Source organism: Peromyscus eremicus, chromosome 2 (genome assembly GCF_949786415.1).
Source record: "Peromyscus eremicus chromosome 2, PerEre_H2_v1, whole genome shotgun sequence".
NCBI lineage: Eukaryota > Metazoa > Chordata > Mammalia > Rodentia > Cricetidae > Peromyscus > Peromyscus eremicus.
In genome coordinates, this window is record NC_081417.1 from 120,963,166 (window position 1) to 121,078,033 (window position 114,868).

General features: G+C 49.7%; 4 protein-coding genes and 1 long non-coding RNA gene across 5 annotated transcripts; 4 read left to right on the forward strand and 1 right to left on the reverse strand.

The window, feature by feature from the left end:
- Positions 1 to 426: 426 nt before the first annotated feature.
- Dhcr24 (24-dehydrocholesterol reductase) lies at positions 427 to 27,821 on the forward strand. The gene is made up of 9 exons (XM_059254609.1): positions 427 to 736; positions 3,684 to 3,839; positions 10,798 to 10,903; positions 11,441 to 11,559; positions 12,947 to 13,210; positions 17,557 to 17,700; positions 24,474 to 24,671; positions 25,044 to 25,222; positions 25,308 to 27,821. Exons 1-9 carry the CDS (start codon positions 506 to 508, stop codon positions 25,459 to 25,461), a joined length of 1,551 nt encoding a protein of 516 aa, XP_059110592.1. The 5' UTR covers positions 427 to 505; the 3' UTR covers positions 25,462 to 27,821.
- A 7,559-nt stretch (positions 27,822 to 35,380) lies between these two features.
- Positions 35,381 to 66,190, reverse strand: Cimap2 (ciliary microtubule associated protein 2). Its single transcript, XM_059256022.1, has 10 exons — positions 66,077 to 66,190; positions 64,814 to 64,901; positions 64,260 to 64,424; positions 63,959 to 64,081; positions 62,181 to 62,318; positions 61,920 to 62,063; positions 59,437 to 59,598; positions 58,361 to 58,486; positions 56,332 to 56,465; positions 35,381 to 35,683 (listed from the first exon to the last, which is right to left on the reverse strand). Exons 1-10 carry the CDS (start codon positions 66,154 to 66,156, stop codon positions 35,611 to 35,613), a joined length of 1,233 nt encoding a protein of 410 aa, XP_059112005.1. The 5' UTR covers positions 66,157 to 66,190; the 3' UTR covers positions 35,381 to 35,610.
- LOC131905073 (uncharacterized) lies at positions 66,170 to 67,518 on the forward strand. Its single transcript, XR_009377849.1, has 2 exons — positions 66,170 to 66,434; positions 66,892 to 67,518. It is a non-coding gene; the product is annotated as an uncharacterized LOC131905073 (long non-coding RNA).
- A 4,064-nt stretch (positions 67,519 to 71,582) lies between these two features.
- Positions 71,583 to 91,809, forward strand: Ttc22 (tetratricopeptide repeat domain 22). Its single transcript, XM_059256023.1, has 7 exons — positions 71,583 to 72,237; positions 86,564 to 86,619; positions 86,781 to 86,896; positions 87,929 to 88,047; positions 88,706 to 88,867; positions 90,809 to 90,961; positions 91,129 to 91,809. The coding sequence occupies exons 1-7, from the start codon at positions 71,671 to 71,673 to the stop codon at positions 91,702 to 91,704; spliced, it is 1,749 nt and encodes a 582-aa protein (XP_059112006.1). The 5' UTR covers positions 71,583 to 71,670; the 3' UTR covers positions 91,705 to 91,809.
- An 11,223-nt stretch (positions 91,810 to 103,032) lies between these two features.
- Positions 103,033 to 107,086, forward strand: Pars2 (prolyl-tRNA synthetase 2, mitochondrial). The gene is made up of 2 exons (XM_059256024.1): positions 103,033 to 103,060; positions 105,405 to 107,086. The coding sequence occupies exon 2, from the start codon at positions 105,418 to 105,420 to the stop codon at positions 106,849 to 106,851; it is 1,434 nt and encodes a 477-aa protein (XP_059112007.1). The 5' UTR covers positions 103,033 to 103,060; positions 105,405 to 105,417; the 3' UTR covers positions 106,852 to 107,086.
- Positions 107,087 to 114,868: the final 7,782 nt, after the last annotated feature.

Genomic DNA, 114,868 nt, shown 5'->3' on the forward strand with positions numbered 1-114,868 from the left:
CTCCTGCCAGGGATGCTGGGTGGTTGTCTGGGGCGCCTCCCACCCTCGAGAGGTAACCCAGTGCGCGGCTGCTTGACGTGTGTCCACGGGAGACGCCACCTAAGGGGGAGATCAGGGTGGTCCTGCAGCCTTCAGGGCGGGAACCCTGACTCCCGCCAACCCGGCCGCTGGCCGACCCTACCAGCGCCCCCAGCCCGGGTCAGCCCCTCCTCGCGTGCCGGCTAGGAGAAGAGGGTGGAGCATCCCGGCTCCCGTAACCAATGAATGCAGCGGCTCCCTGGTCCGATCCCCGGCGCGGCTCACCATTGGTCGCCGCCTGGGTCTCGGCCCACCGAACCTTGGCGACCCAAGCCAATCGCGAGGCGGCGGGCCCGACTTACAGGCTCCCGGGGCGGCGGCGGCGGCGGCGGCGGCGGCGGTAGCAGCAGCAGGCTCTGAGCCGGCGGAGCAGCGGAGCGGGCTGCCGTGACCGGCGGCGCGAGCCCGCACCCGGCGCGCCGACACCATGGAGCCCGCCGTGTCGCTGGCCGTGTGCGCGCTGCTCTTTCTGCTCTGGGTGCGAGTGAAGGGACTGGAGTTCGTGCTCATCCACCAGCGCTGGGTGTTCGTGTGCCTCTTCCTGCTGCCGCTCTCGCTCATCTTCGACATCTACTACTACGTGCGCGCCTGGGTGGTGTTCAAGCTGAGCAGCGCGCCGCGCCTGCATGAGCAGCGCGTGCGGGACATCCAGAAGCAGGTGAGCGGCGCGGGGCGCGGCTGTGCGCCGGGGTTGCGGTCCGCCGGGCGGCGGAGCGGTGTGCCGGGCCCGAGGAGCGGGCGTGGGAGGGGGGGGGGGATCGCGAAGGACCCCGCGCGCGCGTGATGGGGGAAGGGACTGCCCAGGGGGATGAAACGGAATCAGCAGAAGCACTGGGGTAACCAACAGAACCTTGCTCGGAGGCTTACGGAGTGTCCGCTAGGTGCAGGGCATGCGCAGTGCCTGGAAAACGAGGGACCCTAAACCTTCGGGAGGTGGGCAACAGTCAGGTAACTCATCAGCCCCCCCCCCCCCCGCGCCCCGCATTCCAGAGGAGGAATGGCCTCCGGGAGGTGGTGCTGGGAAATGATTCAAGTGGAGAGATTGGTTGAGCAAAGGTAGGGAAGCTGAGGAGCAGGGCAGTGAGAGGAAGAAGGTTAGAAAGTCGGTTGGGAGAGGAGCATTAGGGTAGGACAGAAGTGAAAGTTTGTTTTGCCTCCCACCCTCGAGAGGTAACCCAATGCGCGACTGCTTGACGTGCTTTGGAGGCCTTTAGAATAAAGGACTGAAGAGAGAAGGTGGAATCCAGCCCCCAACCCCATGTGTAGTCTCAGACTCTGCTCAGTGAAGTCACTCTGCACCCAGTAAGTAGACGATCAGTTCACATAGGCTAGCCGGCACCTAGGCTGAGACTCCTTCACAGTGAAGCCTTCTTCCCCCATCCAGGGCTGGCATGGGCTCCCTCTGCCCCTCCTTATATTCTTCTCTAACTGGCATCGGCTGCAGAGAGCGTCTGCTTCCTGCTGCCGCCCTCATGGCAAACATCCTCTTGTTCCATTTACTTCATGCTGTATGCTGCAGGCTGAGCCTGAGGTGCAGGCGGACCGACCTCCAGACCAGAAGACCTTGCCCAGTGAGAAGAGCGCTCAGAGGGTGCTGGGATCAGCGGTACTTTGCGCTGCCACCCCGGGTTTGGGAACTCACTGTGGAAGGCCCACGGCTCTGCTCCCACCCCACCTGCACGCTCCTTCCTAGGTCTTTCTGTGGGTTCAGATTGCGCATTTACCTGCTGGACGCCCTGGTTAGGTTGTGAGCTCCTGAAGACTCGGGACTGTTAGCTGACAGCTCCCCTTGGGGCCAGAGTATATTATATATTAGTGAGTGCTTGTTAACAGAAACTAAATGGAAGGATGCGCTGTGAACAGGAAACAATGGGGCCAGTGGGCCGTACCTTGTGCCTTTCATGACTGTGATTTGCAGTCCACAGCCACCTGGTGTCTGGTACCTGTGTTACTAAAATGAGGTTTAAGTTGTGAGCCTGAACTCTGGTCTCCCTCGAACCCGTTCTCTCCATCCCATCCCATGGTTCTGGTTTCATTGCCTCATGCCTAGTTTCTTACCATAGCTGCTTGAGTTGTTACCCACTTTCTGGACCCTTCCTGTCTCTCTTGAGAATTTGACAAAGAATGGCTTTTCCAGGCTTTGCTTCTTTGCCCCAAATCCAATCAATGTTCCAGCCTTGATGGCGTCTACCCGTGTGACCCACCATCCATCAGCACCCTGCTCCATCCACTGCTTCACACTCAGTTTCCATGAAGTCTCTGACTGCAGAGCCAGGCAGAGCTGGGTGGTCATGGAATTCACCTTTTGCCTTTTTTACTGACCACTCCTACGAATGCCTTCCTGCCAGACTGAAAGCCCCTCCCCATCCTGAGCCCTCTGCCTGATAGCTCCAGGGCAGCTTCCTCAGAAGTCTGACCCTTGACAGGGCTCTTGCAAAACTTAGTTGAAGCTGGTTTGAGTAGAAAGAAGCCGCCATTGGCTTGTGTCCTGAAAAGTCCAGCAGTGCAGCTGACTGAGGTGTGACTGAATCCAGGACCCTCTCTCCTGTTCATCTCCATCTCGCCTGCCATGTCTTTCTTGGCTCTTCCTTCCCCTGAGTTGACTTCATTCTCATGGGGTGCTGTTTTCCTGTGGAGTCCCCAACAGTTTCTGGCTTAGATTTGGCTAGTGTTGCCCCCACCTCGTGCGCCTCCCAGAACCAGACTCGACGGCTTGACTACTGGGATCACAGTCTCATTCCTAAAACTGTCTCTGTGGCCAGCAGGGTGGAATCTGCCTCACCTGGGTGGAGGGAAGAGGAATTACTAGAAGCAGATGAAGAGGAAATGGACGGTGCTTGGATACCCTAACTACAGCCGTGCATTGTGCCTGCCTTCTCTGTCTGCAGGGACAAGATACTTCTTTTATTCCTCACCAGCGGATCAGGCCCTGTACCCTTTCTGCTCTGGCATGGAGATTTTGCCAAAGTACCACGGCCCACCGGCTGGCTGCTCCCTCTCTCCCTGTCAAAGTGGTCCACGGATTAGCATGTGTGGATGCTGACAGCAGGGTTTGGCACAGAAGACGCTTCATAAGGAGCTCTTCTTCCGTGGACTAAGCCCATCTGTCTTCTGGGCTCTGTCTTCCCTGCTCTGTGATTGGTCAGTCCTGGCTATGAATCTGGGCCTTGCCAGTCATGGGTTGTATGATCTTAGACAAGTTATTTTGCCTGGGTTTCCTCATCTGCAAAAGTGGGATTGAGAGAGTTAACAAGACTGTACAGTAGGTGCTTAGTCTAGTGGGAGCACACTGGGGATGATAACTGTTGCTATAATCGCTCGGTTACCACTGTAAAGCCTTTCCTGGACTTTCCACTTAATGTCTTCAGAATACTTTGTTTTCTAGTTCTTTTCATTCTTCCTTGTACAGTAGCAACACATTGGCCCTTCTGTTGGCCTTGTGAGCCAGGGAGACTCCACAGGGTAAGGCCCTCAGGGGTTCATCATCCTCCCCAATGGTGCCTGGGTAATGGCGTCTTTCCCAGCTCCCTTATCCTGAAAGAGGGCCTGTGAGCCACTCTGGGGATCCCAGATGGAGGCAGCTGAGTCTCTTCCTGTGGTTACAGGTACGAGAATGGAAGGAACAAGGCAGCAAGACCTTCATGTGCACGGGGCGTCCTGGCTGGCTCACCGTCTCACTGCGGGTTGGGAAATACAAGAAGACTCATAAGAACATCATGATCAATCTGATGGACATTCTGGAGGTGGACACCAAGAAACAGGTGAGAGGCCTGGGCTTGGGCTTCAGTGATGGAAAGTTTACCTAGCGTTCACAAGGCCCTGGGTTCAATCTCCAGTACTGCCCCTCTCCCCAAAGGAAAAATAAAAAAAGAAACAAAAGCAAGTTAGTATGTGCTGTACCCTGGCTCTGGGAGCAGGTGGACACTGCCCCTAGTGTGAGTGACTCACAGGGAATTGAGCTCAGTCAGGGACATCCCAGAGTGGACAGGACCAAGGCCGTCAGTAAAGGCTCTGTGTAGGCAGCGTTTTTCTGTCCCACAGTTGCTCTCAAATAAATACACTGAGGCTTATATTAGTTATAAATGCTCGGCCAGTGGCTTGGGCTTACTAACTAGCTCTACCTACCATTGTTGTCCTCCCAAGCCTCCCAGCCGTTGGGAGGAAAGACTGGCCATAGCCCATCATGCAAGCTGAGAACTCCAGGGAATCTTTTGATCATTTTAGTTCTATTTAAAAAAATTAGGGATGGAAGAATCACCGACAAACATGAGTGACGAAAGGGAACCTGCTTACCCCCTTCCTGGTAAGAAAGTATGCTAGTGAAAAAAAAAAAAGGTGTGTGCCGGGGAGAGGTAGCCAGGAGAGGGGAACTTGCCCAGAAACATGTACACTCTTTGGCCCACCTACTAATTCTACTTCTTAATGCTTCTGGGCCTTTTAGCTACGATAAGGTGTAGTCAGTCATTCTGCTTCTCAAAACATAGCTTGAGGAAAAAAGAATTGGGCTTATATGTAATCAGAGGTCTTCCACACACAGATTTTGATTACATTTTCGTTTCTAATAGGACAGTGCAATATTTGGCAACAAGAGAGTCATTGCACGCAGTGTGTCCCCTTGATGGCATTTCATCACTGGGAGACCCTGCCCAAAGCACATGTATCACTGTGCCTTCTCTAAGACAGCTTAATTGATATATGCCTGGCATCCAGTAAACTGCACCTATTTAAACTGCGCAATGGGGTCATAAATTTTGACATGAGTTTTGATAGCATTGCACCAGTGAAACCATTATTCAAACACAGAGCATGCCTGACAGCCTTAAAAGGTTACTCAGCTCTTGGTAATTCTTCCCCTTAAGCCCCTCCCTACCTGTTCCACCCACAGCCTTGGGTTAACAGTGTTCTCCTGTTGTTAGAAATGAGTGCTAGATTTCGGAGACTATTGAAAGAAACCATTTAGTGCATGCTTCTTTGGCCTGGGTTCTCTAATGAGTATTTTAAGACGCATCCATACTGAAGGGTGTGTGCCTGGTGCGTACTATCTGGCTACTAAATAGTATCCTTGGCATGGCTAGATCGGTTTGTTTAGCTGTTTACCTGCGGATGGACATCAGGTTATTTTCACTTTGAGCCTATTACAAAAATAAGAGGTCAGGAACATTTCTGAGCAGGCCTTCTGTAAACATGCAAGGACTTTCTTTGGGGCTGGAGAGCTGACTCAGCTCTTGAGTTCAGTCCCTATCACCCACCATGTCAGGCAGCTCACAACCACCTACAACTCCAGCTCCAGGGGAGCCACTGGATACCTCTGAGCTACACACACACACATATACACATAATTTAAAAAATCAAAATTAAATTAAGATAGGAGCCGGAGAAGTGGCTCATCAGTTAAGCATGTGTACTGTTTTTGTAGAGGACCCAAGTTTGGTTCCTGGTACTCACATCAGAGGAGTCACAACCACCTGTAACTCCAGGTCTAGGGACCCAAAACCTCTGTCCTCCAAGGACACCTGCATACATAAACCCACACGCAGATACACACATACACATAGTTTTAAATAATACAAAGAAATCTTAAAGAAATAGTAAATCTTTTTTTTTTTTTTTTTTTTTTTTTTTGGTTTTTCCGAAACAGGATTTCTCTGTGTAGCTTTGCGCCTTTCCTGGACCTCACTCTGTAGGCTAGGCTGGCCTCGAACTCACAGAGATCCGCGCCACCCTGCCCGGCTGAAATAGTAAATCTTTAAAAGTCTCTCCTTGGACAAATACAGAGGAGGAGAATGGTTGAGTCACTTGGCAGGTGGATGTTTGTTTATGTTTAAGGACTTGCTCCCTTTGGTTGGTTGTTTTCCTAAGGAGTAGCTGCGTTTTACAGTCCCTGCTCTGCATATCGCTGAACCTGTCATAGTGGGCCTCGATTTTAGCCATTCTCATGGTGTGTTGTGGTGGCGTCTCCTGGTGGTTTTAGTTTGCTCTCCTCTAATGACTGAAGACCCTGGCCACCTTTCCATGCGCAGACTGGCCGTTGGCATGTCGTCCTTGCTGAGGCCTGTTCAGATCCTTTGCTAATTTTTTAAAATCCAAAATCATTTCGTATTTTCTTAGTCCATGGCTTGTCTTTTGAAAACCAGAATTTTATTGCCCGTGCGGGAGTGTAGAGGTCAGAGGACAGCTGTGGAAACAGGTTCTCCGATCTTACGGGTTTGGGGATCAAACTCAGGCTTGGTGACAAGTGTCTTTCTTTATCCACTAAGCCATGTCACCAGCCCTAAAATGCTTTCTAGTTTCCCTTTTGTGTGTTTTGGCCTTGGGTTAGTTTAGTTTGGGTTAGTTTTAGTTTTAGTTAGGGTTAGTTACCAGGATGTTTAGTTTCCTGATATTTACCAAACTATTTCTATCTCGGATTTCTGCTCTAATTTAGCTGTTGTCAGAAAATTGAATGCTCTAACTTTAAAAAAAAGAAAAGAAATTCCAGATTAGTTTGTGTGTGTGTGTGTGTGTGTGTGTGTGTGTGTGTGTGTGTGTGTACATGCACGAGCTCATGAGTGCACTGTTTGGAGGAACATGTTCTACACTTGTCACTTAGGTCTCGTGGCTCTTAGTCTTGTTCAAAGCTGACTTTCCTCCACCTTTCCTCTGCTCGTCAATGAGAGAGACTGAGTCAGTCTGCAATTGTAGGTTTGTTTATTCTCTGCCTGTCGTGTATCAGTGTCACATCATGTATTTCAAAGCTCTGTTACTAGGCATAAACAGAAATGTTTAAGACCTTTTTTATGTCCTTTTGATTAATCCCTTTCTTTCATTATGAAAAGATGTAGCTCTGGTTGGCCTTGAACCCTCTACCCACTGATTCCTCCCAAATGCTGAGATTATAGCTGTGCACCACCACATCTGGCTGAGATTACCTTTTTAAAAAATCCTTAGTTATATTCTTTGCTCTGGAATCTACTTAGTCTGATATTGATAGCTTTTCATTTGACTAGCAGTGGCATGATGTGTTTTTTGTTTTTGTTTTTAATCCTTTTACTGTTGACCTAATAAAGAGTGTTTCTCTTACAGGCAACACCCAGTTGGGTCTTACTTTTTTTTTTTTTTTAATTCAACCTGGCAACCTCTGTCTTTTCATTGAGGTGGTAAGACCCTTGCATCTAACATCCTTAGTTGATGGGGTTCGAGCCTGTCGCCTGCCATCTGTTATCCGTTTAGGTGACTCATTTGTTCTCTGTTCCTTTTCTCTTTCTTCTTCCCTGGGTTCTTTTGGATTATCAAATAATCTTAGCGATTCTGTGTTAGCTTCCTTTCTGGCTTACTAAGCTGCAGCTCTGCTTCAGGGTTTCCAGTATCCATTTTCCTCGTTGCAGTCAAGTGATGCTGTCTCACTTCACACATGGCGTAAAGATCTTATGACAATATACTTCCATCTCCTCCCTCCCGCCCTTCGCACTCTTACCATACTTTCCCTAGCTCCACACTGTATCATTGTCAACATAAAGAAACTTAAATAATAACATGTTTGTCCATGGAGCTTATTGTCTTTTCATTTCTATTCTAGAGATGTGTTTCTGTTCATTTGTTTTCCCAAAGGCACTCCTAACATTTCTTGTATACGTCACAATATATATATATTTATATTTATATTTATATTTATATTTATTTATTTATATAAATACACATTTTTCCAGGTTGACAGGCATTTTCTCTCAGTACTTTGAAGAATTTACTCCACTGCCTTTGTTTGTATTGTTTCTAGCAAGAACTCTGTCAGGAGTTTTTATTTTAATGTATTTTTTTCAGGAAGAGATCCTTGAATCCAACCTCCCTTGCTTAGTTTCCTCCCTTACCAGGACCAGTAACAATTTGCAGCCAACCCCCCTAACTGATGACAAACATTCATAAACTACCGAACAATCAAAAACCACCCACCCCACCTCTTGGGAATGTGGGTGTTATATTCTTAGAATTACTTCCTGCTGACTGGGGGCGACAGAATCTTTAGGGTACCCTGGAAAAATTGAGGTAATGGTCAAGTCTTGGGAGAGCTAGCTGTATTATTTTTTGTTTGGTCTCTGTGTGATGGGAAAGTGTAGGGCTTATCTAAAGTCTTAGCTGGATAGTCTGCAAGGTTAGACCATCTCAACCAACTGCCTTGAAATTGTCCCGAGTAGTTTCTAGTTCAAAGATGATTTTTGGGTGGTGGTTGTCAGCTTAGTCGCATCACCACAATCCAGGTGGAATCTTTGTCGTGGGGGCCCCATCATCTTTTTGTTTTGTTTTGTTTTGTTTTTTGTTTTGTTTTTCAAGACAAGGTTTCTCTGTGTAGCTTTGCACCTTTCCTGGAACTTGCTTTGGAGACCAGGCTGGCCTTGAACTCACAGAGATCCGCCTGGCTCTGCCTCCTGAGTGCTGGGATTAAAGGCGTGCGCCGCCGCCACCGGGCCCCATCATCTTTTTTGAAGACTTCAAAAATCACTGTTAGGAATGATCACAGTTCACTGCAGAAAACTTAAACATTTTAAATATCATATGCAGCAGATCACAGATAGGTTAAAAGACCACAATCTATTAAGTATATCCAGGGTACACAAGCTTAATTCCTAGTTACCTAATTCAGGCTCAAGCCTGAAATCATGTACAGGAAGCTGGATGAAGCCTATTTCTAGAATTAGTTAGTACTCTATATGACCATTAATATCATGACAGAAAGTATATATTATATATACAGTAATCTTATAAATTTAGAGATAATATTTACAATAGACTAGTCCCTTTAGTTTCTTTTGTCCCATATCAGGTGGCTCTTCTGACATGAGACAGAGAGTTTGGATTTTTCCTTTAACAATCATGCTTGGGTTTAGAGAAGGAGAGAGCCATGCTCCAACTCCAAAGCCAGCTTTGATTTTTAACTGAACTGGGACCACAAACAGACCATTTGCCTTTTATACCTGTAGAGAACAGCAGAAACAAATATTTGGGAAGATTTATGAAATTTTATTCTGTTAGAAATGTGCTATACCATTAGGGCAATTTTGCTCTTTTTCTTGGGACATTTTTCTCTGGATGATTTGTACTTCTTCCGATGTCTCGTTTGTTCAGTGGTCTTCAGATTCTTTAATGGGATGCTTTTATTCTCCTGGAAAGACAAAAACAAAACCCTGCCCCAACCCTAACTTTGGAAAATTCCTTTTTTGTCAGGAACAAAATGGTTTTTTCACAACAGAAAAAAAAAATATCTTTTAATAATAAATAATTATTTTTTCCATACCTGATCCAAATGAAAGAAGGCATTTTTTAGTCTTATAAGTTAGTTTGGATTGAATGGCCAAGCTGTTTGATGAACTATCGCCTCTCCTTTCAAGACGTCTCTCTCCTGTTTGAATCTAATCTTTATCAGTCTTGATGGTATCCATAGCGTTTCTTCTCCTATGGAAACAAAAGCAGTACATTTTCACACAGTATACAAATACCCCACAGCAAGCTGGGTGTCTTCTGTAATTGCTCTCCACCATATGTATTGAGGCAGAGTTTCTCACTTGAGTCCAGAGCTTGTCAGTTTGTCCTGTCTGGCTAGCCAACTTGCTCTAAGGACTCCCTGTCTCCAGTTCTCATGCACTGGGCAGGTTGTCACGTCTACCAGGCAGTTACATGGGTGCCAGGAGTCTGAATGTCTGTCCTAGCATCCACTGAGTGGTCTCCCCAATCTTTAAGGCCAACTTCTTTTTTTTTTTTTTTTTTTTTTTTGGTTTTTGGAGACAGGGTTTCTCTGTGTAGTTTTGCACCTTTCCTGGAACTCACTCTGTAGACCAGGCTGGCCTCGAACTCACAGAGATCCTCCTGCCTCTGCCTCCCGAGTGCTGGGATTAAAGGCGTGCGCCACCACCGCCCGGCGCCAACTTCTTTTTCACGTGTGTGGGTGGTTGCCTACGTGTGTGTTTTTGCATTACTTGCATGCTTGATGCCTGCAGAGGCCAGAAGACAGCCATCACTTTTGAACTGGAGTCACGGATGGTTGTGAGCTCCCATGCAGGTGCTGGCATTCAAACCCGGGTCTTTTGGAAGAGCACCCAGTCCTCCCAACTGGATAGACTGCTGAGTCTATCCAGCCCCCTCTAGTACTAAATTTTTAGTAGTCAAACAGATGTGTATGTGTGGGTTTGTACTTGTGTATATGTGTGCTCTATTAAAACATACAAAAGAGCAGCATAGACATATGGAAAAGCAAGGCAGATCTGCTTCATGATTGTCATTGCTAAGTGAATAGCTAGACTTGATGATCGCTGTTTTCTTCCTCGTTTTTTGCTGTTACTTTCAAATTAATATTTCTCCTATAATCTAGAAAAAAATAACTAAGCATTTGTTGTATTTGATTCTGTTTGTTCGGGATTTGTCTTCATTCATTTTTACAAGATCTTGCTAGATAGCCCCAAAGGCCTCAAACTTGCCTCAGCTTCCCAAGTACTGGGATTCCAAGTGTGTGCAACCACATCAACAGATACGAGATCTTCCAGAGGGTGACATTCCACACTAGCTGACTCAGAACCGGAAGTCATAGTCACCGTAATTAAAGCCAGTATAGTATTCTAGAAAGATCCATAAAGGCTGTATAGGACTCTCCAGCCTGAGTGCTTGGGAAGGCTGAGGTGTCTGTCACTCTGTGCAGGCATGCTTGCTGAGTTTGCTATGTCCCTCAGCCCAGTCTCTCTCTTGTCCCATCTACAGATTGTTCGAGTGGAGCCCTTGGTGTCTATGGGTCAGGTGACAGCTTTGCTGAACTCCATTGGCTGGACCTTGCCTGTGTTACCTGAGCTCGATGACCTCACAGTGGGTGAGTACTCCATGTTCATGGCAGGAGGGCTAGGTATCCTGAGTGTCAGAGTGGAGGAACATCGACCCCCTTCCGTATAGCAGATCTACTTTGTGACGGCTGCTTTTCCCTTTGGGCCGGAAATGGCCATGCTCCATTTCTGAGCAGTTCAGATGTTTTGATCCTGTCTGCTCCCTCATGACTGTCCATTGCTCAAGTTCTACCAGTGTCGCACACAGAATAAGTTTGGTTCCTCTCCCTGAAGGGTCCGTGCCCCCCCCCAAAGCTCTTTTCTAGGGACAGCATCTTCCCATAGGTCATAGCACCCTGCCACCCAGTCACCTCTCTTTTCATTAAAGTTCCTCTTAAAGTGGATGCACACACAGATTTTTTTAACCTCTGAGGCTGGCCAGAGGTGAGAGTGGTCTCAAGGAGACCTTCTCACTCCTACTCTCCAAATTGATGACTCTCGGAGAATATCCTAATTTAGCAGCTCCGTGTCCGCCAGCCCCACCCTGCACACCACAGCCTTCCCTGCTGACATCCATGTCTCTGCAGGGGGCCTGATCATGGGCACAGGCATTGAGTCGTCGTCCCACAAGTACGGCCTCTTCCAACACATCTGCACTGCATACGAGCTGATCCTGGCAGATGGCAGCTTTGTGCGCTGCACGCCGGTAAGTTCAGAGATGGGGGAATTAGGGAGGTGGCTGTCCTTGGATGCCCCACTTTAAGTACATCTATTGGGCTGTACAGCCCTTTAAATGCACTTAGGTACTGTTAAGAATGCTTCCTGCATGTTATTTTCTCCAACAAACTGAGGTCAGATAGGAAACTCAAGCACAGAGAGGCTAATAACCTACCCAAGGTCACACAGTGAATCTTACACAGTTAGAACTTAAACCTGGGTCATCGGGTTCGAGGTGGGTACATCAGAGCCTCCAGAGCCTTGGCCTAACAGAAGAGAGCCCAAGGAAAGGTGACTGGCTCAGGAATTCCGGTCTGGAATAAATAAGCCGCAGTCAGCCAAGGACTGTGTCACATTGGTTCAGCGCATCTTCCTACACGCTCACTGAGCCCTGTTACCTGGTTATCGGGGAGAAGGAGACAAAGGCTCCTCTGAAGCCGGGTCCTCTGACAGCTGTGTGTGATCTGGAGGGGGAAGGTGTGATGTCGGTTCCCAGCATGGAGCCAGGGGTGTGGCTTTGGGAGTTCATGCTGCTGTGGACCTGGACAGTGAAATGAGCTAGTAGCCTAGGGGGGGATTGGTTGACCGAGTCCTGCTGTACCAGAAGGTCCTGCTGCCGGCCACAAAATTTCCTTGTCTAATCCGCTGTCACTCTGCTCCCTGTCCTGCCTACCCCCAAGGCAATGCAGATCAGAGCTGGTACGTCGAGGGCCTATTGATAAGCCAGCCTGAGGCTGAAATTTTTTGGAAGAGGGCTCTTGGAGACGTAAAAAAATCTAACTTAGAATGGCCAGTGGGCAAGGCAGTGTCCGTCTCTAGGACAGGTAGGGTCAGATGTTCAGAACCTGAGGAGGGCTGTAGGGAGAGCACTACTTCGGAGTTGGGAGAGCCTGACTGAGGAAGGTCACCTTGTAGAGACTCATGCTCCTTGCCTGTCCAAAGGGGGCAATGCCCTGCCAGGCCTTGAATATAAGGTGAAGCAGGCCAGGAAAGGCAGTCTCTCTTTTAGCGCCTGCTCAGGAGGGGGTGTTTTCACATTTTCGTGCCTCTTGGTTACCCTGACTCTAGTCGGATCTAGCTCATGTAGCCTGCACTGGTGGCCCTCTGGGGTCTTTGGTCATGACGTTGCTGGGTAGCATGTGGTTCGGGGGCTAGGCCTCAGCAGCAGGTAGTGGGTGCTGTTTAGCTGAGCATCCCTGGTATAGGGAGCAGAAGGAGATTAAATATGAAGTGGAAACTGCAGAGGGAAAATTGAGTGCTGATTATATTGTACGTTGCTCAAGATAGCAACAGGCAGGAATGCGGCCCAGACCCTAGGTCCCTTTACTGATCATGTCTAGAGAACAAGCTCTCAGCATATGCCAATTCTGTCTCAGTCTGAAAACTCAGATCTTTTCTACGCTGTGCCCTGGTCCTGTGGGACCCTGGGTTTCCTGGTGGCTGCCGAGATCCGTATCATCCCTGCCAAGAAGTATGTCAAGCTGCGGTTTGAGCCAGTTCGGGGCCTGGAGGCCATCTGTGAAAAATTCACCCTGGAGTCCCAGCGGCTGGAGAACCACTTCGTGGAAGGGTTGCTGTACTCCCTAGATGAGGCTGTCATCATGACAGGGGTCATGACTGATGACATAGAACCCAGCAAGGTAAGCTAGGGGAAGAAAGGTGGGCTGGGGCTGGGCCTCTTCTAGACTGTTCCTTGTGGCAGCCCACCAGGGAACAGGCTCCTTCAGAGCTGGGTTGGGGCCACAAGAGTCCTGTCTCCTCCACTTCTGCCACCTGCCTGTCATGTGACCCCCTTGTGGTAGACAAAACCTAATGTCTAATGACAATCCATGCCATAGATGAGGAATCGGATTCTCCAAGGGTTAATTTAAATTTCCACAGGATGACAGGGGCAAGATTGAGCAATTACCTTGATACATCCTCCAAACCAAGTGGGCACACCCTCAGCTTTCACCATACAATGTTTAATGTTTTATTAACATTTTAATTATACATAACAAGTGCGTAATGTTTCAATCTTTATTTTCAGACAGAGTTACATACTAGCTCAGGCTGTCCTGGAACTCACTGTGTAGCCCAGGCTAACCTCCAACTAATAGCCATCCTCTTGCCTCAGTCTCTTGAGTGTGAGTTCCAGAATTATAGGTGTGAGTCAACTATGTAATATATTTGTTGTTGTTTTTGTTTGTCTCACTGTGTAGCCCTGGTTGGTCTGGATCTCACTATGTAGACTAGACTGGCCTCAGATTCAGAGATCCTCCTGCCTCTGCCTCCCAAGTGCCAGGATTAAAGACGTGTGCTATCATGCCTGGCAACCAAGTAATTCACGTTTTTAAATGATAAACTAGTATGGCAATGTTGAATATGTAGGAAAGATAAGGTGCATGTCTACACACACACACACACACACACACACACACACACACATAGTAACAACTTCCACAGTTGGCTGTGCATTTCCCAGCGTATGTGGTCAGGCATGTGCTGATTTTATCCTATTCCGAACCACCTGGTTGAATGTAAGTACTCGGCCTAATTCAAGACTCTCTTCTTGTCCTTTCATACCCACATTTTTATGAATGAAATGGAATCCTGAGCCAGGATGGGAGCACCCTAAATATGGGTGAGGGAAAGCACACAGCCCTCAATGGAGTAATTGTGTTCCTGCCCGCATCCAGCCACAGGTGGCTGAAGGCCTTTTCCCCTACATTCTTGCCAACGGTAGTGAGAGTATCACACTTTGATTTTTGCCAATCTGATAAGGTTAAAAATAGTTCCTCTTTATTTTGTAGCTCTCTCATTACTTGCAGGGTGAACATATCTTTGCAGGGTTTTCTAGTTTGTCTGCCTTTATCTGTGATCGCCTCTTCAAATTTGTCCTGCCCGGTGGGTGAGCGTTGTCCTGGGCTCTGCTGCCCTCGCTGATTTGCTGTCTCCAGAACAGTGCGATAAGCAAATGGCCTGTCTGTTGCTTATTAAAAACAAAAACAAAAAAAATGTTGCCTGGCGGTGGTGGCAGCGCACGCCTTTAATCCCAGCACTCGGGAGGCAGAGCCAGGTGGATCTCTGTGAGTTCGAGGCCAGCCTGGACTACCAAGTGAGTTCCAGGAAAGGCGCAAAGCTACACAGAGAAACCCTGTCTCGAAAAAACAAAAACAAAAAAATAAAAAATAAAAAAAACAACAACTACTGTCCGCAGTTGGAAATAATTTAAGTTGCTTCTGGTTTGTTTGTTTTGGTTTTTAACTTAATTAGTGGAGCAGCGAGAACCTGAAGAATATCTTAAAGTAGAATTAGCACACCGAAGTATAGGCATCTCTTAAGGCTCTTGATCTGTACCTACACACTTGAATGTTTTAAAACTGGGGACCTCAAGATGGCTCAGTGGATATAGGTACTTCCCACCAAGGCTGAGTTTGATCTCTGGCAGAGGGAAAGACCAAACTCCACAAGTTATCCTCTGTTACACACACACACACACACACACACACACACACACACACACACACACAGAGTTAATTTTGGTGTGGTTTTGTTTAATGGGAGAAGAGGGCTAAGGTTTGGCCCAGGGTAGAGTGCTTACCTAGTGTTTGAGGCCCTGGTCTTGTGAAATACAGTAATTGAAAAGGACTCACAAGTCTTGTGGAACCGTCCCCTCTCCATATTAGGACATGAGGCCCAGTGAAGGGAGACTCCTGGAGATACCCAGCAAGCACAGCGGGTTTACATTCTGGTCTCTGCTCCCGGTTCATGTGGGTCCCTGAGTCCCAGCTTCTAGAGTTTAGCAGCATCCACAGCATTGATTGCTGGTGGCACATGTCTGTCTGGAGGAGGGCATCCAGGAGCATTAGTGGCAACAGAAGCCATGGAGCTGAAGTGTTCTGGCTCTCCCTGGCCTCAAGCCTAGTCATGGTGAGCCCCTACCCCTATTCACCTATCAGGGGAATCTGGTCCAGAGGTGTTCCAGCTTCTCCCAGGCATTTCCTTAGAGACTGTCCACAGTGTAAAGCTGAGGGGAGGGACCAAGGGGAGAAGTCACCCGCCATACCAAAATAACTTTACCATTGTCTGATGGATTAGATGCCATCAAAGTGTTAAAAGGATTTGTTCGGCTTTTTGAAGTGTTTGGACACCTGACCCAATCCCTGTATTTACTGAGGAGGGAACGAAGGCCCCAAGACCCTTCCAGGAGCTCCTCCAGGCCAAGCTCCTCCAGAAAAACCCAGAGGCCAGAGATTCTTGCCTTTTGTCCTAGCAAGCAAGACTGACATCAGATGTTAGCCGAGCTGGGACAGGAGAGTAGCAGATGCTGTTAGATGGGTCAAGCGCCCCAGTTTAGAAGCCAGCCAAGCGCTGTGATGGGTCGTCTAGTGGTACCATTCAGGGTGAGGCTCTCTGTGAAGATGTAACCTACTTTACAGCCGGGCAGGCAGGAGCAGCTCTCTGTGGCCACGTTAAAGCCAGAATGAGCTTCTGCGGCCACCTGGCCTTCCCAGCTGCCATGTGTCCTGAGTGGTGGTTAGGTTGACTTATTTATTATCGTGTCAGGGCTTCTCTGGTACAATGGTTCCCTAAGACCTTGGACCTAGGCACCCCAAGTTTCGACTTAATTACACAGTAGATGCCACTGCCAGGCAGGTGGCCAGGCCTCAGCTGCCTCAGATCAGATTGCTCCTCCGTCTGCTGCTGAGTTTCGGTCCCCTTCTCTTACCAAGCAGAGGCCTCACTATCCACCGGGAAGCCAGCTTGGGCAAAACCATCTAGCCCACTGTGGCTCCCACGCTGCTCCCCACAGAGTGCCTGATGCAGAGAAGGCTCCACAAGAGGGAAGTGACGGGTGCTGGCTGCAGAGGGAAAGGCTGAAAGCCAGGGGGAGGGCAAGGAGCTGCCGCTGTGGCTCACTGTGGGCCAGGCCCCTGCTAAGTGTGTTCCGTGTTGTGTGTTTAGATCTGTACAGCCACTCCAGTCAGAAGTATCGGGATCTCACCATATACAAAGTGAGACCACCAGGCTAAAGGATCAGTCTCATGGCTTATACATGGGAAGAGCAGATTGGTACACAGAATGTATAGTATGATGGTTCTGTTTTTTTGTTTGTGGTTTTTTTTGTTTTTGTTTTGTTTTGTTTTGTTTTGAGAGAGAAATAAAGCCCTAAAATTTATAATATATATATATATATATATATATATATATATACACTATTTTTAGATAATGTCTAATTTTTATTGTTAATTCGCACCAGTTCACACAGCTAGAGTATGGCTGGGCAACATTTGGCCAGCCTTCCAGCCCTAGAACGTTCTCTCTTCCCAACATGCCCAGAATCCACTTCAGGGGAGAGGGAGCTGGGGTCTGAGCAGCTAAGTCATCTTGGAACCAGGCAGATCAAGGCCCCCGAACCTCTGAGAACCCTAAGACAACAGTCCAATGTGTCATTTAGGCATTGGAGGACACAGAGCCCGGGGCCAGGACCTGTAACCCTGGAGCTTCCCCCCAGGAGAGGGAGACTATATAGCGGAATTGCCGAACCCAGAGGACTGGAGCCAAGTCGGGGAAGAGCAAGGAAGTGGCGTGGTTGGCCGGAGCTGGAGCTGTGGGTTGCGGTGAGGGTGGGCCCCACTGGCTCGGTGAGGGCAGTGGAGCTAACCTGTACAGAGCCCTGGGTTATCATTGACACCGTGAACATTGGCTTCTGCTTGTAGCAGAACACTGGCTAAGATGGGCCACTAAATTCCCTAGACTGCCAGAGCCAGCTCCATGGCCCTGTGCAGCACTAAGGTCATTGAGCGACCGACCGCTCTCTGCTGCAGAGTGCCTGCCGTGCCCAGCCCGCCTGGCTTTGAAGATGCTCCAAGGCCACAGGTGACATGTCAGAGCTTTGAAAAGGCCAAGGGGACTGAACAGCGGCCCGGATCACTGTGGCTCCCTGGTGGCTCCCTTGTGGTGTCTGGCACTCTCTCATCACAATACCCTCTTGTCATTTCAGCTGAATAGCATTGGCAGTTACTACAAGCCGTGGTTCTTCAAGCACGTGGAGAACTACCTGAAGACAAACCGTGAGGGCCTTGAGTACATTCCCCTGAGGCACTACTACCACCGCCACACGCGAAGCATCTTCTGGGAGCTCCAGGTGAGGCGTGGCTCTCTCAAGGCCCTGGCTCCTCTGGGACAGTGGGCCATTCACATTGTGGCCACAATTCTCTGTCCTTTTGGTGAAGTGAAGGGTCTTGTCCTCACCGTCCAGCAGAGCAGTTACTGTGTTTTGGGCTGGACACAGCCACCTGCAGTGAGAGGTTGGTTTTCACTGTTGACATTAAGAGTGGGGCCGTGCTTTGGGGAAAGCAGACCTGCTTTATCTGTCAGGAGGCATTATGTCCTTACTAAACAGAGGGATTCTAGCTCAGTGTGGGGCCAGAGCAACAGGGGGAAAGGCTGTGCAAAGGGGCGAGGAGAGAGTCAAGTTCAGCCTTGAGGTGAGATTGTGTATAGAGATGAGTGGACAGGAGGACAGGCCACACAGAACCTCCAGGACAGCTCCTGGGCACAGGAACGGCCAGCGGTGGGCTAAGAGAATTAACTAGTGCAGGCTGCGTCGATCTGAAACACAGCAAGGTTGCTGAGCTAGAGCCAGGGTGCAGAATGAGGTCACACAGCAGCCAGAGGCTGGGTCACATGGCTTCTTGTAGGTCAAGTGAGAACTTAATGCTTCATTCTAGGTGTGATAGGAAGCCGGTGGATGCTTTGAGCAGGACGGTGGCGTGTCCTACTTTTTATTTTTAATCTTAAAGAATGCCTTTGGTAGCTGGAAGGAGAGTGGGGCCGGTTGGGGGCTAAGCGATCATGGAAAAAGAGATAAAACGTTACTGTTGTCTGGGAGGCAGAAGAGGAGAAGAGCAGTGTGAGGAGGGGCTGTGATAGCTGAGCCTACCTACAGGATTTCCAGACAGATTGGCATGAGTTCAAGGTTGGAGACCCAAGAACTAGGTGAAGGAGGCCCCCTAACCACCACCGGAAGCGAGGAGGGCATGGCAAAGGACCCTGGAAATTCTGCCTAGAGCAGATCTTCTTGGAGCACACAGGTGAGGCCTCCAGTTGGTCGCCAGTCAGCTATGTGTGTGAGGACCAGAGGGTCTCAGCAGAGGTTAAGACTGTGTGTATAAATACGGGCATCGGTGAAATGTTTTTGAATTTGTAGGGGTTTGGTTGGGGTTTGGTTGTTTTGTTTTGGAGATAAGGTCCCATGCAGCCCATGCTCAACTCTATGTCACTGAGACTAGCTTCGCTCTCCCTGCCTCCAGCTCCCAAATGCAGAACTCGCAGGCCTGTTCCACCACACCTTGCTTTTTTTTTTTTTTATAGAAATGATATTTAAAGTCATGATAGTAGGCACATGAAGATGCCCAGCCCTGGGTCCCCTACAGCCTCGGGGAGAGGAACCAGCAGAAGAGAAGGTCCCTTAGCCAGAGCCCAGGGGACCTTTAGGAAAGTGTCAGTGCTGAGTTAAATGAAGGGATAGAATCGGCTTTGAATAGCAAGTGAAACCCGGAAGGCTGAGCTTGAAAGGATGGGATGTGAAAACCCATCTCAGAGGCTAACTTAACGTGGCAAATAGACACGGGACAGAAGCCGGGGGAGGATGGGACTAAGAGAAAGACTCTTGTTTCTGTGAGTGTTTTTAGAAGGAGAGGTGACAGCATGGTTATGTGTCCTAGGGCTGACGGGGAGGATGAGAGTACAGGGCGGGGGTGTTTATAGAGTGGGATGGCTCCTTGGCTCAGCTGAGAAAGTGGCCTCATGGTGGTAGCATGTGTAGGAGGGAGCTGTCACTTGAAGTTGGGGACAGTTGGGAGGTGGGAAGCTGAGGGATTGTCCTTCTGGTTGTCTGTAATTTCTTAATGAAATCAGAAGTGGGAATTTCAGCCGGAGCATGGTGACAGCTTGAGAGGGGACATGTGAATTGTCCCTTACAGAAGAGGAAGTTCATTGACTGGGGATGACCAGGGGATTCAGCTTCCCGAGACTAGTGACCATGAACTCATGGCAAAGCCAGCTTGTGGCTGTGGCTTTTCACACTGTGACTGGGTGCCAGGTGGGTAGAGTGGGCCACCTCTAGGGGAGGCTGGACAGTAGGACTGTGGAGTAGATGAATATAGACACTGATCGTCTGGGGCTCAGGAAACATATCCTTCCCCCCCCCCCCCCCCCCCCCGAGCTGAGGACCGAATCCAGGGCCTTGTGCTTGCTAGGCAGGCGCTCTACCACTGAGCTAAATCCCCAACCCCTCAGGAAACATTCTTAAAGAACCAACTAGATGATACTTTTGTACTCTGGCAACTGAGTTCTGCTGCTGCTGCCACAGAGCACCGCAGTGATCCGATCTGCAGTGAGTGAGCATCGTATGGGTGGTTCTGGGAAAAGATGCACCAGGACTAGTTTGGCTCTGAGATTAGATTGCCATGGTGACAATGTTGTCAACTGTTCTGAGATATGACCTGAAGACAATAGCTGAGTTCAGGAAAAAATAAGATTGCTGGAAGATAAAGGCAAGCGGGCTGGGGAGCTGGGGTACCAAAGTGTGAGTAGGTCATAGGTGTGGCTATTAAAATCACCAAATATGAGTGCAAATGAAGGTGACAGTGATTCCAGACTCCGTAAAGTAGAGCTGCTGTGTACACGAGTGGATGAGAATGCAGGGGTTCAGAACCCGGGAGGGAATCAGTGACTGTGAGGAGAGACACAGTGACCCAGGCCTCAGGATGAGAGCCATGAATGTGGGTGAAGGATTGCAATAGTCCAGGCCCAGTGAGGGGTACCCATGAGTGTGGATGAGAGGATGCAGCAGTCTGGGCCTTATTGAGGGGCATTGTGAACGTGGGGTGAAGGGTACCCATGAGTGTGGATGAGAGGATGCAGCAGTCTGGGCCTTATTGAGGGGTGCCATGAAAGTGGGGTGAGGGGTACCCATGAGTGTGGATGAGAGGATGCAGCAGTCTGGGCCTTATTGAGGGGTGCCATGAAAGTGGGGTGAGGGGTACCCATGAGTGTGGATGAGAAGATGCAGCAGTCTGGGCCTTATTGAGGGGTACCATGAAAGTGGGGTGAGGGGTACCCATGAGTGTGGATGAGAGGATGCAGCAGTCTGGGCCTCATTGAGGGGTACCATGAAAGTGGGGTGAGGGGTACCCATGAGTGTGGATGAGAGGATGCAGCAGTCTGGGCCTCATTGAGGGGTACCATGAATGTGGGGTGAGGGGTACCCATGAGTGTGGATGAGAGGATGCAGCAGTCTGGGCCTCATTGAGGGGTACCATGAATGTGGGGTGAGGGGTACCCATGAGTGTGGATGAGAGGATGCAGCAGTCGGGGCCTCATTGAGGGGTGCCATGAAAGTGGGGTGAGGGGATCGCAGTGGTTCAGGCTCCAGTGAGGGATCGGTGAGTGTGGGGGGTGGGTGATAGATGGAGGAAGCCCTTACTCATGACCCCATGGGCTCCTTGAGCTGCCTAACAGCAAACAGCAAAGCGGTTGGCGTCCCCCACAAAAGATCACCCAAGAGAGTCTCAGGCAGATTCTGCAGTGTGCCTTTCATGTCATGGTTTCCGGTCACTCCCGCCACGTCCCAAGTGTTAGCAGCGTGTGTCATTTAATTGAACCCACTCCAGCTGAGGGGCGCTGAGCCCCATCTCCTAAGGAGATAAAGATTTTTAACTGCTTCACAGTCGATGCTCAGAAATGAAGCTTGTCCTGTTGGTGCGCTGCTAAGTAAACACTGCCCTAAATCGGCTTCCTTTACAGGAAGGAACTGGAAGAACAGGTGTTTTAAGCCTGTGTTTGTTTACCTGGACTTTATTTACTCTTGGGACTTAGAAATGCAGGGAAATAGGCAAAAGACCCGCAACAGCCGCCCCGCCGAGCTGCCAGCCACAAGGAAGCCTTCAGCTGGCCCACAGGAGCGCCAAGCAGAGCTGCCCTTCAGAATGTTGTTCCCCTTGAGATCAACAGACTTTACCCACACCTCTGCCCTTCGACCAGGCTTTTTCCTTTCCACCTGGCCTGCATGAGGCAACTCCCTTCTGCCAAGGGTGGTTTCCTGAGGAGGAACCCAGTTCCCTGAGTCCCTGGGGACGGGGTGGAGCACCCAGCTAGGTGGAGTTACAGAAGTTATGGAAGCTGAGACCTCTCTGATAAAGAACACACACAGTCTCAATATGTAGGCTTCCCACTAATACGACTTTCCTTCCGTTGGCTACCTTCAGTTCGCCTTCCTCCCTGTAGAAGAAAAGGTCTTTGAAAGAACCCGCCTGCATTCTGGGTGATGAGTCAAGCCACCCCTCACCTGGGCCTAGCCTGGCTGGCTCAAGCACCTCCCGCCCTCCCCTCCCCCATTTGGGTCACTGAACAGCACCAAGTTCAGGGCCAGCTAGGTAACCTGTTGGGCTGGTGCACAAAGCAGGTCTAGAATGCCACTGGAAGTCCTAAAATATAAAACCTCTTCCTTTGTTCTGTCATAAATATTAGCATAATAAGTAAAACATTTTAAGTTATTAGTATAGATTTTATGCTTCATCTTTTAAATATAAATATAAGAGCGCTTGCTGGGGCTCAGGGATAGGGTACTTGTCTAACACACATGAGACCTTCAGTTCAATCCCTAGCACAATGGGGTGGGAGGGACCAAAGGGGGAGGGGGGAACCCACTGTCTTGACAATACTTTGGTCTAGAAAGATGGTTCCGTGGGTAAAGCGTTTGCTGCTGTTCGAGACTGAGGACCTGGGTTTGAATCCCCAGAACCCACTTACAGCTAGGCATGATGGCCCACATCTGTAATCCCAGAGCTTCTAATGGGAGATGGAGCAGGAGAGTCTGGAAGCTTTCCAGACAGCTAGCCTGGCCCACAGGGCAGCAGACAGCCAAGGAGACCTTATCTCAGACAAGGTGGAAGGCAAGGACAACACCCAGAGTTGTCCTCTGACCTCCCTAAGTGACCTCCACGGGCATGCATTTACATACATATATAAACATACAAGGCTAGTCTACTTTTTGGTACATGAAAATTCTATTTGACTTTCATCCTTCGGTTAAGTAAGAGGCCTGAGAACCTAGGGCACCTGTGTCCACCTGTGTTAGGGGTTTGCCATTTTCATTTGTTAGCCAGTGGGTGGGTGTGTGGCTGGGGACTAACATGGGTAAGGAAGGAGATCCTGGGATCCTTGGTCATCCCTGGGGCCCTGCAGCCAGCCCCAGCAGAGGTGGCCAGTATCCAGGCAGCAGTTGAGGTGGCAGGAGCCTGAGGAGGAAGCAGTTTGAGGGAGATTACTGGAATGAGTGACTTCAGCATATGGCAGGACAGGGCTTTGGAACCCCAGGTCACCAATGAGTCAAAGGATGGATTGTGAGGGTGTGGCGGAAGCAGGAAAGAAGAGCAGGGTTTAAACACCAGCTTTCTGAGGCTGACACGTTCAGCTGATACTATCCAGTGGATCTGAGAAAGGTGACATCCCCGAGAGCCAGAAACAGGCATCTCACGGCGTCTTACTGTTCACCTGTCAGGGAAACCGCAGAGATCTGGAAGTGTGACAGCACATTGGTCGTGAGTGGGCAAGGAGCAATGTTCACCTCTAGTTTCAGAGTACAAGATGGTGCAAGTGTCTGAAGTCAGATCCCTTAAAGATCCCCACAGCATTCAATCTAGAATTGTCCATGCACAGGAACATCACATGTGCGTATTGGTGGACAAAGACATATGCAAAGGATCTTCACTGATAATCTTTGAATGATCTAAATGCTCATCAATGTAGACCTACTTAAATAAATGGCTCTACATTCGGGCAGGAGAGTGAGGCACCCCACATAGTCTGGGAAGGGCTGGAGAGGTCTGTTAGGGGGAGGGATACTCAGTCTCTTCAAGTACTCTCTGTCCCCTGAGTCAGACAGGGGCCATCGACATATAGATGAGTAGATGTGGCTACAGGGCTCTGACTCTGTGGATCTAGCAGACTGAACAGTAGATAAATGCCCTCGTAGGAGAGTTCTGACTTGGGATGTATGAGTGTAAATACTAGACTTATTTACACTCATACTGCTGCCTGGGCTCATACTGACACATACTGCTGCCTGGGCTCCTAGTCCAGGGGACCTTCAGGAACTGCCTCTGACTCTCTGCCCCAGATCTGCCCTATACCCTCCACTCCCAAGAGAGTGAGCATCTCAGGACAGGAACCGTGCCTGGAACGTCTTGTCTGACACCCACCCTTGGCGTCAAAGCTCCAGGGGCTGTGGTACTCTGCACACTGGTGACTTGGGAAGGTGGCAAGGCCTAGAGCCGGGAGGAACATTGTGAGCTAGGGAGTCCTCTGCATGGCTAAGCAAAGGGCGTGGTGGAGAAGCAGGCATGAGAGGAAAGATGGCGTCTGCCCATCAGTCTCGGGAGACCAAGGGAAGCAAATGATTGGCTTCCTTGTGGAGCTAGACTCCACCCACCTTGTGAGAGCTGTCCTTGCTGCATAACCCTAGAAAAAGTGCTCAAGCTCTCTGAGTATCCCTCTTCTCACTGGACAGCACTTGTTTAACAAATGTTTACAGGATGCCAACCAATCTGACTTTAATCTGGAGAACAGGAATGGCAGCCACCTTATCATTGTGTTCCTGGCACTGGTCACAATATCTCCATTTGCCTCACATGTCACTTTTCACAGATAAGGAAGCTGAGCTAAGAGAAGTTATGTAACTAGCCCAAGGCCGTCATAGTTGGTAAATGTGGAAGATGAGGATCAAACCCAGATCCATCTGGTAAAGGTCTCCTCCACCTTTAGTGAGGGACTTGTACCCTGGAGTACTTGTCCCTAGTGGATCAAGGACCTGGCCATGGCTCATTCTTCCCATCCCCCATCTCTGTCTTTTAGGATATCATCCCTTTTGGCAACAACCCCATCTTCCGCTACCTCTTTGGCTGGATGGTGCCCCCCAAGATCTCCCTCCTGAAGCTGACCCAGGGCGAGACTCTCCGCAAGCTGTACGAGCAACATCATGTGGTGCAGGACATGCTGGTGCCCATGAAGTGCCTGTCTCAGGCCCTGCACACTTTCCAAAATGACATCCACGTAAGCTGGGCGGCCAGGCGGGCACGGTCCCATGGAACCCAGATCTTCTCCCTAGAGCCATGTCACCCACCTTTGTGTATCTGCCTCCTGGGCCTCAGTTTCTCCAACTATAAAATGAGGATCTTGGCCCACTCATCCAGGGCAGCAAGGAGGAGGGGCCGTGGTGCCTGATGGGCCGCTCTGGAGTGGCCCCGTGAGATAGGATGAGTGTATCTGGCAGGGCTGGAGGGGAGGCCAAAGCTGGGAGTCGCTGGGAGCCTCTAGTGAGAGCTGCAAACTCAAAAGTCTCCCTTTGTGGGGTGTGGGTGGGCCAGTTCTGTGTCTGCTACCTGCTGGGAAAAGGCAGACCAACCCACTTCCCTGGCCTCTCAGGTCTACCCCATCTGGCTGTGCCCGTTCATCCTGCCCAGTCAGCCAGGACTGGTGCACCCCAAGGGAGATGAGGCTGAGCTCTACGTGGACATTGGGGCGTATGGGGAGCCGCGTGTGAAGCACTTCGAGGCCAGGTCCTGCATGAGGCAGCTGGAGAAGTTTGTGCGGAGTGTGCACGGGTGAGTGGCCTAGGGTCTGGGGACACGGGGACCCTCTCACCCGCCTTGTCCATCCTCACACCCTCGCCCTTTCCGTCCCATGCAGGTTCCAGATGTTATACGCTGATTGCTATATGAACCGTGAGGAGTTCTGGGAGATGTTTGACGGCTCCTTGTACCACAAGCTACGTAAGCAGCTCGGCTGCCAGGACGCCTTCCCCGAGGTGTATGACAAGATCTGCAAGGCGGCGAGGCACTGAGCGGGGCACCTGGGGAGCCAGATGCATGGGAATGGACTTGCTCTCCCTCGCTCCAGCTTCTCTGCTTTCCCAGATTTCAGAAAGAAACCCCTCCAGAAATCCCCGAGGCAGCCGGATGGCCTCCAGGGCAGCTCAGGCAAGTGGGAGCACATGGGATTTGGAGTCAGACAGTCCTAAATCCCGGTCCCAGATTAGCCACTCATTAGCTGTGCGACTCCGACTCCGGGCTAGTCACTTGGCCCCTCTGTGCCCGCCTTCATCTGTGGAAGGAGGTAAAAATACCTACCCGTGGGATGTCATCTACATAAAGGGCCGGTTGTGTGGGAGGAGCTTCCTAAGTGGCAGCCGCTACCACTGCTTCCCGTTCAACCTCACACCTGACTCATGCTTTGGATCCAGTGCTGAGACCAGGAGGGCTCCCCACAGGTCACCTGTGCGCAGGTTTGGCTGGCACGATGAAGGGGGTGTCTTGAAGTTGCACCCGCGTTGCCCGCATCAGCCACCACAAGAGCCCTTCATGGGAGCAAAGGAGGTTCTCCTTCTTCCCCTGGACCTCGGGGCCACGTGATGGGCAGGCCGGCCCAGGATGTGCTGTGCCAAAGCCAGGTCCGGTCCAAAGTTCTCTCTGCCGTCTTTGGGCCATCCTGCCCCTTCCTCCTGTCTGCTCAGGCCCAAGGGTCACCCCAGCCATCACTGAGCCCACTCAGAACTGTTCCTAGAAAAGACATCTCAAGATGGGAAGCCTGGCTTTCCTGGGCTTTTCTTTCTTGACTCCCACCAACCAGAGCTCCTCTAGAATCCACTGAGTCACAACAGGGGCCCATGCTCATGACTGTGTCCCACAGGGGTGGTTCCCACACTGCGTGAGAAAGGGGTATCCGCCCTGTGCTACTGTGAGGACCCTCCCTGGGGTCGGAAGGAAAGCATCCAGGGTCACTCATTCCCCCCCATTTTGTTCCCCCGCCCCCAGCTCTAGTTAATTTCAGTGCCTTACAAATCCTAAGCTCAGAGAAAGTTAGCTCCATTTCCGTTCCAGAGGAAGGGGCCTCCAAGGCCCTTCTGCCTTGTTAGTGAAGCGTGGTTGGTTGAACAGCCCCACCTTCAGAACTGCCTGGCTGAAAACCCAGAGTCTGGGAGTGGGGTGGGGGCGGGGGGTGGGGGATCAAGTCCTGGAAGAGAAGCCAGAATTCAAGAGCTGAGCTGGTCACAGTCCCCGCTACGCCGTAGTTTCCACATGTCGCATTGAAACGTAAGAGCTCCTGAAGCCTTTCTTCGTTAGACACTAGAAAGCCTAATGTTAGAAGCTGGGGGACATAAACAATCCAGGTGACAGTTAGGGACTGTCCATCATCTTAAGTCCTTCCCCCCACCGCCAAGCCAGCTCCCGGGTCATTTTCATCTGTCTGGCAGGTGCCAGAGCCCTTAGAGTCATGCTTTAATTGAAGGGTACTCGCTGATGCCGCTCAGAGCTTGGCATACTGCACGGTGCCAGTGTGGTCCTGTGAAGGCTGGCGCACTTGTGGCATTGGAAGGCAGAGGAACAACCTCATCCGTTTGGCCTGTGAAGGAAGTATTCTTCACTTGGCTGTCTGTATAGCGTGAGTTCTTGGCATGGGCTCTCCTGGTGGTCCGTGTGCATCCCTGTCCTCGCCGACTGATGACTCTGTCTGCTGCAGATGAATGGTCAGTGCGAGCTAGGTTAGTTACTGTGATATCTAAAGCACCATCATCCCACCAATCAAGCCTCTATCCCAAAGCCACCGGGACTGTGGCAGTGATGCCGGCAACGTGTGTCACCCTAAATAACCAAAATCCAGCCCTCCTCAGACATTCCCCAGGACCTGGGAAGGGAAGGGATTTTGAATCACATTAGCCTCAGGTTAGTGTTTGGCTCCAATAATATCTTGCCTGAAAAGTGGCCGTCTTCCAAGCATGGTGAGCTGGGTCCCAGGTTTTCCTCATAGCCAGTTCTGACATCCAGCCATGCAGTGGCTGGGTGGAGTCACTTTGCTGCTGCAGGACAGTGCCTGTGGGAAGTCAAAGCAAGCCTCTCCCCTCCATGGCTCTGGTTTCGTGGCTGCATGAAGGTTTTCTGTAAAATCAGAGTTGTGGCCACTGTCTGGCTAGAAAGCTGAATTGGCTGTTACTGAAAGGGAAGAGGGGGATGGGGATGGGTGTGGCAGTGTGTGCTGTGTGATTTTTTTTTTTTTTTTAATTCGGTCATGGGGACCAAGGAGAAGGCATGAATCCCCCTTAGCAGGCTCTTGCAGTCTCAGGCACGATGCCTACTCTCCAGAACTCATGTCCCTGTGGCTGTGGGGCCACCACTTCTGTAAAAATAAAGTATGGCCTGGAAGCTCGTCTTTGTCATTTTTTTTTTTTTTTTTTTTTTCCTCAGAGGACCACAGGATGGAGTCAGAGCAGGACTCCACAGCAGGTGGTGCCACTCAGCTCTGACGTCCTGTCTGCACACAAACACCCACAGACACGAGCTGAAAAGAACGTGGGGGGAGCGGGTAACAGATGAATTCCCGTCATTCCAATGGAGAAGTTCTGTGGAGAGTCCCAGTGAGAGGGTGGCAGCTCAGGTCGGGTGGGCACTGTCCTCAGGCACCAGACTTGTCGTCAGGAGGTCTGGCTGCTGTCCTGACTCTGTCACTTGGTTGTGACCAACTGATTTTGACAAGCTAATTGCGCCTGTGTAGACTTTTCCTCATCTAAAAGCTGGAGGACCCACTCGCCCTCCAGCAGAATGGAATGCTCCCCTCCCCTGGACACTCGGCCACCCTTCCTCACAGCCCTCAGGGTGTGCCCCCAGGGTTAAGTGGGGGTTTTTTCTGCAGTGGATGTGAAGTACATCAGCTCTGGCTGTTCCCCCACAGTAGCTGGATGCAAATACCAGAAGGGCGGGAGTCAGGAGGGAAAGCCTCAGCCGGGAAGAGGCTGGGTCTCCGCATCACTGGAGAACCGCTCACCAGTCCCTGAAGCAAACGATAAACTTGTGTTATGACGGAGCCACTGTGGATTTGTACCTATTGTTTGAGCAGTTTAGCTCACCCCAGCTGCCTCCAGGGCTGTGAGGCTTAAAAGCCCAGAGTCAGGAGAATCAAGTTTGACTCAAAGTTTTGCACGGATGTACACACGATGGGCATTTTACCAGAACATGTGAGGTGGGTGAACTTCATTGTGAAGCTCTCTTCAAGGAACCCTTTGGGAAATCCTTTCTTCGGTTTTACGGGTTGTATTTTAAACCTTTATTGTTCTGCTGCTTCTCAGCTTTCCGTCACTGTAACAAAATACCCGAGGTAGTCAGCTAATAAAGAGGAAAGGCTTGTTTCGGCTTCCACTCCATGATCAGTTGGGCCTGTGGTGAGACAGCATATCGTAATGGGTGGGTGTGGCAGAGAAAATGGTCACCAACCAGGGAGCAAAGAGAACAGAGAAGGGAGTTGGGGGTCCCTTAGTCCCCTTTACAGGCCTATCTCCAGTGATCCAAAGGCCTCCTACTGAGCCCTTCCCAACAGAACCAAAGCCTTTGACACATTGGCCTGTGGAGACATTCCAAGCCCCAACTACCATTAAAACAGAACTTTTGCATTTCAGCCCTGGACATCACCTAACATTTGGATGAGTGTCTTATTCAGTTCTTGGTCTTGTAGCAGAAAGAGGGTGGGGTCTTAGTTAGGGTTCCTGTTGCTGTAGAGGAGGAAAGGGTTTGTTTTACTCACACTTCCAGTGGTTCTCAGCCTTCCTAACGCCGCAGCCCTTTAATACAGTTCCTCATACTGTGGTGACCCCTAACCATAAGATTATTTTCGTTGGTACTTCATAACTAATTTTGCTATTGTTATGGATCGTACTGTAAATATCTGTGTTTTCCGGTGGTCTTAGGCAACCCCTGCGAAAGGGTCGTTCAATGCCCCCCGCCAAGGGCCTTGCAACCCACAAGCTGAGAACCGATGATATGACAGTTCATCAAAAGCAATGAAGGCAGAAATTCCTCAAGCAGGGCAGGATCCTGGAGGCAGGAGCTGATGCAGAGGTCGTGGAGGAGGGCTGCTGACTGATTTGCCCATCGTGGCTTGCTCAGCCTGCTTTCTTATAGAACCCAGGACCACTACTGAGGGCTGGCACCACCCAAAATGGGCTGGGCCCTCTCCCATCAACCATTAAGAAAACGCCTTAGAGCTTGATCGTATGGAGGCATTGTCTGAGTTGAGGTTCCCTCCTTTCAAATAACTTTAGCTTATGTCAAGTTGACATGAAATGAGCCAGCACGGTGGGGTGGGTCATCTTCCCCATTAGATGTGAGGCTCAAAAAAGGTTAAGTGGGTTGTGTGTAGGCTGACAAAGGCTGTCTAGTCACACCAGAGCGCCTCGGGAGCCCGCACCACCCCAGGAGCTAAGACAGGCCTTGGCCTGGTCAGGGGCGGAGTCACTGTAGAACTGCCAGGGGTGGAGGCCACCACTGGCAGTCAGAGAATCATGTTCTCTCAGAAGATGTTGGAAGAGTGGGGGTGGGGGTGCAAATCTCACACAGCTGAATCCTGCTCTGCCCATCGCTATGATCCAAGGAAGATTTTTTTTTTTTTTTCAAATGGGGCACTTCCTGTCTAGGCTGATACCTGTGATAGCTGGGCTCAGAGCTCCCTGGTAAGTTGGACCAGGACTCTATGTGTCATTCTGGCCAGAGTTGCTTCTTCCGGTGTCCCAGTTCTAGTTCTGAGCCTGAGGACCTGGGAGAGGCAGCCAGAGAAGAAGCAATGGACCTTATTTTACTGTCAACTGGGTCATGTGCAGGAGTGCCAGGGTGTGTAAGAGGGAGACATTCAGGCCAGCGGCTGCTCACTGCTGACCTCCTAGAAGCCGAAAGTGGGAGACCTCATGTGCATGACCTTGGAACTCTTAGGAACCCCACAAATCAAATCTGTTATCCTCTGAGGAAGGAGTACGAACAGTGGCAGACTGGGGCAATACAAATGCCATTGTCACGTCTCACACTGAAGATGTCACTAGCTCAGTGGTGTGGGTCGCCTAGGCACCCGTTCCACTGTGGAACCTGGCGAGCTCTGCCAATCAAGCTTGCCGTAAGCTGGTGGTGTAGTCAGAGGAACAGCTGAAATGGCAGGAAGGGGGAGGAGAGAAAGAGATGCTTATTCAAGTGTTGGCTTAGAAGACTGTGGAGACAGCCTTGGCCCAAGGTCTAGAGACCCAGGAGAGCTAGTGGTGTGGCTGGTTTTGAACTCTGTCCCCGGGCCATGACTTGACCTTGATCTGTCTTGATATCAGATCATCTGTGGTTACCTGCAGAGCCCTTGACAAGATCGGGCCTATTAGCATTCCCTTGAAGAAAGAGGCAGCATCATCAGAACCTAACCTATGATTCCAGGCACCACTCCCCGCTGTCCCCTCCCGGCTTCCTGTGATCTGGGGAGGTACTGGAGTCTATAAGGTGGAAGGCTGACAGGGGGGTTCCAGTGACATAGCTTTTCAGAGTTCCCATGTTGGCATGGGACTTTGCTGTGATGTTGCTGCCTTTGAGTCACCCCCCTCCTGTAAGTAACCCTATGCTGCTGTTAGGAACCCTAACAGGCTCATTTGTTTACGAGTTGGGCTTGAATGGAATAGCTTGTTTGGTCTGCTGATGTCCTACCTGGAGCAAATGGGTGTTTCTTGGCACCTCTCCAGGAAAGGTAGTAACAGTTTCGGTTGAAAGAAAGAACTGATGCTTCCGCTCTAATACAAAGGTGGGGAAAAGATGGCGGATGACCCTGCTCCAGTCACTGGGCGGGAGGACTGTCCTCACTCAGTCTTCAGCCCTCAAGGCTTCTGCTGACTGGCCAAGACCCAACTACCCACCTGAAGTAAGACAAGATTGCAAATGACAGAGTAATGCTTATTACTCAAATGCCTGGATACCACATGACAGACAAGTTAACACATAAAATTAACTATCACGGGCACATCATCCTGTTTTGTTCTGAGAGGCAGCTGTTGAACATTTCCTAACACACCATGTGGTGATATTTTATTTGTTTGTTAGTAAATAAAGTTTGCCTGGAGATCAGAGGAAATAGCAAGCCGTTTTAAGTAAACACAAAAGTCAGGCAGTGGTAGCACACGCCCTTAATCTGATCACCTGGCAGGGTCTCTGTGTGTTCAAGGCCATATTAGGGAACAGAGCTAAGCGTGGTGAAACACACCTTTAATCCCAGTACCAACCATAGAGACCTGGAGGTCTGTACAGACAGGCAGTGACAAGGAAGTGAGGTAGCTGGGCTAAGAGTCAATGAGAGGGCAGAACAGCAAGGCAATAAAGGTGCGTGTAGACAGGAAGCTCACACTTTGGAAGCTGCGGCATGGTGAGATAAGGTTAGCTGGTGGCTGTTCGATTCCTCTGATCTCTGTCAGATTTTCACCCCTATTTCTGGCTCTGTGTTTTTTATTTAATAAGACTACTTAGAAATTTGTCTACACACCATGTATCAGATGTCTTCAGCACACACCTAAATGCAAGGTCAGCAGGAAGTAGCCCCACACCCCTAGGTCCAGGACAGTCACCTCTCTGATTTACATCACTGGAAGCCCCCCAGCATTCTACACCCCATCTGTCCTCAGTTTGGTTGACTCCCCTTTCTCTGGATGAGTCTGCAGCGGTCTAGGAAGAGAGTGGACCAGTAGGGCCTGAGCAACAGGTAAATGGAAGAGGAGGAACTCACAGGGCCAAGCTGGATACAGCACCTTCAGAGTAAAGGATACAACAGGACCAGAAGTGGGAGCAGGATTGCTCAGGCTTGGGCAGTTCTTACTAAGCTGCTCACAATGATGAGGACCAAAGATCCAAACTCTGGATGAAAGGGGCCCCAGGCATGGTGGTACATGCCGATGATCCTGGCTACTTGGGGTACTGAAGAGGACAGTCACTCAAGCACGTGAGTTTAAGGCCACCCTGAGCAACATAACAAGACTGTTTAAAAACAAATTGTCTTGGGATTGAGGCTATAGTTTAGTGGTAGTGTCTTAGTTAGGGTTACTATTGCTGTGACAAAATGCCATGGCCAAAAGCCACTTGGGGAGGAAAGGGTTTGTTTCATTCACACTTCCATATAACAGTTCATCATCAAACGCAGCCAGGACAGGAACTCACACAGGGCACAGGATCCTGGAGGCGGGAGCTGATGCAGAGGCTGTGGAGGAGTGCTGCTTGCTGGCTTGCTCGGCCTGACTTTTCTTCTTTCTTTTTAAAGACTGGGTCACTCTTTGCCCTAACTGTCCTGGAACTCGCTCTGTAGACCAGGCTGGCCTCAAACTCACAGAGACCCACCTGTCTCTACCACCCAAGCACTGTGTTTAAAGGCATGGGCCACCACACCAGGCTTCAGCCTGCTTTCTGATAAAACTCATGACTACCAGGGTGGCACCACCCACAATGGGCTGGGTCCTCCCACATCATTGAGAAAATACTTACATTCTTGGCTACAGCCTGATCTTACAGAGGCATTTTCTCAGTTGGGGTTCCCTCCTCTCAGATGTCTCTAGCACATCTCAAGTTGAAGCAAAAACTAGCCAGCATAGGGAAAGTGTTGGCTTTGCATGCACAAGGCCCTGGATTTCAGCCCCGGTGACACTGTGGACTCCCCAAGAACGCACTGCAGAGCGTTCATAGTGATCAACCCGTTACCCTCGGTTGGTAAGAAAAACGCAGTTCTGTGTTTAGTAAAGGAAAGGTGCTGGGCATCCTCCGTGAATGTACGCCAGTCTGAACCTCACTTTCTCTGTCACATAAACAGCCATACAAGCCATGCTCAGTTCTACCAAAGTATCGCCAGTGCCCACCTGCTCCTGGGCACTAGCTGGGCACTAGGATTTAAACTAGGACTATCTTCATGAGATGCCCAACTCATTGTATCAGGGGTGGTCCACATTGGGGGGTCTGATAGCATGACTTCAAAGGGGCAACTTCTCCCTGCTCAGGACATCTCACAACCTGGCAGGATTCCACACCTGAGTGACGGAAATTGCTGGGCAATTAGAGAGATGCTAGAACCTGATGCAACTTTTGTAAGATTTATGTGTCTGACATTCACTCAACCCAGCTCCTCAGAGACAGAACTAGAATGGATGGTTACTAGATGTTTATGTGCTGCTGGCTATGAAGTTCTTTGTTCCCCAAAACAAATCATTTAGGAAAAGTCCAGCATATAATCAATATGGAGCTGCTTGGAGTTTAGTGGGCAGAGCCAGGATCCAGCCTCATGACCCCCTCCCTGCTGGCCTTCTCCATGGGTTGCTAGAGGCCTCAGAAGGGCCCAGGTTCCAAACCTCAGCTCTCAAGTGTTTGCTCAAGCCCTGTCCAGGTGGAAGGCTAAAGACAAGAAGCCTCACATCGGCTTCACACTCAAAGGAGCCTTTTACAATCGGAGACAGGTGTAACTATTGCCGGGGAGTAGAAGAGTGGTCTCCAAACTGAGGTGCCCAAACCAGGGTGTGAACTAACGACCCACTGGGCTGTCAGAAAAGATGTCAGTGTTTATCTTGGTATGTCCTTTCCCAGACGCCACCCCCAACCCTGAGCTAAAGACCTGAGTACAAGTGGTTTACTAGGAGGTAAAGAAAACACCGGGAGGAACGTGGGGAGGAATGGCGGTGAAAGTGAGCACTATCAGTCAGCTTGCCCTGTGGGCAACTAGGGTCACCTAAGCCTGTGGAGAACACACTTCAGCTCTGCCTGAGCACCGAGAAGCTGGGGATTTTGATATACCAGCTCCTGCAGGTATGGTGTCCCTGGGACTTCTCGTAAAGCCTGCCCTGGCAGTCTGACGAGCCTGTAAGAGGTGGGAATCCTACAACACGCGTGACTTTCGTAACACGTGCCAGCTCATGGGTTACCTCCGGGCAAAATATTTAAACAAACTTCCCAGGGTTCTCACCTACAAAGGCAAGGGTTTCCAATCTGCTCACCTTTTCTATGGTGATGGCAAGTGCCAGTGATACAAGAGCTGGCCAAAATATTTCCTAAAATGCACTCATTCTATAAGGCAGTCTTTTTAAAGTTTTATTGCAGTTATTTTTTAACTTTCAAAAAAGATTTATTTTTTCTTTTATATGAGACCCAAGACCCACAGAAAAGCTGGATGATATGATGTGTGCTCTAACTCCAAGAGGCAGAGTCAGGGGCTCCCTAGCTACTACAGATGACATTTTAAATTTCAGTTTGCAGAGCTGTGTTTCTAGTCTATGGAAAGTTGATCGGATAGACTGATCTTATTTCCTATTAAATTGCTAAATTAACTGTCAGGCCAGTTTGAAGAGTCAGTGGGGTCAGCTTTTACAGAGAGGATTTTGTTATCTCTGTGAATAGAGACGGTTTCTCTCCTCCCACAACAGCCACGTTAGCACAAGTGAGGGAGCAACTGGGGAGACAAAACCCGCTCTGAAGGAAGTATCTACTATGTTTTATTATGTGAGTTCTGTGGCTGAGTCCACTGGGTCCCAGCACCCTCTTCTCTGGGGACAACCCTCTTCCCCCCACCCCCCTCAGCTCTCATTGATGTAGAAGCAAGGCAGGATGTTGTCACCCGCCCGCCCACGGACCCGCCTGACTATACTTGTGTGCCCACAGTGCTGACTCTGGGGTGCAGAGGCTCTTTCAGTTGCTGGACACTACCTAGAGGTCAGCAGTCTTCTCCTTGCAGGAAGCCCTGTTGAGCTTCCAGAAGCATCCTAGCATGGAGGTGGGGTGTTCCTGCAGGGGCCTAGACTGCTGTGTAGCAAATGTTCCCCTCCCACCTCCTCTGGGACAACAATGGGCTGGGTACCCACGCTCTGGCTTAACAGTGGAAGGTTTCCAGGGAGTCACCCACATGCCCCTCTTCCCCTCACCTACTGTCTGGCTCCCAAATTCATGTCACCAGCTGACTGGAATGCTCAGGACAATGGATCTCTTGTAACAAGATACCTGGCCCCCAACTGTCCCAGCAGACTTTGTGACTTTTGGCCACAGGGCTGCCGCAAAGATGACCCTCCTGGTCTCTCCCCTCTCCCAGGCATTCTCCGAGACCCCTGCTTCCTTTCCCATCCTCTCATCCCAAGACTTCTCTTCAGGCCTTGGGCCCTCTGGTCACATCAGGCTGTCCTTCGCGAGTGGCCTTAAGGAACAGGATCTGAATTGTAATCCACAGTTGGAGGGCATTTGCCCTTTGTAAAAGGTGTAATCCGTTCCCTGTAAAAAAAAGAGAGAAAGAAAAATATGGACACAATCCCTCGCAAGACAGTGAGTTCCCCATCCATGGGTGGATGAGTAGGTGGTCGTTAGCCGTGCATCACAGGGAATCCTACCTTGGTTGAGAGGCCAAGATTCATGACCTCCAGAAAGGACCCCTTTCTAAGGAAGGTATCTCTACTTTGTACCCATTTCATCGCAGTCAGAATGTCTTATAAGAATTCCAAGGGAAAAACACATAAAGTCTAACTAGACTAGCCAGAATTGGTGAGGTCCAGCCTCAGCAAGAGACTCTGACTCAATAAATAAAGCAGAGAGTGGTCGAGGAAAACACCCGATATAAACTTGAGGCCTCTACACAGATATAAACACATGTGCATGGGCACACACACACACACACACACGAACACATTTTATACACATGCAAAACAGACACACACACACACAAAAACAACTGAGCAAGCTGGCCGTGGTGGCACGTGCCATCTCAGTACTTGGGATGTAGAGGTGGGAAGTTGGGCCAACCTCAATTACACAGTGAACTTGAGGCCAGGCTGAGCTATGTGAGACCCTGTCTAAAAATGAAAGAAAAGACAAAAGAAAATCAGCCACTGATGTACAGTGGCTCATGCCTGGAACCTCAGTACTTGGTTAGCTGAGGTAAGGGGATCACCATCAGTTTGAGGCCAGCCTGGGCTACATAGTGAGTTTCAGGACAGCTTGGGCTACAGAGTGAGTCCTCTCAAAAATCAAATAAACAAACAAAACCATAGCATCTGGAAGATAATACAGCCCTGCCCTGAGAGGGAAACTGAGGCTTAGAGAGAGGAGGGCAAGCTTGCATGAGGTCATCTAAGGCCAGGGTCAGGGCCAGCACCCCTGAGCTTCCAACCTCAGTCCCATGCTCCTTCCACCGTTTAGATAGTGAACCAGGAGTTGAACACCCTGCCCCTGCTCAGGACTGTATCTCCATCCTGCAGGCAACTTGGAAATGGTTTTCTTATAGGAACCCCTAACTACCTGTGACCAACAGCAGCTAGCGGCCATTGTCACATGCGTCACACTCTCAGTGACTGCCTGTTTTCCCCACTGAACAGGCAGGGTCTCCATGGAGACAGGGCTGTGGTTGTTACATGCTTTTGTTCCGAACCCTCAGTCATGACCCGGGGCTGCGTGGCTATGCTACAGATCTTAGTCAAAGGGTAAAGGAGGGAGAGAGGGTTCATCAGAGTAAAGGGGCCTCTCCTGCCACCCATGGGTCTGTGTCTCAGGTCTCTGCACCCCTCCCTATACCCTCATCGCTCGTCTAGACTTGGAGACAGAATCTTTGTCTCTGTCCCTCTCTCTCCATCCACCCACCTGAAACACAAGAGTTACTTCCCATTAAAATCTTTTGGAGTACCTGGGAGACAATATTCACTTGTATTTGTAAATACAATGTCTAAGAAAGGACTTAGGCCAATAATATTTAAAGAATTTTTAAAATGTGGGGCCAGAGAGATGGCTCAGAGCTGAATGCAGAGGGTCCACATTCAGTTCCCAGCATTCACATCAGAAGGCTCACAACCACAAATAACTCCAGCACCTCCTTCCCTGTGGTTAGAAGCCTCCAGCCCCTGTGGGCACCTGCACCCCTGTGGGCACCTGCACCCCCGTGGGCACCTGCATCCCTGTGGGCACCTGCACCCCTGTGGGCACCTGCACCCCTGTGGGCACACCCACAGACACAGATGACACAGACACATAGGTAAAAATTGAAAATAAAGACAAAGGATTCTTCAAACATAATATATATATATATATGCAGCCTGCTCTTTAAAACAAATAAATAAAAAGCATTGAAAATACTTCAGCAAAGAAGTGAAAAAAATGTTCAACATCCTGTCATGAAGAGATGCAAATTCGAACCATGGCGAAACAATTAGAATGACAAAAATTCAAAACGCGACGTTACCACCGATGTGGTGGGGCTGGGCTGTGGCTCGTGGTAGAGTGCTTGTCTAGCATGCACAAGACACAGGGTTCAATCCCCAGCACCACCAAACACATTACAAAAACAAAACCAGGGTGTGATGCAAGCAAACCCTCACACATTGCTGGTGAAATACAGACAGGACAGCATCCCCAAATACTTAGAGACCGCTGCATGTGCATCTGCCAAATGAACTAAAGCGTCCTGTTCTGGGCCAGTTACCAGAAAGAAATGAAAACCTGGCTATACAGAGAGCTGTGTGAGCTCCTTAAGGCAACTTTCATAAACGCTGAGATGGGAACAAAAGGCAGCCTATCCACACGCTCGGACACACCGGCAACAGGGGAACAACCGCCGCTACAACACGGGCAACTTCAAGAGCACTGCGTAAAATGAAAGGGAAAGACGTGTCCGTGCGTGGTCGATTCCGCTCGGGAATGGCAAACACATTAGTCATCGGCGTGGGCACAGTGCATCGACACAGGCAGCGTGGAGGAACTTCCCTCCGTGTGGTTTCACAACTGTGTGCACTTGTCAAACTCAGAAACCAGGAGCTGAAGAGACAGCTCGATGAGTGAAGTGCCTGCCATGCATACAGGATTAGCTGGGTTTGATCTCCAGCACCCACATAGGAAGGTAGGCATGCAGCATGCACTTGTTATCCCAGCATGCACTTGTTATCCCAGCATGCACTTGTTATCCCAGCATGCACTTGTTAGTTATCCCAGCACTGCAGAGGTGGAGACAAGCAGATCTCAGGCTTGCTGGCCAGTCAGCCTAGTCTAGCCGGTGAGCTCCAGACGGATGACAGATCCCATCCCCCAGATAAGGTGGACAGTATTCCTGAGAAATGACACCGAAGTTTGTCCCTCTAGCTTCCACATGCACAAACACATTTTTCAAATTAGGGGCTAGAGGACGGCTTAGTGGTTGTCTTAGTGAGGGTTTCTGTTGCTGTGGAGAGACACCATGACCACAGCAACTCTTACAAAGGAAAACATTTCATTGGGGCTGGTTTACAGTTTCAGAGGTTTAGTCCATTATTGTCAATCAATGGTGGGAAGCATGGAGGCATGCAGACAGACATGGTGCTAGAGAAGGAGCTGAGAGTTCTACATTTTGATCCACAGGCAGCAGAAGGAGGTTGTGTGCTACATTGGGCAAAACTTGAGCATATAAACCCTCAAAGCCTGCCCTCACAGTGACACACTTCCTCCAACAAGGCCACACCTCCTAATAGTGCCACTCCCTATGGGCCAAGCATTCAAACACATGAGTCTATGGGGGCCATACCTATTCAAGCCACCACAGTGGTTCAAAGCACATACTGTTCCTGAAGAAGACAAAAGTTCAGTTTCTAGCACCTATACTGAGTGGCTCACAAACGCCTTTAACTCCAACTCCAGGAACTCAGACGCCCTCTTCTGGCCTCTATGGGCACTGCACTCACATACACAAACCCACTCTCAGCTATGCATATACATATATAACTAGAAATTAAAAATAAGTAATAATTTTAAACCTCACAAACTGCATGCCTGAGAAAGGACTTTTATGTATGCAAGTAATACTATTATAAATCTGACTTTTAAGGCTGGGTGTGGTGGCACAGGTCTTTATTCCTAGCATTCAGGAGACAAAGTCAAGGGGATTTCTATGAGTTACAGGCCATCCTGGTCTACATAGTGAGACCTTGTCCAAAAAACAATAATAATAAGTAAATAAAAATATAAATAAGTCTCCGGGTGGTGGTGGAGCATGCCTTTAATCCCAGCACTTGGGAGGCAGAGCCAGGCAGGTCTCTGTGAGTTTGAGGCCAGCTTGGTCTACAGAGTGAGTTCCAGGACAGGCACCAAAACTACACAAAAAAAAACCCTGTCTTGAAAAAAAAATGTGTGTGTGTGTGTGTGTGTGTGTGTGTGTGTGTGTGTGTAAATAAATCTGACTTGTATGAAAACCCATGGCTTCTTATAGAACAAATCCAAGTATTTTAGGTCCATGTCCAAGGCCTTTAGCGACCACTGCACCATCCTTGCCCTGGTCTCACTGTCACTTACCCACTGCACACACCATTCCCAGTGACACTCTCTGGGTTCAGATTAGGGTTGGAGTGCAGGGAGGGGTTTCCTAGAGTCCCTCTTTCCGACTCCAACACCCAAATCTCTCACCAAACAGTATATGCAAATGTCCAGGAAGTGCAGAGAAGTGAGCATGCGTGTGTGTGGGGGGAGCATCAGCATTCATCTGTCTCTGCTTCCTAATGGGAAGACAATGTGACCAGGTGTCTCACCCGCCTACTGCCACAGAAGAGCTGGTCCCACCATTATCTTCTCACATGATGGACTATGTCCACCAACTCCAAGTCACAGTAAACCTGTCCTTCCTCAAGTCACTTTTGGCAGGGACTTTCTTACGGCAATGAGAAAAGTAACTATATAAACACATCAACATTTAAAACACTGTGTATACTATAAACATGCCCCAAGAATGTAAGAATTTATTATTACTATGAACAAGGAGCATTTATGGCTCCACTTTGGGACTTTTTAGGTAAAGAATATGCATTTTTAACTAGAATTCTGAAAGAACAGTGCATCTTCAGTGTTTTGGCAGAAGTGTATTAATGCTTCCATTTCCTTTGAAATTTATCAAAAATAAAAGATGATTAAGAGGAACTGAAGAGAAGGCTCAGTGGTTAAAAACATGTGCTGCTCTTACAGAGGATTTGAGGTTAGCCCCCCATACCCACATCCAGTGGCTCATAACCACTTGTAACTCCATTTCCAGTAGATCTAATGCCCTCTTCTGGCCTCTGCAGGCACTGCACCCATGTGCACATACCCACATACAAAGGCACAAACACATATAATTTAAATTTTTTATATTTTAAAGATGTCTAATAGACAGAGTGACAGACAGAAGACATGCCATTAAGCATTAAAACATTAGTACTGTGATCATTTTGTATAATAATAATTTTGTATGTAAAGGAGAGTACAGGTACATGGATGCTGTGTCATATGTCAAAGGCAACTTTCTTAAGTCTCTTGTCTAATTCCACCATGTAAGCACTAGGGACTGAACTCAGGTCGTCAGGATTGGCAGCAAATGTTTTCCCCCATGAGCCATCTCATCAGCCCATAATAAAATCTAAACGATGTGTCCGTGTAGAGGTGTGCAGTATAAAATCCTTTTAACTTTTCTACATGTTCATTTTTTTTCCATAAAATAAAAACAAAAGAAAGTGTAAATTTCTGCCAAAAAAAAAAAAAAAAACCACCAAAAAACCAGAAGCGTCTCAAGTGTTCCTTTTGTGGTGTTCTCAAGACGCTGGCCCATTTCATTAATGAATGTGTTGGCTCATCATTTAACAAGTGTTCGTGAGCTCCACCTCTGAGTATCAGCAAGACACTGGAGCAAGGGAACAAGACACTCTGTTCAGTTTCACTGTGGGCACGTGAGGAAGCCACAGTACCACAGAGATGCATGTGGCACCCTGGGATGTGCAAGAGGCTAAGAATAAAGAGACATTGTCCAGAAAATCAGGGAAGCTTTTGTATTTACACTGAGCTGTGGCTGATACATAGGCGTTTCCCAGATAAACACTAGAACAGCCATGTACAGTCAATGGCCTTAGGATTAGGCCAGTAAGGGAGATGCCAGCCTGGCATTGGTTCACATGGCTAGAGAGTGGGCCAGCTAGAGTTTTGTTTGTTTGTTTTTGAGACAGTGTCTTACTATGCAGTGTTGTATGGCCTACAGCTTAGTATGTAGACCAGGCTGGCCTCAAATTTAGCAATCCACCTACCCATTGCTGATATTAAAGGTGTACACCACTATACCCCAACAGGGTTTTAGAATCCCAGTTAAGGGCTGGGTGTGGTGTTACATGCCTTTAATCCCAGCACTTGAGGCAGAGATGGGTGGATATCTATGAGTTTGATGTTAGCCTGGTCTACATATTTAGTTCCAAGCCAGTCAGGGCTACATAGAAAGATTCTGTCTCAAAATCGGAAATGTTGTGGGGTATCCACCAGACAAGACTACTTGGACACAGGTTCAAACCAATAGAAAGTCTATACTAGCCAGCCATTGACTACACTGAGTGTTCAGGACCCACGTGCAGTCCCGAGCCTTTCTCAGGGTGAACTCTCAAGCACAAAAAGCACATCCTGGGCTGACACACCTCAGTTAGCAAGAATAGTTAGCCAGAGCCGGGCGGTGGTGGCGCACGCCTTTAATCCCAGCACTTGGGAGGCAGAGGCAGGCGGATCTCTGTGAGTTCGAGGCCAGCCTGGTCTCCAAAGCGAGTTCCAGGAAAGGCACAAAGCTACACAGAGAAACCCTGTCTCGAAAAAACCAAAAAAAAAAAAAAAAAAAAAAAAAAGAATAGTTAGCCAGAAGCAGAACTATAGAAACCAAAAAGCAAGGCCAGTCCAGGGAGGGACTTTCCCAGAGCTATGAACGTTGATGGATTCCATCTTGCAGGTGGTGCTGCCTACATGCTGGGTTCCAAGACTGAAACGGTACTTCCATCATGGAGTCAGTTATACTAAGGTCTGGGGGACTGTAACAAAATAAAATAAAATGTCCTAGCCAAAAGATCCAGAAAGGTAGCCAGATGGAGATCTGTTGTCCAGCTAATGAAGGACCTACTATACACACAGTAGAAAGGACCTACTATACACACAGTAGAAAGGACCTACTACACACACAGTAGAACAAAAAGCAGCCTTTCCCACACAGGACTTAAATCAGAGGTCAGCCCAGTGGGTCCAGCTCAAGAACAAGCAGCTGAGATCTGGAACTGAGACTGAGGAAGATTCAATGGCCTCATATTCTGCACCTCTCCTCTCTCATGCATGCTCTCCCTCACCTGGACTAGAGACAGCGTGCTGGGAAAGGACGTGTCTCACTACCCATGGCCCCATTATTTTTTTTTTTCCGACACAGTGTTTCTCTGTGTAGTTTTTGGTGCCTGTCCTGGATCTCACTCTGTAGACCAGGCTGGCCTTGAACTCACAGAGATCCACCTGGCTCTGCCTCCCGAGTGCTGGGATTAAAGGCGTGTGCCACCACCGCCCGGCTCCACGGCCTCATTCTAACTTGGCCCAGGAAGTGAAAATAATGCACAAGGCCAGAGGCAGAGGCACACACTCCATTCCCTGTGTTGTCTCTGCTCTCCTGCAGGACTTGGCAAATCCCTTCACGCACCGATTCAAACCATGCTTACTCGAGTCATAAGATGGGGAAATGGCAGGCCAACCACTGCTACAGCACCTCTGCCATCTGTGGCCTTACACATTTCACAACAAGTACACAGGAGCAGAGCCACCACCCTGAATAATGGCGGACGTCAACATAAAAGGGTAGTAAGGATCCAGTGAGAAACTCCCCCACCCAGTTTTTATTCATTTTTACTGCTTATTCCTGCTGTTTATAGTGTTTTAATTAAAAAAAAAAATGTGTGTGTGTGTGTGTGTGTGTGTGTGTGTGTGTGTGTACATATACATGGATATAACTGCATGTTGAGGCCAGAAGAGGGTATCAGATCTTCTGGAGCTGGGGTTACAGAAGATTGTGAGCCACTTGGTACATAGGAGCTGGAACTAAACTCCGGTCCTCCAAAAGAGCAGCAAGTGTTCCTAACTACTAAGCCATCTCTTCAACATGCTTTTCTAAATCAAGTGTAAATGTGTGTTTGTGTAGGAGTATGTGTACTTGTGAGTGCAGATGCCCAAGGAGTCCAGAAGAGGGCCTCAGATCCCCTGGAGTTAGAGTTACGGAAAGTTATAAGCCACCGATGTGGGTGCTGGGAACCAAGCTTGGATCCTCTGCTATTACACCAGCTCTTACCTGCAGAGCCATCCCTCCAGTCCCTCCCCTTCCTGCTACTTACAAAAAGCAGTCACAGCTGAGGGTCTTCCTGGGCCAGATTCTTCAGCTGTATTTCACAGGTTTGTACCTACAGTTTTCATTGGAATTACTTTCTAAACAGCTCAAAATTTCAAACTTGGCCGGGCGGTGGTGGCGCACGCCTTTAATCCCAGTACTCAGGAGGCAGAGGCAGGCGGATCTCTGTGAGTTCGAGGCCAGCCTGGGCTACCAAGTGAGTTCCAGGAAAGGCGAAAAGCTACACAGAGAAACCCTGTCTCGAAAAAAAAAAAAATTCAAACTTGGTTATTCTCTCAGACTTAAGAGCTGTTTAGAGGTGTGCTTGCTTGTCTGTTTGTTTTTAAACAGGGTCCAACTATGTAGCCTCTGGCTGACCTGAAACTTGCTATGTAGTCCAGGCTGGCCTTGAATTTATAGAGCTCTACCTGCCTCTTCTGGGGTTAGAGACATCTGTCACACACCTAGCCAGAAGAGGACTTTCTTGACAAGCAAAAGTCGAGGGATAAGAGAAGGTGGGGAAGGATGATGGCATGGGTAACAGCATATGTGTGAAATCCTGTAACTAAGACCACTGTGTGTTCATTAACGGAAAATGTGATTTAAAAAGAAGTGTGCTTTCCATCTTCCACATTCCTGGTTTGAGGAACTGTCCTTTTGGTGTTGACTTCTTGCTTTATCATATTACATTTAGTAAAATGGACATAAACTTTCCTATGAATGACATTTTTAGCTTAGATCCTTTTTGAGATTTTCCTAGACAACCAGTTATGATAAATGTCTCTTAAGTGTCTGAAACAACAGGGTAAAATTTGTCTATCTGAAGCCTCCAAATAATTATTATACCTTCTTATCTGTCATATTTTCAGGCAGACCTATTGAGAATTCCCGTTATAATGTAGAACTGGGTCACTTATTTGAGGTATGTGACAGCTCATGATTGTCGTAACTTCTTCATGGATTTTATCATGATTGAATATTCATCTTCTAGTGGAGTGTGGCGGCACACTCAAGTAATCTCAGACCTTGGGAGGTTAAAGTGGAAGGACTTCAAGTTCTGGGCTAGCCTGGGCTACATAGGTTACATAGCAAGAACTTGTCAAACAAACGAAACAAAAATATTTATCTTGGTTCTGCCCAATGTTCTGTCTTCCGCCCCCTTTGCTTGGTGTTTGGAGTACTGCTTTGTCTTCTACTGCCCGTTAGATTATCTGGTCTAGCAGAGCCAGACGTGTATAGTTTATGCTCTCTCCCATTCTTGAGCTCTTTGCACTAACCACTCTTCCTTTGACCAGAGAAGATGCTCCAGTAGTGTTTTCAGACATGCTTGAGATACACCTTCAATCCTCACGCCGCTCATTTGTCTTGTATGAATACAAATCATATTTTGACTACAAAGAAGATGCTACAACCTAATTCTTTCTCTTGAGAATCATGTGATATGTCCTACCACGTATGTTTCAGAAGAGAAACCTAAAACACGCCTGACTGCTTTGATTAGATTTAAGTTTAGCTGCCTTGGGCCAGTGAAGTGGCCCAGAGGGTAAAGACACTTACTATTAAGCCTGAGAATCTGAGTTCAATCCCTAGGACCCACATGGTAGGAGAAAAATTGTCCTTGATTTCCATATATGTGCTGTGGCACTCACACACGTGGATGTTCACACACACACACACACACACACACACACACACACACACAAAATTAATTAAAAATCTAAAGGAAGGAAAAGTTTTAAAAAAAGGCAACAATAAAGGTAAATGCAAAAGAAGTCTTTAAAAAATACTGTCTTTTGCCAGGAGATGGTGACACACACTTTTAATCCCAGCACTTGGGAGGCAAGGCAAGTGAATTTGAGGCCAGCCTGGTCTACAAAGCGAGTTCCAAGACAGCCAGGGCTACACAAAAAAACCCTGTCTCTCAAAAAAAACAAAACAAAACAAAACAAAACTGTCTTTTTAGATATGATACTAGAAAGATTTTTATTTTATCTTCGAAATTCAGAAATTGTACCATACTTTCTATGAGCTGAATGGGTGCATGTGGTGGTTTGAACGAGAATGGCCCTCATAGGCTCACACATTTAAATACTTGGTCACCACTTGGTGGAACTGTTTGGGAAGGATTAAGAGGTGTGGCCTAGTTGGAAGTATGTCACTGGGGGCAGGTTTTGAGGTTTCAAAAGCCAACACCATCCTCAGTTAGCTCTCTGCCTCATGTTTGTGGATGAGATGGGGGCTCTCCACTTGTGCTCCAGAGCCATGCCTCCCTACCTGCTGCCGTGCTCCCCATGGTGCTCCCTACCATGATGGTCACGGACTCTAACCCTCGGGAGCTGTGAGCCCCCAAATTAGATGCTTTCTCTTTGAAATTGCCTTGTTGCCAATGTTGTGTCGTGGCACTATAAGAGTACCTAAGACAACACATTAGCCTCTTTCTCTCCTGAAAATGCACTACAATAAAAGTAAAGCACTAAGGATCTTAAAGCTAATGCTGGCCAGAGCTGAAGTATGCTTTTTCTTGTACATTGGACTTCCTTACCTTCTAGCCACACGGCTGACCTGCATGCCAGCTTAACTCAAATGGCATGGCATGGCATTTTCTCTCCCACCTATGAATCTATAATAAACTTTTCTCTAAAAATAAAACAAAACTCTTAAAGCATAGAGTCATGAGAACAAACAGATGGAAGAATCAATATGTAAAAAACAATATTTTGTGAGTAGAAAAGTGGATGGAAAAGTGGTAACAGAGCAGATCCAAGCCCCGAGTCAGTAGAGGGTAAAGCTAAGAAATTTCCCACTCAAAAAGACTAGAGCGCTGGCAGCATCAGGCACCGCAGGAAATGGGGTTGAAGTAGAAACTGAAAACAGGAACAGTTAGAAAGCCTGAAGAGTGTCAGTTTCCTACCCGACTCTCAGCAGCCAGAGAGGTGCCTGGGAGCGTGTTTACACGGTGTTTTAAATGTCGATGTGTTTATATAGTTACTTTTCTCATTGCCGTAAGAAAGTTCCTGCAAAAATGACTTGAGGAAGGACGGGTTTACTGTGACTTGGAATTGGTGACATAGTCCATCGTATGAGAAGATAATGGTGGGACCAGCTCTTCTGTGGCAGCAGGCGGGTGAGGCACCTGGTCACATTGTCTCCCCAATCAGGAAACAGAGAGAGAATGCTGGTGCTCAGCTTGCTGAAGACTGAAGATTTATTCTTGGAAACTGAGGTTCTCCATTCACAATGACACCAGCCAAGTACTCCATCTATCTGTCTGTCTGTCTATCTATCTATCCATTCATTCAGTGACAGGGTTGTGAAGTATAATTAGGTTGTAATTAGCTCATTATATAGCCCAAGATAACGTTGATCCTCCTGCCTCAGCCTCCCCAATGCTGGGATTATAGGTATGCACCACCATGCACAGCCCATGTGCAACATGTTAGTTTTATTGTTGTTTTATAAAAATTTGTTTTTATTTTATATGTATGAGTGTTTTGACTATATGTATGTGTACCATGTGTGTGCCTGGTGCCTGTGGTGTCCCCAAGAGGGTGTTAGATCCCGTTGAACTGGAGCCACAGATGGTTATAAGCCACTATGTGGGTGCTGGGAACCAAAACTAGGATCTCTGCAAGAGCAGCAAGTGCTCTCAACCCCTGAGCCATCTCTGCAGCCCAATGAGCACCATGTTGTAAAATTTGGATTAAACAGAAATTGAATGATTGACTAGCCTCTTCCCTTCACTTACATGGAAGAACTTGGGCAACCAGGCTCAGATGCCCGAGAAAGCTTTCTCTGGCCAAGGCCAAGAACCTAGCAACAGCGACACCAGAAGACTCCTCCAACAAGATCACCGACACTTCCTCTTCTGTGGCAGCATCCATTATCAGAAAGCACAGAGGGACCTCCTGAGGAGTTTCTAGTGGGACAGGCATGCCAAGCCAGGGATAAGAAGACTCTGTGGGAAATCTCCAACAGAAGGTGGAAGTCAAAACAGAGAACGAAAAGGATTGGGCAGAAAGAGAGACCCTATCAAACAAAAGAATCTCCACATTTTTCAAGGGTGAGAAAGCGGGGCTTCCATAAAATAAGGGCGTGTTGCCATTAACAGAAACATCAAGAAAGCAAAAATGGGAGGTTGAACTAGGGAGGCGAAGACGACGTTTGCAGTGGGTGAGGGACTGTTTCCACTCACCGGGAAACAGAAGCACCCAGGGCAGGACAGAGCAGGCTTCGCCAGTGACCACTTGATGAAAGAGCATCACAGAGTTTGGACTCTCTCAAGTCTCCTGACCTCCCTCCGGTAGGGGCACAGTCCTCCAGTCCCAGGAGTCCAGGTGGAGTCAGGGCTTCCTAAACAATGCCCCGGAAGCCACAGGGAGAATCTTCTCAGCTAGACAAGCTGACATCCCTAGGGACCCTCTAAGTAGCATTCACAAGCCCTAATTAAGCTCCACATCATGTCCCTGTAGGAGTATAAATTATTCTCCTCTTACAGACTGGAAAACTGAGGATTAGAAGAAAAGGGGGTGAGTCCTGCCTGCAGATGGCACTGAAAGAAGATTTCTTTTATCTATCTATCTGTTTATTTATTTATATTTTATTATTTATTTATTTATTTGATATTTGGGGGGGGGGTTGAGACAGTGTTTCACAGGGTTTCTGTGTAGCCCTGGCTGTCCTGAAACTTGCTCTGTAGACCAGGCTGGCCTCAAACTCACAGAGATCCACCCACCTCTGCCTCTCGAGTGCTGGGATTAAAGGTGTACTCCACCACTCCCTGGCAAAAAGAACTCTTAAGTTGTGTCTCTTTATTTCAAGAATTCTTGTCTTGCTATATTTGCAGGCTTTTTGTTTTGTTTTTGGCTATAAAAAGAATCTCTATCCCAGCACTTGGAGACAGATACAGGAGCACCCTCAGCCACAAACTGAGTTTGACATTAACTCAGCTACATGAGATCTTATCTCAAAACAACAAATAAAAATAAAAAGCGGGCTGGAGAGATGGCTCAGAGGTTAAGAGCACTGACTGCTCTTCCAGAGGTCCTGAGTTCAATTCCCAGCAACCACATGGTGACTCACAACCATCTGTAATGAGATCTGGTGCCTTCTTCTGACCTGTGGTCATATATGCTGTATACATAATAAATAAATAAATCTTTAAAAATAAATAAAAAAATAAAAAGCATGCCCAAAAAAAATTCGATAAAAATCAAACAGTTCAGAAACAAACTGTCAGTAGCCTTTCTCTCTAGATACAACTGTGCTCAGAAGTTTGATGCTCTGACCAGTGAGATGGCTCAACAGGTAAGGAACTTGCTGCTAAGTCTGAAGACCTGAGTTCAATCCCCAGGGATCCACATGACAGAAGTCAAGAACTGACTTCCACGTGTGTGCCATGGCACACACATGTCCTTACACATGCACAGATAAGCTAATAAAAAGTTTTCTGCTTGTTTTTCATATTAAGCTTTCTTAGCATATGCTTATGTATCTTTTAATTAAATTTTTTAATTTTTTTTGTTTGGTTTGGTTTGGTTTTTCGTTTGTTTGTTTTGTTTTCAGACAAGGTCTCAGTATGTAGTTTGGCTGTCCTAGAACTTACTATGTAGAGCAGGCAGGCCTTGAACTCACAGAGATCCCCTTGCCTCTGCCTCCCGGGTACTGGGATTAAAGGTGTGAGCCACTATGCCTGGCTAATTTAATTTTTAAACAATCTTTGCACTGGTAGGATGGCTCAATGGCTGTATGAGCCTGGCTACCAGTTCAACCCCATAACCCATACCCATAACACACATAAAGATAGAAGAGGAGAACTGACCCCCAAAATTATCCTCTGACCACCACCTATGCATGACACACACACACACACACACACACACACACACACACACACACACACACACACACACACAAAGTTTTTAGAAAGAATAAAATGTTAGCAGATGTCCTACAAGTATACAGTACATATTGAACGTGCCCCCCGCATCCCTCTTTCCTCAGTCCTCTACACTCTAATTTACCCACTTTGTTCCTTAAGGCAATTTCTCTTTTACTACAATTTTATACATACATACATGATTTTATGTGACTATAAAAAAAACTCAGGGACTACAAATGAGAGAAAAATATACAATATTTGTCTTTTATAAGACTGGCTTAATTCATTCAATATCCATGTATCTTAAATTGGGTCATCATTCTTTTACCAAAAATATTCGTATGTATTTACTCTTTCAGATAAAGTTTATAATAAATTTATCGTGTCCTCCTCTGCCCAGATCTTTATGATGTAATCTTTTTTTAAAATTTTGTGTGCATTGGTGTAAGGGTGTCAGATCCCCTGGAACTGAAGTTACAAACAGTTGTGAGCTGCCATGTGGTTGCTGGGAATTGAACCTAGGTCTTCTGGAAGAGCAGCCAGTGCTCTTAACTGCTGAACCATCTCTCCAGCCCCCAGGATGTGATTTTTTTTTTCTGGAGCTGAGGACCAAACCTAGGACCTTGCGCTTGCTAGGCAAGTGCTCTACCACTGAGCTAAATCCCCAACCCCAGGATGTGATTTTTAATGGGATTAAATGTGTACAATGAGAACAATGACTATTTTTCTTTCTTTTTTCTTTTCTTTTTTTCTTTTTCTTTCTTCCTTTCTTTTCTTTTTTTTGTTTTGTTTTATTTTTTGTTTTTTGTTTTTTTGAGATAGGGTTTCTCTGTGTAGTTTTGGTGCCTGTCCTGGATCTTGCTCTGTAGCCCAGGCTGGCCTCGAACTCACAGTGATCTGCCTGGCTCTGCCTCCCGAGTGCTGGGATTAAAGGTGTGAGCCACCGCTGCCTGGCTCAATGACTGTTTCTCTAACACTGGGTTTCTCATCCATGAACATGGTATTCTCCCTGGTTATGCGAGTCCACTATCCTTCAGTTGAGGTTCCAATCGCTTCCTTTATGTTAACTCTGCCATATTAACTTTACTCCTTCCCACTTCATCCTTGGTGCTGTTGATGAGAGTGGGATCTTTTCTTTTCTCAAATAGGTTTTCTATTTACCATGACTGCCAGGAGAGGGACTTACTCATTACACACTTTAATGAACTTGCCTTTCTGTTTTGGGGTTTGTTTGAGACAGGGTCTCTCTCTATACTCTATATAGTCCTGGCTGTGTTGACTAGGCTAGCCTTAAACTCAGACATCCCCCTGCCTCTGCCTTCTGAGTGCTGAGATTACAGGCGTGCACCACCACCACCTAACCTTGAACTTGCCTTTTTTTTTTTTTTGAACTTGCCTTCTTGACTTTACAGTTTTAAAATTAACTGTCTTCAGAATTTTTCATCAACACATAGGTCATTAAAATCATGATGATTTTTCTCTTCTTGACCAATATTTATATTTCATATTTCTTTTTCTTGTCTAACTACATGTCCTAGAACCTTCAGAGAAATCCTGAGTAATGGGGCTGAGGAGATTGCTCAGTGGTTAAAGTTCTTGCCTCACAAGGACGAAGACTAGAGTCTGGAAACCCAGAACACACATGAGTAAGTGCTGGGTGGGAGTGGTGGTCTGTTTGTAATTTCAGCCTTAAAAGGCAGAGACATGGGATGCCAGAGCAAACTGGCTAGCAAGAAGGTTCATATCTATGAGCTCTGAGTTTGATTGGGAGACCTACTGTGGCAGTTTGATGAAAATGTCCCCATAGGCTCATAGGGACTGGCACTGTTGGGAGGTGTGGCCTTGTTGGAGTATGTTTGGTGGAGGTGAGTCACATGTGTGTGTGTGGGCAGGACTTTAGGTCTCAGAAGCTCAAGTCAGGCCTAGTGTGTCTCAGCCTTTTCCTACTGCCTGCAGATCCAGATGTAGAACTCTCAGCTCCTCTCCAGCACCATGTCTGCCTGCATGCGCCATGTTTCCTGCCATGATGATAATGGACTAGACCTCTGAACTGTAAACCAGCCTCAATTAAATTCCTTTATAAGAGTTGCCATGGTCTCGATGTCTCTTCATACAATAGAAACCCTAAGACAGCTCCCTTGAGGAGTAAGGACGGATGAGAATGCTTCCCTGCACCCAACTTCCAGCCTCCACATCCATGCACACACATGTGCACTCACACTGACCCCTACACATGCACTCACATGTGCATGCACCCCCACACTCCCACATGTATCCACATACACGTGCATGCACACCCATCCTCATGTGCATGCACACACACAGGAACTCACAAACACTTCCACATGTATGTACACACATGTATGTGCGACCCACACACACCACACACATGTGCACTCACACCCACATCCCTACATGCATATACACACTTGTACGCTCACACCCAGACCCACATGCATGCACACACATGTGCACACCCTACTCTCACATATGTGCACATACATGTGACTCATACTCACACATACATGCACACACATGTGCATGCACACCCTTCCCCACACGCATACACACACACACACACACACACACACACACACACACACACACACACATACACACACTCCTTTGATCATCCAGGTATGACTCTTCCTAGGCTCCCAAATCCTCACAAGGGCCTGACACGGGAGAATAGTCGTCGACCTAGAAGAGGACAGACTGGCTTCTAGTCCTCAATCTGCTGCTCACCAGCTGTGTGACTTTGGGCAACTTACCCGCTTCCTTTCTCTCTCGGGTCTTGGTTTAATATGTGTAAAATAAGAGTAAGCACCTTGGCCAGAAAGGTGACAAGTGTTTTTATACGCTAAAAGTATTAGTGTTCCTTATGACAGGTGAAGGGCTAGAAAGAGGGTTCAGCTCTTAAGAGAACTTGCTGCTCTTGCAGAGGACCTGGGTACGGTTCCCAGCACCCACATGGCAGCTCACAGCCATCTGAAACTCCAGTTTCAAGCAATCTGATGCCCTCTTCTGGCTTCCACAGGCACCAGGCACACATATTCATGCAAAACATTCATACACATAAAATAAATCTTTTTTATTCTAAAATTGCAGGTGATATGTACATTTATTTCCACTCCCACCTGAGATCCACCAAAATGTATTTAAAAGAATTCCTTTTTTTTAAAGATTTATTTATTTATTATGTATACAATGTTCTGCCTACATGTATGTCTACAGGCCAGAAGAGGGCACCAGATCTCATTATAGGTGGTTGTGAGCCACCATGTGGTTGCTAGGAATTGAACTCAGGACTTCTGGAAGAACAGTCAGTGCTCTTAACCTCTGAGCCATCTCTCCAGGCCCTAAAAGAATTCTTAAAGACTAGGCCAACTGTAGAGAAAGGGGAGGAAGGAGGGAACTCAGGGTGGTGGGGGTAAATGTGTCTGAGGAAATGCACAGAGAAGGGAGAGTCGGCCTGGCTGTGAAGATGAAAAGAGAGATCTGGGCCAGGAGGAAATGCAGCCCCTCCCACAGACCCCAGGGAGGCCCAGGAAGTGCAGACAGCAGGCCCAAGACCAACACTGAAGATGGAGATGGAAAGCTGTACCAGCCCCACACTGGCGCCTCACCTTCTTCTTCCCCACCTGATACATACAGCAGGTTAGCTTGTGGAAAGGTTCCGAGCAGGGGCTGGGCCCGGGCAACAGCAGATGGCAGAGGGCCAAGGAAGGGGAGGAGCACAGTTGTCAGGAGGAGCCCAGCCCTCCTCCCCAGAGCACTCACACTGCACCAGCCTCACCCGGAACGGAAGATTCTCCTCCAGGAAATCCCAGTGGTCCCAGAGAAAGCCCTGGAAGCGTGACAGGTGAGTGAATGATGGATCCCGTCAGCCCCTCTCCCGTTAGACTTAGAGGGGCATTTCCAGTGTGTTTCTCCTGAATGTGAGTGAACAAGGGAAGAAAAGGAAGAGCCCAGAAGAGCTGGAGACAACACGCTTAGGAAAAACTGTAATATCTCCTTGGATAAGAGAGTGTCCTTGGATAAGAAAGCATCCTACATCAACAGCACAGAACTGCTCTATGAAAGAAAAAAGAGCAAGTGATAAGACAGAAAGGCTCTTGGAGATTAAAAATATGATAAAATCGGGGCTAGAAAACTAGGACCAGGAAATCTTACCAGAAAGAACAGAAAAGGCAGACTTAGAAGAAAAAAAAAAAAAGAAAACAAGAAACTAGGAGCTGGGGAGATGGCTCAGCATGTAAAGTTCATCCACACTCCAGTCCTTCCAAGTGTGAGGACAGGAGTTCGGATCCTCAGAGTTCATGTAGAAGCCAGGTGGTGGTAATAGTCTCCTGTAATCACAGCTGCCGTGGGATGTCTTTCTGTACGCTGTGAATATGTGTTGCTCTGATTGGTTGATAAATAAAGTTGCATTGGCCTATGGCAGGGCAGGATGGAGCCAGGTGGGAAAATCCAAGAGATAGTAGAAGGAGAAAGGAGAGGGAGGAGATGCCAGTCGCCACCAGAAAAAGCAAGATGTAAAAGTACCAGTAAGCCATGGCTATGTGGCAACTTATAGATTAGTAGGATTGGGTCAAATTGTAAGCCATGCAATTGGTAATTAATATTAAGCCTCTGAATGATTTTTTAAAGATTTATTTATTTATTATGTATACGGAAGAGGGTGCCAGATCTCATTACAGATGGTTGTGAGCCACTATGTGGGTGCTGGGAATTGGACTCAGAACCTCTGGAAGAACAGTCGGTGCTCTTAACCTCTGAGCTATCTCTCCAGCCCTGTCTGAATGATTATTTTATAAGCAGCTCTGGGACCTTGGGAACAAGCAAGACCAGAGAAAACTTCCGGCTACACACAGTACTTGGGAGGCAGAAAGGGGAGATAAGAGAGGGAGTCCTTGAGCTAACCTGCTAGCTTGACTAGTTGATCCAGGAGTTCTAGATTCCACTGAGAGACCCTGCCTCAGTAAATCAAATCAAGACACTGATGTCAACTTCAGTCTCGACACACATGTGCACATGTATGCATACCTGCACATATACATGGACCCACACACATTCTCATATGCATACACACATACACACACACACACACACACACACTACACATATGTATACATGTAAAAAAAAAAAAGCCAACCCAAGAATGCCAAATAAAGACATCTGACAAATTTCTAAAAGAGAGAAGAAAAGGGGGGCATTAGAAATCATCACAGGCCGGGCGGTGGTGGCGCACGCCTTTAATCCCAGCACTCGGGAGGCAGAGCCAGGCGGATCTCTGTGAGTTCGAGGCCGGCCTGGGCTACCAAGTGAGTTCCAGGAAAGGCGCAAAGCTACACAGAGAAACCCTGTCTCGAAAAACTAAAAAAAAAAAAAAAAAAAAAAAGAAATCATCACAGACAAAACCCCAAAATCAAACTTCCCCAGAGGAGAAGGACCTGAGCTTCCAGATGACTGGAGCACACCAATTGCCCAGCATAATGCTTGAAAATAGACTACAGTACAGCACATCACCGTGAAGATTCAGAGCACCAGGGACAAAGAAGGTCCTGGAAGTGTCCAGAAAGAAACACCCAGGTCACATGCACAAGCCAAAATGATATAGAACCAAGCTGGGAATTAGAAAGGGTACAGCAAAGCCTTCCGAATCCTGAAGGAAAATGAATCCCAATTTGGTTATTTCCAACCAGACTACGGATCAGTCATGAATGCGAGGAAAGTAAACAGCATCTTCACATTTGAAATCTATTAAAACTCTTACTTCCCACTGCCCTGTCTCAAGAACCCCCAAACAAAGGATTAAATCAAGGAAGACTATTTTTACACAAACAATACCATCTTAAAATTACATTTAAAAACTAGAGATGGCTCAGCAATTAAAGGGCTTGGTTGCCAGAAAAGCATGAGGACCAGAGTTGGGATCCCCAGAATCCCATGTTGGGTGGGTAGAGTAGCCTGCCTCTAACGCTCACCTAGGGAAATGGAAAGCGGGGATCCCCAGAGCAAGCTCACCAGCAAGAATATCCGTATCAGTGAGCTCTGGGTTTGATTGGGAGACCCTGCCTCAATGAAAAAGGTGGAAGAGTACTTCAGAATGAATCTCAATATCAACCTCAGGTCTCCACATGCATAGGCTCACACACACATGCAAAAACATGCATACACGCACACCCACACACATGTAAAAACATGCATACATGCACACACACACACACACACACACACACACACACACACACACACACACGCACGCACACCCCCACACACACATGAAAGATGGGAAAAGAAACAAACAAACAAATCTCTGAGCAAATCATCTGGTGCCCAGCACTGGGTCCTCAGAATGTCCACTCCATAATTTCCCAGAAAGAAAACACTCAATTCTAAAGTGCTTGTTCCATCAAATTCAAGCAAATCTAGAATGGAAATTCTATTTTAGCCAACGGCCTCTTAGATCAATAAAACATGGCCGTCGCTGATATCTGTGACTTCTTCATCATTTGCCACAGGGTTTCATGTGCCCTTCATGCTTAGGCTTCACGGTGCCCTAAAATGACTTTTACTAACCCTTGACAAACACCAAGAACCTGGGGTTCTGTGAGATGCGAGAACCTAGGGCTAAACCTGGTGGTAGAGGATTGAACCAGGAGCCTTTTCCTCACCCTAGACTGATCACCCCATCTTCTCAGCCATCCGCTCACTTAACAGGGGAAGGACACAAAGCTCAGCCCACCTCCCACAGCCAGTACACGCTGAACCAAGATCTAAACTGAATGTCTCCAGGGTCTCTGCTGTGTGGCCGGCATGAGAACCGAACATGCCCCTCCTCCAGGCCACCAAGGGTCATACTACCTCCCCTCAGCCCCCTCCAGGAGCTCCAGCTGGACTCACTGCATGAGTTGGTCTCGGCTTAGGTCTTGCAGGTAGCGCTTGGATCCGTTCAGGAACAGAGAGCGGTATCGCTGCCGTCTGTCTTTGGTCTCCATTAGCGTGGTGTTGAGGTAGCGGCCTACCCCAACTGGGTTCTGTGCAGGGAGAATACAACAGGATATTAGTGAGCACAGCTTGGAGACTTGCCCTCAGGCCTTTTCTCCTCCCTTCAGGCCCCAGACACCCCCCCCAACTGTTATGAATCAAATTTGTGTCCTCCCCACCCACAAAAATGTGCTTAAGCCCTAATCTTAGTGGTCTTATTGGAGAACTGGGTTGTTGCAGATATAATGGGCTGAGATGAGGTCATGCTGGAGCAGGTGGGACCCTGGTCTAATATGACAGGGGTCCTTGTAAGACAAGGCACTCAATGGGGGAGATGATCATACACAGAAGTAGAGATCAGAGTGGTCCAGTCATAAGCTGGGAGAGCCAAGGGTCTCTGGCCACCAAAAGCTGCAAAGAGGCAAGGAAGGATACTCATGAAACGATCAGTTTCATAGGCAGTATGGACTCTGGTCTTCCAGCATCCAGAGCTGTGAGAGGACAGCTCCATTCACCCGGTTTGTTGAATGACACCTAGGCCATCCTGCCCATGGGTCTGCCATAAGAGAGGCTCAGAGACAAGACATAACTTTCAAGATGACATAGTAAGGTCATGACAGAGAAGCATAGGAGGTAAGAAGATCAGTCTAGGCCATTCTCAAGCAGGAGTGTCCAGAGGGGGCCTTCCCGCCCTGCCTCTGGAACTGGCCCTCACATAGTTCTTCCTTCCACTCTGCATGGCTGGCTGTGAAAGTTAGCTTTAATTGTCAACTTGGCACAATCTAGAGTCACCTAGGAAGAGTCACCACAAGAAATTGCCTGGATCAGGTTGGCCTTGGGCGTGCCTGTGAAGGATAGTCTTGATTTCATTAATTAATGTGGGAAGATCCAACCTGCCAATACCATTCTGGGGTTGGGGCCTGGACCGTACAAGAACAGAGAGAATAAGCCGAGCAGCACACACGTGGGCATTTCTCTCTGTTCTTGACCATGGCATGATGGTTTTAAGCTCTCTTCATCTTCACCCGACACTGCTCCACCACCACCCACCACCCACCCCGCCCCGAGATGGTAGACGACAGTCTGGAACTGTGAGCTAAAATAAAGTGGCTTTTCCTCTAAGGTGCTTTGAACCAGGGCTTTTTATCACAGCAACAGAAATGAGCCTCGGGCACCTGGGACAGCAGGACAGCAGCACAGCTGTCTGGCTGCAGGCTAAGCATTTGACTTGAGATTCTGAAAGCTCAGAGGTTGGTTAATGACAAAGTCCGTTTTAACTGTCAACGGCCTACAATCGTACAGGAAGAGGATCTCAATGAGGAGTTGTCTAGATTGAGTTGGCGTGTGAATGTGTGTGGGGGGGCGGGGTTGTTGATTACATTAGTGGAGGCTCACCCACTGTGGGTGGCATCATTCCGTGTTTGGGTTGTGAACTGTGTAAGCGTAGAGAGGGGGCTGGACACAAGGAGGCATGCATGCATCAATGCATTCCTCTCTGCTGTTGACTGCGGCTGTAATGTGACTAGCTACCCCGGGACTCCCCTGCCTGCGATGACTGACTGTGGCCTGGAATTAGAAGCCGAGCAAGCCTTTACTCCCATACAGGTGGCCTTGAGGGGATTACCCGATGACAGCAACAGGAAAGGAAAATAGTACACCCCAGGAACTTGTTAGAAGAGTCGTTTCCTGCCCTCCTCCCCAAGGCAGACTGAATCAGAAGCCCGGGCACAGGCCCATTGACCCAACCCTTAACAAGCCCCATGCCTGCTCAAGTTGGAGACCCTAGAGAACAAGTGACTAGAAAAATAAGGTGGTGAGTGGGTGAGAGAGATAATACTGGGCTCAAGGAGCTTCCGTGTTAGGGGCACAAAGGGTTGGGACTGTCTGGAGAGGTGGGAGAAGTTCCCTGTCCATCACCATGCTCCCCTAACCCCGACGCACTCACCCAGCTTCCCATAATCATCTGGTAGGCCTTATTGCCTGAGCGCTTGGAGGCCAGGAGGAATGGTGGCCGATTGACGTGTTTCTGTTCCGTCTCATGAGGAGTCCAAGAACCAGGGCCAGCTATATCCTGGGGTAAAGAGGGGTGGTGACTGAGGAAGCCCTAGAAATCTCAGCCCAGGTGGGATAACTGAGGGTTGATGGCAGTTGACCTCATCTGTCCAGCACCACTGGGCCTTTGTCAAAGGATGAGATAAGGGGAGTACCCTCAAGTCGGACATGTCTCATACCACCCACTCTACCCACCCCCAACCAGACACCTCTTTACAGGTTCCCAGGGGCCCTTGAGATGAGCAGAGATGTGCTCTGAACAGCAGCCTGGGACTGAGGCACACTGGCTCTGGAGCGGAACAACTAAGTCCTATTTCAGATCTCCAGGCCCCTACTGGGGAACCCAGTGAACCCTTTTCAAGGTCTGTGCCCCGGTTTCCTTCTGTGGAATGCAAGTGGTGTCCCTCCCAACTTCCCTTGGGAGAAGGATGGACAGTGGCTTAGCAGGGGGTCAGAGTGTCCATGCCCTTTGCCTCCCCTCCTTCATTTCTTCCCTTGGGGCAGACCCTGCCAGGTCCCACTCAGAGAACTGGCCACTGTGCCCCAGGGAGGACTGCCCTGAGGAGGTGGAGCCCGGCCTCTCCCTGGGTAGAGCAGGTAGGCAAATCTGAGGATGGACCTATCACACTCCATCCTACCCAGCCTTCTTTGCCCATTCTCCAGATCTTTAAGGCCAGGGGAGGGAGGGCAGGGAGGAAAACATCACTGGCCGGGATTTCCTGGTGGCCTGGTTCAGCTACAGGGTCTATACCAGTCATCCTAATCACAGCTGCTCAAGCTCTGGCTGCATTCACAGGCCGGGTGTGCAAAGCGGGGCTCAGAAAGTGACTGACCAGGGCAAGGCCAGGCTGGCAACCAAAGACACAGCTTCCCACCCGACCTGACCACTGCACCCCACCTCCCCCAACCTCCCTAGCCTACTGGAGAGCTGCCTTCCAAGAGAGAAAACAGACCGTGGGGTACACTGACCATATTTCTGGGGTACTGACTAAGGGTAGTCCAAAAAATTCTCTCTGTGGGATTTTTCGGTTCTCGGGGATATTTGGAAAAAACCCCACGTTTCTTGTTGTGAGCTGAGCTAAGTTCGTCCACGAAGCTCTTGTAACTCGTTGGTTCCCGGGGTTTCTTTTTCTGAGAGATGGGAAGAGAAAAAGAAATGTTGTCGCAGGAAGGTCACAGGCTCAAGAGCCCTCACAGAAAAGCAAGTGGCACTGATGAGGTACCACTCACCTCTCTGTGCCAGATCGGACTGTGCTGGCACCAGGCCGCCGTGTGCACACACTGCCACGCGGCCAGCCTTCGTCCATGCCTTTCTTTCCTTTCTCTCACTTACTCCGCACCCACTGTGCCAGTCAGGGATGAGATTTCACATATTTAAAACCAAGTCTGAGCACAGATTTTCGCCCCCAGCTAGTGAAAGTACTGTGTCCAAACACAAGAGTCCAAATTCACAGAATGGGCTGGCAGGAAAGCTCTGTGGGGAAAGGATTCGCTTCAAGAGTTGCTCTCTGATGTCCACACACGTGCCAGGGTGTGTACACACACACACACACACACACACACACACACACACACACAAATAAAATAGATAGATAGATAGATAGATAGATAGATAGATAGATAGATAAACAAATCTTTTAGATTTTTATTTTGTTTTGTTTTTTGAGATAGAATCTCACTATGTACCCTTGGCTAGCTTGGAACTTGCTGTATAGACCAGGCTAGCCTCCAACTCACAGAGATCCAACTGTCTCTGCCTCTAGAATGCTGGGATTAAAGGTATATGAGATCATGCCCAGATTTTTTTTTTAAAAAAAAAAAAAAAGGAAGGAAAGAAAGAAAATGAAAATGAAAAACTAAACAAAAGAAAACCCAGCGCATAGAATGACTCCCATGAAGAGAATCAGTTTGTAAAACTACTGGTTGTGGTAAGGATGGCGTGTACCTGAGGATCCTTGACTAACAAATGCACTACTCTGGTGTGGGACTTTGACAGCGGAGGGGGATGAGGATGGGTAAAGGGCCTGCAGTGGAGCTTGAACTCCTGAGTTGGATCTTAGGACCCAAGGAGTTTGATCTCCTTCCACCTGGTTGAAGGAGAGCACTGACTCCTGAAAGTTGTCCTCTGTCTTCCATAAGCATGCCATGAAACAACCCCGCATGCCCAAAGAAATAAATGAATGTACATTTTAAAAGATTTATGGGGGAGGGGTCTGCATGTGGTACAGGAGGCAAAGAGTACGCAGAAACTCCGTTTGCCTCTCAATTTTGTTGTGAATCTAAAATTGCCCTAAAAAATAAAATCCATAACAAAGATGTCCGGCCCTGGCTGTAGTAGCAACAGGGGATGAAGGGGTGGGGAGGATGGAGGGGTGGGAGGATGGAGGGAGGATGGAGGGGTGGGGGGATGGAGAGGTGGGGAGGATGGAGGGGTGGGGGGATGGAGAGGTGGGGAGGATGGAGGGGTGGGGAGATGGAGGGGTGGGAGGATGGAGGAGGGATGGAGGGGTGGGGGAATGGAGGGAGGATGGAGGGGTGGGGGGATGGAGAGGTGGGGAGGATGGAGGGGTGGGGGGATGGAGGGGTGGGGAGATGGAGGGGTGGGAGGATGGAGGGGTGGGGGGATGGAGGGGTGGGGGGATGGAGGGGTGGGAGGATGGAAGAGGGATGGAGGGGTGGGGTATAGGGGGCCCAGGTGGTTCCCAAGGCCCTGCCGTGCTGGGCACACGGCCTTAGTGGTAAGTAGATCTGGGAGGCCCTGAGATCAGCCACGTCATGGGACACAGGATGGTGACTTTTTACCAAGCGGCTCACAGGGTTTTCCACTTGAACCATCTCCTTCCTAGCGCTGTTACCACCGTCTGCCTCCACAGTGGCTTCCCACTAACGCTGCAGGTTCTCCTCTACTCCTGGCTGATGGTGCTTCCCTTCCCCTGGACCGGAAGTTCCACGTGGGCTGTTTCCCTGCACCTAGTCTGTGAACCGCTCTAATCCTGCTCACGCAGGGACCCCGTGGTGAGGGCAGGACAGACAGGTCTGGATACGTATGGTGGTCCCTTTAGCCATAAGCGTGAAGACAGCAACACACAGAAAAAGCTGTGAAATCCTGTAGCAAGGTTTGGATGGAATGGGAAAGGGGTCTGGCAAGCTAAATCTCTACCTCCGTCACCTCCTCTTCCACTTTGGGGCTCTGTCACCCAGAGCCCTGGCACTCGCTGAGCTAGGTTTGTGTCCGGGAAGCCTGGGAAATGTTCACAGACAGACACCGGCACCTGTGCCCTTGGGGTCCCCGCAGGCCTGGCTGCTGGACCATCAGTGCCGTTCATGGTGGTGCTGAGGAGAGAGCTAGCCACAGGATCAGATGTGCAAAGCCTGGCTCTGGCCTCTCACCTAAACCATATCCCACCCTGGCAGAAGCGGTGGACCTCACAGCCGCCCATCCTGGCACATACCTGCGTGGAATAATGTCCATAGGGCACAGGCTTGCTTCGTTCACCAGAGAAAATGTCATAGGGGCCACGAGTACCAGTGGATCGTGCCACATAGCTCTCGATGCCACTTTTGATGGTGTAGGTCCCAGGTCCCAGGCCGCTGCCCTAGAGACAAAAGTGGTGTAGGTGCCCATAGGGGAGCGGCCAAGGTGGGACTTGAGTCTCCCCCCGCCCCTGAGGTCATCCTCCAGGACCATGCAGGATGAGCCTGGTGGGGCGTACCTGGTGAGATAAGGGGGGCGGCTTGTTGGACATCCGACACATGAGGCCCTCGGAATGTGAGCGGTTCCAGGCATTCTCCTCCAGCCGTGTGTACGGATTACCCTTCTCCCCGTAGTTCCCAGGGCCTGGATAATAGTTCTGCGGGGCAGGAGACAGAAACACAAAGGCTGTCAGGCCCACTTTTTGTGCTGGCTCACCTGAGGAAGAAATGCCTGGGGTTTCACATCTCAAGAGAAACAAGGCTTTCAGAGTGTGCACGTGTTACCCGCCCCACCACCCGGCATCACCTGCGAGCCTCCTCCGCCACTGACACCTTTAACTCAAGTCCAGCTCCATTGCCGCCTCAGCACCTGGCATCCAGCCTGGTCTCCCTGCTCCTGTTTGCTTAACAATGCTTTCACATCCACACCCCAGGATTCCCTTCCTACCCTCTGGTTGGGCAATCACAGCAACCCTGCAAAGATCCCCAGACACCATCGCTCCTGGGACCCACACTTTCCTCCCCAGCACACAGGCAGCTAGCTGGTCTGCAGGCTGAGTACGTCTTCCACACCTACAGTTCTGTGAACAGGCTGGGATAGATGAGCACCCAGAGTCCTAGGTTGGGACCCTTGGCTCTGCTGCTTCCTAGCTGGGGGAGCTTGGGCCTCTGAGCCTCATGGTCCATGGGATTAACGCAGAGATGGTAATACTTTCCTGCAGGGAAGGATGATAAAACAGAATGTCTACAAAGCCCTCTGCCCAGGGCCTGGCACATAGTAGGTCCCATCACACAAATCAGGGTGTGGTGACTGGAAGTTTTAGGGGCGGAGGAACTGTGGTTAGGATAGTACCAGAGGCCTGGATTAGCTTCTAGGGTCAGAAGTTGGTTTTTGAAGTACAGTGGGCAGCGTTCATCTGTGGTGCAGGGAGGTGGGGCTTGTCTTGGGTGATATGCACCTTTTAGCCACATGGTGGCACTGCTGTTACGCAGATGATGCAGCCCACCTCACCTCTGGGCCCAGCAACCAGACCTTAGGGGAGCTAGACCTAGCAGAGGAGGCGGGACCTGTGCATGGAAAATCAGGCCACCCTGAGGATCCCATCTGTCTGGCCCCAGAAGAATGAGATGGGTCTTGCTTCCTCCCATGGCTCAGAGGGCCATAGTGTGTTCCAGAGAAAACCCCATTGTTAGGAAGCTGGGCCCCTAACTGTGCTGACTTGATCCAAAGCCTTAACAGCAACCAGATGAAACCAAGTCAGCAGCCCCTGCAATCAACACGCAGGAAACCTGTCAGTCAAGTCCTTGGCCTCCCCAGACCTCAGTGTCCTCTCACAACACCCAGGAGGACACTTGAAGGCCTTCCGTTGGCTGCAAGGCCCTCCTCCCAGCGGTCACTCCGAACCCTGTCATTTCCCACCTCACCAGCTCTCTAGCCCTGTCTATTGTTCTAACAACTAGCCAAGCGTATTCCCACCTCTGGTCCTTAGTCTATACTGTTCCCATTTCCAGGAACGTTCTAGCACAAGAGTCAGGTATCAGGCGTCCCCTTTGCTGACGACCCGCGGTTTTGTTCCAGAGGGCCCTTCCCAGACTGCTCTCTGTACACCACCTCACAGCATTCCCCTTCCTTGTGCCATTTCCCCCTCAGCACCCCGACGAGACATGTGTTTCCTGCTTTGTTCTGTGGTTTGTGTCACTAGAAGAGACACGTTCAAAGAAGGGTGCTCCCCAAACTATCCACGCTGCCACGCTCTTCCCGCCAAGGACAGAGGGCTCGAGGGACACCAGCACCTACCCCGATGAGTCCTCGGAAGCGGGTCTCCCCGGAGCTGAGCAGCCCGCGCCTGCTCTGTGGTCTCTGCTGCAGCTGGGTTAAGAAGTCTTTGAAGTTGTAGGAGCCAGGCCCCAGCTTGTGCACCTGCCCCAACAAAGAGACGTCAGGATGAAGAGACCAGGGAAGGTCCGGCCAGGAAGGAGCCCAAGGGATGATGGTGCTCTCCAAGAGGAAGCTATGTCCACCAGGACTCTGAAGGAATAGCCGTCAGGACAGGAAGCCTGGTTCCTGGAGGTGGGGAGGACCATGCTCCAGGTCTCACCTGCTGCTGTCTTTCCTTCATGATGGACTGGTACTGGAAGTGGGGTAGCTGGGTCAGCCGAGTGGCTTCTTGGGCCCGAGCCCAGCCCGTGCCCAACTTCTGTTCCAGAAACTTCTTACTGAAGCACGTATCCTTGGAGTTATAGGTCCCAGGTCCTATATGGGCCTAAATCAGAGCAGGCTCAGAGCTGAGTCCATCATAACTATCTGCCTCTCCCACCCCCACCCCACCCCCCAGCAAGTCCTCCCCCAAGTCTCCCTTGACCTGGAAATGGAACCAGACAGTCCCCCAGCTGATACTCAGGGGCTCTGCACTCAGGAGTCAGTCCTGACTGCCCCTGTCACTGGCCCCATTCCACTTCAGGGAAATATAGTGTAGAACCAGGCTGGTGCTGAAGTCTAGAAAGAAGCCTGCGGCCCCCAAACTCCTGGTTTTCCGCCAGTCCGGAGTTTGTCAAACACAGCTGAAGACTGAGTGGGAGCCAGGCTTGGGTTGGAGCATGCACAGGTGGGTAGGGCGAGGGACACAGACCACTTGAGAGGAGGCAGGTTCACCTGGTCCACAGAATGATGCCTGGAGTACGGGGCCTCTGTGAAGGTGCTTAACTTCTTCTTGTTGGGATAAACAGCGGAGACATCAAACCTAGGGAGTTATGTAGCCAAGTGAGAACCCAATGCCTGGCATCTGGTCCCGGCTGTGGCAGCCCTGGGGGACAAGGGAGTTGGTTTCCCAGGAGAGATGACTTTAGCTGGCCCATGGAAGTGACTTTGGATCTGCTTCATTGTTTTGAGTGTTCCAGAGATGTTCTGCCACTAACCATCACACCTAAGCTCTGCTTCTCCTCACAGCTTTACTCTTTGTTCCCAAGTCCTTATTATCCTCCTCACCTCTAGACAGCTACACTGCATAGTGTACACTTTATATCATCTCTAATATACTTTTAATAATATATATATGATTATTATCCATACCACCTCATGATCTCAGATCCTAGAACCATGTGTAGCACACAGGTCATTTATACACAACTATATTAAATATAATATAAAGAGAAATATGACAGTTGGGCATAGTGTTGCACACATTTAATCCCAGCACTTGGGAGGCAGAGACAAGTGGATTTTTGTGAATTTGAGGCCAGCCTGGTCTACATAATGAGTTCCAAGACAACCAGGGTGATGTAGAGAGACTCTGTCTCAAAAAATTAAAAAAAAAAAAAAGAAAAGAAAAGAAAAGAAAGAAAGAAGAAATATGACTCTGGGCTGCAAACCCACTCAGAACTTTTTAGCTGAGTGTTTCATGGACAGGGCACGTGGCCTCTCTGAATATGTTACAAAGAAGATGTTCTAGAAATAGTTTAAAGAACTTATTACAGAAGTGTAACAGGAAGCAAAAGAACTTAGAGGCCAGGCATGGTTGTGCAGGCCCTTCAATCCCAGCACGCAGAGGGCAATGGCAGGCAGATCTTTGTGAGTTCAATGCCAGCCAGGGCTACATAGTGAGAAGAAGAAGCTGGGGAGAGGAGGAGGAGAAAGATGAAGGAGGAGAAAAAGAAAGAGGAGGAGGAGAAGAAGAGGAGGAGGAGAGAGGAGGAGGAGGAGGAGGAGGAGGAGGAGGAGGAGGAGGAGGAGGAGGAAGAAAGACTCAGTGTAGTAGAGCCTTGAGAGGTGGGGGAGAGGCGAGCCAGCCCTCTTCCCTTCCTCCCCCGGCTCCAGGCCTCAGGATTAGCCTCCCTCTCCTGAGGCAGAGGAGCTGGTGGGGCCCACAGGAACTCCCTTGGACTCTGGATGCCAGACCAAGAAGCAGTTGGGCCCCACCTGTGGCTCTGCACCCCGAAGGGCGCCCCTTTGAACCACTTCGGGGTGGTGGTGGACATGGTGTTGCTCGAGGGGGACATGGAGTCCCACTGAACCTGGCCTCCCGCCTGCCCCCACCCCCGCACTCAACACCGCCCTGACATCGCGTGCTGCCAAGGCAACGCGCAACCCGGGGCGTTGTGATTCAGCAAGCACAGACCTGCTTCGCGCCACGTGGGACCTCCCCAGCGTGCTGGCTGCCCCCTGACGTTTTCATTCATTTTTATATTCCCAGTGCAGCCTCGCCAGAGACCCTTCTCGGGATCCCGCAGACCTTAGGATCCCTCCTGGGGTTTAATGAGAGTGTTCCTGTCACTTGGTGAGAATCCTTTTATTTCTGCTCGGACTTGGGAAAGCCCAGGTTACGGAATTGCCTTCATGCCCACCGTGTGTTGACAGAAACCGACGGGAGAGCAGACTTGGGAATTCGGTACCTTCTCTACTGGGAGGAACTCGGGGAGGGCAAGCAAGGTGGAGAGATAGTGTCTAGGAACATCAGTGGGATGTAGTAGCATCAGGACCGGTCCATACTCAGACATCCACTCTGAGCAGACACTGAAGAATGTCTGCAACCCAAATGTGGTCCCTGTCCTCTGAGTATAGCCTGGCCAGGCTGCAGGGAGGAGGTGGGGGTGGGACTCGGCCTTTAGGCAGATACTTCAAGCTTCAGAGAGTAGAATCCCAAACAAGGAAGCGCTCACTCAGTGAAGAAAGAAGGGAGGGTGTGCCCCCAACCTGGCGTGACCAGCTCTTCCTCCTCCTACCTTCCCCCACAGAGAGCATCCTCTGGCTGTGCTATGAAAATGTCTGGTGTCTCTATCATTATCAGATCCTGCCAAGAGCCATCAGCAGAGACGGAACAAACATACCTACACCCCGGTCCCCAGGCTGACAGGATAGCTGGAGTTAGACAGAGGACATGGGCAGTCCTGCATCCAACCAATGGCAGCCCAGAGGCACAGCGGGACTCTTACAGCCCCCACTACCCACCACCAAAGCTGGTATTTAAATAGAGAGCTGGACTTCTGGCTCCAGGCCCGGTAGCCACATAAGTCACAGCTGATAGCATGCCCACAGTACACCACTGAGCTGGTGGTCAGAGGCATCAGCCATGGCCTCCATCCCTCGCCAGCACGGGGACCTCAGGAAAGTCATCTCCTTAAGTCTCAGCACGATTACCTGGAAAATGAAGCAATATTCTATCTCCCAGACTCCTGAGAAGATTAAATGACCTACTTTCAGTGCAAGAGTTCAGAGTCATACCTAGCCCTTGGGAAGGGCCTCTCAGAGGCCCACAGAAAGGGACTGTTTCGTTCACTCTTACCACAGTACTTGTCACTGGGGAAATGAGCAGTAAACATTTGTTGAGTGATGAGAAATGAGTAAATGAATGTAGTCCAATCTCTCAGTGACTCGTACATCTGAAGCCTGGTTTTGGTGTTTCCTAGCTGGTGACCCTGGACAAGGTATGCTCATGAGGCTTCCATTTCCCCACCTGGGACAGGACAGATGACTGGGGTTTCCTTGGAGAGCTCTACTGATGTGTCATGGAGTTGTGGCTGGCCTTGCACCGAGCAGGAGGCCTTTCTACCAGCCTGGGCCTCCTTAGGCACTCTTGTGGGATGCCTGCAGCTGCTTGTGTCTTCTCTTTTACAGTGATCCTCTTGGCTGCAGGATGGCTGAAGGAGTAGGAGAAGATACAAACCAAGGTCCATGGGTCAGAGTCCCAGCTGCAAGTCAGGGAGCAGGCCAGCGTGAGTCAGCGCTGTGCCGAGGCCTCTGCCCTGGACAGTCCAACCACTCCCCGTGATAGAAACTTCTTTGTCGGGCCAACTAATTCATTCTCTTTCATGGGTGCCACCACAACCTCTCCGTCCCCACTCTCATTACGCAGGAAAGGAAGCTAAGACACAGAATAAATTGTCCTGGTCACATCTGATAAGGTATGTAGTCACAGTCCATCCAGGACTCAACACTTGAGAGATCTGTAGCTACCCAGACTCCATTGCCAGGGCAATCAAGCCAAGCTTCTCAGCTAGGATGGAGACTCTGTGAGGGGCTTTCACCTCTACCTTTATCTTATCTTCTGCCACCTCTTCCCTACACTCTGTGAGCTCCAGTTAGGGGCAGCTCTAGCCCCGGGGTACACCCTAAGTTGCGTTGAGAAACCACTGGCCTTTTCAAACCTTTCCAGCGTCTATAACACACATACTCACACACTTACTCCCTTCTCTCCCAACTCCGACTCATCTTCTTAGAGTCAGATCAAAATCCTAGCCCACCCATCAGGATGTGAATGTGAACAGAATTAGAGGAAAGGACATGTGTTGACAAGGGTGTAGAGAGATTGGAACCTTTGAGCTTTGTTGATGGGAAAATACAATGGTTCTGCTGCTGTGAAACACACAGCCATTCCTCAAAGAATTAACATGGAATTACAATATGACCCAGCAATTCCACTTCTCAGTGTGTGCCACAAGATTAGGAAACACACACACACACACACACACACACACACACACACACACACACCCTGCTTGTAGCAGCATCATTCACAATTACCACAACCCATGTTTTTACCAGCAAATGATGGATGAACAAAGAGTGATAGGGATAGACAATACAGACCATGGCATATTGCCCACCCTTAAAAAGGGAGAAAAATGCTGGGCAGCGGTGGCGCACGCCTTTAATCCCAGCACTCGGGAGGCAGAGCTGTGAGTTTGAGGCCAACCTGGTCTACAGAGCAAGATCCAGGACAGGAACCAAAGCTACACAGAGAAGCCCTGTCTCGAAAAAAGGAAAGGAAAAGCTGTCCAACAGTGGTAGTGTGCACCTGCAATCCCAGCATTTGGGATCCTACAGCAGTGGGAGAGTTCCAGACCAGCCAGGGCTACATAGTGAGTATGAAGTCAACCTGGACTGCACAGAAGCCCTGTCTGGGAAAAAAAAAAGTGTGAAAATAAAAAGGGAACATCTTACTCATGCTACATCATGGATTAAGCTCGAAGTCATTATACTAAATGATAAGCCTGATATAAAAGAACAAATATGCTGGGCAGTGGTGGCACATCTTTAATCCCAGGACTTGGGAAGCAGAGTTAGGAGGATCTCAGTGAGTTCGAGACCAGCCTGGTCTACAAAGCGAGTTCCAGGACAGCTAGGACTGTTACACAGAGAAACTATATCTTGAACCCCCCTCCCCAAAAAAAAGAAAGAAAAAGCAAAGAACAAATATTATTTCACTTACATGAAGTGTTAGAATATTCAGTTGTGGAAAGGGAATGTGGAATGAATGGCAATTACCAGGCACTTGAGGATTTGGACCGGGAAAGGACTGGGATGGAATCCTTTCTCCATCACTGAGCTGCATCCCCAGTCCTTGTAAAAATTTTTATTTTTATTTTGAGACAGAGTCTCACATGTTGCCCAACCAATCTGGTGAGCCTTGAACTAGCCAATCCTCCTGCCTCAGCCTCCTACTGAGTAACTGATACTAAAACATGAGCCACCACATCTGGTGGGAGTGATTATTTAAATAGATGTGGAGTTTCAATTTTGGGAGATGAAAAGGTTTCAGAAATGGAAGGTGGTGATAATGTGACTATGCTTAATGCCAATAAACTGCACAGTTAAAAACCAGTTAAAATGGCTGGGTGTGGTGGTGCACCAAAGGGCAGAGGCAGACTGATCTATGTGGTTTTGAGGCCAGCCTGGTTTATATAGTGAGTCCAGGCCAGCTAGAGTTATATGGAAAGACCCTGTCTCAAAAGAAGCAACCAACAGAAACATAAAATTTGGCCAGGGAGATGGTTCAATGGGTAAAGGCCCTTGCTACCTAGCCTGACAACCTGAGTTATAGCCCCAGAACCCAAATAAAGGGGGAAAAAAAACGGACTCCAGAAAGTTGTCCTCAGATCTATATAGGGGTGCCATGACACACGTGTGCCCCCACTGCACAAACACACACAATGAATTTTTTTTTCCCCGAGACAGGGTTTCTCTGTGTAGTTTTGCGCCTTTCCTGGAACTCACTTAGTAGTCCAGGCTGGCCTTGAACTCACAGAGATCCACCTGGCTCTGCCCCCGAGTGCTGGGATTAAAGGCGTGAGCCACCACCGCCCGGCACAATGAAATTTTTCTAAGTCACTTGGAATTTTTTATATGAACTATACTGCCACAATTTGAAAAAAAAAAATTAAAAAGCAAAGCTCTCTGGAAATTCCTCCCAATACTCCAAAGCAATGGGAGATTGTTTCAGCTCATGATGGACAGCAACTTAAGGTAAACTGTGCACTAAAGAATGTTAAATGTAGCCAGGTGGTGGTGGCACATGCCTTTAATCCCAGCAGTTGGGGAGATCGAGGCCAGCCTAGACTACAGAGCGAGTTCCAGGAAAGGCACAAAGTTACACAGAGAAACTCTGTCTCAAAAAAAAAAAAAAAAAAAAAAAAACAACATTAAGTGTATTATGTTCCAAATCTAAAGCTAGTAGGTAAAAACAGCACCCAAATGTTTTGACTTGAAAATACTGCTGAAGTCGTGTTTCCTCAAATTCACTAAGGAGACTCTCTCCTCTTTGTGAAATCCTTCCGAGGAGGATAAGAGCCCAAACACAGGATCTGTAAGAAAGAGTCAGTCCAAGGTCCAGACCTGCCCGGAAGCCTTGCCACACCAGGCATCACAGTCCAACCTGCGCTCTGGAAGCCAGGTGACCGCTCCAACCTGAGAGGGAGATAAGATAGCACAAGGAAACTGGGGTCCGGGGCGGGGAGCAGGACCAGCTGGGCACCAATCCGGAGAGAAGTGCAGCCCACGCATATCCAGAGCAGCCATCCCTCAGTTTACCTCTGTATCTCTCTGCCCCTCGGAGATGACTGCATCCGGGAGGAGTATAAGGAATTGTACTTTATTAGGGATGGAGAAGAAAAAGGAGACGCAGCCCTTGGGCGCCTGATTCTTGCCGTCTGGGCTCACCGCTGAGTCCAGGAGAGGCAGAGAGAGATATTCAAGTGAGAGTCTAGATGCGTAATGGCCTGAGAAAGACCTGAGAGCATGGGCCTGCTGTGTTCTGCAGAAGGGCACTGGGCCACACCACAGCGCTGGAGTGAGGAAGGCTTGCGCGGCTGGAAGGGCCTGTCCTGACAGCTGTGTATGGAGGGCGGAGCAGAGCCAATGGAGAAAGGACCGGGCCGGCTTGGGCAACCTGAGGCTCCAGGTCTCCTTAGGCATGCCCTGGTTCTGTGACCTTGGCCAGCACCTTTCTCTTCTAAGCCTGCTTCTTCGTCTGCTGAGTAGTCAAAATCTGCCTTCGCCACTCACCGGGTTTGTGACAACGGACCACACCTGTTTTTCGGGCACACCTGTTTGTGCAATGCTGATGTCTAGCAGCGAAAGCGGAAGCACCTACAGGGCGAGCCCTCAGCCGGCTCTGGGAGCCACCCACTTGCAAAAGGTGCCCAGGATCGTCTTGCGGGGCTCCCTCCGGGCCGCCCCATCCACCGTCCTCCGCAGCCTTGGGAGCTAGGAGGAGCCAGGGCAGCCCAGGGGCAGCCATGGCGGAGCCCGAGGCTGGGACCGAGGACCTGGACACCCTCGTCGAGGAACTGGACTACCTGCCCGGCCACTTCCACCTGGAGATGCAGCTCAATTTCGAGCCGCGCTCACCGGCTGAGCTGCGCACTCGGGACCTGAAGCTCCAACGGGAGGGTCTGCGGCAGGAGCTGGAGCTGGTGGCCTCCCCGCAGCTGCTTGCCGTGCGTCACCTCCTGGGAACCTTTTCCTTCTACCTGGAGGAGCTGGACGAGGCCCGCGAGCGTTTCCTGGAGGTGGCCCGCGAAGACCCTGGCAACCTCAACGCCTGGGCCAATCTGGCACACGTCTACGGGCAGCTGGGACAGGAGGAAGAGGAGGAGGCGTGCGCCGCGAGACTGGCTGCCCTCATGGGCCTGGCAGGGGCCCCCGAGGATTCAGGAGACCCACGGCTCCGCGCCGCCCGCTGCCTGGCAGAGCAAGGATACGCACACGGCTTCGATGTGGGCTGTGCCAGTCCAGAGGAGCGCGCACAAGTGCTGGAGGCAGGCATCGCGCTCTACGACAGGGCACTGGGCTATGGGCAGCAGGTGAGTGCTGGTAGGACTCATCCATTTCCTTTGCAGGGATGCCCCCCACCATTCCCGGCCCAGGCTGCCCAATAAATAGCTTTGTGTTCTCGGGTACTTGCCTAACTAGCTCTCGGTTTCAGCACCAAGGCAAATCCAACTAGGCTAACTCATCCCTTCTCCTTCCTCTGCCAGCAAGTACCTGTTGTGGAGCCTACGCACACTCACCTAGTAAGAGGCACAATCAGACGCCAACAACCTGGCGGATTTTCTTCCTCCTCTCTCTCCTCATCCACCTATCCATTTAGACCCCAATTTTTGTCAGCTCCTCTGCCTCAGTTTAGAAGGGCTTCCCTCTCCTCCCCAGCCTCCCGCTGCCAGCCCAGCCTCTGGAATTCTCCTGCCCCATGCTGCTTCTCTTAGCTGTTGATACATCCGCTGCATCTGCCCTGTCATGTCTTCAGCTCAGCCTCCTCGCCACGGGCTGGAAGAACAAGTCCTAGGCTGGAGTGGTATTTCAGGCCCTCCGTCCTCCATGCAGGCTTTCACTACATCCCACATCCACTCCATCCCCTGTGGGTGGGCTGCCTTCCTGTGTCTTATCTGCCTCTTCCTGGGGTATCTCTTGCTCCTGTGGCCCACAGAGGCCTCTGTAGCTTCTCCGATTTGCCTCAAATTTCACCTCCCAAAGAAGCCTCCATGATTCCAGGCTGGTCATCGCATCCTCTCAGCTTCTCCAGCACTGTCGCCAACTGTCCCTCCAGCTCAGTCTCACAGCTTTGAGAGGGACACAGTGTTCATCTGATTTTTCACCATAAACCAGTCTGGCACACAGTGACGCTCATAGGTCCTGGCACTAAGTAGACCCTAGTATAGTCATTTCTCCCGCTGATCAAGGATCCTAGGTTCAGCAGCCTATGCAATAAGCTCTTACAATAGAGCATCCCCGTGGGTCTGGAATCGAGGTGTGGTTCTACTCCATGCGTGCGGCTGTGGTGTCCTCTGAAGGTTTGCCTGACTGGGGACCATCTACAGCCACACTAGTTCATAATCAATAGGGTATAGTTCCTAGCTGGTTGTTGATGTTTTGTGGTTTTCTGTGTCTTAGAAAACGAGCCAATGGGTCCAGTCTACACTGTAGGGGAAGGGGTTACACAGGTCAGAAAAACCAGCAGGTGGGGCTCACTGGGGGCATCCCAGAGGCGTCTGTCACTGAGGCTGATGGAAGAGTGATGTGGGGGGGTTATCTTCTTGAGAGCAATGCTCTGGCACGTCTCCATTCACAAAGCCTCCACACACATCCTGGGTGTCTTTGCCACCAAAGGGTACAACTTCTTTAAGGAGAAATCTTGGAATGGTGACTTCAGGGAGGCCAAGTTGGAGGGTGTGGACTTGAACTAAGGACAACAGTATAGGATAGAGGTCAAGAGGGGACGTGGCTGAAAGGGTCCAGGTCCACGTCCCCACTCTCCGAGCTCTCTAGCTCCAGTCAGCCGCTACCTGGCTCTTCAAGTGCCCTCCCCTCCTGGTGAAATGAGATAATCATGGCATGCATGTCATAGGCTTTCTCATTAGTATAATGGTGGCACCATTTGGTTGATGACATAATTAAGAGTTAATGTTCGTAAAGTTCCTAGAAAGGGCCTGTACAGAGACAGCCACAGGTGATCCTCCATCTCTTCACCTACAAAGCCTCCTCCACCCCCAAGCCAGGTGTAGCTGTGAGCATGACATGGAGTCGGCAGGGACCTCTAGTTTTGTATCCTGAACTTGGCATTGAATGCCAGGCCAGTGGGCGTGGCTAGTGCATCCAGCACTGTATGTGTTGAGTGCGATTGTGGTCACAGGTCACAGCAACAGTGTGGTGCTTGAAAGAGCCCTGGGTGGGGAGCTGGAGGCTCAGGGACTCGGCCTCAGGGAGACCCACAGTGGAGGTTTCCTCCCACACTGCCATTTCCCCATTTGTGGAATAACACAGGAAGGGAGATGTATAGCTACTGAGGTCTTTTTCTGATCTCAGGAGGTGTTCAGGGGATGAAGGCTTCCTAGAGGAGGTGGTCGGGGAGGCAAAGGCTCAGGAGTGGCAGCACACAGAGGCCAGCTCCCGTCTGTATAATCAGCACAAATCACAGCAGGTACCACCCAGCCAGGGGACAGCCACAGGATGGAATGCTGAGGGGCTGTTGCTTTGGGGAGCTCCCTCTCAGTTCTGACCAGAGTTCTGGTCAAGAGAGGTAGGGTTTGCCTCCTGCCCATCTGCCAGTGTTCATGCCCATGCTCATGAAGTATGTGGTGCTGTGTATATGCTCAATAAATACAAAAACAGTGATGATTTTGGCCATCAGAGTTAGGGACTTGGGCTGGAGCACTCAGCTCTGTTACTGCTTTGCCGTGTGGCTTAAACAAGCTATTTGACTCTGGCCTCCACGCAGACTTCACAGATGCCAGTACTGAGCTCTAGATCTCTCCCTGAGACGTACTATGATTATCCTGTCAAACGTTACAGAGACCTGGGTATGCCTAGCAGGTGGTTACTGGATTTCTCTACATTTATCCATACCTACTGTGTGCCAGGCTTGTATTTAAGAAGTCCCAACATTAAGAAGCACCTGAACAACAGAGAAAGCAAGCGTTAATTCCTCTGTTAATCACCTTACCCAAGCCCTTCCTCTGGGACCAGAAGCCAACAGGACAAGTTAGAGATGCCTCTACAGCTGCCTGAGGCCACAGGCCCATGGCACATGACACTCTCTAAATATTGAGCGCCAGAGAGCATGCTCTCTGAAATAAAACTGGTTCCCCAGGGCCTGACCATGGACATGGACTTCAGTGGCACATGGGGACCCAATGTCGGCATCAGCAGTGACCTGGAAAATCCAGGTCCTGTGGAATATAGAAAAGCAGTGTGCAAATTCCAGAGAAGTGATGCTTTCCAGCAGAGGTGACTGACGGAAGCTTCTGGAAGGGGCAGAAATCTGTTAGAAGGGATAAGATGAGGGCATTTCCAGCATGATGTCTGTAAAGGCCCTACAGCAGGAGCTTACAGAGCGTGAGGACTTCAGAGACAGTTGGCCTAGGGCGGGAGACAGGGCCAGAAGGAGGCAGCCTGAAGCTTTGTAGAGATCGCATGATGACTGAAGAGCTACTGGCGTGGCCTCTGAAGCTGGGTCCCACCTGCCTCTTTAGCCACATTTTCCCTGACTGCCTTGGCCCCTCTCACAGCAATCCTGACATACAGTTCTCCAGACGGCCTGGGTCGCTTTATCCCTCCCTGAGTAGGACTGTCCTCTTGCCTAGACAGCAAATGCATCCGTCAGAGCCTATCCCACATGTCACCTGCTTCTTTCTGGGAGCCTCCTCACATAGCTGCCCCCTCTGGGCACCTTCCAACTTCATCTTACAGGAGAACTCCATGGTTCAGTTGAGAGGGAGCTGACACTCTGCCAACAGTTTGCCTGAGGGTAATAAGCTAGGAAGTGGAGTTGATAGTCCCATCCTGGCTTGCCTCAAGGCCTTTGCTTTTCTCTGGAATAAGAGAAGGTGGTCAGAGGGAGACCCCCTCACAAGAACTCTCAGAAATCTAGGATGGGGCCTGCTGAGAGAGCTCAGGTAGGCCAGTCGATTCTTGGGGAGATCATTGAAGGCAGGAGGTAGAGGCACTCCGGGTGGGAAGCAGCTTCAAGAGCATTTGTGGGAGCAGTAGAGATGTGCAGTAGCCACCTCAGCTTGTGAAATGCAGGAGGTTTTCTACCTGTTGGGAGGGGTTGCCACAGACAGGCAGGATGAATCGGGAGCTCCTTGAGGCCAGAGGACAAATGACTGTGGGAGCTTAGTAGCTGCTCATCTAACATCTACTACAAAGGAAGCCGAATGAAGCTCATCCTTCAACTTATAACTGGTGTGTGAGAGGGGGTGAGTCTAGTCTCCACTCTTCATTCCCTGTTGAGAGGTTTGGGGTTGCGGCGCTGAGGGTGGAATCCAGGCCTTGCTACACTAGACAGGTGTTCTATTGCTGAGCTATACCTCTAAGCCTTGCTCCTCTATTAGACAAAATTATGAAGAGATGTGTTGCTTTTACCACTCTTCCCTTCCTCTGAAGACTACCTTTACACACACGCACGCATGCACGCACGCACCCAGAGGCGGGGGTTGGGGTGGGGAGAAGCAGAGAAAGAAAAAGACACTGATTGATTTGCAGCAATTCCTGGTCACAGATCTCAAGGTTCCATCGACATGAAGAGTGCAAGATTTGTCTCTAGATAGATCAGGTGGAGATTCTGCCCCAGCCCCAGGTTCCAATAACAAAGCAAGGTACAAGTAAGTGCACAAAAATTTACCCTGGGGAGCCAATGAGTTTATTAGGCTTATTTAGCAAGCAGCAGGTGAAGGGTTACAGGAAGGGACATAGGAAGCAGCCTCACTGGAAAGTCTGAACTCAGTGTGGACGATGACTCTTGTCTGTGTAGAGAGAGCCCCCTCCATAATCCTTCCCCACCTAAATCCTCTAGCCTCCACCCAGGACTCCAAGGCCATGCGTAATTAGGGCAGAATTGCTACAAGTGGTTGGAAGGAGTAGGATACTCAGCTTGAGGGTCCCGTGACTCTCTCTCTGCCCCTTCTTTCTAAGAGGGAAGGTCAACAGGCCCAGCTGTACTGAGCTTTGTGAGCAGGCCAGCAGAACTCCGGGAAATGGTGGCATTTTTGCTCGGGGGGTGGGGGTGGTCCTGTACAACACATGCCTGCCAATATACGTGCAGATCCATGCGTGAACACACACGAACACCCATTTGCACACATGTATGCCCACACAAGTGAGCACTCACACCTGCATGCCCCTACACTCACACACAAGCCCCCCACACCTCACAGCAGGCCTGGGTAATAAGTCCCACTCCATGAGGACTGGAGCCTGTGGGTGGTCTGAGCTCAGAACTTCACTTTCATTAGCTTTTGTATCTAACTCCGACCTCAGGGGCCCACTTCCTGTTAGGCATTGTGTTTCCCCTCACATTCAGGGCTCAGCAGGCTCCAGAGGGGAAGCAACCTTCCAGGGGGACCCAGTGCACTCACTTCACTTGGATTTCATCATCGGTGATGCTGGAGGGCAGGGAAATGAAGCCTCAGGCCAGTTTCACAGAGAGTGGGCATGCCATCTTTCATGCCTAGCAGAGTTGAAAGGGGGCCCTCAGTCAGCAAACCCAGGGTCCCTGTGTGCACACTGGGTACACACACCTCCGCAGTTCTGGGTGCTCTGATTTGGTTCAGGATGGATAAAGCCAGATGAAGCCAACTGGAGGATGAAGTCAGACCACAGGCTAATGAGCCGGGGGGCCCTGAGCATGCCTGTCATTTTTCTACATCATCTCACTTGATCTCGTAGAAATGCTAGCAATGCTGAGTTATTAACACCATTCTACAGATGAGGAAACAGAGGCTCAGAGAGGTGCAGCCCTGCCCAAGGGCACAGCATGAGTGACAGGCAGGGACTGAAGTCAAGCGTATTGGCTCAGAATGTCGCAGTCCTGCCTCATTCTTGTGATGTCCTTGGAGCTGCTCATATCTGCTGCTGGTTGCTTCTGGGGCTGCTGCTGCTGCTTTCCCCACTTACCTGGTAACCTCGAGGGCTGGGTCTCCATGTTCTCACAGACACGGGACCCCAGAGGTCAGTTGTTTTTAGCATCATCTGTAGCAGGAATCTTAGAAGGTCTTAATAATAAAATCAAACCTGAGGCCAGTTATTGGGGTGAATGCTGGAAGATCAGAGAAGCAGAACAAGCCACAGCTTCCTCACCTCGCTGGATCCTCAGCTGGTCTCGTTTCCTCAGACTGGAAGCTTCTGAGTCCTCATCCCAATGGCTCTCAGCTGAACTGCTGCTCGAAAGCCTGAAGCTTAACCAGCCAAATGCTTCTAGTTTCTGGTCCTCATGCCTTATAAGGATATATATATATATATATATATATATATATATATATATATATATATATATATATCTGCTCTCTGACTCACTCCCTGGGATTAAAGGTGTGTGTCACCATGCCTGGCTGTTTCCAACGTGGCATTGAACTCACAGAGATCCAGGCGGATTTCTGCCTCTGGAATGCTAGGATTAAAGGCATGTGCTACCACTGCCTATCCTCTATGTTTAATATTGTGGCTGTTCTCTTCTCTGACCCGAGATAAGTTTATTAGGGTGCACAATATTTTGGGGAACACAATACCACCACATTTCCCCTTTTTTGTCTAAAATTTAAAAAAGCTATAATTAATACAAGAAAAACTATATCCAATAAGTATATACAATATATACAGTCAAGAATTACATTAATGATGTCTAGTCCATTAACATTTGACAGATTCAGACAAAAAACTCCATTAATATATAACAATGTCCAGTCCAGTAACATTTGATAAACTCGGACAAAAAAAATTTCATTACTTATCCTATTTAAAACAAGTAGTTCCTTTTTAAAAGTAGATTCCATAATCTCCCTTTTTATCTTATCATATCCAATCATTTGACTCAATTGTGTCTACAGAAGAAATAATGTCCATAGAGTTCTGCACAGTGGAACCACGGGGAAACTGAAGTGAGTGAGGCTCGCTGCTCTTCTTACTTGAGAGGGCACAGGACTCCCTCAGACCCACAGCCACTACAGAGCCTGGAGTCTGACTTAGATCCACAACAGTGAACTAGAGATGTGGCCCTCAAGGTGCAGTTAATGTAGGGACCCCAGGGGGGAAGATGCCCCACAGGACCTGTAGATATGACAGACTGAGGGACAACAGGGAGTTGTAGATGGTCTACTCAGAGTGTGAAGTCCAGGTGAAATGCTCCAGGGGAACCCGAGATGAGGAGGGACACTCACGGCAGCCGAGGCATGGCACTCAATTCCCCAACTTCCTCCACCAGCCCATTTACTACCCGGCACAACAAGCTTCTCAGATAGGCAGGATGTTCACAGACACAGAGGCTGGCTCAGTGACCTACCAGGATCCCTGGTTGGAGCAGGGGACCTCAAACTTTTGTTAACCCCCAGACTCGTTCAATGAGGAAGTAACTGAGAACACTAGTACCCACAGCAGGATGGGGAGGAACCTCTCCCTGCCCTATCCAGTGTGCTCCGGTGTGCTCAGAGGCTGTCCTTGTCACCGCTGAAGACGTTCCCCTTGTGGTGGAAGGACACATTCCTAGGCAGGTCTGACACCTTGTGACTATTTTGGCAGGATCAGCCTTCCCGAGGCCAGGGATTCGGGATTTAATTGAAAAACTGGTTTTTGGAGATCAGAACTGAATCCCAGCCCTTCTACCCAAGCTGTGGGGCTGAGCTGTGGCTCTTGGGCTGTTTTCTAATCCATACCAGGAAGACACTATACCTTCCGAGGCTGCTTTGAGAATCGGGTTCCACTCTGCCCTGCAAGCCCAGTGACCTGGGGGAAGGCTTCTTCCTTTCCATCAGTCCCCTCCCAGGACAGCATTAGTCATGGGGGGTGGGGGAGCCTCCCCAGAATGTAAAGAGTAGCTGCCAGGGCAAAGTTCACCCTGCCAGGTAAATACTCTCTGAGAACCTAGTTGACCATCCAGTCTAATCAGAAGTCTATAGCTCTGTAAACCGAGGGTTTAATGAGGAAAAAATTGAAATCCTTTACAATCACCAAGCTTCCGATGCTCCAGTCTCTGAACCCTTGGGACACCAGCCGTGGACATGCCTGAGTTAGCACAAACCTGCCCGGTGACAGTGTCTTGTCCCACTACTTCTGACAGATCACCTGCCTTTGTCCCTTTACCCCAGAGCCACAGAAGCGAGGTCTTCAGGCGTCCCCGAGAAGGACAGGTCTGATCCTTTAACCATTGAAAAGGGATGCTCCTCTCAGCCCTTTTTCACCCCACCCTCTGAAGGGAGTCCAGCCAGTGGCTTTCAAACTTAGAACAGTAGAGAGGGCTGTTAGCAGCCTCCTGGGCCACACCTCTAGAGCCACAGAGGGGTGAGTCAAAAATTCGCATTTCTAAATCAGGCCTGGTAGCTCACACAGTAATCCTAGCACACCCAGACTGAGGCAGGAGGATTGCCACAAGTTCGAAGCCAACCTAGACTACAATATAAAACCCTGTCTCAAAAAAAAACCAAATCAGGCTGGCGTGGAACTCACAGAGATCTCTCAGAGAACTCACCACTCTATTACGACTGTCTGATCTACAAACGTTCTCCCTAGTAAGTAACTCTTGAGGGATTGAAATGAGCTAGTTCATGGTGTGCTCTGCACAGCAAAATTTGGGACTATCAAATTGTGTGATCTAACAAACAGCTAAGCCTGGATGTGATGGTGCATTCCTGTAATCTAGCAGGAGATGGAGGCAGGATGATGTCAAGCTAGCCCAGGACATGCAGTAAGGCCCTCTCTCATTAAACAGGGGTGTGTCGGGGGTGGATTACCAGGAGTGTTCATAAGTCTCATGGTCCAGGCTTTCACATCAGTCATGTGGCTCTGAGGACACCATTTTGCCTCAGTTTTCCCATCTGTACTAAGATGGTAATAATTCTCACTTTCCCCTCCATGGAGGACATTCTGAAGCCCTAATTAAGTTGTGTGAATGTGCTTTGCAAGTGGTAACCGCTGTTTAAACCCTGGCTCTTTGCAGTTAGTGTGGAAAGAGTGGGAACTTGGAAGTCAGAGGCAGCTTTCTGCCTGCTTTCCACATCTGGGGGGGGGGGGCGGAGAGGCGGGGGTACAAAATGACAAGACACTCAGGGAAGCATCAGGCTGATCCTTGGGGAACTCCCCAGGGTCTATCCCCAACTCTCACCTGCAGCTAGTCACAGGGTGGCTGCTTTCCCTGCAGACTCAAGCTGGGCCTCATGCTGTTCCTTCTTGTGACTGCCCCAGGATGAAGGCCAGCCTGAAGCCTAGGCTCTGAGGCTGGCTGGCCCCCTTTGCTCCAGGATGAAGGTCAGCCTGAAGCCTAGGCTCTGAGGCTGGCTGGCCTCTCTCAGACCTTCAGGGCACTGATGATGATTGAGCATGGAGTGTCCCATGCAGAGCCCATACCAGGCAGTCCCAGAAACTCCTTCCATAGCACTCTCAGCCTTGGCCTCCTCCCAGGCTGCCTCTGGGAGCTGGGAACCCTGGAACTGTGCCCCTTGCCTTGCCCGCTGAGGATCCCCAGCAGGAGAGAGGCAAGCATCCCCTCCTTTCTGCAGGAGTACACTGGCAGCCACAGGCCTGTTTAACTTAATGCACTGGGGCTTGTCAGGTTGCCCTGGTAACAGCTTCAGCTGCTGCTTCTAAAACAGCCAGGACTTTTAAAGGGACAGGCTATTTTCAGGCTGGCATTGCATTGCAGAGGGCACAGCATCCAGGAACCCAGCAGCACTCTGAGGCTTCCCCTCCATCTGTTCACTCAGTTTCACTCCATGCCTGCTGACCCCATCAGTAACCCAGAAGCCCTCCTTCGCCATCACTCACAAGGGAGATCTGCTCAGGGGTTACATTTGAGATCTGTCCCTTGTGTGTCAGTCAGTCAAATAGCTACATTTTTGAAAATCAGTTTAGTCTCCAAATTTGCAGGGGTAGGGGGGAGAGAAGAGTAAAGGCCTAGGAGCTGCCCCTGCAATTCAGGGATAGTGCCACCAGGAGGTGATATTGCTTCCACTGTGGAAAGCATAATAAGCAGGTTCTGAATTTGAGGGTGTTGACAGTGAGCAGAGTGGTGGAGGAAGTGCCTGCTTGTGAACCTTAATGTTAACTCACTTGGAGGAGCTTTGGGTCAATCACGCCACCTCTCAGGTCTCAGTGTCCCTGGATACATAAGGAGATTGGTAACGGTGTTGTGGGACAGGCTAGAGGTTAGGACCATGGAGGGAATGGTTTAGCTTCCAGCTCCGTCATTCACTGAACATGAAGTTTGGGCAAATAATTGAATGTCTTTGGACCTGTGTGCCGAGGAAAGGAGTGTCTCCACAGCAAGAAGAGCCCTGCCCAAAGGCAGTGAGTCAGGAACCTGTGATGTAAGCACGTGGAATCACACATTTGAAGCTATCCTGGGCTACACAGCAAGTCCAGGACAGCCTAGGCTACATAATAAGATACTGTCTCAAAGCAAAACGAAACAGAATGGATGGCACACTCAACACCAGGGTCCTGTGGAAGCAAGAAAGATGTCTGTAGCCCTAGAGACAGGGAATAGGGTGAGGAGGGTGTCTTCAGACTCCAGGCCTTGAAGCCCTGTGGCTGTCTGGGGCACTGAAACGGATTACAGTACACAGTAGAAAAAGCAGTCCCAGCCCATACCAGGAGAGTTGGAATGAGTGTTTGCCCTGGGTGGGACCTATTGGCACATGGCTCTATCCTCCTTTGCAGGTAAGGATGCAGCCTTAGCACAGGAATGTATCATAAGAACTCAGCTGGTTATGGCAAAGTCACTACCTGGAGGGATCAAGGAATTCCTCCAGAGGAAGCCAAATTCCAAGGAGTTTTTGGCGTTACTTGGCTTGTTATATATCAGCTGTCTTCTGTTATAAAAATCATGTGTGCCTTCATAGGTTTCCCAACTGACTTTTCCCTAAGAAAGGCTAACAGTGTGAAAAAAAAAAAAAAAAAAAAAAAAAAAGAAAGGCTAACAGTGTGGACTGATCACTCTCTGGACATACATATTCCAGATATTTGGAGAACAGCCTCAGAAAAGGCTTTCTCTGGAATCAGATTATCTCCCTTAGCCACTTTCAAGGACTACAGGAAACACCGCCCAGGTGGGTGCCCAACTTCCGAGGATAACAATGATAACAGCCCACGTGCAAGTCTCCTGACTTAAATTCCACAAGGAGACACCACCCAGGTGGGCCCCAACTTTCAAGGACTAACAGTGATAGCAGCCCACATACAAGTCTCCTGACTTAAGGTAAATTCCACAAGGAGACACGGCCTAGGTGAGGTGGACATTAAGTAATAGCTTTACACAATTTAGCTCGGACCCTCCCTTTATATACCGGGACTTCCATGGCAGAGGACAGAGAGGAGAAAAGAGAGTGGAAGAACTAGATGGGTAAGAACTTGAGAGGAACAAACTGAGATGGGGAAGAACTAGACTGAAGGGCTAGAAGAGAGTACTAGAGGAATGAGATGGAAGATGAGGAAGAGCCAGATGGGGAAGAACAAGATGAGAGAGAAGGAGATGGGAGAGGAGCTGATAGGGGAAAGAACTAGATGAATGAGAACTTAGAAGGGACAGAACTAGATGAAGGGATTAAGATAGAACCTGGAGGGGACAACGGATAAATGTAAAGAGATATTGGGCAAGAAAGGAGCTAGACATGAGAGCAGGGTATATGCTTGTAACTGACACAGAATAATAAAGTATATGGACTAAGGAGTTTCATGTACATAGATTCATTTCTTTTTACCAAAAATTAATTATCAGCTGGTTGTAGATTCTTCCCGGGCCCTGGGAGGGGACTATCGAGGGACTGGGCCCCCTAGTCCACGATATACCAGCTCTTGTATTGGCCTCATCCCTTATCAGAAATATGGAAGGAAGCGTGAGGTCTCTACCCTCCATAACTCACATTAGTCAATGACAAAGCAGGCCTGTGACCAGAGGTCTGAGGTCACACTAACAAGGAGCCAGGCAGCCCATGGTACCACGGACCACTCATGGGCTATCCATAAAAGGTGTAGTCCATAAAAGGTGTTCCATAAATCTGAGTCCTCCCTTCCTTCCAAGGTCCTATGTAGGACAACAGAGAAGTGATCTACCATCCTGTCCCTGCTTTGTGCTTTGGGAAATGTTCCCCGTTTCTCAAGGATGCCTCAGAACCCTTGGGGCCTGCCCCTCTGCCATCCACTTGGTGCCTGTCACAGTCAAGGCCCTGGTATACAGAGTCCCACCTAGAAACGGTTTGACCCACTGGGGTGTTATGAGTAGAAAAGCACAAATGGGAGCCTGTCACTCCCCAGCTCTGACCCCTGAGATGGCCCCCCACTGCCTTACAGGTAGGCTTCAAATCTGTACTTTGGGAGCCCATCCCAAATTGAAATCCTTTACCATCACCAAGCTTCCGATGCTCCTGTCTCTGAACCCTCGAGGGCATGAACCCGTGGGCATGCCTGAGTTAGCACAAACCTGCCCGGTGACAGTGTATCTTGTCCCACTACTTCTGACAGGTCACCTGCTTTGTCTCTTTACCCCACGAGCCACAGAAGTGAGGTCTTCAGGCTGATCCTCTGGCTCTTCATGATGCTCCCCACTGGTTCCCCCCACTCCTTGGGTTAGGGGTTCCAGCTCTGGTCCCATGCAGACCCCATATACCACCTTCCTGCCATCTCTGAACTTCTGCCCATGATGGCCAGTTCTCCTGGAATAGTTTCTCTCACTCTATCCCTCTGGGTAGCTCCCTCTCTCCTCAAGGACTGTGTTCTAGAACCACTTCTCCAGAAAGCCTTGGGGGAAATTCTGGGTTGGGGAGGACATCTCCTCGGGGCTCTCACAGCCCTCCATCCTTTCCATTCCAATTGTGCATTTACATCTGGCTTTCCTGCCAGGCCAAAGCCCTTCAAGATGGGATCCACCTTCCCTCTCCTGTCTTCACTGCCCAGCCTTGGACCAGTGACTCTGGATCCTTCAACCTCACTCCATAAACCATGTTCTTTGCCCTCTAGGTTACTCTCTCACTCTCTCTCTCTCTCTCTCTCTCTCTCTCTCTCTCTCTCTCTCTCTCACTTACAATTGTACAGACACAGAGTTTACTCAAGATTCCACTCACTGGCTGCAGCTCCCTCCACCTCACTCACACACACAGTGTTCTTTGCCCTCCAGGTTACACACACACACACACACACACACACACACACACACACACACACGCATGAATGCATGGGCACACACAGAGTTTACTCAAGATTCCATTCACCCGCTGTGGCTCCCTCCACCCCACTTACACACACAGTGTTCTTTGCCCTCCAGGTTACTCATTCCCTCACATCCCCATGCACCTGCTCAAACCCCCTCCCACCAGACACCCTGATCCCTGTCCCACCCTCTGAAGTGCCACAACCTACTCCAGACCCAGCTTGAAAATATGTCCTCTAGCTGGGCAGTATTTAATCCTTTGTTTAATACCTTTAATCACAGCATTTGGGAATCTCTGAATTCAAGCACCTTGGTCTACAGAGTTCCAGGATAACCAGGGCTACACAGAGAAATCTGTCTCAAAAAAAGCCAAAAAAGTAAGAAAGTACCTCCTCTGGGTAGGAGTGGTGTCCGTCACCTTGCTGTAGATGGTCCACATCACTCTCAGGGCCTTGATCAGACTTTGCCCCTCCTCCAGCGTTTGACCATCTAGCGTGGTGACAGGGGCATGGACTATGGAGATAGACATCAGATGCCCGGCTCTGCCATCTCCAGCTGAGCTATCCCGGGCTAGTCACCTCATCTCTCTACACCTCAGTGTATTTACCTGTAAAGCAACTAATACCTGGGCCCTAGGTTTGCTGTGAGATCAGGCAATGGGCATGGGAACCTTGGCACACACACCAGGCTTCTCCATACCCCGGGTCTGTTTCCCTAGCCAGCTTGTGAACCTGGTAATGTCAGGGTTCAACTGTCCCTCAAGGCCACATCCCCACAGCACCTCAGAGGTGCTCAGAAATGCTGGCTGATCTGAATGTTGCTGGAGGGGGAGGGGTGTGGAGAGTGAGGGGGAGTGAGACCTGAGCTGAGAAGGCAGGAGGGGGGGGGCGGGTAGGGAGATGAATGTGGGGGAGGGTCCAGAGCCAGGGGCAGAGCTGCCGACATGCACTGGGGATTTTATTGGTTTTCATTAAAATTCCATCCCAAGGCGGGAGGAGCTACTCCCGTAAATAGCGACATAAATATTTTATCGGGTGCTCAAGTCAGTCTAAATGCACAGCCAGGTTGGCGAGAATAACAATGGGAAAATATTCAGGGAGGCCGGGTGAGCTGAGCCTGGTCCACTCACTTAACATCCCCAGAGATGGGGAAGTGAGGAAGGTGCCCAAGGGGGGAAGGAGGGATGGGAGGAGGAAAGGAGAACACAGCTGAGCTGGGCCCCAGGCTGGGGGACCTAGAGACTGGGTCGGGTTAGTCGGGGAAGGGAAAAACACATTCCACACCCGCTCTGGGAGGGCCACTTCCCTGGGGATTCACACAGCTAATCTCAAATGCCCTTTGATCAGAGAAGTAAAGTGATTTGCCTAAGGCTGCCCAGCCAAGCACTGTCATCAAGGCTGTACCTGTTGCCTCTTCAACTTCAGACTCACAAGCATGGGGCCTTGTGAACAACAGCCTGAGTATCTCAGTAGCCTCCATACAGCGCGTCATTCTCTGCTTCCTAGATCCCAGTAGAGGAGAAAAGGAGCTGGTACTTCACCATGGCAACGCTGTTCATCAGGTCAGGCGCGGGGGCAGGACTGGAGATGGGTTGGGGATGGTGGAAGAGGTGTGGCCTGGAAGCCAGGCAGAAGATGGAGCAGAGGAGGGTGGGCACCATGGCAGCACTCTGGGGGTGGCTGGGAGGTATATGCAGGGGCTACAACCCTTTCCTGCCCACAGGCTGGACGGCATCTTGCTGGAGATGGGTAGTGAGGGGCAGAAAAGGCTACCAGCCTTCAACCGCACGCTGGCCTTGCTCCGGCAAGTCCTCAAGTCCTCAGACTCCCGACACCAAGGTGGGAACTCCAGGTGGGGTTGAAGAGCCTCTGTCCTGCTGTCCTGCACCTGTCAATAGTTCTGTCTGCCTCTAGCCCTGTCTCTTTTTGCCTCACCCTGGTTCACCTCACAATCATGTTTACCCAAGGAAACCCAGGCTCCTTAGCATAGCAGACCCAGGTGTGGTGTCAGGATCCGTGGTCCCAGCCCTGAGTGGCCCATGAAACAGCATGTAAAGGTTTGGGCCAGTGGTAAAACAATTTACCAACGTGGAAACTCAGGCAAAGGGAATTTACTGAAATACACTTCCAGGAAGTAGCAGGAAAGACACTGCTTCAAGGAAAAGAGATTAACCACTGAGAGGAAGTTGAGGGGGTCGCTTGGCCTTGCTGTTTGTGTGGGGACCCTAGCTGGGTGGAGAGGCTGCACCTCTTGTCATCTTGTTCAGCAGTAACGTGTACAGTACGTTGTTTTCCTTGAGAATGGCCATCTGTGTGAGGAGCCGTGGGGTCAGGCTCCAGAGGTTGTGGCCAGACTGTAAAATCACAGGAATTTTGCTTTCATTTGGGGCCTTTTGCCTCTATACTCAGAAGCCTAGAGTGCTAAGCTAGCCTGTGCTACCTGGGAAGACTACCACAAAACAAAAACCCACCAAGCATGCAATGACAGGGACCCACGTCCTGGAATGTGTAGCATGTGGCTCCACCACCCTCCACCTCTGTTTGTGGTTAGGGAAGAAGGCTGTGTTGGAGACAGGTGAGTCACTCTTTCCAAAGGACAAACAACAATCACAGATATTACTCCCCCCAGGAGGCCAGAAGAGCTATGTCCCTGAAATGACGTCCTGTGTGACATGCTCAGACACCGAGTAAGCCCCAGCACATGTCGTATCCTCAGGAGTTCCTCTACCTTTATCTTCACTGTCGGCCTCATGCTGTTGTCCTTTCTCTGTCGTCAGGGGGGCTGATGCCTACAGAGGAGGAGCTGGCCCCGTCCATGCCAGTGCTCTCTCTGCTCCCTAGAGACCCTACCCTCTCTTGCCCTCCCCCCAGCTTTGGCCTGGTGCTATGTTGGCATGCTGCTGGAGAGGAAGGAGACCTTCTTTACCACCCCCATGGGCGTCCATGAATGCGGGTACTCCGGCATGGAGCCCCTGGACTGCTTTGGCAAGGTATGTATGTGTCCTGGGTACACCCACTTGGTAAACTTGGACTCCCCCAGAGCCCTCTGCTTCTCTGGGCCAGCCCCAGGAAGGACTCGACTCCAGCCCTCCATCTCCATCCTCTCCTCACGCAGAGCAAAAGTGTTCCCTCATGCCTGCTCTACTGTGCCTAAGATAACACCATCCCCACCTAAATGGCCCACACCCGTCCCTCCAGCCTTGAAGTGGGCCCTGGGACAGTCCTCCCTAGGCTGTGCTTCCTCTCTCACCCCCACCCCCTGTGGTTTAGTGGACAGGATAGGTTTACTGGGGTCTCCTTACTGGCTTGCTTTAAGGCCATGTGGCCCTGAGACAAGATATTTAGAACCTGTAGCAATCAATACCAGCATTGGCAGGGAGAGTTTGGCCCAGCTAGAAACTCCAGAAGTATGAGGAGGTGAAGGAAGGCTCCGGTCCTACCTCTCATCGGCCCCATGACAGTGGAGGAGAAGCCTGAGAATGTGCCAGTGAGCTAGACTCCAAGGAATTTGGGGCTGGTTGGTTTGCCCCAAAGTGTAGGATTCAATATGGTTACTATATGGCTGAGCTGCGTGGGTACTGGCCATGGGTAGGTGGGATTCGTGGTGGCACAGCTTTATGTTTTATTCCTACCTTCCTCCCTTCTCAGGCCATTGAGATCGCCAAGGACCAACCTCCCATCCTGAATCGCCTGGCCAAAATCTTCCACTTCCTAGGAAAGCAGGATATGGCTATAGGAACCTGCAACATGGCCCTGGATGTGCTTAGAGACCCACAGCTCAATTGGCAGGCATACTGCACCAGGGCCAAGGTGAGTCAGCTGGCAGCCCCCCCCCCCATCCTGCCATCAGGAATAAGAGGTCAAAGGTTAAGGGCAAAGATCCTGGGGCCAGCGCCCTGGAATCTTCATCTAGACACCTGAAATGCCTGCCCTTTGAGCTAAGAGAGTTAAGTTTGGTGCTGTGTGTAAACATGGAAGCAAGCCCATCTGAGGAGTTCATTTGTGACCGACTGATTGCTATTAGTAGGTCCATCTTTAGCAGCCTCGCTGACTCTTGAGAGACTGGGCTGCACCCTATCCTCAGTGCTGCCCATCGCTCGCTGAGGTGAGAGTTGCCTCCCTCAGTTCTCCTTGCTGGACCCAGCTCTACCTCTGGCACCGCACAGAACCCAGCTGCTTGAGGCCACATTTATTTTTCTCCAAGTTAATAAGTGCCCGCCCCCCCCCCCCCCACTGCCACCCCTTGTCTTCTCTGCTCCTGTCACCTGACCTGGTAGTCATCAAGCTTTCAGTCTGGTCTCCATGGCTGCAGGAAGTAAACAGCAAACGCCTCCCCTGGAGTTGATGTAGCTGTTACTGGTCATAAGGATGCTCACCGTAAAGCCAGAAGGTGGTGCTACGAAAAATATTTCTTGCTATGCTCCGGTTTAATCCTCCTAAGAATCCCCCGAGAAGTGAGACGTGTGCCAGTCTGTGGGTGGGGCATGGCACAGGGAGGCAGCAGCCAGCTTCCTCCGGGTCCTGCATTCACTTTGTGAGAATGACAGCCAGCCTTAGCTCCTCCCTCTGTTCCCTGTGGCTCCCAAGGTCACACTTAACTACTCAGCTGACCAGAGCAAGAAGGAATATGATAGAAGGGAACGCACAGGTCAAGGTGGAAGCGTCAGCCCCTTGTGTGACTCAGGAGCCCAGACCTGGCTATGGTAGCTCTGCCCAACACTTGTTCTGATGTGCTGGACTGGGTCTCCACCTAGAATGCTCCCCCCATAGATAATCAGTTGGCTTTCTCCCTTCCTGCAGACCTGACACACTCCAGCTTCTTTCCAGCTTCTTTATTTGCTATGTATACAGTATTCTTTCTGCATGCCTTCCTACAGGCCAGAGGAGGGCATCAGATCTCATTACAATGGTTGTGTGCCACCGTGTGGTTGCTGGGAATTGAACTCAGGACCTCTGGAAGAACAGGCAGTGCTCTTAATCTCTGAGCCATCTCTCCAGCCCTCCAGTGACCTCTTATTGAAAATGTCGAACTACCTGCCAGTGTTTTCTGTCCTTCCCTGCTTTACTTTTCCTTTTATTTATTTGTTTGTTTTTTGAGACAGGGTTTCTCTGTGTAACAGCTCTGGCTTTCCTGGAACTCCGTAGACCAGGCTGGCCTTGAACTCACAGAGATCCTCCTGCCTCTACCTTTCAAGTGCTGGGATCAAAGGCGTGTGCCACCACCACCTGGCTGCTTTTTCTTCTTAACAGCTGACACACTGTTTACTACTTATCCTGTTTATTATTTCTCCCTACTAACATACAAGCCCATGACAGCAAACACTTTGCCATTTTATTTTCCACTGTATCCTCAGTGCCTGGCACATAGTAAGTTCTGTGAATTGCTAACTTTTCAGCTTAAAAAATGGAGTTCAGGTATTACGAAACTTCCTCCAGGTTATATAGCTGATTGTGAGGACATTCAATACATGTTTGCTGAAAGAATGGATGAATGAATGAATGAATGATCTTACTTCATCCTGCTCCTTGCTGTATAAGCAGGGAGACAGGCCCAGAATGGGAAGTGGTTACCCTAGCTGGCACAGAACTAAGATCCAGGACTCCTGGGTCCCAGACTTGGGTGCCAGGCTTTCTGCAACCACACAGGATACCCCTAATTGCTGCCAAGAAGCAACCTGGCTTTTCGTGAGATCAGAAAGGAGGCAGATGTCTTGTGGGGAGGACCTGCCCTGAGTTGCTCCTCTGCTGCAGGTCCGAATCAGAGCCTATGTCCACGACCTGGAACGGGCCAAGGTGGGGCTCGGGGGTATGCCTGACAGGAACCACCTGGCCTGTGCCAAAGCTGACCTTGAGGAAGTGGTCAAGGTGTACCCAGGCCTCAGGACCTACCTAGACATCGGCCAGGTAAGAGAGACAAGGGCTGCCTGGCCACTGAGGATGGAGAGCGGTGTCCACCCCTGCCCTCCTCCTCTAGCTAGCCTGTAGATTGGATGCAATAATGTGTGTATGGTGGGGACTGATGAGGGGGGTAGGGTGCGAAGCAGAAAGGCTCAGAGGCCACCCCCACCCAGGTTTACTACTACATGGGCGTGGACGCCATGCGGGAGCTGCTGGCGGTGGATGAGACTGCGCTCAACCAGGCGCTGGTCTTCCTGGCGAAGGCTGGCGAGTTGGAGCTGGGAGACACGTTGCCAGAGCTGCAGCTGCTGCGCGGCAAATGCTTGCGAGTCCAGGGCGAGGATGCGAACGCGGCAGCCTGCTTCAAGCGTGCAGTGGAGCTGGACGACACCGGCTCCAGCCACACCGAGGGCTTCGGCTTCCTGCTCGAGGCGCTGCTGGCCCAGTGGAGCCAGGCGCAGCTGAGCGATGGCGAGGTGGGCTGCGAGGTGGACATCTGGCTGTGCCACGCCCAGAGCAAGTACCCAGTGGCACGCCTACGCCAGGAGCTGCAGCGTGTGTGGCGCGGCCACACGGAGGAGGTCCTGGGCCTGGCCCGTGCGTTGGTAGCCCAGGGACGGCCGGCACTAGTGCGCCTGCTCTTTGAGACTATGGAACACGAGGGCCATGCAAAAGTCGAGCATCTTCCTCCTGAGTCAGATGCTGATGCCCTGATGAGGCCCGGTCCCGAAGAGGCCGCACCCAGATGATTGGATCTAGTCACGGCATTCAAGAGAGCCCACCTGTCAGGGCGAGCAGAGCCAGGATGTTTTCTGCGCTGGGCTACAGTTCAGTAGAAGGCTTGCCCTGGGTTTGTTTCCCACCCCTGGGGGGGTGGGGGGATCAAAGCAGATTTTCTCCCCTCACCGAAACTGCGAATGGGTATTTTGGAACGTTTTATAAATTTGAAATAGCCATAAGGCAGAAAAATGGGCACTTGCAGGAAATCCTGCAGGGCAAGGAGTCTGGGAGCAGGACATGAGAGGCCACTGGAAAACGGCCGCCTGAGGAAAAGAATCGGACAACACACAGCGAAAATAGGATGGCTGAAGTCTTCCGACAGAAAAGATAGCTGTCTCAGACATGACTTGCTATCCCCGATGTCTGAGTGGCTGCCATTGAAGTCTCAAGGGCCACACTGAAAGTTTCACTGAGTGGGTCTCAAGTCCTCAGCGAGAAAAGCCTCGCTAAAACAGACCAAGGTGGCACTGAGCGTGGGTGCAGACTGGGTTCTGACTTCAGCCCAGGTGCTCAGAGTCAGTTCCTCCTTCTCCATCAGCTTCCAGCAGGCCTCTGCTTTGGTCAGCCCTTCTTGGAAGGCTTCCCAAAGTCCTTGAAATAAAACTCATCAAAAACACCCTTACTCGCCTTCCCTGTCCTCTCTGCGTCCCTGCTCCTGTCCTGTTGAGTTTTTCTTGTTGTTGTTGTCTATTTTATCGTTTTATGATACCTCAAGGATTTCTCTGATAACCTCATTTGCACATTGTAGAAGTGGTCAGCAGACACCCATTCTCATTTCCCTCAGGGAAATTACTTTGCAAGCACAGGCCAAATGCCAGAGTGCCAAACTCCAGAACAATTTTGGGGCCAGATCCTACCTTGTCTTTGGCTTGCCTTCAGAGAGATCTAGCAGTCTAGACCATGCAAAGCAATTAGGAAAACACCTCGTGGACCACCTCAGGACTTAAGATCTACAAAGTTACTGGAGACTTACGGAAGTTATTGAAAGGCACCCCCTAAGCCCCACTGTCCTCAGCTAGCCTAAGTGGCCCTTCTGCAGTGTGGTAAAGAATGTACTGTCCCAGAACCCGGCTCTTGGCTGCTCCTCTTCAACAAGCCATTGCTCTGAGAGGACCAGCAGTTCCCTGCTCTTTTGGTTTCATGTGTAAGCCCTGCAGAATCCCCTGCCCACTGCGTGGCTGGGAGGATAAATGCCCCACAGATGAAGTCACAGGAGGCTCAGTCCTTGCACTGCCGGCCCTCTTCTCCTGGGTCTCACAGCTGCTAGGCATCTGGGAACATCTGTTGAAGAACATGAGCGAGGGATGTGAAAGATTATAAAATGGGCAGGACTCCTCAGTCATGGGTTTCAAAGATCCACAAGTTTCAAAGAACCTTAGCTCTCACCTGCTCCAGCCTCCCATCTAAAGCGTGACTCCTGAACACTGAGAGGGAGTGTCTACAAAGCGTTGCACACGGCAGACAGGCAGATTACTACATCACAAGAGAATCCATTGATAGCCAGGTGTGGTGACTCACACCTGTAGTCCCGCCTTGGGATCAAGACCAGCCTGGGTTACATAGTGAGTTCCAGGTCTACAGAGTGAGAGCCTGTCTGGAAAGCTAAAGAAATGAAAGAAGAAAGAAATTAAAAAAAAAAAAAAAAAAAGGAAAAATAAAGCAAATCCACAGAAAACAAATCAGTCCATTTTCAACAGGTCTGTCCTTTTATAGAGTTGAAATCTTTTCTAAAACTTTTTTCCCCAATTGAAGTTCACTTTCTGGGGCCATAGAGCATAGACTCTAATAAGCGAAGTGGCCCTGAACAGACTCCTTCCTCTGGTCACCGTTCTGGTATGGCTCTGTTGTGCAGTGTTGCCGGCCGGCAACACTCTGACCTGGCTTCCGGCCTCCAAGCCCCAGCCTGGGCGCTCACAGTGAAGGTTGGAGCAGCTACAAGCTGTGCAGAGCAGGGTTTCTCTCTCTCCCTAATCAGCCCCCAAGGGAGCACCCTGCATGCATGGTGGTGGCTGCCTGCCAAATGAAGTGAAATATCTCCTCCTCAGACTGTGACTTTTTTCTTGTTTAGGGAAGGGAAGGATAACGACTTTTAGCACTTTACAGCTCAACAGTAAAATGAGCAGATGGAAACAGATTCAGCACTGCGGACTGAAGCTCTTCCAGCCAGAAACCCCCGCCCTGCAACACACACACACACACACACACACACACACACGCGCACACGCACACGCACACGCGCACACGCACACACACACACACACACACACACACACACACACACACACACATGAGTTCTGGGGGCCGGAGTCACTGGCAGGCTTGCTGATGAGGACAGAGACAGGGCTCCTCCTCCTCTCTCAGTTCTGCCACACCCATCTGCTCACATCAGGTTTCACACCTGTACCCCCACCCCACCGCCACCCCCAGCTATCACACCTCCCTGCCTCTGCCCTCACAGTTCCACCCAGCTGGAGCCAGCCTCCTCCCAGGTCTGGCTGGAATGCACTCCTCTGTTAGGTGGATAGGAGTCGGGGAGGAGCGGGCTGTGTTTGCCACACGAGGAATATGTTGCCACATTCCTTGCAGAAAGTCTGGTGGTTTCAGGAGCATTCAGTCTACCGGGAGTGCAAAGATTAAGCTAGATACTCCTGGGCCCTGACCCAGGACCCTAACTGTTTCCAGGCTTATTTTATTTTAATGCTGGGTGCCCAGCCTGGAACCTTTAGGTGGGAGACAGGGCCTGGATGGTGGAGTCTTTGAGTGTTATTCTCATTTTGGCCTGTCTGCTAAAGGAAGACGCTGACACTGTGTGCTCCCACAACTGAGCGGGTCACCCCATTTTGCCTTGGCCTACCCTAAAGAACTTTCTAAAAATTCTATGGACCAAAATAATAAGATGGTGGTGGGCGGGTTGGGTGATAGGAGGGGATGTTGCAGGGCCCCTAGGGGACACTTGAGCTGGCTTTGCAGGATGTACTAACTAACGGTCTTGTTTAATTGTTTCTGTCAGGCATTTGGCTGCAGAAATGAGAAGAATAGCAAATACACTTCCCCAGAATCAAATTGCAGCCTTTTAACATTGGATGTCCCAGCTGCTAGAGTGTAAGGCACACATCTCTGTTTTTTAGAAATTTCCCAGTCTCTGAGAAATTACTTAACTCAGCAGTTAAGACTACTTGCTGATCTTTAGAGAGCTTGAGTTTGGTTCCCAGAACCCACATTGGGCAACTTAGAACTGCCTCTAGTCAGCAGTGGTGGTGCATGCCTTTAATCTCAGCACATGGGAGGCAGAGGCAGGTGGATCTCTGTGAGTTTGAGGCTAGCCTGGTCTACAGAGCAAGTTCCAGGACAGGCTTTGAAAAGCTACAAGGAGAAACCCTATCTCAAAAAGCCAAAAAGAAGAAGGGGAGGGGGGGAGGAAGAGGAAGAAGGAGGAAGAGGAGGAAGAAGAGGAGGAAGAAGAAAAAAGAAGAAAAAGAAGAAAAAAGAAGAAGAAAAAGAAGGAAGAAAAAGAAAGAAGAAAGAAGAAAAGAAGAAGGAAGAAGAAGAAGAAGAAGAAGAAGAAGAAGAAGAAGAAGAAGAAGAAGAAGAAGAAGAAGGAAGAAGAAGAAGAAGGAGAAGGAGAAGGAGAAGGAAGAAGAAGAAGAAGGAGAAGGAGAAGGAGAAGGAGAAGGAGAAGGAAGAAAAAGAACAAGAAGAAGAGGAAGAAAAGACTATCTCTACTCCACCTCCATGGGGAATCTGATGCCCTCTGCCCTCTATGGGCACCTGCACTCACCTTCACATAATGACATACAGACACACATGTACATAACCAAAAAATAAATCTGAAGAGCCAGGAATTAGTGGCACATGCCTTTAATCCCAGCACTCGGGAGGCAGAGGCAGGTGGATCTCCCAGTTTGAGGCCAGCCTGGTCTACAGGCTACACAGGGAAACTCTGTCTTGAGAAAGAAAAGGAAAACCTCTTAAAAAGCACAGTTAGAAATTACCCTGTCCCAGGTATCTTGTGATATTAGCACATATAGACTCAGACAGCCAGAGAGCCCAGATGTTTGGTTGAACACTGCTCTGGATGTTTCTGTGAGACTGTTTTTGGATGAGAATAGTATGTATACCTGTGAGCTCTGAGTAGAGTGGACTGCCTTCCCTAATGTGTGTAGCCTTGTTCAGTCAGCAGAACAAGGACTGACTTCCCTTCGGTTAGAAGACCTTTGGACTACAACTGCAACCCCAGATATTCTTGCTGGCCCAGTCCACACATTTTGAGCTTACAAGATGTTGGTATTCTGGCCCACCCCTTGGGGACCCACCCTGCATCCTGATGTAAATCCTCTTTTAAGGAAAAACCCTTCCCTTCTTTTTCTTCCCCTTCCTCCCTTTCTTGCCATAAGGTATACACACCTCTGTTTTCCCTCTTTTTCTCCTCTCTCTCTCTTCCTCTCTCCCTCTTTCCCTCTCTTTCTCTATCTCTCTACTATAATAAATTCTCTCCATGTGGATGCCGTGCCTGGGGTGTGAGTGACTTTCCAGTGTGACCACACACACACACAAACACACACACACACACACACACACACACACACACACACACACACAGCCTATAATTTCTGTTTCTCTGGAGAACCTTCATGCAGATGCCTATGCAAATCCTCTCTCTCTTCAGGAGAAGGTCCCCACCATCTCAGTCCTCCCGCAGTACTTTCTTTTCACTCATATAATCTATCTTGTTAAATTTCCTAAGTGCAGAATAGAAGGAAGGGGTATTGAGGTACTTACTGCATACCAGATGTGTGTGAGGCACTGTGGCACTTGAGTCATGCTCATTCATTTTTCTATTCACCAATTAATTCATTCAGCAAAGCATTTTTAATTGAGCATTTTTAATGTGCCAGGCAATGCTCTAGTCCAGGGGTTGGGTAAGCTATGGCTGATTTGGCCTGCTACCAGTTTTTTTTTTAAATAAAGTTTTATTGAAACACAGCCATACTTATTTGTTTACATTCTCCTGCTGTGGGATGTTCTGTATGGCAAATGTGTTGCTGATTAGTCAATAAATAAAACACTGATTGGCCATTGGCTAGGCAGGAAGTGTAGGCGGGACAAGGAAGAGAATAAAGCTGGGAAGTGGAAGGCTGAGTCAGAGAGACACTGCCAGCCGCCACGATGACAAACAGCATGTGAAGATGCCGGTAAGCCACGAGCCACATGGCAAGGTATAGATTAACAGAAATGGATTAATTTAAGATGTAAGAACAGTTAGCAAGATGCCTGCCACGGCCATACAGTTTGTAACCAATATAAGTCTCTGTGTTTACTTGGTCGGGTCTGAGAGGCTGTGGGACTGGCGGGTGACAGAGATTTGTCCTGACTGTGGGCCAGGCAGGAAAACTCTAGCTATATTCTCCTATGGCTACTTTCCTTAGATAATGACCTAATTGAATAGCTATGAGAAAGACCATATGGCCTGAAGTACTTAGTGTACTGTTTAGTTCTTGAAGAAGAAAGTTTGTTGCCCCCGGGATAGGATAATATAGTAATTAGTGTATTGCTGTGTTCTAAGGTGAAGGAGTTAGGGAAAGGATGAAAACACAAATGAGCCCCCAAACTGGAAGGCGTTTACTGTGCTAAATAGTGATAAGTATTAGAGAGGAAACGGAAGCAAGAGCACGAGGCATGCAGGGGATGCTGTGGGTAGGGGTGGATTGCAGGGGGGATGAGGGTGTCCCTAGCTGAAATGGGACAGTTAGGCAAAGGCCTGAGGAAGTGGAGGAGTGAGTCCTGTGGTGAGAAACGAAGCTGTTAGCTAGGAAAACAACAGGTGTAGAGCCATACTGGAGTATTAGCTATGAGTTAGATTGCATTAAACACTGGGTACCGGTGCCCTTCAACTGCTTCTATATAGAATCACATTTAATCACTTACAAGTCACTATCTAATTACCCAGATAATCGTACAAAAAAATTATCTGAATATACTTCTGCTCCTACTCACACAGCACTTTCAATTTAGAGTTCTGTCTGTTGCTTGACTGTCGCGTCTGAGAACATTACAAGGTCCTGTGCCCTCCTCTTGAAAGGCAATCTCCCATGAAGCCCACAGCTCCTGCAGCTAGGGAGATCACCGTGAACTTCATCTTGCATGTTCTATCCATGCTTAGAGTCCCTCTTGGTTTGAGGTCATGGGCTCTAGATGCAGGGATGTCTCGTGGGTCAGAGGAGATTGTCGTCTGAGGGGTAGACAAGCTGCCCTTCCTCTATTGACTGGTATACGAATCCACCAACCAAACCATAGGGTGTCCTTCAAAGTGCTGAGGATACAGAAAGGAGCTAAAGTAGGGCCACCCTCAAAAGGATCCAAGCGTGGCCTGGGAACGCCACTGAGGCATGGAGTGTCCCAGGGCTGTGGGACAGCAAGGCAGCTGTCTATTTCTTTCACTTTTCTTTTTGATAACTACCAAAAAAAGTGAACTTTTCTAACTTGTGGGGCTAAACTACAAATCACTACAAATCAAGGCATCCAATAAACTGATTGATTAAAATGTCTCCCAGGAAGCTGCTAGCATGACAGGGTGGTCAGATGCTGGGTCTCTGCCACCCTGGACTTCCTCTCAGAGAGAAAAAGCTGAGATTTTGACTGTGGCTGTCTGGTCAGGTCCCCACTCCAGGCTCCAGAAACTCCTGTACACTTACAGATCACTACAGCATGTTGGTCTGCTTCCCAAGGGGGTCGTGAGCTTTAATTAGTTACTGTTGGTAAGTGCTCTAAAGATGTGGGGGTGTATAAATACGGCAGGTCATTAGGCCTCTTCATACCACTGTGTCTGCAGCCTGGGAACTGCTAATTGAGAAATAATTAACACCTCAGGGTATAAAAGGACACTACCTAGATTTTCCAGATTGGAGGGGTTATAAACATGTGTGTGGGCAGAGGGAGAATAAAAGGCCACTGTGGACACATGGATCCCAAGAAATTCTGAACATGACTTCTCTCCCAGTAGGAGGAATATTGCTCCAGCAGAACCTGTGAGACACCCGTCCCCTAGGAAAACCGCTCCCATAGAGGTGGGCTGCAGGGACCCAGCATGGCTTTTAGAAACAGAAGAACTCAGAACCACCAGCTCAGCCTGGCTGACAGACATTACGGTCATGTGCTATCATGTCCTCTAGCCAAGCCATGTCTTCCTTGACACAAGGGTATGATGATCCCATATATCTACCACCCTCCTCACCGGGTTGTCCAGTATCTTTCTTGTATAGGCCAGTTCATCTAAGTCAGAATCATTCTAGGGGAGACTTTAAGGTATCGATCCCCAGGCTTGCTCCACTTCAGCAACCTTACTTCCGGAATGACGTGCATGGGGATTCCCGCACTGGGTATCAAGCACTGTGTGTGGAACCTGCATGCCTGGAAGGAATAAAGATATTCTTAAAGAGGCACTTGTGCCCCTCCCTTTGGCTATGGAAACAACGCACCCCAAGAAATCAGAATTCCTCTGGGAATCTCATACGAAGGGGAAGGAAAAGACTAAAGTCTGAGCCACTGTGGTGGTTTGAAAGAAAATGGCCCTCAAAGGGAGTGGCCCTATTAGGAGGTGTGGCCTTGTTGGAGGGTGTGTGTCACTGTGAGAGTGGGCTTTGAGGTCTCTTTTCTCAAGCTTCACTCGGTGTGATCGTCGGTCGACTTCCTGTTGTCTCTGAGTCAAGATGTAGGACTCTCAGCTCCAGCACCACATCTGCCTGCACACTGCCATTCTCCCCGCCATGACGATCATGGACTGAATCTCTGAAACTGTAAGCCACCACCTCAATTAAATGTTTTATTTATAAGAGTTGCCGCAGTCATGGTATCTCCTCACAGCAATAAAAAACCCTAAGATAACCACCCAGGTGGGAATCTATATCCAGAAGAGGATTGCAATTTGTCAGACCACTTTTCAGGACAGGCTGGAAACAGTGACGGCGATGGTGGCTTTGATCGGGTTTTCTCGGCCAGTGGAAGAATTGAAAGGCAGGACAAACCGGAAGTGCAACAGGTGGCAGGAGAGCCCTCAAGCACCTCAGACAGAATCAGAGGTTGGAGAAAGGCATTTGTGGGAGTGAGGAAACATGTAGACAGCAGACACAGAGAAAAAACCCTTCGCAAAGCAGTGGGGCACTCAGCTGGAGAATCCAGTCTCTCCTTAGGGTTGGGGTGTTAAAGTCGCTGAAGACTTTTCCTCCCCTCTTTAGGGTTGGTCAGTTTGGAGAAAGCAAGGATTGTAGACTGGCCCACAACTGTTGTGTGGCATGTCCAGATCCCGCCTTGAACTTGTGGAGCCTGTCCATCAGCATGGGGCCTGCCAGTGGGAAACACAAGCCTACAAGGCTTTCCTTTGTTTTAAGCTGCCAGGTTTCTGTCTCAGGTCAGGAGGGTGAGGAAGAAGCTGGCTATCTTGGAAATTCATCACCTTTATTACCTAGCCATAGCCCCTCTCCCTGTCTGTCTGCCTAGCAGGGAGTCTGTCTAATTTCTGCTCTCAGATCTTCTTGAGGATAGGTGGCCAAATCTGGCTTATTGGGGTTTTCAGGTCCTAGGTTCTGACCCTTAATAATTCTGGTAACATCAGGAGCTGTGAGAAATAAAGATGCAGACCCACCACCTGCCTGTCCCTCTTGTATTACCGCATCACATTCTGCTCCATGCCTCTGAGTGTCCTGGTCGTCTGCCTGGCAGACTCAGTCATCTCTAAGGTAAACTGAAGGTAATTTTCTCAGTAAAGCTCCCCCTTCCCTGGATTCCTACAGGGCTTTGCTGCGCTCCAGTGAGGCTACTGGTCACAGGCATTGTTCATGAAGCTCCTGGGGAGCCGAGAGCCGATGGGTCATTATCAGAGTCACCAGTGTCTTCCCGTGGGTCCAGTACACTTAAGGTAGTCTATAAAGTACAGTTGTTGGATAGTGACTGAAATAAACTCAGCTCCTGCTCAGGACATCTTATCATCTGTCCTGTGTCTATAACATCCTCCCCCAGATAGCTACAGGGCTCTGTCTCTCCTCTTCTTCAGGTCTTTGCTAAAATGACACCTTCTTGGTAAGGCTTCCATGGGCATCCTATTTTAAATCAGAACCATCCAGCCTCCCACTCCATCTTTTTTAACTTGTCTTCAGAACATGTAACACCCTCGGACTGACAACTTACTTTTTCTATGGGTTTTTGTGTTAATTTTGATTAAAAAAATAATTTTATCAAAATCCTGATTCATCTTGGTTTTTGAGTTCTTTACTGCCCTGCTTCCCTCCTGCATTTTTTGTTTTTGTTTTGTTTTGCTTTTTTTTTTTTTTTTTTTTTTTTTTTTTGTCAGCTTGACACAGTTAGAGCCATCTGGGGAGAGGGAACCTCAATTGAGAAAATGCCACATCAGATTGGCCTGTAGGCAAGTCTGTGGGGCAACTTCTTGATGAATGATTGACATGGGACGGCCCAGCCCATTGTGGGCGGTGCCACCACTGCACAGGGGTTCTAGGGTTGTCTGAGAAGGCAGGCGGAACAAGCCAGTAAGCATATTCCTCCATGGTGTTTGCTTCGATTCCTGTCTCCAGGTTTCTGTCTTGACTTCCTGCCTCGACTTCCCCCATCTCCACCCCCCATGGTGGACTGGAACCTGTAAGCTAAAACGAGCCCTGTCCTCCCTAAGTGTCTCTTGACTGTGCTCTTTATCTCGGGGACAGAAGGCAGACCGAGGCACTTGCTCTGCCCACCGCTCACTGTGCTGCTGGCTTACAGGCTGTCTCTTCTACACAAATGCTGCCAGCTGTTCTCTTCACTCTGCTCTTCCCCACGCCGGCGGCAGTGGCTTGTACAATGTAATTATGCAGAAAATATTTTGTGAGGGCTGGGGAGACGGCTCACCGGGTGTACTGGCTGGTTTTGTGTGTCAACTTAACACAAGTTAAGAGTCATTAGAAAGGAAGGAGCCTCAGCTGAGGAATGCCTCCTTGAGATCCAGCTGAAAGGCATATTCTCATTTAGTGATCAATGGGGAGGGCCCAGCCCATGGTGGGTGGTGCCATTCCTGAGCTGCTGGCCTTGGGCTCTGTAAGAAGACGGGCTGAGCAAGCCGTGGGGAGTAAACCAGTAAGGTGCAGCCCTCCATGGCCTCTGCATCAGCGCCTACCTTCGGGATCCTGCCCTTCAGTGATGAGCAGGAATGCTTAAGTGTAAGCCATATAAACACTTTCCTCTCCAATTTGCTTTTTGATCATAGTGTTCCATCGCAGCAATAGAAACCCTAAGACGTGCTCGCCATGCAAAAGAGCTCCTCCGTGAGTTCAGATCCTCAGAGCCTCAGTATATAAGGTGGAGATGGATGAAAGATACTTCTGTCAGCCTTGAGCCTCCACACACTAGTTCATATGTGTACACATGCAAACAAGCAAACATTTGCTTACAACACACTTATGTAAACATGTAAATATTATGTATGGAGGAAACGCCTTATTTTTATTTGTGCATAATACGTATGTGCACGTGGGAGTGGGTATCCTCAGAGGCCAGAAGGTAGTCATGGATTTCCCTGGAGCTGGAGTTACAGTGATCGTGAGCTGCCTGGAGTGCTGAGAACCGAACTGCTGTCCTTTGAAGAGCAGCAATGGCTCTTAACCAGCACAGTAAATGGAAGTTTTAAATTGCCTCTTCAAGACTCAGGGAGGCTCCTCTTTGAGAAGCCCACGCCCATGCTCCAGTTCCTCCGCTCCCCTCTCAAGCCCGGTGCTTAAGCCTATATTAAAATGTCTTTATTAAACCCCATCTCTGCTTCATAAAAAAAAATTTTAAAGAGTTCCTTAAGCATTGTAATAAAGGTGACTTTCTCTAATTGTTTAACGATCCTAAGCTCATTTAAATTGAAGCTTTTTTAATCATAGGGTAGATTTGAAACATAGCTTCCCGTGTGTTGTCAAAGTCAAGGTTACTTAGCAGTGTATCTGATCTGTAAGAGTCCTGTCAGTGGGAGGCTAAAACGGATTCAAATCCTTAAACATAGGGTTTGATCATAGAGTTGCACCTTGATAATTCCTAGAGGGCACTTCCGGAACCGTGATCTGCGTGTGACAACCCGGCCAAGCGATGATCTTGGCGGGAGAGCGAGGCCGCTCCTTGGCTCAGTTTCAGGAAAAATCTCTCCTGCTCCTCTCCAGTAGGGTGGGGCCAGAGCTTCCCGCCCCCTCCCGAGAGTGTGGCTTTCCGATTGGCGAGAAACGTGGGAGGTGGGGCTTAGGCCAAACCGGCGCAGGCGCACTGGCTTCGCGTGGCGGAGGAGCGGGCGGCGCAGGTGCAGGGCTGCTGGTGAGCGTGGAGGCCTGAGGGTCGTCAGGGAGGGCCCAGCGAATCTAGGGACAGTTTCTGGGCGCGCGCACCCAGGATCTGGTGTCTGCTTTCTCGCGTGCGTCCTGTCCTGGAGTCGGGCGGAGTCACAACCACAGACAAGTTGGATAGTCGAGTCCTTACGGGTCTCAGCACCCCCGCCCCGCTCTGAGGGCAACACTTCCGCCCCGGTCAGCCTTGCGTGGCCCAGGGAGTTAGAGTTCCCAAAGGGGCCCATTTTGGAGCAGCCTCGGGGATGACCTGGTGGTTCAGCCGCCTTGGTGTTTTGAAGAGGGATGAAGTGACCCTATTCGGGTAGGGTCACCCCTGGTGAAGGCCGAGACAGTTTAGAGCCGGGTGCTGTTGTATGTCGTGCTGTCAGTGGTGGAAAGTCGGTGGGATTTGGAGGCGAGTTCCTGCATTCCAGAACGACCCCGTGCCCTTCGCTGTCGCCTTACACACATTGACTTCCCCATCTCAGAGCCTATGAACTGAGCATCATAGTAGCCAAACCTTTATGGCACTTAGTGTGTCCCGGGCACTTGGAAGCGCTTTGTGTACTGCTTTCCTGACTGGATCCTGTGTTGAGTCGTGTAGTGTGTACCTGGAACAGGGAGAGGGCAGGGGAAAGGGGAGGGCATCTCACGGGGGATCTGCATGCACTCCCTAGGCAGCAGGAAACTGTCACTACTGCTGCCTGTGTTTTGCAGAGTTGAAAGTGGAAGGAATGCAAGGAGACCAGTAGCGAGCTTTTTTTTTTTTTTTTTTCGAGACAGGGTTTCTCTGTGTAGCTTTGCACCTTTCCTGGAACTCGCTTTGGAGACCAGACTGGCCTCGAACTCACAAAGATCCTCCCTGCCTCTGCCTCCCCAGTGCTGGGATTAAAGGCGTGTGCCACCACCACCCGTCAGTAGCGAGCTCTTTTAACAGGCCGAGTAAAACGTGATGGTAGCTGGACTGAGGTGCATGGTCAGGTGGAAAGCAGACAGCACCAGAGGACTGAAGGATCTACAGAGTAGATGAGGGCAGGTTTCTGGTTTAGCTGGAGGGTGCTTCTGGTGCCTTACAGGCTGATACTCAGATCTGCAGGGGCACCACTGTCAAAAGAGACTCTGGGTGACCAAGTTTCAAATAGCTGTGTACTATGTCCTCCGAAGAACAGGTCTGAAGTTCGACAGTTTGGACAGTGAGTAAAGGTGCAGAGCAGCCAGGAATGTGCGATGAGAAGGGCAGTTAAAACAAGACTGACATGTGTGTTTGAGGCAAGTTTCATTATATATCCTCAGATGGCCTGGAACTCTTGATGTGCAGACCTAGCTGGCCTCGAACTTGTAGTAATCCTACCTCTGGCTCCCAAGTGCTGGGATTACTGGATGTGCCACAGTGCCTGGCAATATTGCCATAAAGTGGAGGGTGGGGATGGAGACAAGGAATGTTAAAACTGCCCTCAGCTGTTGGCTGGGGGATTACAGTTGATTTGTCTCGGGTTCTTTCCCCGGTTTCCTAAAAGAGTAACGATAGCAAACATCACCAAGCACATAGTATGTGCCAAAAACTGTTGTAAGAATAAAAATTTCCCCACCTTTTAAAAATGCCCACGGTAAACACACAAAGCCAATCTGGTGGTTTTACCATTTCATGATGAAAACGTTAGTCCACAGGAGTGGAGACATGTGCTAGGCTGCAGGAAGTTCCAGTGGGAGGTTGGCCTAGAACCCGGGCTGCCTTATCCAGAGCCTGTGCGTGCACCACTGCATGCTGTCTCCACAGTAGATTGTTACATTTTCATAATCAGAAGAATATGAACTTCTTTTGTTGCTGTTGTTTGAGAAAAGGTCTCTCCACATAGCGCTGGCTGCCCTCAGACTCACTCTGTAGACTAGGCTAGCCTCTGTCTTTGCCTCCCAAGTGCTCAGATTAAAGGGATATGCCACTAGCCACTAACCCCGGCTGAATTTCATTTCTTTCTTTCTTTCTTTCTTTCTTTCTTTCTTTCTTTCTTTCTTTCTTTTTTTTAAGATTTATTTATTATGTATACAGTGTTCTGCCTGCATGCCAGAAGAGGGCGCCAGATCTCATTACAGATGGTTGTGAGCCACCATGTGGTTGCTGGGAATTGAACTCAGGACCTCTGGAAGAGGAGTCAGTGCTCTTAACCTCTGAGCCATCTCTCCAGCCCTGGATTTCATTTATTAAAGAGAAGTGGTACTGTGATCTGCTGGGCTATTTGACATTTCCCAAGATGAGCTTCTGTCTCAGGAATTAGTTGGAGCCAATGCTGAGAACCCAGTTAACAGTCATCCGCACGTGACTCATTTTTCTCCAGGTACCAGGGTGTCATGGAAGGGCTGCTGACAAGATGCAGAACACTGTCTGCCTTGGCTGCCTGCAGCCGCCAGCACTCCAGGTACGTTGTCCACAAGTGCCACCACTTGTGTGGTGAACCAGGAAGAGGGCAGCGCTTGGTATTGTCCCGCATGTTCCAGCCTCAGAACCTTCGGGAAGACCAGGTGCTTTCCCTGGAGGGCAGAGCTAGCGACTTGACTTGTAAGAGCCAACGGCTGATGCTTCAAGTGGGCCTGATCCTCCCAGCAAGCCCTGGCTGTTACCACCTCATGCCCTACACAGTCCGTGCCATGGAGAAGCTTGTGAGGGTAATAGACGAGGAGATGCAGGCCATCGGGGGGCAGAAAATCAACATGCCCAGCCTCAGCCCAGCTGAGCTGTGGCGAGCCACCGGCCGCTGGGACCTGATGGGCAGAGAACTGCTAAGACTGAGAGACAGGCACGACAAAGAGTATTGCTTGGGGCCGACTCATGAGGAAGCAGTAACGGCCCTGGTGGCCTCCCAGAAGAAACTGTCCTACAAACAGCTCCCCTTACTGTTGTACCAGGTTACGAGGAAGTTTCGGGACGAGCCGAGGCCCCGTTTCGGTCTTCTCCGTGGCCGGGAGTTCTATATGAAGGACATGTACACCTTTGACTCCTCCTCTGAGGCCGCCCAGGAGACCTATGGCCTGGTGTGTGATGCTTACTGTAGACTGTTTGACAGGCTGGGGTTGCGATGGATGAAAGCCCGGGCCGATGTGGGCAGCATCGGGGGCACAATGTCCCATGAATTCCAGCTACCCGTGGATATTGGAGAGGACCGCCTTGTAGTCTGTCCCAGCTGCCACTTCTCAGCCAACACAGAGATACTAGACTTGTCACAAAAAACCTGCCCTGACTGCCAGGGTCCACTGACAGAAACCAAAGGCATTGAGGTGGGGCACACGTTCTACCTCGGTACCAAGTACTCCTCCATTTTCAACGCCCAGTTTACCAATGCCCACGGGGAATCTTCGCTGGCTGAAATGGGGTGCTATGGCCTGGGAGTCACTCGGATCCTGGCTGCTGCCATTGAAGCTCTCTCTACAGAGGACTGCATCCGCTGGCCCAGCCTGCTGGCCCCTTACCAAGTCTGCCTCATCCCCCCTAAGAAGGGCAGTAAGGAGGCGGCAGCCACAGAGGTTGTGGAGCGCTTATACGATGACATCATGGAGGCCGTGGCTCAGCTCCGAGGGGAGGTCCTGCTGGATGACAGGACGCACCTGACCATCGGAAACAGACTGAAGGACGCCAACAAGCTTGGCTACCCCTTCGTGATCATTGCCGGCAAGAGGGCCCTGGAGGACCCCGCATACTTTGAGGTTCAGTGCCAGAACACTGGTGAGGTGGTCTTCCTCACCGAAGAGGGAGTCATGGAACTACTGACTGGTGTGCATGTCGTCTAAGTGCCCAAGCACACCTGTCCCCAGGCCTGGTGTGCACTGTGACACTGTGGTTCCCTGCACTTCTCTCTTGGTGGTCTCTAGAAATGGCTTCTTGTGGAAGGTGAGACTGTGTTAGGGAGACTGTACTCACTCCCTGCTTGTGATGGTTTGTATTTTAGTCATTAACTCGAGCCTCCGGGCTGGTCATGCCGCCATGTACCATTCCTTTTGCACAGGGACACTTCTGTTCGGAGACTGAAAGGTGAGAAAGAGACCTGCATCACTCCCTGGAAAAGCCGAGTCTCTGTTTGTAAGACGGCAATGGTTGAAAGCTGGGGGCCACCACCCCACAGTCTGACCATGTGGGTGCACTTCATTGAATCCAGAGAGCAGGGCCCTTCTCTCCTGAGGAACCAAGAGCTCCAGAGAGTCAGGCACCTGCTGCTAACTCACCAATGACCTGACATACCTGCTCCCTCCTGGGGCTGGGGACTCCCGTTTGGACATGGGAGATGGAGTTAGGTCTGTAAGGTCCTTAGCGCTCTCATGAGTGACTCCACTAGACACATGGATCTGGTTCCTTATTCCTCTAAGCTTCCCAAAAAGTTGTCATTGTAACTGCCTGATGGCCCAAAACTACCTCTGGAGATTTGACCCTGCTGGGTTCACATCAGCACTGAGATCATGTTCTACTGATTGAATAAAGTGAAGCCTTTGGGATGAGCTCTCCTGTGTGTGAATTTGAAACAAAAATAACATCTGTTTCAGCTATTTTGGGGTGTCCAAGAGCTTGCTGCCCCTCTGCACTCGCTGGGCAGGTCACAAGGGGCTGGGAAAATGTGCTCTAAACTGTTTCTTCCAGACTTCAGGGGCAGCAGGCTCCAGCCCCCACAGTGACCTTGCCCTGGGTTCTGAGTTGAATTCCAGAGCCACAACAGGAGTGACTGACTGGTTGAGAGCTGACTAGACTCTGTGGGAAAATGGAAGTAGGGGCTGGACTCCACAGCAGAGCATCTGCATTCATTGCTCCAGCATCCAGCTGAGGAACACAGCTGGGCTCTCCATCCCAGGCCCCCTATGATCTCCACATGTGCAGCTCCCGAGTGCATGGAGTAGTGCCATATTCGAGGTGGGTCTTCCCCACCATGGCTAACACTCTGGAAAGGCCATCATAGACACATCCGGAGAGGAGCCTCACAAATCTCCTAGGTGATCCTAAATAAAACCAACTTGCCACAGATAAATCAAAGAAAGGTGTCAGGGCTCCACAGCAGGTCCCGGGAGCCGTTAGGGCTGGGCAGATCAATGCACTGGGAAACATGACAGTGTTGAAGGGTGGGGTTACTGTAGAGTAGCTGCAGCTGGACAGAGTGAGGGGGAAAGAAGTGAGCCAAGCACCCACACACATTCCCTGCTGTGCTTCTGGCCAGCCATCAAGTGAACAGCCACATGCTGTTAATGCCCAAGCACATGGGTCCATGTGACTATGGAGTAACCCCCTGAAACCCAAATACTGTGTCTGTCTCTGTTTTTTTCTCTCTCTCTCTCTTTTCTGAGACGGGGTTTTTTTGTGTAGCTTTGGAGCCTGTCCTGGAACTCACTGTGTAGACCAGGCTGGCCTTGAACTCACAGAGATCCAGCAGGCTCTGCCTCCCGAGTGCTGGGATTAAAGCCACCACCGCCCGGCCAACACTTTCTCTTTAGTTGTTTCTTTGGGGTATTTTGGTCATGGGACGAGAAGTAATCTGACTCTGCAATACTTGGGGTTCTGAGAGCAAGCTTAGGTCAGGTCGCATGGCAGAGGCTCTTAGTTCACTGCACATTGGGGTCCCTGGGTCCCTTACAGAGCGTCTGGTTCCAGTGGGGCCATGCCTTAGGACTCTGGTTGCAGTGAGAATCGTCAAGAGCTGCTGGAGTAAGATCTGCCTCTGAACCCACGCTGTAGTTGGTTATTTCTCTGAGTGACTTCAGTGGGGCATCAGGCTGATGCCAGCCCTCTGCTTTTAATGGTTTTGTTTCCTGAGGACCTGCCTGGAGCCACTGCTGTGAGGCATCTCCACATGCTGCTTCCAGACCTCAAACCCTGCCATGTCAGTGCGGTACATCCTACAGATGAGGAACCTGAGGCTCCGTTTAACCAACTGTCTGAAGGGCGAGTGGGGATTCAGGATCACACCTAGAATTCGGATGCTGGCCCTAAGGTGTGCCTTTTTCGCTACATTGCTTGACTTCTGCCCAAGAAAAGTGGTTTCACTAGGCAAAACTGAATCCGTGCCTATCTGTGAGAGATTAAAATTCACACACATGGGCTGAGACGCAGCTCAGTTGGTAGGGTCCTTGCTGTCAGGCATGGAGTGAGCCCTATTGATCCCCAGCACTGCATCAACAGGCCTGGCGGTGCATGTCTGTTATCCCAGGATATGGATGCAGGAGGATCATAAGTTCAAGGTCATCCTTGGCTGCATAGCGAGCCTCAGGCAGCCTGGGGCTCTTGCCCCAAACAAATGGGGAAAAACAATCATACATCTGAGTGCTTTAATTTGTTCATTTTGGTGCAGGGGGTTGAACCAAGGGGCTTGCACACATGCCAGACGAGCAGTGTACCGCTGAGCTTGCGTTCCCATACGTCCTCAGCTTCCCTTTTCTGGACAGGGTTTCTGGACTGCAGCAGGGCAGGCTGGCTTCAAATTCACAGTCTTGCCTCAGCCTCCCAAGTGCTGATATTACAAGAATATACCCCTAAGCCTAAATTTAAATTAAAAAAAAAAAATTGCAAATGTGTATTCTGTAAACTTATTTACAAAAGCTGGCCTAAAGGCACTTTAAAAGCCAGATTCCAAGAATAGAGAGCCATTAATCTTAGATTTCATAAATGTGCAAGCTGAATACGATGATGCGGGGACCCAGGAACTGCACATGCCGAGATGTGGGAACTTCTCTAGTACTCGGTTCACGGACAATAAACAGCCTGGAGTGCGGACCAAGTCTTTTACAATGTGACTGGCAAATAGGTCAGCCATTGAGGTGCCAAAGCCTCATAGGCTGCTGCAACTAGTACCCATTCTCTGTCTCACAAGGAGTTAAACACAAGCACAGTGCCACCCTGGGCCAGCCTCGAGTGTTAGACATTGGCATCACGGGATCACTGAGCCAGCATTCTGGTAGCCAGGGCCAGTGTGACTTGGTGGGCAGATAAGAGATGTGAAGAGGCATAATCCTAGATTCAGCTCTTCCTGGGGTTGTGACCTAAGACAAATTGTCCTTTGCATGCCTCATTCTTGGTAAGATGCTTGGAGGAATGGTAGCCTCCTTGTAGGGCAATATGGGGTTGACAGGGCCACTTGTGTGGAACATTTAACCTTTAGTGTGCACTCAGGAAACCTTCTCTCCCCGAGGATACATTCCCACAATTTAGGGGATCTCCCAAGAGGTTTGGCTCTGTTACTGACATTCTCTTGAGATCTGGATCTTGTTTTCAGGGGTTGAAGGTTTGCATCTTTCCTGAAAAGTCAAACAAGAGGGACATACCAACAGAATGTTTCAACTTGGAACATCCAAACAACACACCCTACTCATTCCTGAACCCAGGGATTTTACCTCTTGCCATAACTGATGGCTTGGGTGTTGGCTGGGTAGTTCAGTACAGGGAGAACTGTCACTGCTCATTCCTCGGGGAGGTCTGGAGGCAACTGGCTGGGTAATAGCTGAGTTAACACTTGGGGACAAAGGCTGGTACATAACAAACCCTTCATGTAAATCAGCCTAGAATGTAAATCAGGGCTCCATTAATATTCCCTGTTTCAGTGGAAGAAATACCTGCTGAGCCATCAACAAAGGAACTTTGCAGAAATACGTTGAAATTGCCCCTTAACTGCTTGGATGCCAAGCCTCTTCAGAGTTCCTGCAGCCCATTTCTATATTAAGATGCCAGTATGTTTTAGTGGATTGTTTTGCTCCAAGGGCTTTGTTTTATTGGGGGAAGGATGGGGGAATAATTTTAAGTGTTATTGCAAACTTAAGTAACATTAAAAAAAACAAGTTACTTCACTTTATATAAAACAATGGTTTACATTGTAGTGTGAGAATCCAGACTGGAGACGACTAAGAATACATGAGCCGCTTAATAGCTCTGTGACTGTGAAGGGGTCTTCCTTAGAGTCTCAGTACCTCAACTTCCTTGTGGATAAAATGGGGACAGTGCCTGGGCCACTGCAGGAATATGATAAGTGGCACCTGCCCTTACCTCAGGTGATACTTTCTGTATAGGTTGGGGACACACAGTGGGCCAGCAGAAAAGGGTGACATGTTTATACTTCCCATGTTCAGGCAGAATCCTAGTGCAGGGACTGTGCCCCCGTTGCCAAGCCAATAGCTTGCCAGGCTGCTAACAAGCTCCCAGGGTTGACTTAATTGCCCTTGGCTAATAAACACTGCAGGGCCAGCAAGGTGCAGCGGGGGCACACATCAGGTAATGGTGCCAGTGCATCCCATCTGCAAGGGCAGAAACGGGCTGTCCTCAGAAACGGGCTGTAAGCCGGGCATGGTCTTGCTTTCTGGGGAAGTGAAAAGTGTATGTCAAAGACATGGAGAACAGGATAGCGGTTACCAGAGTAAATGGTTCCAGAGGAAGGGGGAGGGTGGAGAGGACGGCTGACAAATCCAGGCGCAGCTAAGTGGGGACTGTAGGATAACTGGTTGACAACGGTGACTTTTAAAATAGAGAGGATTTTCAACATTTCCAACAAAGTGATGATGTGCATGTGATCTGTCATTACACAGTAAATACATGGACAGAAATGCCACACTACACCCTCTAAGAATGTCCAATTACTATGTGCCAATTTAAATTAAAAAAGTTTTAGAAAATACTATATACCTTAAAACAAGAAGATTATCTAGATGTGCACAGTTTAAGCACACACACACAGACCTTAAAAGCAGATGGTTTTCTCTGGCTGGAGTCGGGTGTGGCAGGGGAATCCCAGGCATGAGACGCAGAACTTGACATGCCACTGAGGAACACTTAGTCACTGAGATCCAGGGACCAGAGACGCTTCCAGAAGCTAAAGGCAGCCTCGCTGCGGACCAGTGAGGCAAGTGGTATCTCAGTTCTACCACCTCAGTGAAGTGTATTCTCCCAACCACCTGAACCAGCCTGGAGCTGATTCTCAGAATCCCCAGGAAGAGTCCAGAAGGCTGACATTGTTACTCCAGCTTTGTAAATCCTGGAGCAGAGGTAACAGCTGAGCCAAGGCACATTTCTGGCCACAGAACTGTGAGGTAATGAATCTGGCTGCTAAAGGAGACAGAGAGAACGGAAGGAAGAATGGAAGAGAAAAACAGGGAGCCCCCTTGACGGAGTTCTGTGACTGCGGCTCTGGCTGGGGGTTCTGAAGAGAGCACGTTCTCCTAAGCAAGCAGGTTGGGAATGCTGCATGGCGCAGACTGCCAACACTGTACCATAAGCTTGGCGTGAGTGGTGCAAAGGCCCCTGGGCAAGCCAGGGGGCAGGCCCCATCTTGGCAGTCCTGCCATCTCTGAAGGGCTCAGCAGGGTCCTGAGTTCAAGACCTGTTCCACTTTTCATTGGCTAGTTGACTTTGGGCAGGTTGCTCAAGCTCTCCGTGCCATCTTTATACCCGGCCCGCTGCCTAGAGGTGTCAGGGAGCCAGTCTGCACCAAGCACCCAGAATGCTGCTGGCCTGGCCCAGGAGCTCAGTAGGTGACTGCTTTCTTCAGAGCCAGGCCAAAGGATGCTACCCCAGCAGGGGCTCCCTCAAGGGTCCATAGCTTTGCTCTGTCTACCTCCCTCAACTTTATAGCCCAAGTCTCCATGGTGCTGGCTTCTACCTCTGACCCGTTCACAGTGAGTCATCCCGTTCTTGAGGTCACAAGCCCATGGCTGCTTGTGAATCACTGAGAGGCTGAATGGGTACAGTGCCAGGCCCTGGCAGTTCAAAAGTACAGCTTGGGTCCTAGATGCAGTTCACAAAGTAGGATGAACCAAGTAAGTTAGTATTGTGCCATGTGCTAAGGGCAGTGGTGACGGTGCATAGAGTACAGGCCTAAGGAGCCAGGGAGGCCTGCCTGGAGGAGGCATCAGGACAGCTGCAGGCTAGGCACTAGGGATGGGAGGAACAGTAAGTAGTCCAGGAAAAGGGAACAGAACATGCAAATGTCTGAAGCTGAGAGCATGGGAAGGTTGGGGGATAAGCAGTCACAGTTCAAACACTTGCTGTGAGGTAAGCTGTGTTCTGTGGGCTTCACTAGGTTAAGCCTGTTCAATCCGCACAGCATTGGCCGATGGAGCAGATAAGTGAAGAACAAAAAGTTAGGCCAAGTGGTACCCAGGGCCCACCACTGGGGAGTGTGAGGCTGGAGCTGGGAGGTCGGCAGCCTGGCTCCAGAGCAGACCTTCAGCTGCTGCACCACCTGCTGAATAGCTGAACTGTAATCAGGACAAGCAGGCTCTGAAGACAGCAGAGGAGAAAGCCAGTTGCACAGTGGTGAGGGCGGAGATCCTAGAGGGCCTTGCATGCCACACCAGTGTGCTGGGGGAGGGAAGCGGGAGCCTCTGGGAGCTCAGCTAAGGAGGCGGACAGGCTTGCGGTCATGTCTACTTGTCTTCCTTGAAGGAGTTGCCAGGGGACGATTTACTACATCCACTGAACGGCATGACCCTAAGTCAGAGGCTGCCTGGCGCTCTCCAGCCCTAATGTTCTGCCAGCATGGGCACAGGACAAATGCTTGTAAAGCAGGGAAACGTGAGAACGCAGGAGAGGAAGGTGCTGGGCAGGTGTGGGTTCAGATCATGGCTCTGACGCTTCCTTCTCCATACTGACATCACAGGCTCTAGCGGTGACTATTAGGGTTGAGAGAACCCAGTGCAGTTAGGGCCAGAATGCATTTGTAGTGGCCTCCACGGCCAGCGTCTGTGCCTGCTAGCAGTGTTTGGGGGACTTCATCCCTCTCTCCAGTTCTCTAGATGTCCCGCATCCATGGAGGCACCCAGACATACCCAGGGAGGCCTTCCTCCACCCTGTCTGGGAAGGCAGCAAGCACACTGAGGGCTTCTGCCAGGGGAGTCCCAGGGAAAGTCGGGAAAAGGCTCTCCCTTAGAGTCAGGGAGCAGATGTGGGAGCACATGCCTCAGCCTTACCTTCATCTCACCTCCGTGGGTCTCCCGTCTCTCTCTCCCAACACCACCCCACATGCATATGTGTGTGTACAGGCACACGTGCATGCACACACACCAAAACAAAAAGCAAAACAGGCAGGTAAGGTTTGGGTCTCCTGCTGTATTCCCCAGGGTGGGTATGGTAGCCAAAGCAGACCTGGCCTTGGTGTGACAATGCAGCTCTTGGTGCCTGTTCTCCTGTGGCAGTTTCACTGAGAATGGCCACCGCAGGCTGATATTTGAATGCTTGGCCCCTAGTTGGAAATGTTTGGGGAGGATTAGGAGATGCGGCTCTGTTGAGGAGATGTCATTGGGGATGGACATTCCCAGTTAGCTTTCTCTGCCTTGTTGTCTCAAGATGTGAGCTCTCCCTACTGCTCCAGCGCCATACCTGCCCTCCTGCCTCCATGATTCCACCATGAGGGTCTTGGACTCTAATTAACCCACTGGAACTGTAAGGCCCCAGTAAACTCTCCTAAGTTGGGTTGGTCACAGTGTCTTACCATAGCAATAGAAAGGTAACTAAGACATTCCCTTCCCCATGGCATCCAAGCTGATGATTCCAGAAGGTCAAGGACTGAGAGAGCCACAGCAGAGGCTAGCTGATGGGAACGGCAGGTCTGATGATGGAAGGTTCCAGAACATCTGCCAGGTGTGCTTCAGTTTGCACCTGTTCTCATCCATTGCCTCACCCCAGCCTCACAAGCCTAAGGAAAGGGCCGGGGCATATCCTATTAGACAGCAGAAAGACACAGGAACGTGCTTTGCCCATGACAGTGAGGTGGAGCAGATGGCTGCTCCTGGGATCCTGCAATGGCTGCCACACTGTCCCCAAATGGTAGGCCCCTCACGTGACTTCTGA

Bases quoted from the DNA above. Each gene is read 5' to 3' on its own strand.
- Dhcr24 (XM_059254609.1), top strand. From the start codon at position 506: ATGGAGCCCGCCGTGTCGCTGGCCGTGTGCGCGCTGCTCTTTCTGCTC. The intron at 737-3,683 runs GTGAGCGGCGCG...CTGTGGTTACAG, and splicing joins TGCGGGACATCCAGAAGCAG to GTACGAGAATGGAAGGAACA. The intron at 17,701-24,473 runs GTGAGGCGTGGC...TCTGTCTTTTAG, and splicing joins GCATCTTCTGGGAGCTCCAG to GATATCATCCCTTTTGGCAA.
- Pars2 (XM_059256024.1), top strand. From the start codon at position 105,418: ATGGAAGGGCTGCTGACAAGATGCAGAACACTGTCTGCCTTGGCTGCC.
- Cimap2 (XM_059256022.1), bottom strand. From the start codon at position 66,156: ATGTCCCCCTCGAGCAACACCATGTCCACCACCACCCCGAAGTGGTTC. The intron at 62,064-62,180 runs GTACGCCCCACC...TTTTGTCTCTAG, and splicing joins CGCCCCCCTTATCTCACCAG to GGCAGCGGCCTGGGACCTGG. The intron at 56,466-58,360 runs GTGAGTGCGTCG...CTCCCTGCACAG, and splicing joins AGATGATTATGGGAAGCTGG to AACCCAGTTGGGGTAGGCCG.
- Ttc22 (XM_059256023.1), top strand. From the start codon at position 71,671: ATGGCGGAGCCCGAGGCTGGGACCGAGGACCTGGACACCCTCGTCGAG. The intron at 88,048-88,705 runs GTATGTATGTGT...CTCCCTTCTCAG, and splicing joins CCCTGGACTGCTTTGGCAAG to GCCATTGAGATCGCCAAGGA. The intron at 88,868-90,808 runs GTGAGTCAGCTG...CCTCTGCTGCAG, and splicing joins CATACTGCACCAGGGCCAAG to GTCCGAATCAGAGCCTATGT.